Source organism: Gobio gobio, assembly GCF_949357685.1.
Source record: "Gobio gobio genome assembly, contig: scaffold_103, whole genome shotgun sequence".
Lineage (NCBI taxonomy): Eukaryota > Metazoa > Chordata > Actinopteri > Cypriniformes > Gobionidae > Gobio > Gobio gobio.
The window spans coordinates 19,370-163,548 of NW_027645719.1; positions in this window are offsets into that span (position 1 = coordinate 19,370).

A 144,179-nucleotide genomic window follows, 5' to 3' on the forward strand; every position below is an offset into this window, starting at 1 on the left:
AAATGCAATTATTGAGTTTTAATAAAACACTATAGAATACAAAGCTACGAATCACACGGGGGTAAATATGCATATATATATAGGAGAAACAAACGATATGGTACAAACAAGGAGAAATCAAACTTAACAAATAAAATCAAAAGGAAAAGAATGATGGAGAGAGAGGATCCACGAGGGAGAGAGAGATAGAGAGAGAGAGAGAGAGAGAGAGAGAGAGAGAGAGAGAGAGAGACAGACAGACAGACAGACAGTTCGATCACTTCACCAAAACCCTTCAGACATTTATGATTTCGTGAATCAGGATTAATTAAGACAACCTCGTACAAGCAGTTTAAGGTGAAATATAATACTTGCATTAGGCTCTCTCGTGTACGTGTCTGAGTTCGAATCGTCGTGCAAGTTCGCTACGGAGGTGAGTGTCCGGAGAATTTCTGTGAAGTTCAGGAAAGTCGCTCCAGAAGTTGCAGGTCCGTCTCTCTCTTTTGGCTTGGTGCCAAAGGGGTCCTTCTCTCAAGGGGAGGGGCCGAAGGCCAGGGTCGTCTTTTCCTCGTAGTGGCAGAGCGCAAGGAGTTAATGATAAACTTCTGCATTTATAGATGGAGTGGCCGAGCCCGTTTTATGGAGAGATCCAATCACATCCGTGGAGAGAGAGAGCGCGCGTGTTTCATTGTTCTCTGAACCCCCTCCTCTGAGTTAATCAATAGAGTGGAAATTCTAAGCCTATTTTTCTTTAGAAAGCTGGTATTTCTGAAATTATGCATCAAAATCTGATTTTTGAACCAAATTTGGCCTAGTCATAATTTTGCGATAACAGAGATACTAAGAACGGTCATTCTGCGATTTGCGCGTCCAGATATACAAGATTATCACAGTTACTGGCATACAGGTTTTGATTGGCAACAGTAAACATCCTAGTTATTCTAATACATTGTATAAAGACATGAAATCAACGGATTATATATATTTGAACATTATTAAGACAGTTCTTTAAGTCCCATGTTTTAAGTAACACGTGTTGTGCAAGAATTGTCTTCTTTCAGCGCTGATATGTGTGTGTGTGTAAAGTCATGTGGATGCCTTCAGGCGGTACAATTCGATGCTCCATTCTTTAGACTCTTGGTCAGTATTAGAAACAACAGCGTCAATAAAACCATATGAGCCCGAATCAGACCCAGAACATTTGAGTGAAGATGATCGAGCAGAACCTGTTCAGTCCTCAAGAGTAAAGACTATGGATCTATAGTGATCGCTACTGAATGGCACTTTAACTTTTGTATTTTTAGAACGATTATAGCAAATATCTGTCGCAAGAACTAACCCAAAACGAACACTAAGCACTGGCTTTAACTAGTAAGTTAGCCAAATCACACACAGAACCATGTTTAGCATGCCTGTAGATAAACAATACATAAAAGCTCTAATCAAAGAATCATTTACACTAATGCCAGGTTCGCTGTTGAGATTTTAACGTTAGTGTTTGTAACGTTAGGTGTTCGTCGAATAACGTTAAGTATGAATGAGCATTTAACAGACTGGTTTGCAGAACAGTGTTGTCATCTGTTTACTTCCTTGCTACAACCTATTACAGGAAAACACATCGATGAAAAATAAATCAGACTTACAGGTTGTGGCCCGTAAACAGCTTCTGTTTGTAAATCCAGCTTTCAGGACAAGCCGTTGTGCATATCCTGTATTGAACTCGCGAAGTTTGTGGAAGTTTGTGTTGTCCTCCGTGAAATGTGCAGCGCGTGCGTCGTGCACCCACGCACCGGCAGTTTTTTTTTCACGCAGCTGACGTTGTGCAAATCTGGCATTGAAATCGTGAAGACGGTGGATGTTTTCCTCTGTTAGATGTGCTGCAGGGAGCCCTGCGCGCGCCTGTTGGGCAGCATCTGCGACCTGTTCCCCTCTGTCTCAAACACACGTGCATATAACATGCTGTATGTTAAACGCTCTGCAACGCACCCCTGTCCCTATGAAGGCTGAACAGAGCAAGTACCCCAGACCTGCAATCCGGATGAATATAACAGCGTTTCCTCGGCATCGCGGCAACAACACTCCAGCCTAACTATACCACAACAGCGCCGCGATACAAAATGGCCTCACCCCCCCTTATTTAATATTCTCGGAGGAGGGGTTTATGTAAATATTGAGCCTGTTGATGTCACCAACCCTGGAGGAATGTGTGTAGTCGCCTACTGGCCGTTTGCTGTAGTTCTTAGAAACTGATTTCTTTAAAAGCAAATATCTCCCTTTGCTTTAAACTTTGAACGTTGTAACTTTGCAGATGTTGTTTATGCTCAAGCAGCAACATTACACGTTAGCTAAAGTTAGAATAGTGAAATCGTGGTTTACCACCCCTTTAATATTAACACCCTGCAATTGTACGTTTAGTATCCTAAAAAGGTATACTTACTTAAAGTCTGATAAATTGGAAATTTAATTTTGTAATATTGTATTTAATGTCCTTTAGTTATCCATAATTATTTCTGAGGTCCAACTGAAGATATACTTAATATTTGATTGTGCTAAAGTGGAACTATTGCAAGTATACTTTAGGCACACTTTAAATATCTTGCATTTAAATTATACAGTGATCATACAGTGATTAATAATAGTGACATTAAACACTTTTAGGCTTAATATTAAGAAATATCTGCAGACCCTATCCGGAATGACATCATCATGTATATACTTTAAATATCTGTGGTGGAGGAGCTTTGACCTCATATGTGATACCATTTGAAAGCTTAGAGTCTCTACTTTCTGGAGACATGCATCACTTTGGCATTTGTTTTACACAAAGTAACTTATTTACACTAAATTACTCTGGGACCATTTCTGCCTGGATTTGCCCAAATTGAAAAGCTTCCCATACACACATACAGTGGTCTCTAAATACACACTTTTGGTGTCATTTTACAGGAAACCCTTTGAAGTTACATAAACTCTGCTAAAAGTGATAAACATGTAAGCATATGTTGTCTGAACTGTAATACCACCCTTGTTTTCTAATATCTTTACAGGTGGAGAATTGTGGTTGATGGTTGAATTGATGGCTTCAGTAGGCTTGTGGTGTTTCTTCAAGCCTTCAATAACAACAGAAGTGCCACAGTCATGGACCAATTTGTGACCGCCACAGTCCAGTATGGTGTACCTTCCAGAGATCGATGTGATCATGGTGGGGAAAACTATGCAGTTTGCTTGTTCATGGAGGTCTTCAGAGGAAATGGTAGAGGAAGTGCCATGAGAGGCAGGAGCACCCATAACCAGAGGATCGAAAGGCTGTGGGGAGATGTTTGGAGAGGTACTATAAATGTCTACCACTCTTTATTTACACTTCTGGAACAAGATGGTGTGATTGATCCTATTAATGAGAAGCACATGTGGGCCCTACATTATACCTCGAATCAACAGGGATTTCTTTGTAAATCAGTGGAATCACCACAGACTGAGGACTGCTAGATACATGTCACGTACCAGATTTTTGTGAGGGGCTGCCTTGCATTGCAATGTCGAGGTCTAACGGCCATTTCACACATACGCCGTCTGCAGTGCAGGAGCCGCATGCGCTGTTGTGCTTTCACATATGCTGCGTTTGCAGTGCGCAACTGATCCGCGGTTGTAGCCTATACCACAAACACAGCATTTATTCATTATTTTTATTTCAAATCCAAAAATGGCTTGTCAGCATTGCAATTCTCTTTGTTTACACTTTCATAGATGTCACGTTTTAATGTACTACATTTAAACAACATTTTATTAAATTCATGACTTTACATTAATAGCCTCTAAAGGACTAGGCTATATATAAATTAGATTTAGCTCACACAAGTGGCAAAACATTTAAACATAGGTTATAGCCTAAAATCACAAACATTTTAAATTTGAAACTTACGTTTTTAAACCCTTTTAAAAGAAATCCTGCAGGTCATAAAGAACTTTGTTTTTCCACCTCCAAGAAAGAGTGCTATCCATTATGTCACATTTTTATCTAAATGCCAGGTAAGGTGTCGTTTCCTTGCTTTACCCAAGGAAAAAAGCCATGTGTTGACTTTGAAACAGAGTAGACTTTAAATTGTATGCATCTGTGGTGAAATTCAATTCAATTCAATTCAATTCAAATTTATTTGTATAGCGCTTTTCACAATACACATTGTTTCAAAGCAGCTTCACAGAAAGTGCATTTCATAAATGTACATTGAAAAATGTTAGAAAAGAGAATGTTAAAGAAAAAATGTTAGGATAAGTTAATCAATCATGTATTATTTTAGGCCATAACAACGCTGGCGTTGAGTCGTCTCTTCACAGGCGTCGAGTCGTCTCATCACAGGTGTCGGGGCATCTGAAGTCTCCATCAGAGGCTGGATACAAACTGGAGCTGACGAACTAGTTACCTCGGGACTAGTGTCCCGAGATAACAACAGAAAAGCAGATGGGAAATAATTAGCATAGCCGCTGTTCAGAATATTAATGCTGTTGGTGCGATTTAACTGTAGTATAAAACTTAATTATAATGTGAATGCTTGGCTAAAGAGATGCGTCTTTAATCTAGTTTTAAACTGGGACAGCGTGTCTGAACCTCGAACAATATCCGGAAGACTATTCCAGAGTTTAGGAGCTAAATGTGAAAATGCCCTCCCTCCTTTAGTGGACTTAGATATCCTAGGAATGACCAGAAGCCTCGAGTTTAGTGATCTTAAAGAGCGCGATGGATTGTAGGGCGATAAAAGATCAGTTAAATACACTGGAGCTAACCCATTTAGGGCTTTATAGGTCAGTAGCAATACTTTGTAATTGATACGGAACTTAATAGGTAACCAGTGTAGGGATGATAAAATTGGTGTTATATGATCATATTTTCTTGACCTAGTAAGCACTCTAGCAGCTGCGTTTTGGACTAACTGCAGTTTGTTTATCGATGATGCAGGACAACCAGCTAATAAAGCATTACAGTAATCTAGTCTCGAGGTCATGAATGCATGAACTAACTTTTCTGCATCAGAAATAGATAGCATGTTACGTAGCTTGGCAATGTTTCTAAGGTGGAAAAATGCCGTTTTTGTAACATATGAAATATGACTTTCGAAAGATAAGTTGCGGTCTAATATAACACCCAGGTCTCTTACTGTAGTGGATAAAGCGACAGGACATCCTTCCAAGTTAAAGTTGTATTGTGAGAGGTTTTGTGGGCAATTTTTTGGACCAATAAGTAACACCTCCGTTTTATCTGAATTTAATAGCAGAAAATTACACGTCATCCAGTGTTTAATATCATCAACACACGCTGTCAGTTTAGATAATTTAGCGTTTTCATCTGGTCGTGATGAAATATATAATTGAGTGTCATCAGCATAACAGTGGAAATTAATTCCATGTTTTCTTATAATATTACCAAGTGGCAGCATATATATTGAGAATAGCAGAGGGCCTAGCACGGATCCTTGCGGCACCCCATAGTCTACTGATGTTATCTTTGATTTTTCCCCATTTAGACAGACAAAATGGTAGCGGTCTGATAAATACGATCTAAACCAGTTTAATGCCTGTCCCTGAACACCAGTGTAATTTTGAAGTCGATCTAATAGTATTTTATGATCTATAGTATCGAACGCAGCACTAAGATCAAGTAGAACTAGTATTGAGATACAGCCTTGGTCAGAAGCTAGAAGTAAATCATTTGTGATTTTAACGAGTGCAGTTTCTGTGCTATGATGCTGCCTGAATCCTGATTGAAATTTTTCATAGATATCATTTTCTTGCAAGAAAGAGCACAATTGAGCGGACACAACTTTTTCTAGTATTTTAGACATGAATGGAAGATTTGATATTGGTCTGTAATTTGCTAGGTTATTATGATCTAATTGTGGCTTCTTAATGAGAGGTTTTATGACTGCCAACTTGAATATTCTTGGAACATGACCTAAAGATAAAGACGAGTTAATAATATTGAGAAGAGGCTCTTCCACTACAGGTAACAACTCTTTCAGTAGTTTAGTGGGTATTGGATCTAATAAACATGTTGTTGGTTTAGATGCAATGATAAGTTTATTTAGCTCTTCCTGTCCTATAGCTGTAAAGCGGTGTAGTAGTTCTTGAGGGGCGATAATTGCGGTTGAATCATAAGACATCATTAATGATTGTACATTTACAATTTTGTTTCTGATGCTTTCTATTTTGTCAGTGAAGAAGTTCATAAAATCATTACTACTAAACTCTAACGGAATATTTTGTTCAGGCGATGCTTGTTTATTTGTTAGTCTAGCCACAGTGTTAAATAAAAACCTTGGGTTATTTTGGTTATTTTCTATTAGTTTGCGGAGATGCTCAGCCCTGGCTGCTTTTAGGGCCTTTTTATAACGTGACATACTTTCTTTCCATGCGATTCTAAAGACCTCTAAATTAGTATGTTTCCATTTACGCTCTAAGTTACGAGTTTCTCTCTTGATAACATGTGTAGCACTGTTGTACCATGGTGCTTTAGTTTTCTCTCTAACCTTTTTTAATCTAATTGGTGCTACAATTTCTAATGTACTAGAGAAAATGGTGCTCATACTGCTAGTCATTTCCTCTAGTTCATCTGTTTGTTTGGGTTCACTGAGCAGCTGAGCCAGATCAGGTAAGCTATTTGAGAATCTATCTATAGTGGTTGGAAGGATTGTTCTGCCTGGTCGATAACGTGGCGCAACATGACAGATTTCAGCAGTACGCAGTATGCAAGTTACCATGTAATGGTCAGTGACATCATCACTTTGCGGTATAATATCTATATCGGTTGGGTTGGTTCCATGTGATATAATTAAATCTAGTGTGTGATTAAGACGATGAGTGGGACCAGTGACGTTTTGCTTGACCCCAAAGGAATTTAATAGATCTGTAAACGCAGCCCCTAACGCGTCATTTGTGTTATCTACGTGCATGTTAAAATCTCCAACAATTAATGCTTTATCGACGTTGACCAATAGATCTGAGAGAAAGTCTGCAAACTCTTTTAGGAAAGCAGCATAGGGCCCTGGAGGTCTATATACAGTAGCTAAGGCTAGAGATAATACAGATTTCTGTCTTACATCTAATAGCGTGACATTTAGCACTAGTACTTCAAATGAATTAAACCTGTGACCTGTTTTCTGGGTAACATTAAGAATATCTCTATATATTGTTGCAACACCGCCGCCACGACCAATCAGACGGGGCTCATGCTTATAACAGTATCCTGGCGGAGTAGACTCATTTAGACCGAAATAATCATTTGGCTTAAGCCAGGTTTCAGTAAGGCAAAGTACATCGAAACTATTATCTGTGACCATTTCATTTACAATAACCGCCTTAGGTGTGAGTGATCTAATGTTTAGAAGACCTAGTTTTAGAAATTGTTTTTGTTCACTAATATTGAGATTTTCTGGTTTAATCACAATTAGATTTTTCCTAGATCCTACAGTAGATTTAATGTTTGACCTCACTAAACGAGGAATAGACACAGTTTCTATATAATGTTCTACATTGGTACTTATGTCAATTAAGTTAGTACAAAATTGGTTTTGTTCACTAATATTGAGATTTTCTGGTTTAATCACAATTAGATTTTTCCTAGATCTTACAGTAGATGTAATGTTTGACCTCACTAAACGAGGAATAGACACAGTTTCTATATAATGTTCTACACAGTTATGTTCAGACACAGTTTCTATATAATGTTCTACATTGGTACTTATGTCAATTAAGTTAGGACAGCAAATACTGTTATTTGGACTTTGACTTACTAGTCATATGATGGCGGTGTGCAGCGCTCTGGAGATGTTGTCCGACAGAAGAGCCGCTCCGATTCTGCTGGGGTGAAGGCCATCAGGACGGAAGAGCCTAGGTCGCTCCCAAAACAGATTCCAATTATTTACAAAGAGCAGCTTCTGTTCATTACACCATGACATTAACCATTCATTTAGAGCAAATAATCTACTGAACTTTTCATGTCCTAGTCGGTACGTGGGAAGCGGTCCGGACACGATGATCGCTGCTTCAGGCGATGTTCTGCGCACCGTCTCGATCAGGCTCCTGTAGTCCTTCTTCAGAACCTCCGTCTGTCGCAGCCTGGTGTCGTTCGTCCCCGCGTGCAGCACGACAGCTCCGATGCGTTCGTCACCGTTCAGGATCTCGGGAACCTGCGCAGCGACATCGAGAACTCGAGCACCAGGAAAGCAGTGAGTGATAACCTTGCCTTTACCTGAGGTAGCGTGGACATGCCGGACGATGGAAGTACCGATGACCACAGCGTCGCGTTCCGTCTCGCGAAGAGGGGAGAAGCGGTTCCGGGTGGAGATCTCGAAGACCGGGAGGGGCGGAGAGGTCCTAGCTCTGGTCCTGGCTCGCGTCTTCCGCTGTGGAAACACCCAGGGTCCATGGCGCTGTGTCGGTGCCGGAGTGAACGAAACCAGGGATGCTGATCGCGTCCTGGGTGCTTGGGTCCTGTGCAGAGAAACACGCGGAGTAGACGAGGTCGGAGTCAAAATGTTAGTATCCACTGACTTGTGCGCATCGGCGCGTGATGTTTCAAGCGCCGTTCGCCGCTCTCTCAGCACAGCTTGTCTGTCTAGAAGGCCGCGAATCTGACTCGCCAACGACTCCAACTCCAACTGCACCGAATGCAGCTCGAACGTGTCCTCACCTGCACTCAAAGGTAACATTAGACACACATCCGAGTTATTCGCCATTGTAGCAGAAGTGCTACGATGGCGAATTGTAGCTATCAGTGTTTACCGGGTGTAACGTTAAACAAGTTACCACGCGTGCAAGGCTAGCGGGCTTCCGGTGTAAACAAGTTACCACGCGTGCAAGGCTAGCGGGCTACCGGTGTAAACAAGTTACCACGCGTGCAAGGCTAGCGGGCTACCGGTGTAAACAAGTTACCACGCGTGCAAGGCTAGCGGGCTACCGGTGTAAACAAGTTACCACGCGTGCAAGGCTAGCGGGCTACGGCTAGTAGCGGAAGTTCGGATATAAGTAGCGATATCAAAGCAATCCGATTGTTTTTTATAGAGAATCGTATCGGAGATATGTTCACACGCTGTAAATAATAGAGACTTTACTAGAAATTACTAGATTTCCACGTCAATACATGTTTATTTTAATGCGAACAATACACTGTCACTTTAATTCAGTTACATTCTTGTAAGCAGTCAGTGTCAACAAAAAAGAACAACAACAGATGAATAAAAAAGAATAAAAAAGAAAAATTGGCGCTCCGTGCCAATACAGAGATGTGACCGTACCGGAGTGCACGAGCACGGCACCCCATCACATTGACTCACTGGTTACAGTGCACTAATCTGTCTTGTTAAAGCACGTTTTATTAGACTGACAAAGACATTTTCCTGGCCTTCCTCTCCTTTTCATGATGTTACTGGTACCAGATTCTAAAAAGATAAAAGATAATCTTATAAAAGATTATAAACTGCTAAATTAAAAAAGGTTGGGTATGCAATGCTAGTGGATGTGAGACTTTTATTTTGATAGCGCTTGGCTGCGTCCAAAAACCTAGGCAATGACTCGCTGCCTTATCAGACAATGACTCTGCAGGCAGCCTTTGTGCATGAAGGCACCTCACAAAACTGATTTCGGACAGACTTCTTAGGCAGTGTAACCGTTTAATGATCTACAGCTAAATAGAGCTTTGGTGAGAACTAAACACATATTTCATTACTACAATAGTAATTTCTCGCTAGAAATGACATCAGAAGTGGAAAATGTTGGTAAAAAAATTTACATTTACACAAAAACTGACCAGCAAACGCAACTTTCGGACGCCATGTTTTTTTTCCAGCTCAACTGTCACAGAATGGAACGCACAGGATTGTGGGATATCAAAGGCAGCGAAGGATACATATGCGGCCTTCAAAAATCGATCAGATGAAGGAATCTCAGGAGACAGGAAGTGAAGCTAACATTAGATTCGGACGTGCCCTCCTGCCTTGAAATGTGTCCTCCGAATGCAGCATTTTCCAGGTTTCGGATGCAGCTGTTGTGTTTACGCGACTGAAACATTTATCAGTCGTTCTAGTTTCTAGTCTGATAACACTTTATTGGTGAAATGATGGGGCTGTGTGATGTTGTTTCAGAGAGAAGAGTTAAGGGATGGATTAGTAAAGCACTGGAATCACAGTGTGATTTTGAGCTCAGCGCTACAGGACAGAGGCTATTAGCCCTGGCTCGCACTGGCCCAACTGTAGATAATACAAGTCAATTAGACTATTGCTCGTTTTGAATCATATAGCACAAACACACACACGCATACATATATATATATATATATATATATATATATATATATATATATATATATATATATATATATATATATATATATATATATATATATATATATATATATAGATAGATAGATAGATAGATAGATAGATAGATAGATAGATATGTGTGTAATATGTTTTTGTATAGGTGCTATAGGCCTATAAGCTGTTACAAAGGTTTAGGTAACATTTTAAACTGATTTTTATTCATTAATAACACAAGGACAAAAAAAAAATTAATATAACTCAATAGAGAAAAATAAAATACAGTTGATTCAAAACGAGTAATAGTCTAATTGACTTGAATTTGTGATGTTAGACTTGAATAGTCAATATATTTCCAATATTTGTATATGTCTGATATTAACTGAGAATTATATATAAAAAAATTAAAATAAAATAAAAAAATAACTACGTGCTTGTTAGTAAAAAGGTTGTGAACTAGTGTTCAATACCGTGACGTGAAGTCACACGTGACAAAAGAACGAAAGACTCAAACCGAAAGACTCGAAAGAACTAATCTTTTCTGTTTCCGTTACTGACAGCCAGGGATGTAGTGGAGGCTAAACGCACGTAAACGCCGTTTACGCACCTCCCAAAATTCGGAAATAGCGTTTACCCACCTCCAAAGTGCGTTTATCCACCTCTAAATTGAGTTTATCCACCTCTAAATAGCCTACAGTTCCTAAGCCATTTTAAATTAAGCTTATGTCGTTTTAGTTTCATATTGTTCATTTTCATTGGCTGTTTGTTGTACAGTTAGATGAAGTCTTTCATATTGCGCTGCAACTGTCAGTGTGAGTAGTGGAAAGTTCGGATCATTTTACTGACTCGGATCTTTGAGTCTCGTTCAGCAAAATGAACTAATCTTTTCTCTTTCCGTCTCATGGGACTGACAGGAAGAACAAAAGACTCGGATCTCACCTGTCGATTCAGAATCAGAACCGATCAGAACCCATATGTTGCGTAATGCGCATGCGCGGTCAACACAAAATGAACGAATCACTCTCTGAGACAACTCGGCAGTCCCGAGTCATATTAAAGATTTGTTCAAAATGAACGAATCATTCATGAACGACACGCAAATTGACGCAACCAAGATTCAAAAATGGATATCCAGCACTTTTTTAAGCGCCGTCAAGACAGCAGCCCTCCTCCTAATGCCAGCAAACGGGCTCGGCTACAAGCCCAAAGTGAGTGAGCTCGGAAAACAGTACTAAACTTTATGTTTTTGGGGTTAATTTGGTTCACGGTTAGATTCATGCCACTGACTCAACAAGTCACCTTTTCCTTTTCCCATTAGCCAATATAGGCCTACAAGTAAAATTCAGGATACATTATTATCAGATAAATAACTGGATTATATGCATTCTCTGGTATTTAAACCACTGAAAGTTTGTGACAACAAGCTCCCTTTGCTAGTCAGCTACAGCCGTTCGCGGGTACGGTAAACGTTTCTATGGTAACAGTGAGTTGGACCAATCAGAGGCGTCGCTGTTAAGCTTAGGACTGTGGGTAGTGTAGTTTTTCTTACAGACCTCTAGCTACAGAAGCAGAAACTTTCGTTTCACAAGTTCAACTCGTGGTCAGTCTACCTCAGATGTTTTAGACATTATGGCTGATAATCTAAATCCTTATGGAGAAAAATCAATGGGAGTTTTACTTCCTGTTTGTGTCTGTAGATTTCTCATAAATTCATCAAAAGTTTACATTCTAAATGCAATCGCAAGCGATCACTGTCTGCACCCTGTCATCATCAACACAAAGCTCTCGCTCTTCTGTACAATGCTGTCGGATCCAAATATCAGCAACCAATCGTGAAAGTAAAAGGGGTGATTTAACTCTAAATGCGCAATCTCATTGGCTGATGCAAATTTCTGTGACCCGTTTTCTCAAAATGACTTCTCTCCAAGTCCGAAATCTCCACTTCAGAAGCAACTAAAGTAGACTATATACTCCAAACTTTCCAGTCTTGTACCTAGTTATATTATAAAAACATTTACGGAGGGATTTTTAAATATATAATTCCTAACCTGATTTATATAACATTTTATTCCAAAAAAAACCATGGCGAAAATATTTTTTTAAGGCTATTGACACTATATTCTGATTAACAGGATAACAAAAGTAGACATAAATCCCTCTGTAAGTTTTTCCCCATCTAATATGTGAACACAATGAAAAAAAATATTTTGAACCTGGCTTTATCCAAAAGCCTACTCAGATTTCGTTTTTTAAAATATGTGCAAATTAGCGCATATATAATTAGATAATGCCTAATTTGCATATAAAAAAAAAAATCTCATCTTTAATCAACTGGGAAAGTTGGGAATGTTTCATAGTGATATCTGCTTGTTAAAAACTGGTAACCAAACCAACTGGTTGTTTGGTAACTCGTAAAATATGTACGAATTAGCAAAAATCGTATGAATTCGTACGAGTGAGGTCGTATCAATTTGTACGAATTAGCCACCTCGTAAAATTAGTACGAATTGCCGTGAGATCGGGCTGCATACACCGGTAGGCAGTGGCCCACCTTACCGTGACCACGATGCGGTCACCCAGAATTTATAGTTTACCCACCTCTTTTTTTACCACTACACCTCTGCTGACAGCATAGACTCTATGGGACTGACAGGAAGAACGAAAGACTCAAATCCGTACTCGAAAGAACAAATCTTTTCTGTTTCCGTTACTGACAGCATAGACTCTATGGGACTGACAGGAAGAACGAAAGACTCAAACCCGAACTCGAGACTCGAAAGATGAACTAATCATTTTTGTTGTTTCCAGTACAGATTCAGCGTAATGCGCATGCGCGGTCAACACAAAATGAACGAATCACTCTCTGAGACAACTCAGAACGAATCGTTCATGAACGACACATCACTAGGATGGACCTGAATTCACTTCTCATCAGTTCTCTCAGCACGTCTCAGTTCAGTGAACTGTTGTAGTTACTAGAATATACTTCAGATTATTAGTTTATTTCTAGTCGGAGGGATGTCACTCATGTCAGAAAGTTAGTAACTTTAGTAAATTATGGATAAGCGCGTACTCGAGATGCGAACCGTTTAGAACGATTCAGTCCGATTTGGTGAACTGGTTTGGTTCACTGAAAAGAACCGGTTCACTAAAAAGAACCGGTTCAAAAGAATGATTTGTTCGTGAACCGGACATCACTAGAGGACCAGAGACGGAGCGATTGCTAACAAAGTTATATAGTAACTACTGAGTTATGAGAGCGCTGTCAACGCTGTGAGTTTATTGAGTTTGTATTGCATTGTGGGAATAGCTGGCTAGCCTAGCCGGATACCCTCACACTCACCCCCCTTCTGCTTAATCTCGCGCCACATTTGGTGCCTCCGCTGTGGGCCAGATGCAGTACTGGGGGTCGGGGATGTTGAAGGCCACCGGTCAGTGCAGCCCGAGCCTCGGCGTGCGTGAGGTTTATCTCTAAAGGTGTGGCTCTGCTGATGTTGAGCAGAAACTCATGACTGTGTGCACATTGTAGAACAGATAGACGCGACGAGGACGTACAAAAACATGGACTCACAAGATTGAAAACACCGTTCTGTCGGGAGAGAGAGAAGCCGCAGCATGAATAATGAAGTTCTGTGGGAACTTGAATAATTAGCTACACATCAGAAATCACTGATCACAGATCAGAAGGAACTGAAAAAAGACTTCTGTTTTCATTTGTACATCCAAACACTGAGAAACTGCCAGCATTCACTTGTTCACAAGCCATGATCTCTCGAGGACAAATATAGCGCTTGCATGGGCGTGCCAAATTCTCTGGGTTGAGGAAAGGGAGGTAACCGTTCCTGTTATGAAGTCATAACAGGAAAATTCAAGATCAGCACATCTGAGCTGTCATTTTCTCAAAGGCAGAGAAAGACAGCCAGAACTCGGTTTTACACCGATCAACATTTCTAGCCACTTGGGGACAATATTCAGGCTAGGGGAACTCATATTAATGTTGAAAAACCTCATAAAATGAAATGTCATGCCATGGGACCTTAAACAGTTAACTGATAAGATTATAATATTGAATTGGCATTAAATAAAAATACGATTGACGAGTGTCTGTGACCCGTTAAAAAAGACACTTTTTTTCTCTTACCGGGGTTTCTTTTACCGTGCAAACGGCAGCATACAGATCAGATAAAATATAAATAAAAAGAAAAAAATAAATAGGCCTACACTAAATATTTTTCACCTAAATAATTACCAAATTAAGAAGACAAAACGAAAATACACTGAATCCGTTTGAAACTTTGAAGAACCGGAATAGTTTTTTTGTCAAATAAAAATAGCATGCCTACCTCAATCCACACCTTGTATGTGTTTTTTTTAAGTAACATGTCTAAGTGATGTGGGGTTAGTCTGGAGCGCAGCCTGTTGACAGGTAGACCTGCGGCAGAAAACCCTCTCTCAAGCCTTGTTTATACTTTCGTCTGTCTCCGCAGCGCAAGCCTCTGCACTTGCCGTTGTGTTGTTCTTTGAAACGAAAGAGGGCGACTCAGGGTAATTGTTCTATAAACCATCAGGAAACAGCGACGAGAAGAACATATACGTGACAATGTTTACTTTAGTAAACTTGACCAAAACCACACTACGAAAACGACACTTCAGATGGCACTAATGCCCTGGGAATACAGAGATAACGCGCAAATACAGTGAACAATTAGTGAACAAATACAGCATCTTTTTCTTTAACCATGCAGCGAACAAACAAACAAACAAAAAAGCATAAAAAAACATAAAACTGATAATATTAATCAGTCAAAGTTCTTACTACACTGCTGTGGACGTTGTTTACTTTATTAATGTGTTTACTGTGATAACGGACTGAGGATGGGAGTAGGATTCGGTATTCGGTTTCAGATTCGGCAGAATCTTAACCAGTGGATTCGGTATTCGGCCAAACCCCAAAAATCTGGATTCGGTGCATCCCTAATAGTCACTGGACATTATTTGGGAATTCAGGCCTCTAAGGTGATTTAGTACTGTAAAAATAATCAGCACATTATTCAGTCTCTCAATTCATACCACACAGATGACATATAAAAAAAACTGTTCTCTCATACATGAATACTCATGTGGTACTCCAGCACTTTTTTATACCTACAACTTTTCCCACAGTGCCCACATGTAAACGGCTTCTCTCCAGTGTGAACTCTCATGTGCCGGTTTAAGTTTTCTTTTCGATTGAAACTCTTTCCACACTGTTGGCAGGTGAACGGCTTCTCTCCAGTGTGAACTCTTATGTGGTCTACAAAGTGTTGTTTTTGATTGAAACTCTTCCCACACTGAGGGCAGGTGTAGAGTTGCTCCCCAGTGTGAATGCCCATGTGTCTGTTAAGGCTTTCTTTTCGGTTGAAACTCTTTCCACACTGAGGGCAGGTGAACGGCTTCTCTCCAGTGTGAACTCTCATGTGCCTGTCAAGGCTTCCTTTTCGGTTGAAACTTTTTCCACAATGTTGGCAGGTGAACGGCTTCTCTCCAGTGTGAATCCTTATGTGGTCTTCAAAGTGTTGTTTTGTAGTGAAACTCTTTCCACACTGTTGGCAGGTGTAGAGTTTCTCTCCAATGTGAATTCCGACGTGTCTGTTAAAGCTTCCTTTTTGAGTGAAACTTATTTCACACTGTTGGCAGGTGTAAGGCTTCTTTCCAATGTGAACTCTCATGTGTCTTTTAAGGCTTGCTCCTGGAGCGAAATTCTTTCCACACTGTTGGCAGGTGTAAGGCTTCTCTCCAGTGTGAACTCTCATGTGCCTGTTAAGGCTTTCTTTTCGATTGAAACTTCTTTCACATTGTTGGCAGGTGAATGGCTTCTTTCCAGTGTGAACTCTCATGTGTCTGTCAAGGCTTCCTTTTCGGTTGAATTTTTTTTCACACTGTTGGCAGGTGAACGGCTTCTCTCTTGTGTGAATCCTTATGTGGTCTTCAAAGTGTTGTTTTGTAGTGAAACTCTTTCCACACTGAGGGCATATGAAGAGTTTCTCTCCCGTGTGAACTCTCATGTGGACTTTAAGGTTTTCATGTCGATCAAAACTCTTTCCACACTGTTGGCTGGTGTAGTTTTTCTCTCCAGTGTGAATTCCAATGTGTCTGTTAAAGCTTCCTTTTTGAGTGAAACTTATTTCACACTGAGGGCATGTGTAAGGCTTCTCTCCAGTGTGAACTCTCATGTGTCTTTTAAGACTTACTCCTGGAGCGAAACTCTTTCCACAGTGTTGGCAGGTACAAGGCTTCTCTCCGTTGTGAATTCTCATGTGCCTGTTAAGGCTTCCTTTTCGACTGAAACTTTTTCCACATTGTTGACAGGTGAAATTACTTCTAGTTCCCTTCTTTTCACCCCTTTTTCGTGTCTTTTCAGCCTGTGAGCAACTAAAAGTTTTTTTCCCAGTTATTAAATAATTGTTCTTATATTGATCTTTCTCTTTGATTTCATTCAGTACTTCACTCTCCTTTTTCAGCACTGTAAGGTCTAAGGCAAAAAGAGACAAATGCAAATTAACACCAGTTTAATGGCACAAAGCAACAGACAACAAAACATTTAGACATGTAAAGTATCAAAACCAACATACAACTAGATCCTATTCAAACGAGCATCACACCAGGTGGTGGGTGGTGGTGGTGTGGGGTTGGGGGGATAGCACGCACATTTTCTGAAGCCAATTATGTAATTTAATGACGTAATCTAACACATTTGTTTTCTTAGAGTCTTCAATGCCTAACATTGTCTCTTTAAGAACTGTCAGTGGTCCTCTCACAGTGTGGCTAAAGACCAGCTCTGATGACCTGAACATGAGAGACTCCTGCAACGTTTCACAGATTGAGAATAAAAGCAAAGGAACACCTTCGTCCAACTTAGACCATGTCTCGATGCAGTATTTCCTAATCATTGCTTTTAAAGCGCATATTAAAGGTTACATTTTTTTCTAAATGAATATATAACCTTGTATGAAAATACCATAAGAAAAGGTAATGCAGGATTTAAAATGTTTTAAAAAGACATAAGAGCACAAATTTAGTAGATAAAGAGGCTGTTTCGTTGGCCGCTTGTAAAAAAATGTTTTTTTTTTTTTTCAACATGACGTCATATTACGTCACGAGAGGGAGTCGTTCGTCGAGCTCTGCGTTGGCTCAGTGCAGAATAGGTTGGTATTCAGTTGGAGTCTATTCCAATGTATCACTGTCATGGTAAATTATTGTGTCCAGCCTGTCAGGACATCAAGTCCACAGGTTTCCAATAAAAATTAAAAAAAACGCGGTGGTGTGTGTAGGTGTAGCGTTCACTTTAGACCGGAGGATTATCATCGCAGCGATATGATGTTTTTAACATGGTAATACTCATGTAAAGGATGATACTTAATGAATAAACATCCACACTTGATGCTTCTTTGCCGTCATTTTTACGTGAATCAATTTGAACATTGATGAATACACAGTATGTACAAATACATACAGTCTCACACTTTTAAAAAAAAAATTGGAATTATGTGCTGGTAATGTAAATATTTTATTAATGCTGCATGTACATTCAAGTTCACTCAAATACATACTCATAACGTCTCACACTATCTGTGAATCGACACTAAATAAACCCATAACACAGAATTAATGAATAAAGAATAACATGAAACACATACAGTAACACTATACTGTCTGTGGTTCGGTCGTCCATGGCGGTCATCCGTCAGAGATTCAGCTCGGAGAAACACTACACACCGGCTGTGTGGCATGTCCGTTTTTTTTCTTCGGCTCCCATGTTAAGGTACACTGCCTGCGTGACACACGTCTCGTGCGCAGCTCGAGCCCTGCTGAAAACGCGTGCATGCTAGAAATAGACCGATGCCTATTTTTCACGCGACACACAAGCGGGTTGGAAGCATTTCCAGGCAAAATAGAATATAGGAGAAGCTGTTTATATGTCATTTTGACACAAATACATATTAATAAATTACATTTTGATGTTTGAAAGTCTCTAGGTTTTTAACATAAATGCAGATATAATTGTAATTAAAAATCATAATTATCCCTATTGCCTGACACATGATAATAATCTGTACAGTATTGTAATCTGGGCACAGTGTACACATATCGTTATCTATAAGCTAACACTGGTCTCTCACTGAGACACCTGCCGCTGTTCTCCAGTGTTTCTCCTCACACAAATACTCAATTTGTCTCCTCTAATCGTTGTTCTGTCTAATCCTGGCCTGTCCCTAATTGTGTGTCATAATTGTATGGCTTTGGTCTACCATATGCGTATTAATAAACATTTATAATTCCCTCAGCGTCCGAACTGTCATTGCAATCCATTGATTTCCTATCGCTGAAATTCACCGCACTCCCTCTCATTACATCACTTCCGGATTTGGCATTTTTAGATGTGGAAGTAAAATTCTCACAAAATTTACCAAATAGTTGTCGCAATCCACGCCTGTCCCGGACTCCATTTCCCATGATCCTCCATGTCTCACACCTGAACTCACTTCCTCATCATCTCTCCCGCTCTCCCCGGATTCCCTGCACCTGTTCGTCATCATCTACACTGCTTTATATTGACTCACTCCTCTGCACTCATGGTCCGTTCTCGTTTATGTTACCAGTGTTGCTGTTTGTATTTCTCCTACGTTTATATTAAAACCCATCTTTATTTGAAGTCCACCTCCTGTTTCCTTCCTGCACACCCAGTTTGTAACAGAAGAAGGGACCTAACAGAAAGGACTTCGCAAGATGGGCCTCTTCCTCATCCCCAGCTCTCCCCTGCGCCCCAGGAGAGAGGCTTCAGTGGTGGACTGGCTGTGGAGGCTTCGGCAGGACGGTCGCCTGCTGGAGAGGTACATGGAGTTTGCTGAGCTCTCTTATATGGTGAACTGGCCTGATGCTCCTCTTTCTGAAGGGTCTGGATGAGGACATTATTCGCTTTATGGAACCTGCTTGTTCCTTCTCCCTCGTAGAAGCCATTCATCTCATTCTGTTTTTAAATGGTTCGGAGTTAGAAATTGAAGAGGTTCCAAGCGAAGTGTGTTGTCCTCGTCCAGTCCCCTCAGAAAAGCAGGCAGCCTGGTCAGTTCAACCATTGCCAGCTCCCTTCACCTATCCCTTCAGTGGGTCTCCCCATTCTGTTCTGCCCGTCCCACAGCCCCAACCATCTAAAAGGAAGTCCACCACTGCATCCGAGCCCTCGTCTCCGGCCATGATGACCACCGCCACGCCCAAGCCACAGAATGACATGGACCACTGACTGATCGACTTCTGGACTGATCCAGTAGCTCCAAGTCTTCATGAGCCCGCTCCAACGCTCCTGATCCACCAAGGCCGCCCCAGGCTCCTGGCCCACCTTGGCCGCCTGACATCCTAGTCCCGCCCTGGAGACCTCTGCACCCACCTGCGTGTAGGTCTCCTGGGCGCCCACCCCCCCTTCCCAATGTTACATCTTAGGCGCCTACCGGGAGGGGGAGGTAATGTCACAATCCACGCATGTCCCGGACTCCATTTCCCATGTTCCTCCCTGTCTCACACCTGAACTCACTTCCTCATCATCTCTCCCGCTCTCCCCGGATTCCCTGCACCTGTTAATCATCTACGCTCCTTTATATTGACTCACTCCTCTGCACTCATGGTCCGTTCTCGTTTATGTTAGCAGTTTGTAGTTCTCCTACGTTTATATTAAAACCCATCTTTATTTGAAGTCTGCCTCCTGTTTCCTTCCTGCACACCCAGTTTGTACCAATAGTTACATGGATTAACAATGATGCTGAAGCAGAATGGGTTAACATGGAACAGTGCTCTGAACCATTGTCAACACTAGCCTTTATGACACTGTAAAGAATGGGCATGATTAAAATGCTCTAGGCACCATAAAAACCTTCCCCCTTTCCCTTTGGTCAAACTTGATCACTGGCCCGGCCCAAAGAGTCGCAAACCACCTCTCTTCAAATGCTGTTATGACCTCTGCTCTCCTGAACGACCTTAGCAGAGACGATGCCTGGAACCCTCAAAGGCAGCACAGGAGACCAGACGCCAGCCATTTGGGCAAAGACTAGAGACAAACTTCCAGTACACAAGGACATTGACTCACAATCAATCTCTCCTAACTGTATATACTATTTCTCCTGCATATCCTTTTATATCAGCCTAGTTATGATTCTTTAGTTATGTTAGTGCAACTTCTAATGCTGATATCCAAAGATGATGTATCATTGCTTTAATGTCTTCAAATCCCCATCTTGCTTGGTATCAAAAGAAACCTCTTTTAATTTCAGAATTTATGGTGTACAGTCTGTTTTGATTAAAATGCATCATAATATTTCTGCCATACCTTTGTGTAAAAACTGCACATTCTCCATGCCACCATAAATATGCAAGTAGTAGAACAAAGACTTTCTGCTGGTCATCTTTGATTGGTCACATGACCAAGTGGGTGTAAACTTATAGGGCCTTTTAAGTTTTCCCTGATTAGGCACATATTGGCTCAATCTCTTTTGAGACACCACATTTCCACCTTCTGGCAACTATCTTCAAGTTAACTTTGTGGGAATCAACAAGAGAAACCCAACGATTGCTTCAGCGCACCCCTAATTAAAACATCAAGAAACTCTGTTGCATTTGGACTTGTTCAGCAACCGAAGTCAATGCAAGTACCGTTCGCAACCGTTGCGTCCCTTTTAAGGTGCACCTGATTCTTAGATGTTTAAAAAATCAAAATAACGACTTTATTCCACAAGTTCTTGTCTTCCGTGTAGGCCTCGGACATGAACTCACGAAGCACCACGACACATGCGCGAGAATTTTACACAGATCCGGCGTTCGGACACATGACCCAGAAGAGATTTGTTTACAAGCAGAGGAAGACGCGGCGTATCTAAGCTGTTGAATTCTACATTGATCGTGCTTTAGGTCTCGGCGTAGTGCTCAAAATGGGGCTAAAGTGTGCATTTCCTGGATTCCCGAACGCTGGATCTGCGTCATATTCTCGCGCATGCGTCGTGGTGCTTCGTGAGTTCACGGCAGAGGCCAAAACGGAAGACAAGAACTTGTGGAATAAAGTCGTTATTTTGATTTTTTTTTGGCGCACAAATACTATTGTCGTCGTTTTGTAAAATTATTGTAGAGCCACTGTGGTGAGATGGACTTTGTAACAACGTTTTTAGTGCCTTTTATGGGTCTTGTGAGTGTAAATGTACTGAATGCCAATGGAGGCCTATCTGAAGCCTTTCAGAGCCATCAGCTTTCAACAAAAATATCTTCATTTGTGTTCTGAAGATGAACGGAGGTCTTACAGGTGTCGAACGACATGAGGGTGAGGAATTAATGACAGAATTTTCATTTTTGGGTGAACTAACCCTTTAAGTAAGGCGCCCTGTTTGAGAGATGCCAATTAAGTGCATAGGAATTGGATCAGCTGAAAGGGGCGGAGTTAGAATTGATAGCAGAGCTTGACTACATGGCCTGCCAGAACTAATGCTGTACGCTTGATATCTCAATCCAATCGAGCATCTGTGGGATGTGCTGAACAAACAAGTCTGATCCATGGAGGCCCCACCTCGCAACTTACAGGACTTAAAGGATCTGCTTATACATCTTGGTGCCAGATACCACAACACACCTTCAAGGGTCTAGTAGGGGTTCAGTGGAGTCCATGCCTCGGTGACAGCAAAATGGGGACCAACACAATATTAGTCCATAATTCAGCTTTAAGAATAAAACCAACCTGTTTGTTCCTCAGTTTCTTCATGTTTCACTCTGAATGTTTCCTCAATCTTCACGTCTTCACTCTCCTCTTTAATAAACTCCATCTTTATAATAGTGTGTCATGTGGATCTCAGTCGCTTCTCCATGAGTTTTTCTGTGTGTTTGTCCTGTTTAAGATGAGAATAATTAACAGAAAGAAAAATAAATCCAAAATCTCTCCTAGTTCAGTAGTCAGTGCACTGGCAAGAGAGTGAGTTTGTACGCTTTTTAATCATTTTTTTTTTATTTAAAAATTACTGAATTCAACAGCAGAATTTACAGAATTTCTTGACATATTTTCACATTTTGTAAGTATGAATTGAAACAATTGAAATAAAAAGTTGAATTTAAAATTAAAGGGCATCACAAACACACACACACACATATATATATATATATGTGTATATGTTATATTCATTTCACACTTTTCTTTTGAAAATGAGCAAAAAAGAGCGTCTCTTGCTCTCAAATTACCAAACCTGCTTTTGATATGAAACAACGTCTTAGGTTTTACAATTTTTAAAGTTTTAATACGAAATTCCAACAATTAATAGCGTTTTGGCGCTAATGTGGAATAATAGTTAAAACCAGAGGCGTTAAAAAACAGAGTTGTGAAATGCTCGCTCATCTCACGTGGTTCACGAGCTCTCAATGGTTCCAAACAAACCAGCGCTGTCAATATATCTGAATGGATTAGACGACACCTTCACTTTACAAGTTTTGGTAATCAAAACTTAGTGTGCTTTGATTATTACGCCAACCATATTTACAATATCATTTTACTATGGAGAGTGATGGAGATGCAACATTGTTAACATTAACATTAATGTTTTTCCTGTATTTATTTAGCCCTCAGGTATTCCTCACTAATTCACACTCATACTCATTGGTGGTCAAATGTGACCATACACCTTAACAATTTTTCAATTAAATAAATTTTCTATATTTTGTATAATAATATTTATTGAATATTTTGTGGAGATCTTTTGGTACTAAATAGTATTTAATATTTGTGCAATAATTATGGCCCATAATGACCATTTAATGAATTAAAATATTTTTCTTCTAATATTTTTCTTATTTATATTACAATTAGTGTAGTAATTAAGGTTAAATAGAGAATTTCAATGCAAAGCAGCAAATTATAGTAATTTTGTGTCTGGAAAAATAATAATTTTAATTTGTAATGCTATTACCCATTATAGGTGCCTGTATGGCTCTTTAATCAATATACATGTAGTCTAGCTACTCAAAAACGTATTGCAGATCATAACTGCTTACTTATATTTAGGTTTTGCATTTTAATAAATATTTAGACACTAGATTTCTTTAAATTTTTAAACGTTAACTTCCATCCTAATATTTTGAATGATACTTATATAAGCACACACAAGTGAATATTAATGAATTCAAGCAAATATAATTTAACCCAAGTAAAGTTTAAATTAGTGCTAAAAAGGCAAACTTATTTTTCCTTATATGTACAGTAGGCTATACATATGAACTGATACTGAATCAAGATCGAAATCGATGTGCCAATCACCAAACCCCGCCACCACAAATTGGTTTCAAATCTGTGGGAAACACTGATGAATATAACATTTTCTTAATAACAAAAACAAATCAATAATATATATGTTTCTCTTGGATAAGTCTTATTCATTTGAATTAAGTAAAACAGATTTAAGAGATTTTTCAGTTCATTTTAACACTTAGAAATTGAGACATCTAATGTGTCTTTCTCAGGGTATATTCTGTGTTAAATGACACTTCTTTGGTTTTATTTGTTAGACAATGCCGACTAAGAAATCCCCAAAAATCTTCCACTCAAATGAGGGAAACATATGAACCCAAACTAGTTTAGATGGAGGAGAAGAGATTTAAAAAGATCTAATCGATTGATTATTGCATTTATTATCAATTAAATCAAGTTGATCAAAAAATAAATGTTTGGAGATTTAATTATTAAAAATAATTGCTCTGTTTAATATTTTCCCTAACCATTTATTTAAGCAACTTGGTGGTATCAATTTTTTTTTCAAAACACCTCTTCGATTGTCTAATTTTCACTCACAAGTCCTTTTGCCGCGGTTTTTGGTTTTTAAACAACTTCTCTCACCCTTTTTTATTTGGAATAATATGTACATCACACATCAAAACCAAATATTTTATAATTAATTAGTTATTGTTATTATTATTATTCATTTGCTAGAAGTACACCATCTATCAAAACTAATTCCCTTGTCTTTGGTGAATTCCACATATGTTTGACTGGTGTTTTTCTTCCGAGTACAAAACTGCTTCCTGTAGTCCTCAGGGACGGCTAACGTTAGCTTAACCACACTGTGTTTACGGCTGTCTTTCTAAAGACAAGGGGTGAAGTATTATTATTAATTTGTTATTATTATTAATATTATTTGGACTGTTGTTGAATGCCGATGCTCAGCTTTTGAGCATTACTGAACTATGCCTTACATTTAAGTGTCTGTTAAAAAATATTGTAGGCTATTGTCATGAATTATATTATAAAATTACATCTCTATTCATCAGTCAGTGATGGACCTAAATGACCTGATTATACAAAAACACTCTAAACTAACACAACAAATTAACAAAACAATGTAAATTATACAGACCCTTATATTAGGCAGTTTAGCTATTTAATGATTTGTTGTGAATCAATCGGTTCAATTGACTCGGAGAGTCTAAAGCTCTGGTTCTCTCGTCGCACGCCAGAGACTGAACTCATGTTTGAACTGATTCACCATAAAGAGAGAAATGAGCCGCTCCTTCTGTTACTCATGAGTTTATTCTGTTACTTTACTCACACAACGCTGATAAACGTTAGATAAAGCAATGCAGTTTTACATTTACATCATTCATTCTGCGTCGCTATAAACACTTTAAACGCTTAAAACACAAACCTCTCTTCAGCAGAATCACAACAGATGCGGGAGCGCGGCGCGGCCTTATGACGTCACACCACAACACCAAAATAAAAGTCCTGTTCACTGCTGAGTCTAAAATCAGAGAATAGACATTTACTTAGAAAAATATATATTTTAAAAATAAAAAAGATGACAAAATTCAGAGTTGAATGTATTGGTGAAATGCATTTAATATCACAATTGTTAATTAATAATACAGTTCACATTGAGAGTTAATAGCAGCAAACACATTTACGTTGCGGCAACATATTTACATTTACATTTAGCAGACGCTTTTATCCAAAGCGACTTACAAATGAGGGCAATAGAAGCAGCTAGAGCAGTCAAGGGCAACAATATCAACAATATGCAAGTGCTGTAACAAGTCTCAGTTAACCTAGCACAGAACAGAATTTATTTTATTTTATTTATTTTTTTATAAATAAATTAGACAGACAGACAATGAATAGAATAAGTGTTATTCTCGATCGGTCAGGTGTTGCTGGAAAAGATATGTCTTTAGACGTTTTTTGAAAATGGCTACAGACTCGGCCGCACGAATTGAGATAGGCAGGTCATTCCACCAGGTGGGAATGGTCCAGGAAAAGGTCCGTGACAGCGATTTCCTGCAACTACATATGTAGTTGCATTTCTTCTATGGCAATGTCTTTGTCTATGTGCTGAACTTTTACGCTTGATATAGATATTCCCCATTTAGCTTGTTTTGTGGTTCATTTTTAATGTCAGACATTATACTTTTTATATAGGCCTATTGTTTATCCTTATTATTATTTATGGGCCTAACAGTAAATTAATGAATTATATTCAACACATGCAACACACTTTTGAAGAGTAAAAATGACATACAAGCTTAACTAATTCAACTTTAATAAAAATGCATGTGGTAATCGAACTGTCTTCCAAAAGAGATACATTTTGTAAAGATAAATAAATAAAATAGAATAGAAAAATGTTTAGTTTAAGTATAACTAGATAAAAAAGTTTGTCGACAAACTTTAAGTTGGCTTGAAAAAGCTAGACCAGAAAGTTTGAAATAGTTTGAAAAGTTTGAAATAAATAGTTTGAAATAGTTTGAGTTTTGGTTAGTAGTTTAGATAGAAATATAGAAATAAATAGTCAGATGATAGATAGAAATAGTCAGATGATAGATAGATAGATAGATAGATAGATAGATAGATAGATAGATAGATAGATAGATAGATAGATAGATAGATAGATAGATAGATAGATAGATAGATAGATAGATAGATAGAAATAATCAGAAATAGTTAGATGATAGATAGATAGATAGATAGATAGATAGATAGATAGATAGATAGATAGATAGATAGATAGATAGATAGATAGATAGATAGATAGATAGATAGATAGATAGATATTGTCCTAATCCGTCCAAAATGGAGAAAAAAAAATGCATATTCAAGACAAGGGTTGAAGGACTGTCACAATTGAAATGAAATGTGAAAATAAATGTAAAGTGTCAGTAACAGTCATACATGCTCACATGATTTTATACTATTTTTATACATGATTTTATATATATATATTTTGTTCAGCGTTGAGCTTTACAACAAATCTCTGTTGATGCAATAACCAATCATATGAGTTTAGATTAGTTCCCGGTGGAAAAAAAACTACCGATATCGCGGGAGTTTTTGTCGCTTTTGCACCATGCCTATGCCATGTGCTTAACTCAATCAGTGTGTGACGCAGGACTTTCTGAGGGGGAAATTTCAGTCAGTGTGTGACCCACTCTGAGTACTGCGTGTGGGAATACGATGCAAGTAAGATAATAATTTATAATCCTTGTGTTTTTATGCTACAACAATAACAATGTCTTTTTTTCTAATGCGTAAAAGGTAATTAAGTAATTCATAAACGGTTCTTCTCTGTGTGGCATAGCCTACAAGAATGAACTTTTCCACTCCACACAAAAACGCTTGACATTATTACAATATCACGAGTGAAATCACGACACTAATCATGTTTTTCAGTTACAATGCAAAAAGTTGCTGTCATGCATGATGCAAGATGCTGAATGCATAATCTTTTGTCAAATTCTTACATTTAATCAATAAATTAAATGAGTAACGAGACGAATTCAGTATCAAAATTAATCTTTACAATGCTGAGGAAATAGATGCAGCATCTGAAATAACATTGTTTAATGCAGCTCACGTGGGATCAACAATAACTTAATTATTGATTGATAAAGGAAATTAATAACGCTTTGTTTTAAACTCAAAACGTTGAATTTTTATTTTAAATTCAAAATTGAAACTATACTTGAAATGTGAAATTCAAACCACCACTAGGGGGCAGCAAGTCACTTTTATTGAGTGAGTCATTAATATTGAACAGATTAATTCGGCTTGTTCATTCAGGAACGAAGCATTATAATGTACAGCGAATTATTAAATCATTCATCAACCAATTCGTTCAAACCATGATTGATTCATTAGCGAAACACCGCCATGGGGTGCTCAGAACTGTTCTGTAGCTTTGTTTGGAGCTATTTTTGGAAAAAAGGCCATAATATAGGAATAGTACAATTGTTAACTAAATAATTTTTCATTTACTTGTATTATTATAGTGCACACACACATGCAAAATGTTTTATACTGATATACTTTATTACACAAATAATGAACAAAATAAAAGATTTAAAGGTGAACTATGTAGGATTTTTGCAGTAAAATATCCAGAAACCACTAGGCCAGTGTTATATATTTTGTTCAGTTGAGTACTTAGAATATCCCAAATGTTTTCAACTATTTGTTAATCGTGAGAAAATTGCTATTTTAACCAAGGAGCCGGGACGTGTGAGCTGTGCGTTTGAGGGAGTCGCCTGTCGATTGCGTCATATCTGCGTCACCCTCGGTCTCCGGTTTTATTCAGTGAAACACTTTACTCTCACTGCATTGTGAACAAGTGTCATAGCAGCCGCCGAGAGAACGTCATAACTTCCTTTTCAACACACTCAGATATATCTAATACGATAAACAGAGCTGCGTTACCTCACACTCAGCACTGGAAAAGAGGAAGTGCCGCCGGCAACTGTGTCATAATAAAAGTCCCGCCGGCGACTATGCCATAATAACAGTCCCGCTCTTCAATCGCTCCTGCGGCCTTGCTCAGCTCCACAACACTCGCTCCTGCTCTGCTTCAGACTACAGTAATGTTAATAATCGCATCCATGAACATGATTTCTGCCCGAGTCCTATCCTGACTGTTTCCCACCGGCTGTGAGGTGAAGACCACATGTCCCGAGATTCTGCCCTCAAACGTGGCGTCATCAAACTACGCCTTTGTTTTGAACAGGCGACCTCTAGTGGACGGAAAAGTTACATAGTGTAGCTTTAAACATCACAAAAAACATGAACGAACAGAGTTGTTTTAAGCTGATAAATTAACCTACTAAATAAATAATATGAATAATAATAAAATTAAGTAATAACAATAAATAAACAAATGTAACCATAATATAACAAACTACCTATTTATCTATCTAACTATAAACTATAAATACAACATGTGATTTATATTTAAATAATTAACTAACTAACTTTATTATAACATTTTATTGTTTGTAGGGTCAGTTATTTTTTCAATAGACCTCCGTCTATGCATCACAATCAAATTAAGAGGGAGTTCACTGATGAGCTCCTCAACCGTCTTCTCGAGGAGATCGAGGGGTGCTGTGTATTCAGTGAAGTCCTCGGTCAGGATGGCCAGTTCCCCATTGGCTTCGGAGAGGCCAACTACCTTTATCTCCTCCACCACTGGTCCTTGCTCCATTACCTGAGTTGAGAAAAAAAGGCACATTTAGAGTAAGTGATATTGAACCTTTTCCTTTATTTTGTAATTAAAATTGCATTTGCAACTTGTCTGCTTGTCACTCATAGCATGCTGCTTTTAGCTAGGAAATGATAGTCTGTCTGTGATCGAGTGATTGTGCACGCTTGTCGGTTGTTAATGCAACTGAAATCCATGTCGAAAGTGAAAGTATAATGAGGGTTATATCAAACCCTGTTTTCTATTGTTATCAATGAAGCCATACCATCAATAAATATCAATAGTGTTTTATCTCCCAGGGTTAGTTTCTGTGCACAAAAATAACAATAAGACACACTTGAGAAAACTTTTGCTTTTCTTGAAACTTACAAGCAGGGGCCGGTTGCATAAACTGTTAAGACTAGTCTTACAAGTTAGACATCCATTTTTTTCTTTAAGTCTGTTCATCATTTTTTTAAATCAGTTACATAAAAACATAGACTGGCCTAATTTGATACGAAAAGTAAGACTGAATGCCACTTGCCTAACTGCTAGTGGCTCATACTAGATCTTAAAGGGGTGGTAAAACACATTCTTTTGAAGGCTTGATTGTGTTTGTGGGGTGCACTGTAACATGTGTTCATGCTTCGTTTTAAAAAAAATAGCCTTATTTTTCATATATTTGACCTTTATTCTACACTGCTCTGTCCCTCCTTGTAAAACGGTCTGATGCTTTCCGGGTTGTATGAAGCCGGTCCCTCAAAAAATACGCAGTGGGCTCAGATTGGTTAGCTGGCCCATATATAGCAAATATCTGTCACAAGAACTAACCCAAAACAAACACTAAGCACTGGCTTTAACTAGTAAGTTAGCCAAATCACACACAGAAGCATGTTTAGCATGCCTGTAGATAAACAATACATAAAAGCTCTAATCAAAGAATCATTTACACTAATGTCAGGTTCGCTGTTGAGATTTTAAGGTTAATGTTTGTAACGTTAGGTGTTCGTCGAATAACGTTAAGTATGAATGAGCATTTAACAGACTGGTTTGCAGAACAGCGCTGTCATCTGTTTACTTCCTTGCTACAACCTATTACAGGAAAACACATCGATGAAATATAAATCAGACTTACAGGTTGTGGCCCGTAAACAGCTTCTGTTTGTAAATCCAGCTTTCAGGACAAGCCGTTGTGCATATCCTGTATTGAACTCGCGAAGTTTGTGGAAGTTTGTGTTGTCCTCCGTGAAATGTGCAGCGCGCGCGTCGTGCATCCACGCACCGGCAGTGTTTTTTTTCACGCAGCTGACGTTGTGCAAATCTGGCATTGAAATCGTGAAGACGGTGGATGTTTTCCTCTGTTAGATGTGCTGCAGGGAGCCCTGCGCGTGCCTGATTCCCCTCTGTCTCAAACACACGTGCATATAACATGCTGTATGTTAAACGCTCTGCAACGCACCCCCGTCCCTATGAAGGCTGAACAGAGCAAGTACCCCAGACCTGCAATCCGGATGAAAATAACAGCGTTTCTTCGGCATTGCGGCAAAAACACAGCCTACTAACGCTTCCCCGCGGCGATACAAAATTGCCTCGCCCCCCTTATTTCATATTCCCCGGAGGAGGGGTTTATGTAAATATTGAGCCTGGTGATGTCAGCAAAACTTGGGTGAATGTGTAGTAGTCCCTAGCGGCCGTTTGCTGTAGTCCTTAGAAACTGATTTCTCTAAAAGCAAATATCTCCCTTTGCTTTAAACTTTGAACGTTGTAACTTTGCAGATGTTGTTTATGCTCAAGCAGCAACATTACACGTTAGCTAAAGTTAGAATAGTGAAATCGTGGTTTACCACCCCTTTAAGACACTGTCTTGACATAATGGCTAAATGATGGAATAAAAAAAATAATGGTGTTTGATTTTTAAGGACGGAGGGTTTTGTATGTGACATACCTCAACGGTTGTGTAGGTTGTTGAGTTAAATTTTACAGACTATGTGTTCCGCTTCAGGTGTGTAATTTTTAATTGGTCATTGAGGTGGATCGTTCTCAGGGCCTGATCTCGCCACAGGGACAATTGTCCAGGCGTTTCGGACCACTTTGAATGGCCATGTCCAAGATGGAGACTTCCATGCCCATAACAGTGGTCATCCTCGGAACCTGCAGCTATAAAATAATGGTACATTAAAAGTCAATATGATAACTTACAAATGTTTAGAAATAACTTGTAAATGCATTGTTGTTGTTTTGTGTGTTTGATAAAGTTCTGACAAGGTAAAAATTACTCACATTTTCCACCATCCCTTCAAGCTTGAGGTATCCCCCCGGGAAAAGAGGTCCTGGTCTAGTCCAGTGACTTCAATGGATGGAGGAATGAGTGCCTCTCTTGCCAGCCTCTCTTCCTCCTCTGTCGGTGAGAGGGGAGAGGTTCTATAGATCGCTGTATTCTGCCCAATGAACAGACGATCTGGCCTGTATCGGGAGGGCACGGTGTAATTTTTAATGTAGTATGTCACACTCTCTTCAAACACTGCAGTGGATGAAGAGGACTGACACACATACACGGTTCCACCACTTGACAGGGCACTAAGGTGGGTGATTTCTTTTGTGCCTGGGCAAATTACATTATTGGCCTGCTTGAAATTTAGAGTTTTGGTTTTAATGTAATTTTTTATGCATTTGACCCTGATGGGACCGGGGCGGCTATAGGGATGGGATGATGCCATTCTAATAAGAAGGAGAAAAAACATGAAGTAAGTATAACAGTTTTTTTATTGTTTTTTTTTTATAATGGATGATGATAAATATATATATATATATATATATATATATATATATGTATATATATATATATATATATATATATATATATATATATATATATATATATATATATATATATATATATATATATACACATATATATTAGTGGTGGGCCGTTATCGGCATTAACGTACTGCGTTAATGTGAGACTCTTATCGGGTGATAAAAAAAAATATCGCCGTTAATCTATTCTCAAAGTTGGGTTGGGAGCTGGGTCTATACTACGCAAGCTATGATGACTTTCACCTTGATATTTTAGCGTGGATGTATACCTAGCCGAATTGCACTGTAGGGGGCGAGAGAACGAGTCTTCGAACCTGTGTGTACAGGGTTGCCAACTCTCACGCATTTGGCGTGAAACTCAGGCTTTCAGGCTCTGTCCACGCTCTCACGCTGCCCAACTTAATCTCACGCCAAATTGCCAAACCTGCTTTTGATATTAAACAAAGTCTAAGCTTTTACATTTTTTAAAAGTTTTAATGCGAAATTCAAACAATAAATTGCGTTTTGGCGCTAATATGGCATAACAGTCAGTTAAAGCCAGAGTGTTGAAAAGCGGAGTTGCGTCATGCTCTCTCATCTCCCGGTGGCGCGCGCGGTCACGAGCTTCACGGAGCTTCAGTGTTGCCAACTTAGCAACTTTGTCGCTATATTTAGCGACTTTTCAGACCCCTTTAGCGACTTTAAAAAAAAAAAGCGACTAGCGACAAATCTAGCGACTTTTTTGACAAAAGTCAGCTACTTTATTTTACAAATGTCACCAGTACTGGTCTGCGAGTGCGAGGTCTTGCTTTCTCCCTGCCGTCACACCTCTCTCTGCGTTTACCCTGTTCAGTGAGTGGCTGAAGCTGAGAGGAGCAGCGCTCCTGAGCACAGCTCCTGCTGTGAACACACACAGCAGATGGCAGACGTGAATGAGCTACACATGAGCACAGAGGGTTGCCACGGACCAATCACTTATCTGCTTCCTTTGTTTTATATTTAAAAAATTTAGTTTGACCCGTTCTTCTCTTGTGCTTATCACCTATATTACTCACTATTACAGAGCTTTAGTTCATCCAGTGTCAGACATCTCTTAAAGCTACACTATGTAACTTTTCCGTCCACTAGAGGTCGCCTGTTCAAAACAAAGGCGTAGTTTGATGACGCCACGTTTGAGCGCAGAATCTCGGGACATGTGGTCTTCACCTCACAGCCGGTGGAAAACAGTCAGGATAGGACTCGGGCAGAAATCATGTTCATGGATGCGATTATTAACATTACTGTAGTCTGAAGCAGAGCAGGAGCGAGTGTTGTGGACCTGATCAAGGCTGCAGGAGCGATTGAAGAGCGGGACTGTTATTATGGCATAGTCGCCGGCGGGACTTTTATTATGACACGGTTGCCGGCGCCACTTCCTCTTTTCCAGTCATGAGTGTGAGGTAACGCAACTCTGTTTATCGTATTAGATATATCTAAGTGGGTTGAAAAGGAAGTTATGACGTTTGCTCAGCGGCTGCTATGACACTTGTTCACACTGCAGTGAGAGTAAAGTGTTTCACTGAATAAAACCGGAAACCGAGGGTGACGCAGATATGACGCAATCGACAGGCGACTCCCTCAAACGCATAGCTCACACGTCCCGGTTCCTCGGTTAAAATAGCAATTTTCTCACGATTTACAAATAGTTGGAAACATTTGGGATATTCTAAGTACTCAACTGAACAAAATATATAACACTGGCCTAGTGGTTTCTGGATATTTTACTGCAAAAATCCTACATAGTTAACCTTTAAAGGTAGGGTAGGTAAGAATGATCTAAAACACTTTTGTCCAAATTTGTTTAAACTTTCTTTATATGTCAATACATAATTAAAATTTAAGTACTCTGAAAAAGAGAGTATAAAAATCGATTGACTCTAGACTTTTTAATCTGCAATAAACACCGCTCATTATTTTAGTTCGGGCCGAAACAAGTGATTGGCTTGGGCGCCTGTCACTCTCTCTCGTTACCATGGCTACCGCCGCTTTTGCTCCAGGATCTGCCCACATTCGCGCACACCAGTGTTGCCAAGTCGGGCTACTTCAACACTGTTGCCGTGGGCTGTTTTTCATGTCCGCGGGTTGAAGCGACCCCAATTATGTGATATTTTGCCCCGGGATTTGCGAATTTTAGCAGGCAGCCCTACCAAAAAGACACATATTTTACCCCCCAAATGCAATTTTTACCAGAGAAACACGATTGGGCTTGTTTTGGGCTAGTTTTGAGTAGCAATTGGGTGGATTTTGTTGTGAAAACCTGGCAACCCTGGCGCACCCGTTTGATTTGAGGAGTTCAAGAGGCTGTAATTCTGCTGGACAGGTAATCTTTCATTCTGATTATACATTGTTTTGGTTTATGTTTTCATGAAGCATGTCTCACTAGCACACGTAGCTGCCTAATATAGCTAACATAACATTACTTAGCATAAAGTTACAATGTTATACACTTAGCGAACCATTAGTAGAGATGATAAATACTCAATATGCTTAGCTCAAGTTAATCGCTGTCGTGTTGAATTTCGCAAAATGTAACTTTAGATAACAAAATGCATGGGTAAAAGCTAGTACACCGCATCCAGGAACTTTTTTTAGAACCAAGTTAGCTTTAGCTACTACCCTCTGTCTAAACTCTTTTACCATGTTCACCGGGAACTTTACCTGCACGTTTATTTCGGCCCTTGGTTTGTTTTTATATACTCTACCAATGTTTATGTTGATGTTTTTATCTTGTATCTGTGTGTGTCGTAGACACTGTGTTGTGTGTGTATTTTAAACTTTACCAGTATCGTTATTCTAGCTTGATAGTGAGTACTAAAAGACATCTTATTTGTTTATATTCATAAAGATAAAGTTAGATTTTTTATTACATGTGATTCTGACATGATGTCACTACATGCACTTCTTCTCAGCTCGCCTCAGGTAAATAATGCGTCTTTCAGCTGAGCTGATCGTGGGCGTAGCGCGTTCATGTGTTTTGGGGGCGTGGCTTTGGAAAGAGCCCAGAAGGGAGAAGGTGGAGTGAATGGAAATAATGAGCTGTCTTTAAAACAGTCGTGAGAGGTCTACAGACACTCAATTTTTATACTTTCTTTTTCAGAGTACTTACATTTTAATTATGTATTGATTTATAAAGAAAGTTTAAACAAATTTGGAAAAAAAGTTTTTTAACCAAACCTTTAACTTTTTTAAAATCATTAATATAACTTGATTTGAGGTCAAAATCACTTCAGAAAATACATTTTCCTGTCAGAAACCCTCCTCTCAGAACAGATTCTGTCAGAATATATTTTATGTTGAAATTTACCCCTTAACGTTTTAAAAATCATTAATATACACCCAATCGACATCGGAAATGCATAATCATATACATATCACTGTGATGAATGCTGATGAAGTGATGACGCCAGAATGGTGATGAAGATCACAGCCGTGTCTTTGATAACATGCCCGGATAGTCCTCCATTGAAAGTAATTCTTCTGGATCTAAACGCAAGATTTTGCTCTCGTTAACTCAGCCCAATGAACAGAATGATAGGCTGACATGGACTTTGAACACCACTGTATTGCACTATTAATTTTATAATAGGACCAGCGATCGACCGCTACCGAACGTCCGGATCGTCAACTGAAATGTTGGCTTCAGCATCTGTGAACTCAGACGTGTGTGTAAGTGACCATCTTTATACTCTGATGATTAGGACATGATTGGTAAGGTCTGGATGTAATAAGTGACGTAACATTGAATCTTCCTGGCAGAACTTTACACTAGAGCTTTCATTTCCTGAAGTTTAAATAAAAACATACTAAAAGTAATTTCTAGTGAAATTAATAAAATCTGCAGGCTACATGATGATGTGATCCTGGAGCTGATGTTAACGCAGAAAATTATGAAAGACACAGATCTATCATACAGATTTTGCCCAGGATATGTCCAACATCTGCAGGTGGACCCATTTGGTGTTCATCTTTACACCGAGACAGGACTGGCCATTCTAGTACAACATCTTAGAAAAGGACATCCTGTTACCCTGCATTTGGATGCTACGGGAGGGGTTGTGAGTCGAATTCCGAGTCAGGCAAAGAGAGTGCTGTATTACAGCATCAATCTACCAGGACATGGAAAAGACAAGCCCCCTCTTCCCATATCTGAAATGATAACCAATGACCACACAATTCCAAATGTGTCTTTCTGGTTGCATCAAACTGTGACAAAAATACGGAAACTCACTCTCTACAACGTACACCAGGTTGAAACTGACTACAGCTGGGCACTCATATCCAGAGTGTCCTATTGTCGTTCAACAAACACGACATACATACGTACCTAATGGAAACCTACAATTTAGTGAAAGGAAACGACACCATGACAGATTTAAGGAATCTAACTGTTCTTCACCTATGTTCTGCCCACATAATTAAGGCAGTCCAAGGAGCTATTGGCAGAAGAACAACTGACAAGGGCTTGAAAGAGTTCGCTACTCACTGTGTGGCACAACTAATGCACACCACAAATATGAAGCGGGCTTTAGACATTTTCAAGTGCATGTGCCATGTTTTTTACACCAAAACAAACACACAGTGTGTAAACGAGTGTCTTCTAATACGAAGACACACTGGATGAGAAGCAGGCGGTGGATGACTACATTCCTCCAGAGGCGAACACAATATTGGCAAAGTCACCGTTTACCAAGGAGTTTGGCAATATACACGAGGCTGTCATGTCTATTGAAGAGACAGAGGAGGAAACTGAAATGGACAACAAATATTATTGTCCAGGGATACTGGAAAATCTGATCAAAGACTACCTGCCAATTTTTCCACTCTGGTCAGGGATAATGCTTGTTGATTTGAAAAGATTTACAGACAGAGAGTCTACCAAAAATGACAATGACATACAGAAAACACATGACACGAACTGTCATGCTGAAAATTGGTTCAGTATTGTCAAAGACAAGATCCTGCAGAAAAAACTGTACCATCGCACGGCAGCATTCATTCAAAAAATGTTTGCATCACTTCAGGGAAGGTACAGAGAACACATCCTGCAACATGACCTTCCAGACAAGATGTTACAGAAGCGTTTTAATTTGAAAAAATTCAGTATGGAAGACTCTGAAGAAAAATGGGCCAAGAAGAGCGTGTGACCGCCGAGAAAAAAAAAAAAAAGTACTTTCATACGGCAGAAGTTATGCCTTCTCCTAAAGGAAAAGTGAGTACTACAGACATTGTTAAATTCTCAAAATAAAGTGCTTTTTAAAGATTCTTTCTATTATTAACAGAATAGTTACATTTGACACATTTTATCAGATCCTTCCTTTTTGCCTGTCCTCATAGTCATCAAAAGCTTCCGTCAGACAGCCCAGGTCCAGAAAGACTGAAATGGACGGTGGCAAAGGAGTGTCAGCCAATAAACAGGTAAGAATGAGTCAACTTAAGGCAAAATCAAGGCCACGACAACAAGATAAAGTGTACAAAGACACTGTTATTGTGTTTCACAACAACGTATATATTTTGATTCTCTTCTGCCTGTCCTCATAGTCATCAAAAGCTTCAGTCAAATAGCCCACACAGCAAAAATATGTTGGGAGATTTATCACTATGGGTGTTAAAATTATCACTTTCCAGGTGAACATACAGGTCCATCTTTGCTAGTGTTAAAACAACACTGACGAAAGTGTTTATTATACAAACACTGTGTTAGTGTTTCATTGAATCACTCAAGGTGTTGAAAAATGTATTACTTGTAAGTATACACGTTTAACACTTTATGGCGATAAATCCCCCACACCCAGTGTATTTATTTCATGTTGATGTAAAGCAGCACTAGGTAGTTTTTGCTCTCTGGGTCCCCCTACAGTTGGGAAACAGTATTGTCCTCTACTACTGTTGTAAACTCTGTCATCCTTCATCAGGGGATGCATCCCCAGCTAACAGGGAACGTTTCCATAACTTTCACTAACGTTATGTAAAAGTTATGTAAATGTTAGAAAAAAACATTCCTAAAATAATGTTTCAGGAACATTCTTATAATGTTTTCATAGTTCAAAAACATTCTCGTAACGTTGAGAGGAAACATTCTTAGAACAACATTGTTGGAACGTTTTTATGATGTTTTTTGTGCTTGACTGATGTTCTCATAATGTTGAGCGAAAACGTTCTCATAAAAACGTTCTTGCAACGTCTTTATCATGTTTTTTGTGCTTGACTGATGTTCTCATAATGTTGAGCGAAAACGTTCTCACTACAACGTTCTTGCAACGTCTTTATCATGTTTTTTGTGCTTGACTGATGTTCTCATAATGTTGAGCGAAAACGTTCTCATAAAAACGTTCTTGCAACGTCTTTATCATGTTTTTTGTGCTTGACTGATGTTCTCATAATGTTGAGTGAAAACGTTCTCATAAAAACGTTCTTGCAACGTCTTAATCATGTTATTTGTGCTTGACTGATGTTCTCATAATGTTGAGTGAAAACGTTCTCATAAAAACGTTCTTGCAACGCCTTTATCATGTTTTTTGTGCTTGACTGATGTTCTCATAATGTTGAGCGAAAACGTTCTCATAAAAACGTTCTTGCAACGTCTTTATCATGTTTTTTGTGCTTGACTGATGTTCTCATAATGTTGAGTGAAAACGTTCTCATAAAAACGTTCTTGCAACGTCTTAATCATGTTATTTGTGCTTGACTGATGTTCTCATAATGTTGAGTGAAAAAGTTCTCAAAACAACGTTCTTAATACATGAAGAAAACGCACATTTGAAACATTTAAAGAACATTAACTAATAACATTTTCATAACGTTTTCAAGATGATAGAATGGAATGTTTCCGCAACGTTCACATAAACCAAGAAAAAATGTTCTTAATACATGAAGAAAACGCACATTTTAAACATTTATAGAACATTAACCAATAACGTTCTCATAACGTTTTCAAGATGATGGAATGGAATGTTTCTGTAACGTTCACTTAAACCAAGAAAAAACGTTCTAAATACATGAAGAAAACGCACATTTTAAACATTTAAAGAACATTAACCAATAACATTTGCATAACGTTTTCAAGATGATAGAATGGAATGTTTCTGTAACGTTCACTTAAACCAAGAGAAAACGTTCTTAATACATAAAAAAACCCGGACATTTTAAACATTTAAAGAACATTCCGTAATAACGTTTACATAACGTTTTCAAGATGATAGAATGGAATGTTTCTGCAACGTTCACATAAACCAAGAGAAAACGTTCTTAATACATTAAAAAAACCGGACATTTTAAACATTTAAAGAACATTCCGTAATAACGTTTTCGTAATGTTTTCAAAATAATTGAATGGAACGTTCCTGTAACGTTCGCAGAGACCCCACAAAAAACGTTCTTAATACATTAAAAAAACTGGACGTTTTCAACATGTACAAAAAATTCCCAAATAACGTTTTCATAACTTAAAGGGAATGTTAACAAAACGTTCTGACAACAACTTTTTGTTAGCTGGGTCACACGTGCATTTGTTGACATGACAACTATGATAGCCCTGAACACCGCAGGAGCTCACATGCAGGTGTTCTGCTTGCGTTGCGTGTGAAATGTCTTCATCCCAGGTACAGTGGCATATGTTTCAGCATGTCATATGAATATAATTTCATGGGTTTTATTTTTTTCAAACGCCAAATGATCGCGATGCTCACGTTTACAAGTCAGCGTCATTATAGTAGCCTAGTCTATTGGTTACCGTTTTACAGAATCTATATGATACTTCAATTCAATGTTTGAGTGGTAGATAATAACCATATATCGTCAATATTATAATATCAAGCTACCATAGATGAATCTGCAAATTTAAAAAATCGATTTGCATTATAGCTTGAGGCAAGACAAATAAACCATTATCACAGACATGTTAGGTATCCTAAAATATGATTTTGTACGTCTTATCATATGTATTTACTTGCAAGAATGTAGCCCCTCCTCCTCCAGCTCACGCCAACGAGCAAACGCTGGCCCAATGTTGATCCTCGTCCTGCCTTTAATCCGATCACTTTCTCGTTTCCTCTTTTTGCTTTCCTCCGACAAAACCTTTGCTTTCTTATTTTTCTGTGCTGCTTCGGCCATGACTATAACATTCGGCAAACAAACGATACAGACTCCGTCAGGCTATGGCAGACGTGTCATTCAACCTATTGTAAGTCGATGTATCATCACAAGAGGTTTGAAAATATATTATAAAGGTTGAAAAGTTACCTAGTGCTGCTTTAATGTAAATATTGTAAATATTTATTTTAAAATGGCAATACAGATGGAATTTAAAACAAACATGAATTTATTTGAACATATATTGAAATTTTATTATATCAAACATACAATTGAATAAAACAGCTTTGTTAGTCTCCAATGCAATAACATCTTAACACCTATACACATTAATTTTGTTAAATCTCTACTGTGTCTCAAAAAAAGGTAATTTTTTGTATCCTTGCTGAATGACCCATTTAAAAATAAATAATGAAATAAATCGCTACTGAGCGTTTCAAACAAGTAAATTTTTTGCAATATGTACAAAAATAAGTCAGCACCATAGGACATCTGTGCATCAAACAAACATTCATCAAGTAATTTTTGAAAATACAACATTCCATCCCTTAAATCAACCTTAAAGTTAAAACACTGTCTGGTTTGTAAATTAATTCTGATAAAACATACTATTCCTTTAAAAAAATAAATAATCAAATAAAATCACTCACTCACTCACTCGTTTCAAACCAGTTCATGTTTTGCAACTAAACTCAGCAACAAAAAAAAACATCCTCTGACTTTCAACTGTTTTTACTTTCAGTAAACTTAATGGCCCTCATTTATCAATCTTGCATAGAAACGGGCATATATATTGGCGTAAGATTATGCTTACACTCCTCTCACCGCCTGATTTATGAAGCTGTGCGCACCTCTGAAATTCAGGTGTACGCAATACCTGCCCTTGATAAATGGCGCGGCTGAAAACGATCGTCATTAGAATAAAACGCCCCTATGTATTCAAGTCTCTGCCTCCCACACGCCCTCATTTTACGCCATGGACACTCGGAAGACGGCAAAGAAGAGAAACTTCTCCGACGTGGAGATCGAGAACATCACCAGGGAAGTGGAAAAAAACTAAATTGTTTTATTTGGGAGTTTAGAGAGTGGGATTAAAGGCGCCCATAAAAACAAAATATGGACCCAAATTACGAGCACTGTTAATAGTGTGGGGGTTGAGAAGCGCACTCCAGCAGAGGTAATAATGTTTATTTCTTAATATAGACCAACAGTGATCAAGTTAAGTATGAGTTTTCTTGTTTATTGTAGGTGAAAAAAAAGTGGTCAGATCTAAAGATCACCACAAAGAGGAAACCGCCGAACAAGGTCCCGTCTGAGCTGAACAGCTCCTAAAGCCGGTGGTGCTGCCCACTGCTCCACTGGCACTTCTGGGTCTGGCACACGGTTGATCTCAGCCATGTTGTGCAAGACGGCACATGCCCTTGCACACCTTCTGTGGCGAATAGAGCAAGGTGCCCCCCGCGTGTGCCAGGCAGAGCCATCTGCCTTTTAGGAGCCCCACGCATCGCATGGTTGAAGTTGCGCTCCACAGTGGCTCATGTTCGTGCGTGCGCGTGGTTGAAGTTGCGCTCCTGATGCATCACAGGGTTTGGCACAGGGGTGATCAAAAAGTCCAAAAGAGGATAACTATGGGATCAGAATCCCGCCAAATTTACTGCAGTCAAGCATAAAAAAATAATAAGCGTGAAACAAAAATTTTAAAACACATGTGAAAATACAACGCAAAAAAATGAAAAATCAATGCAGAATCACAAACAACGCAGTCACGGAAATAAAAATAATAAGCGTAAATCAAATATTTAAACAAGTTTAAAATTATATTGCTCAAAACTGGATCATGAATTCAGAATTATCTGAATCGCTCACAAAATCATGTTTTCTGCTCTTATTTTCATTTATTGTATGCCTGTGCTCTTTTCTCCTTTGCTCTTGTCTCCACATTCTGCGCTTGCGGTTTCAAATGTTGCCGTTAGAGTTTCATGTAAATCAGGGGCGGGTCTTAGCATCGCCATTGGTCCACAAGTTCTAGATTGACAGCTCATCCTCTAGCCAATCAATCGAAGAGGGAAGTTGACGTCACTCCAATGCGACTCATGGGTGCTGTGCTATCGTGCTGTGGTTAATTTGTGTTTAGAAAGATGGATAATCAACGTCAGCTGGCAAATGCCGGACAATCTCAGGTAATTGAAGATGAATATATTGTAGTGGTCGATAGATACACTTCTTATGCGTGTTATGAATACTCTGCAAGTTTAAAATAATGTGTTTTCCGAGTACGCCATTATGTAGCCCGTTAACACGTGTTTTAGTTGTGTTTAGTCAGCGGAGACATTACGGTTTTTGGCCGTATATATAAAAATACTGTCTCGGTGTGAGTAGATTATTTTTCTAGCTGTTACAGTGTAGTCTTCATCGTCAACTGTAAACAGTAGGCGTTTCTCAATGTCAAGGAAGGATCCTCGGAAGCCAGAATTCCGAGGATGCTACGTCATCGACGTCCGTCGAAGGACTGTTCCAATGTCGAGGATCCTCGGAATTTAAACCAAGGTCTGAGTCCTTCGTTCGAAAAATATGCCATATACAGGAAAGGATGCATACGAGTAGACTTCGCGCACTTAGCGTTCTCAAATCACCCACAATCCTATGCGCGCAGCTTTGCTATCTTGTTCAAAAAATAAAAATTATCGGACGTTGGCAGAGTCGGAGCGTTAACGGGGCAATATGCTTTCAAGTGTAAGTATTTACGTTACCAAACATTTGTTATAACCGTAGTAAATATAAGTAAAGTTTAACTTGTAAATGCCAGTACAAATTACAACCGTATACAAATGACGTTATTGATAACGGACGCTAACGGACCTTTTCACTGACGTAATGAGGCTGACGTGCACTTGCTAGCCTGCTCCATTTGCCTGTTCTCCGAATGCTTAAGAGGAGCCTCGCCTAGCCTCTGAAGGAAGTGACTTGGAAGGATCAGTCCTGCAGAGGAAGGATCCTTGACATTGAGAAACACCTAGTGTAGAGTTCTTGACCTGCTTTTCCATGAGGATGATGCTATTATTGATCCTAACTCAATGTGACGCCTACATTATGTAATGTCTGTTTCCACGATAGTCAACGAAATCAGTATGAAGTGATCAGTCGTTCCCAAAAGCTTTTGTGGGTGTAACTTCTCGTGTTGAGAAATTCCGACTGGTAACGTTACCCGTGTGAATTAATGTCAACCAAAACAGAATAACTATGGGTAACACTTTACAATAAGGTTGTGTTAGTTAACATTAGTTAATGCATTAGTTAAAACAACACCTCTTAGGATCAGCATTAGTCAATCTTTGTTAACGTTAGTTAATAAAAATACAGCTGTTCGTGGTTTGTTAATGTTAGTTCACAGGGCATTAACTAATGTTAAGATTTTAATAATGCATTAGTAAATGTTGAAACATTAACAAAGATAAATAAATGCTTTATAAGTGCAGGTCATTATTAGTTCATGTTAACTAATGTAGTTTACCAATGTTAACTACTGAGCCTACTAAATACCTTAAATGTAAATACAGTGCATTCATAAAGTAGTCCGACCCATTTTGTCCACATTTATGTTGCAGTCTTGTCCTGAAATTGTTTACATTTATGCTCCGTACCCTATTATGATGAATTGATAATAGTTTTGACGTTTTTGCAAATGTATGGAATGTAAAACCTTGAAATATCACCTTACCAAAAGTATTCAGATCTTTCAGTGCATGTCTGCCTTTCCAGGACAAGTCCTTTTTTTTTTTTTTTTTATGTGCCAAAATGTGTGTTGTCATTGTGGTTTGAGTGTACTTGGTGGAGAATTTTTGTTTTACTATAAAATAAGAACATCATAAAAAGTGAAGTGTTCTGAATACTTTCTGAATGCACAATAAAACGTTTTTTTTTTTCCTTTTCTTGCATAAATCCTAATATTAACTTTGTGTTTAGCAGGCAGAGTACCCAGATGTGGTTAGTGCAGCACAGAGCCTCATCTCTGCTCTAACACAGACTCTTAATCAGAGTCCTGTAACATCACGTTCACAAGTGCAGGGTCAGGGGCAACAGACAGCGGTACAAGAACAAAGACAGACAAATACCACCATTGATCAGGAAATGGCCAGGTGCATGTTGCAGGCCATACAGAGCATGGAGACCCTTAACAATGTTTTTAAAGCTTTCATTTTCAGGCACTCTGTCATGTACATAGTCAAACCCCTACACTATTCCAATTTATGTTACCAAGTTAAACAAAATTATTTGTATGACTATGTACCTACCTACTAACATTAATTTTATGTTGGAAAAAAATGAAATTATTAAATTAAGTAATTTTCCTTGTAGGTCCTTTCCTAGCATTTTCCGACGACATGCAATCTGCGGGAAAAAAAGAATAAATGTAGCATCCAGAACACTTACCAAGCCTTTAAAAGGGTTTAAACCTTTTGATTTTAAATGTATATCTTCTGGATAAACATTCTGAGACTACCCCTCCACCTGCACACAAACTCAAGCTTGTTCAAGCAGGGCTTGGAAAAAGGACTATCTCAATTACAATGGACATGAAACATTCAGAGGTAAGGTAGTCTGTCTTTTTACTCGAATCGGTAACACTTTACAATAAGGTTCATTAGTTAACATTAATTAACTACATTAGTTAACATGAACTAATAATGAACTGCACTTATACGCATTTATTTATCTTTGTTGATGTTCATTTCAACACTTACTACTGCTTTTCAATTTTGTTAACATTAGTTAATGCACTGTGAACTAACAAACCATGAACAGCTGGATTTATATTAACTAACATTAACAAAGATGAACAAATACAGTTACAAATGTATTGCTCATGGTTAATTCATGTTAGTTAATACATTAACTAATCTTTAACTTATGAACCTTATTGTAAACTGGTAACATATAAGGTTAAGGTATTCGTTAACATTAGTTAATGCATTAGTTAACATGAACTAACCTTGAACAACACCTCTGTTCAGCATTATTTAATCTTTGTTAACGTTAGTTCATAAAATCCAACTGTTCATGGTTTGTTCATGTTAGTTCACAGTGCATTAACTAATGTTAACAAGATTTTAATAATGCATTAGTAAATGTTGAAATTAACATTAACAAAGATAAATAAGTGCTTTATAAGTGCAGTTCATTATTAATTAAAAAAAATGTAGTTAACTAATGAACCTTATTGTAAAGTGTTACCGTGAAGTGTTACCCTAGAATCATGAGTTCTTGTACAAATATTAAAAATGTTTCTTTACATTTTCCAAAAGTTTTCCAGCGTGCTGTATGAAGCATTCCCAAAAATGGAGGGTTTGAGAGGAGGATGGATGCTTTACAAGGCTACTGGTGACTTTACATTTTTGTTTAATTTACCACTTGAGTAATTATATTTGGGTTAAAAAAAAAAATTGTCATGCTAATTTGATCTTTCTTTATAGGGGGATGCGGTGTAAGACGGCTAAACATTATTCCTCCAGACTCAGAAGGTTATACTGGGTCCCAAATAAAATCTGCTTCTGCATCTGGAAAGACCATTCTGTATGTAGTTCCTCTACAAGAGGAACTTGACCCTAATCCTCTCCCTACTGATGCCAGAGAATTCCAAAAAATGCCTAAGGCTTCATGTCAGATGTGCAACAAAAGCATGCCCCTGCAGGTGCTGGCTCTCCACATTCAGGTTTGCAAGTCGCATGATTCAACATCTTCAAATGAAGAGGTAATGGATTAATGTTGTTTAATTATTTGCTGGTTTCATGATGGTTTTGGTGCATGCATTTTGACCAATGTTACATTTTTGGTTATTAATTTAACATTCCATGTTGACTTTATAATAGATATATTACTTTGTTCAGCTTCAAAGGATACCAAAATATTTCAGTGTATCTTTATGTCAGCAGATTGCTGATCACATGCTTATGATGAACTACTTTGTATGATACAGTTTTCATTTCTCTGTTATTGGAGCAGACAGATGTTCAATTTGTCTCAGAAAGCAATTTGGATGAGATGAAACAAGAAATTTCTCCATCTGAGGTAATGTCACTGACATTATCTAGCCCTAATTAATTTTTTTCTCTAACTCATGCTTTTATTAACTTTTTGTTGTTATTTTTTGTAGTCTGTTTTACCATGCCCAATATGCCAACTGAAGTTTCCTGTAGACAGTCTTGAACTACATGCCAGCCTATGTGGAGAACAACATTTATGTGAGTAACACAACCTTTAAGAAACATATTTCTTGAAAAAATATGTTATAAACCAACCACAAATGCTTTAATGCTGCATGTGCCACTGAAAAAAAAAACGTATTCTTTCCACATTACAGTGGAGTCTCCAGATCACAGCTCTTTTATGCTTGAGGATTCTTCTTGTATTACTGACAATACAGGCAATTCAACCTCTCAACAAGTATTAAGGTAAACTTTTCATGCAGTACAGACTCAAAAAAGTTTCATTGAGTTTTACAGTGTATATGTTGGTTACCATCTCAGTATCTCCTGACACAGTCTAGAACAGTGGTTCTCAACCTTTTTTCAGTGATGTACCCCCTGTGAAATATTTTTTCAGCCAAGTACCCCCTGACCAACGCAAATAATTTTTGGTTGGAAAAAAAAGACTTAAAACAGAGCACTGTGCCATCAGTGTCTGATTTATTAAACTTTGGAACAGATAAACACATACAAAATTCAAACATTTGAAAAAAATTAACTATTTCGAATATTTTAAATGATAATAACCCATGACTACATTTATTGCAAATATTTCTCATCACTAAAATGTAGTGATTCAAACTAATGTAGTGAAAACAGTGACCATATTTCTGAAATGGAAACCGGGGACATTTCCTATTTGAGTGGTCAAAATATCACTAAAATCTAATTTGTTATTATATTTTAATTAAAAAACAGGGACAATACATTTTTGAATGTTTTTATTGTTGTTGTGGAGTCCTATTATATTAGTATATTATTATTAACATTAATAAGTATTATGATTTAGTTTGATTATTAGGATTTTTGGTCTGGATTTAAAACAATAATAAAAAATAAAAAAACAATGAAAACAGTTAATGGTAAGCTAACCATTGTAAATAAGCAGTTCAAAACAATATTGTAACATGAATTGATAAATAAAACTATTCACCAAATATTGTAACATTTTATAATTGTATTTAAGTTAATACTATATAAATTACTTGTTTTACTTCAAAAGTTTTGTTACATTTATGCTTGAAAATAATCCTTAATTGGTCTTATTATTTAGCATTTTAGGATTATTTTAATGTATTGGTTGCAAGTGTAATTGTTTGGGGTTAGGGTTAAGGTTTTTATATTTAAGTTATAGTTGAGATGTGTGGTAATCACTGCGTTGTGACAAAATAATCCCCCACCTTGTTGAGGCTCTGTTATAAAGCACATACAATATTACTTTAAATTAAAAACGAATTGTTAGTATGTTACTACCTTGAAAGCGACAACAAGGTTTATTTTGATATTTGACGATAATGGCGCTCGGTACGTTGTTCATGTAGTAGCGGCGCGCACGCTACCAGTCAGTAGCAGTATGTTGGTTGGGCGCTTTTTTCCAATATATCTGCGGGTTGTTTGGAACGAGCTGTAAAACGGGGACATTTCCGGGGACAACTCCAGTCGGGGACAGAACATTAAAAACCGGGACTCTCCCCGGGAAACGGGGACGTCTGGTCACCCTATGATCCAAGTGATTGACAGGTGATGCCAGGCGGCATATGACAGGTTGGGTCAAACCATTCTGGTATGGGGGAAACTTTGAGTTTTTAGGATAATATAATTGAATAGCCTACTGAATATAAAATTCATTTTATGAACTTATGCTTATATTTTCCTGAAATATTTATTAAATAATTATTTTTAAAGGATTTTTGCATGGATGCTACTTTTTAAATATATGTAGGCTATATTTTAAAATCTCACGTACCCCCTGGAGTGCCTTCACGTACCCCCAGGGGTACGCGTACCCCCATTTGAGAACCACTGGTCTAGAAGATCTTCTGAAGCTGATTGCTAGCCGAGTAAATTCAGAAAACCATTTCCGCATTTGTGTTTCACGGGACAATCTTCTAGAGAGGGGTCTCAAGCAGTGGCAAAGACAAAAGAAAGGAAGTCCAGTCAACCAACTAAAGGTAACCTTCATTGGCGAAGCAGGAATCGACTCTGGAGCTTTACGGAAAGAGTTTCTTACAGGCAAGTTAAGTATAAAAAAAAAGTGGAAAAACTGTAACAAAAACAAATAAAATTTATTTTTGCAATTCACACTCTTTTTATCCATATATTATTCAAAGAAATGATCAATGGCATTGAAAAACGCCTCTTCTTGGGTCAGAGAGCAAAGAGTCCACAGTACTCCAACAGTGACCTTGACAATGGTATCTTCAGGTTTGTGATGTTCTAGCTTACATTTATAAGTTATATGTGTAAAAATTAGTGTTTTTTTTTTCTAATCTTCCTCACATTTGGAATAATAGGACTGCTGGAGAGATCTTTGCAGTCAGCTTAGCGCAAGGAGGCCCAGCCCCTTGTTTCCTGAAAGAGTGGTGCAACTTCTATCTTGCCAATGGGGAAATTGATATCCACAAAATATGCAAGGATGATGTAGACGACTTGGAATACTCCCTGTTGATTTCAAAGGTAACTCCACTCTGCATGCTCCTTAATAGTTACCAGCATTATATTGTATTGTCGGTTTGCATATTACCACAAAGTAATATCATAGTGTTAATTTTGGCATCCTGTTGTAACTATTTTCCATGAGGTTGAAGAAGCAACTGATCTAAATGAATTAATGGATGAAATCATCAGCTGTGGATACACAGGAACATGTAACGCAGACCACAAAGATGCCATAATTCGGTAAATATGAAACATACTTTCCCTTCCATTAATCTTAAGCGTAGGGTGACCAGACATCCCGTTTTTCCCAGGACAGTCCTGTATTTCAGCTCCATTTTTAGTGTCCTGACTTAAGGAACAAAAAAAGTTGTCCCGTATTTCATCTTTCCTAAAAAATGTATTTACAACCGTGTAATCATAGAACGAGTAGTAGTAGTGTTCTGTCAAAGGAAACTTTTTTCGTTATTTATTAACTTGCCGTTAGTGAAGGGATAAAAAAAAATATCGCCGTTAATATAATATATGTGAGAGAGAGTAATTCAATTTTATCATTACATTTTATAAATTTATTAGCCTAGAAATCTAGACGCACCCTAGCGGCAGAAAATTAATTTTGCCACGAGTGTAGTCTAGCAACTCTCGGTAGACCTGAGAGCTGGAAAAAACAAACTCTGGTCAGGCCAATCACAGCGTGTGTAGAGTCGGTGGGCGGGCTTAACATAATGACGGCACGTCACGGCAGAGTTGCGGAGGTTCTGCGTGCTACTCGTAAACAAAGAAGCTGATGAACAGCGGTATTTTGAATCGGCTTTGGCCGCGACTCTGGAAGACTTGTGCTGCGTTCCAGTTCATTTGTATTATGCCCTTCACTCGTTAACTTCCCTCCGTCTCGTTCACTGGATGTGCGTCATTGCTTACGTTGCATGAGTGCCCACTACTGGAGGAACATTTGCAATGGACTGAACTGGAACGTCCTAAGCCCTTCATCACTTCGAAACCACTATAGAGTTAATTTATTATTAATTTTTTTCCTTTACGAAATTGTTTAATGCAGCATTCTATATGTATATAGGTGTATTTGTGTTGTTTTTAAAAATATCATAGTTGTTTGTGATGGGGTAAATTAAACGCGATATGCGGTGACGTCACAATCGTGTTGCATTGTGGTATATGAAGCTGCCTGAAGTGTACATATGAATTAGACTCGCTCCCTCTGTCAAAATCGAGGGAGCAAGGGTCTGTCCATATAAACTTCCCTTGTCCACTTCACGAAGTGGAACGCACTTCAAAATGGCAGCGGGGATTCCCCCAAAGGGGAAGTGCTTAGGGAAGTTCGCAAGTGCGTGTCTAAAACTAGAGTGGAACGCAGCATTGGAGTTAAGCTTTTCATTGAGAAAAGAACAAAGAACGGCACTGAAATTCTTAAGAAAAGATGTGTTTGAAGTTTTGCCGACCGGATACGGCGAAAGTCTATCAACTAACGTTAGCTCCGCGTCACCTTCTTCTTCGCTCTGGTTGGTTGTGGCGCTATCCAATTGCGTGCAGAGGGAATTTGAAAGACAACCGTTTATCCCGCCCCTCAGATTGAGCCCTGTCAATGGTGAGTTTCTAGAGCTTGTCAAGCTATAGATTTATAATATCATGGTCAAATTGCCCACCCATCTCGTCACCCTATTTAAGCGGTCTGTGTCATGTAGCGGCAGATTTTCAAAATTGCTCAGGTACATTCAGTCTAAACTTAATTGCATAACAGACTAAAATATATTGGTTATTATTTTTGCAGTTTTCTTTGTATAGTAATTTAGCTTTTCTCCACAAGGGCAATTGTTCTCCATGCAACATTTAGAGTTGCACCAATGCTTGGAGACTTGCGCAAAGGCCTCCAGCTGTATGGGTTGCTGGACATACTTAAGGAGCATCCAAATCTCTGCAAGAGTCTGTTTGTTCCTGGGGAGGATTGCACAGTAAGTTAAATGTTTTTACCAACTTTTTAGTTTGTTCTACTGACAATTTGTTCTTTTTCCAGCCGGATGCTGACTATGTTCTTAGCCATGTTGCTCCTGAAATGAGCGAGAGAGGAACTTCAAGGGCAACAGTAGAGAACAAAATCATAAACTACTTTCAGGACTTCCTTCAAGAAATTGAATGTGGAGGTGGGCTTTGCATTGTAATGTACAGTGACCCTGAACTGCATGGTGTTTGGGTGTTAGTTCACCCAAAAATGTAATTCTGTCATTTACTCACCCTCAAGTATCGATGGTATTTTTTTCCCATAATATGGTAGTCAATGGGGGGGGGCAAGATGGTCGAAGATCTGCTTGGTTACAAACATTCTTCCAAATATCTTACTTTGTGTATAGCAGAACAAAGAAATGTATATAGGTTTGGAAGAACTTGAGGGTGAGTAGATGACAATTTTCATTTTTGGGTGAACTATCTCATGATTTACTCTCCCTCAGCTCATCCTAGGAGTTTATGACATTCTTCTTTCAGACGAATAAAATCTGAGTTATATTAAAAAAGTCCAGGCTAATCCAAGCATTATAATAGCAGTAATAGTTGCTCTGTTTTTGAAGTCCATAAAAACTGCATCTGTCCGTCAAATAACGTGCTCCACATGGCACTGGGGTGTTAATAAAGGCCTTCTGAAGCAAATCGAAACGTTTGTGTAAGAAAAACATCCATATTTAAAATTGTATCAAGTAAAGTTCCAGCTGATCGCCTTCCGTGGAAAAGTGTTAAAAGTGCCTTCTTGCAATTCAAGATGTGTACGTGACGTCATGGCGAGCGTACCTGGTCGCGTTAGTCTTTCGATCAGCAGAGGCACTTTCAACACTTTTTCCATAAATTGAACAGGGAAGGCGGTCGGCCAAAAGTTTACTTTATAAAGTTTTAATTATGGATATTTTTCTTATACAAACGCATCGATTCGCTTCAGAAGGCCTTTATTAACACCCCAGAGCCGCGTGGAGCAGTTATATGATGGACAGATTTTTATGGACTTCAAAAACAGAGCAACTATTACTGCTATTATAATGCTTGGATTAGCCTGGACTTTATTAATAGAACTCAGATTTTATTCATCTAAAAGAAGAATATCATACACACCTAGGATGACTTGAGGGAGAGTAAATCATGGGCTAATTTTCATTTTTGGGTGAACTATTCCTTTAAGGTTTTGGTGAGTCTAGTGAGCCTGAACAGTTACTCTCTTCTAATAGAGTTTAAAAAAAAAAAAAAAATTGTAATTTAAAACGTAACTCATCATGGCGACAGCCTGAGACATATGAAGTTAAAATAATTTGAATTACTGTTCTGTTATTTATACAAACATTTTCACTTCAGAAGACATTCAAGGATTAACTGAACTGGCCAAATGTTTTTTTGAACCATCAAAAATGTATGACTTTATTTGAAGTATGAAGCTACAGAGCTGGGATAGAAAAAGAGTTTTAGAAAATTAGATTTGTTCAGTCTAATGTAGTTAAGTATTTAAAGGGGTGGTAAAACACATTCTTTTGAAGGCTTGACTGTGTTTGTGGGGTGCACTGTAACATGTGTTCATGCTTCGTTTTAAAAAAAATTGCCTTATTTTTCATATATTTGACCTTTATTCTACACTGCTCTGTCCCTCCTTGTAAAACGGTCTGATGCTTTCCGGGTTGTATGAAGCCAGTCCCTCAAAAATACGCAGTGGGCTCAGATTGGTTAGCTGGCCCAGTGTGTTGTGATTCGCTAAACGCCTAGTGCACGTATGTCGGAAACGTCACGCCCCTTACCGGAGGCTGTTCAGTATTAGAAACAACGGCGTCAATAAAACCATATGAGCTCGAATCAGACCCAGAACATTTGAGTGAAGATGATCGAGCAGAACCTGTTCAGTCCTCAAGAGTAAAGACTGCGGATCTATAGTGATCGCTACTGAATGGCACTTTAACTTTTGTATTTTTAGAACGATTATAGCCAAATATCTGTCACAAGAACTAACCCAAAACGAACACTAAGCACTGGCTTTAACTAGTAAGTTAGCCAAATCACACACAGAACCATGTTTAGCATGCCTGTAGATAAACAATACATAAAAGCTCTAATCAAAGAATCATTTACAGTAGGCTAATGTCAGGTTCGCTGTTGAGATTTTAACGTTAGTGTTTGTAACGTTAGGAGTTCGTCGGATAACGTTAAGTATGAATGAGCATTTAACAGACTGGTTTGCAGAACAGCGCTGTCATCTGTTTACTTCCTTGCTACAACCTATTACAGGAAAACACATCGATGAAAAATAAATCAGACTTACAGGTTGTGGCCCGTAAACAGCTTCTGTTTGTAAATCCAGCTTTCAGGACAAGCCGTTGTGCATATCCTGTATTGAACTCGCGAAGTTTGTGGAAGTTTGTGTTGTCCTCCGTGAAATGTGCAGCGCGCGCGTCGTGCATCCACGCACCGGCAGTTTTTTTTTCACGCAGCTGACGTTGTGCAAATCTGGCATTGAAATCGTGAAGACGGTGGATGTTTTCCTCTGTTAGATGTGCTGCAGGGAGCCCTGCGCGCGCCTGTTGGGCAGCATCTGCGACCTGTTCCCCTCTGTCTCAAACACACGTGCATATAACATGCTGTGTGTTAAACGCTCTGCAACGCACCCCCGTCCCAATGAAGGCTGAACAGAGCAAGTACCCCAGACCTGCAATCCGGATGAATATAACAGCGTTTCCTCGGCATCGCGGCAACAACACTCCAGCCTAACTATACCACAACAGCGCCGCGATACAAAATGGCCTCACCCCCCCTTATTTAATATTCTCGGAGGAGGGGTTTATGTAAATATTGAGCCTGGTGATGTCACCAACCCTGGAGTAATGTCTAGTAGTCCCTACTGGCCGTTTGCTGTAGTCCCTTTGCTTTAAACTTTGAACGTTGTAACTTTGCAGATGTTGTTTATGCTCAAGCAGCAACATTACACGTTAGCTAAAGTTAGAATAGTGAAATCGTGGTTTACCACCCCTTTAAATAAAACCAGTCTGTTAGTCCTTTGTTTGCATAACATTTGTGTTTTTACATAAAGCTATAGAGAGTACGGAAGATGGAGATGTGGAAACGGAGCCATCCCACCTCACTGTCCCTAGAGTAATTCAGTGGATTACTGGCCAGGGGCATAAGCCACTACTGCTCTCAGAACAGAACGAGTTTCAGATCGTTTTTAAATTTGACCATGATTGTCAAGAGCGGATGCCACAGCACACCATATGCTACCCAATAGTGAGTGCTTGCACTCAAACTATTACTTTTCCGGTAGTGCATATGACAACGTATGAACACTTTAAAAGCATATTTGTACAAGCCATCCAATCAGGGGAAGCATTTAACAGGGTTTAAATACCCTGTTGTACTGGAGTTTTTCCATAAAGTATGTTATTTTTGTTAAAAATTGAGAAGCAACTTGAAATTGCTATTTAATATTTTTGTTTAAATTGAACCCGCTCTGTTATAGAGATCTCAAAACAGATATAACTTGAAATGCAACATTAGTACCTTTAAGTTACAGGTTTTCAAAGGGAACTGTGTAGAGGTCTGCCTCTACAGTAAGTATCTGAAAATGTTATTTAAATAAAAGTCTTTTAAAAGTCTTTGCTTTTGTTTTATTTGTGCACATCAATTACCACATTGCATTTTTTTTAACAGTCTACAATTCTTTGTTTATTCTCTGTGCTATGGAAAGTTTAATAATTTTATTACTGATATTTTAAGCTTCAATGTGCTATTCAACAAGCTGCTGCACAAAATGTAACACTGATAAGTAGATATCTTGGCCAAAGTCTCTGGACTCCGAAACTGGATTAATGGTTGTCTCGAGACGTGCCATTTCATACTCTGAGAACAGAGACTCAACCTGATGGACCACTACTCCAATGTTCTCCTCCAGTGGGCAAGTCTCCTCTTGGAGCAAAATGTTGAGGTCCTGGATTTAAAAAAAAAAAAAAAAAAAAAAACACTAGACAAAACAAATTTTGTATATTGATATTTTTTATGAAATTCAATACCATCATACCTCTATGTTTGATGAAACATCGACTGCATTCTGTGCAATTCCTATTTCCCACAACTGATTGGGAGAAAGATTTTGCTCCATTCTGATTGAATGGTCATTCCATGCATCTGTAAACGTATCCAGGTCTCTTTGGAGGCGTGGAAGAAACACGTAATGGGCACAGAAAAGGTGAATAGAATTGGATGGATCAAGAGAGCCACTGTCTTCCAAACCATGTAGAACGTCATAATACACGTTTGAAACAGACATCCAAACATCTTTCCACAGCCGTTCAATCCTAAAAGCAAGACAAAAACAACCTTTTATAAATAAATAAAAAGTTAATTACCCACCCTAAGGAAAAATATATAACCTTTGATTATGAACGCTTTTGCCTGAAATGAAGCTTCCCCTGCCACAGCCTTTAGCTGTGAACATCCACCTCGCAATGTCCACATTTTCTACCCCTTGGTCTGCTCTTACCCTACAAGTTAGGACAGATAGTAAAGAAAAAAAAACAAGAACATCTCTGATGTTGGCTTGAGAAAGCCTGGCCAGGAAGTTCAGTAAATTTAGCATGTTTAATGTTTGATGAGGGCTTTAAAACTATGCTAGATAGATTAGATGGATGTACATGCATACCGTGAGGGAACTCCATGCTTCTCTACTGCCTCAAGGAAGAAACCTAGAGCAGTCGCTGCCCTGTTGTTGGTTGCGGCTCCAAGATACATGACCTGATGAATAACACGTTTTGTAAAGTTATTAGCATCTAGAAAATTGTATGACTACAACATTTTAACCAGTTATTTAATTACTATATAGAATCAATCTACTACTTACCTTTCTTGAGTAGCCATCTATGCCCCCAAATATTACTAAGCCATATCTGAATATAAAAAAAAAAAAGAACATCTTATCCACACAGGTACCTAAACCGTTTTGAAAACAAAATATAATCGCTGTACAAGTAACAGCTACAAAAATTTGTTAACCTACCTGATGAGCTTGTGGTTGGTGTCCAAATGCACGAGGGGCAGAGGTGCCTGAACTGAATATGATCTTCTCACAACATGTCCGAGTTGTGCCATTCTAGCAAGGACTCCAGCTGAATCAACTCTATTCATAGAGTCCCAGACTCTGCTCCACTGGACTCGATCACCAAGAGCTTTCAAGTGTCCTCTCATCATTCTGTAACCAGAGTGTGGTGATGTTGTTTTGATTGTAACTACAAGATTGTCTAGCTCTTCGTCCGTCAAGTGACTGTATGTTCCCCTCACTGTAATGCCAAACTCATGCATTCTTCGTTCCATGGTTCGTGTTGACATACCAAGCAGTTTAGAAATGCATGGTACAGTCAGACCAAGTTCAATTAAATGTCTGAGGTGCTGCTCAGATACAATTTGTTTGGGACGTCCCGCCGTTGGTCCAGCAATTTCACTCACAACAACTGAAGAGGTACGTCTTGTGTCTAGTTGATTAGAAAGCACAGAACACAGGTGCGAAAGACACTGCATTACCTCTTGAGGCATATGTGCACGACTTGTGTGTGCAGTGATCAATGTCAAGCCATTTGTGCAAATAAAATATAAATACTCCAGGTCAAGAGGCAAGCGTTCCATGGCTTCCTGTAGTCGCGACAAGAGTCTCTCTAAAAGCAGCCTTGACACTGCCTGTGAATATACACGAAATATTAATTGAAATTATCTAAACAAATTAAAGCAATCAGTTAATGCACCTATAATATATCACATTTAACCCACTAACAATATATTCATGTTCAATTACCTGAGATTGTCCGGCATTTGCCAGCTGACGTTGATTATCCATCTTTCTAAACACAAATTAACCACAGCACGATAGCACAGCACCCATGAGTCGCATTGGAGTGACGTCAACTTCCCTCTACGATTGATTGGCTAGAGGATGAGCTGTCAATCTAGAACTTGTGGACCAATGGCGATGCTAAGACCCGCCCCTGATTTACATGAAACTCTAACGGCAACATTTGAAACCGCAAGCGCAGAATGTGGAAACAAGAGCAAAGGAGAAAAGAGCACAGGCATAAAAAAAATGAAAATAAGAGCAGAAAACATGATTTTGTGAGCGATTCAGATAATTCTGAATTCATGATCCAGTTTTGAGCAATATAATTTTAAACTTGTTTAAATATTTGATTTACGCTTATTATTTTTATTTCCGTGACTGCGTTGTTTGTGATTCTGCATTGATTTTTCATTTTTTTGCGTTGTATTTTCACATGTGTTTTAAAATTTTTGTTTCACGCTTATTATTTTTTTATGATTGACTGCAGTAAATTTGGCGGGATTCTGATCCCATATGAAGGTGTCAGGTACCAGGTGGTTGATTGGATCATACCAAAAAACATGGTCAGACATTGGCTCATTCAATTCAGTTTTTATTAAAAAAAAATTAAAAAAAAGCCCAGCTCAGTCATAGGCTCATTGCTCTGTCATAGGCTCATTGAATGCATTGTGTGTGTGTGTGTGTGTGTGTGTGTGTGTGTGTGTGTGTGTGTGTGTGTGTGTGTGTGTGTGTGTGTGTGTGTGTGTGTGTGTGTGTGTGTGTGTGTGTGCTTATGTGATTTATGAGGACACAAATGTGTATACTGACATGGGTATTACACTGGTATTACAACATACACGTGGTTTATGAGGACATTTCATGTGTCCACATAATAAAAATAGCTTTAAAAACATACTAAACAATGTTTTATTAAAAATGTAAAAATGCAGAATGTTTTCTGTGATGGGTAGGTTTAGGGGTAGTGTGTGTGTGTGTGTGTGTGTGTGTGTGTGTGTGTGTGTGTGTGTGTGTGTGTGTGTGTGTGTGTGTGTGTGTGTGTGTGTGTGTGTGTGTGTGTGTGTGTGTGTGTGTGTGTGTGTGTGTGTGTGTGAGCACGTGCTCTGATCTGTTGGTGTGTGTGTGTGTGTGTGTGTGTGTGTGTGTGAGAGAGAGGGTGTGTTTTAAATGCAAATACAAAGCAGTTATTTGGTTTTGTTTAACTCGGAAACATTTTTCGAGTTGTGTTGTGATAGAAATAGCTACGGGTAGCACCAGATGATTGCCGAGTGCAACCATTCTACGTCATCGACACAGAACGCAAACAAAATGGCGCCGCCCATTGTCCAAATATGTAATGGATTTTTTAAATAACGTGGATCTTTCATGGGTTTTCTATGTTTCAGTAAGAGACATCATTTATGTTATATTAAGCCATACAAGTCTTAACACCAGGGGATCCCTTTAAAGGAGAGAATCAGAGAAAACAAAGGCCTAGATGGGCCAGAAGTCTCTGCTTTAACTCTGAGTTACAGAATGTGGGCGGCAGCACAGCTTCATAGAATTCCATCACTGTGACATCACAGAACATTAGAATGTTCAGTATCTCTATAACACTCGCTCTGCTCGTCTCCGCATTACTTGCTACTGCTTTACCCAACATTACAGTCCGTTACCGAATACTACAGTCCGTTACCGAATACTACAGTCCGTTACCGAATACTACAGTCCGTTACCGATTACTACAGTCCGTTACCGATTACTACATTCAATATAATATGTTCACAGTTAGTCTGCTGCTGTTGCACTACTGCTTCAGCAGAAAACCGAAGATCATGCAGTCGGAAGGCACCGATGCTGCTAAACATCAAGGTAAGCACATTGTCATTGTTCCATCTGTCCATGTATTCAAGTAAATCAAGTAAATTCTTATTTATGCAGTAAATGATCTCCATCAAATGTGCTTTGATGTGTGCACAATTGAAAAGTTTTGTTGTATTTGCTGCTCTAGGCCTTGAAGCCATTCTTGATGAGGAGGAAGATTTGGCGAGCCCAGCTTTGAGAGGTGAGACACTTCATCTGTAGACAGAACAAAGTCTGTAGACAGTGTGAACACATGAATACACATATATCAGTGTGAACACATGAATACACATATATCAGTGTGAACACATGAATACACATATATCAGTGTGAACACATGAATACACATATATCAGTGTGAACACATGAATACACATATATCAGTGTGAACACATGAATACACATATATCAGTGTGAACACATGAATACACATATATCAGTGTGAACACATGAATACACATATATCAGTGTGAACACATGAATACACATATATCAGTGTGAACACATGAATACACATATATCAGTGTGAACACATGAATACACATATATCAGTGTGAACACATGAATACACATATATCAGTGTGAACACATGAATACACATATCTCAGTGTGAACACATGAATACACATATATCAGTGTGCAATGGTCTGATCAGCTTGACATTACAGGAGATATACAGTTAAAAAAACAACAAAAAACTCATCAATTGGTTAAGACATCAAGTAGGATGATTATTATTTATTTCTTTTTATAATCTGAACTCAAAGATAATAGTGTGCTTAATGGGTACTTGAGCTTAATAGGTGCGTTTACCCGTTTGCAGTGGTGCAGAACTGGACTGTAAGAGGCGTTTCTAATATCTTGACCGCTCCATTTACATACATGAATACTGACAGAATATTAGAAACACTTTTCAATATAATGTTTTCCAGTACCTTATACAGTACTTTCTATTATTATATTCTGATATTAATATTGTACATAATTTATATTTGAATTGTTAAAATTTTGCACGTGCGCAGCTTTATTATGGTAAATGGACTGCATTTATATAGCGCTTTTATTAGACCAAGGGCCTTCCAAAGTGCTTTACACATTGCCTCACATTCACTCATTCACACACTGACTATATATATAAATATATATACTGCCTTACAATTATTACATAATTGCATAATTTCCATATAGGAAACTAGTGCTTATATTTTTCAATATACTGCAATGTATGCATTGACATTGTATGGCTATATATTAACACATAAAAAAATATTGAGAAATTAAAGGGTTAGTTCACCCAAAAATGAAAATAATGTCATTTATTACTCACCCTCATGCCGTTCCACACCCGTAAGACCTCCGTTCATCTTCAGAACACAAATTAAGATATTTTTTGTTGAAATCTGAAGGCTCAGTGAGGCCTGCATAGGGAGCAAAGCAATTTACACTCTCATGATCCATTAATGTACTAAAACATATTTAAATCAGTCAATGTGAGTACAGTGTATATATAAACACACACATACATACAGTGTTGGGGTGTGTAACTAGTTAAATGTAACAGCGTTATGTAATTGCATTACAAAATAAACAAATGTAAACTGTTACAGTTACTAAAAAATAAATGTGTCATTAAATTACAGTTACTTGTGAAAATGTTAACGGTTACAAAGGGGAGTTACATCTGCATGAGTAAATATATATTCAATATATTTTGCAGTGTCTTATCACATGCACATCTATATGTTATGAAGTGTTTTACTGAATATAAAATTACATACATTGATATATTAGTAAATATATTGTCACATATTTTTCAATATATGAAAAGCAGTAATTCCTCATGTATTATTAAAAATTTTAATATATTTATCCTGTATATTTTCAATATAACTTACTGTTAAATAATTGTATATATTTATCATTCATATATATATATATATATATATATATATATATATATATATATATATATATATATATATATATATATATATATATATATAAAGGAAATATATTTTCAAATATATTTTCTTATAAGGGTGCGTAAGGGTGTACCCATTTTTATTTATTTTACTTGCTAATTAATATACTAAAGCAAAATCTAACTGATTTGCAGGGGTTGTATTTAACACAACCCAGCATAAAACTTTTTTTTTTTCACAGTGTAGGACATATATGATTGATTTGAACAATTTGTATGTTTGTACAAGTTTGTAAGTTTTGGACATGTTTGTATGTATGTTTGTATGTTTTTTTGCAGCATATATGATCCTTACAAATTTTTTGCAGCATATATGATCCTTACAAATTTCTGTTGAAACATAAGAATCTCGTGCTGCGTCCCAATTCGCCTACTTATACTACGTCCTAAAAGTATGTACTCTTTTTGTGAAGAAAAAGTAAATACTTTTGAGTGTGTAGCAGAAGAGTATGCAAGCTTTGGGACATACTACTTCGTCATCTTTAACGGACTTGCAGGTGCGTCCCGTCACCGTTTAAACTGCCCTGTCAATCATCATCACAGTTCAAATCCTTCACATTCAATTTAATTTCCTACCGTATCTGAGAGAAATGTAGTAGCGCGTTGATCTGCCATTCGTGGGTCTTTAATGCAGAGACTCCTCATGTGTTTGCAAAGTTAATGGCCAAACGTATCATTACAAAAGTTCACAATGCTGCTGCAGGTGAAATATAATGTTGCTAACATTGAATAAATGTCTTTTTGTCAGGTTAAATACTGATAATTGCTCACTCAAACCCCTTTATCTTATCCTCTCTACTTAACCATCTGACTCGCGTAACCGTCATGTTTGTAGTTTTTTTAACACTTTTTATCCGCGTTTGTAGTTCTAATCGAATCCTCGTCCATCTTGCAATGGGTTGTGGGCAATATCAGCCGTTAGAGTGCGCATCGATCTGCACTTCGGATTCTGACCGGAAATAGTAGACCATCCGGGAATCTTTGGAATACTCTTTTCAACATACTACGATTTGGGACATACTAATTCTTTTTTCAAATACTATTTAGTACGGATAATATGCGAATTGGGACGCAGCGACAGATGTTTTTAGCAAAATCATTATAGCATTTTTTCCTCCACACTCATCTTGCGGTCAATGACTGTTGCGCTGGTATCAGCACCACCTGCTGGACTGGAGTTACAGCCTTTACAGCAAATTTACAATGAGATATTTAAAGATAGCTGAATTACTTTTTCCCAACAGTGCAATCAAAAAAATATGAACATCTTTAATCATCACAGTAACCATTATACTGATCAAAATTAAGTAAATTTAAAAGTCTAATAGTTTCTGCTTTCTTCTTTTGCTACAGAGTCTGAGCCTACCACTGACTTTCAGATTGACTCTGCCTCTCTGGTTGACGACGCCGCCTCTCAGGATGAAGCTGCCCACTCTCTGGTTGACGCTGACTCTCTATTTTACACTGCCACCTCTCTAGTTGACACTGCTGCCTCTCTGGTTGTCGCTGCCACCACTCAGGGTGACGCCGCCTCTCTGGTTGAAGCTGCCTCTCAGGTTGACGACGCTGCCTCTCAGATTGACGACGCTGCCTCTCTGGTTGACGACGCTGCCTCTCAGATTGACGACGCTGCCTCTCTGGTTGACGACGCTGCCTCTCAGGTTGACGACGCTGCCTCTCTGGTTGACGACGCTGCCTCTCTGGTTGACGACGCTACCTCTCAGGTTGACGAAGCTGCCTCTCAGGTTGACGACGCTGCCACTCAGGTTGACGATACTGCCTCTCTGGTTGATACTGCTGCCTCTCTGGTTGACGACGCTGCCTCTCAGGTTGACGACGCTGCCTCACAGGTTGACGACACTGCCTCTCTGGTTAACTCCTACCATCTGTAATAAATATACCTTTTAATGGTCTCATTCCACAGTGAAAAGCAATACTGTCTTATTTCATTTATTTATTAAACACTGTACATTAATTAGTTTTTTATGAAAAATAATAAATAAATAAAAAAATAAAAAAATAAATAATAGTAATAATTCACAATTATTTTTAACTTGAGTCACCATAAATCAGTAGGTGTAAGGGGGGAGACCATTTAAAAGTCATTTTTTGCAAGAAATTAATACTTTTATTCAGCAAAGATGCATTAAATTGATCAAAAGTGACAGTAAAGACTTCTATATTGTTATAAAAATTATATGTCAAATAAACTGCTGCTCTTATGAACAACATTTCTATTCATCAAATAATCCTTTCTGAAGGATCATGTGACACTGAAGACTAGAGTAATGATGCTGATCACTGGAATAAATTACATTTTGGAATATATATACTGTATATATATATATATATATATATATATATATATATATATATATATATATATATATATATATATATATATATATATATATATATATATATATATATATATAAAATGATACATGAACCCATGAGTTTGTCATGCCACGTGGTTTTCTGCTGACATGTTTTCGAGTTTCGAAGGTGCCAACAAATCTATGTGGCAGTTGCATTCAGGTAGCGTGTGCATCTGATTACATTTGACGCTGACTGAGAGAAACCGGTTGCTGCCGACTCTGGTAGAAGGATACTGTAAGCTGTGGTAAAAATAGCCACCCTGGCCTCCGCTTGCTGAACTGGTTCACACTCTTTCCCACCGATCTCTCACGCACAGGATCATGAACCAAGATAGACTTTAGGTTTTTTTCAAGTGAAGGCAGTCAGTAGATCAGGTTCGCGTCCACTTGTCTACATCCATCGGACAAAGAAAAGCCCCACCCAACATTACCGCTGATTGTAATCATGGAACATTAGTTACAGTGGAGCCGACATAAAAATCTCTGTTAAAGTCAGCATGAAACAGAAGTTGCAATAGTTTTCTTCCCTATATATATTTCTTCCCTCTCTGCACAAGAGGCGTGATAAACAAGCATAATTCAAATGACTGTATGCAATTGGATAGTCCTTCAACCAATCAGACCACAAGAGGCCTGATCAACGCTTCTCTATCCGTCATTGTGTTAAACCCGCCAATAGCGCGCCAGCAAAGATGCATTAAATTGACTGGATAAGCCAGTCTGTGATTGGTTCCCGCAAAAGTGTGACAGAAGCAGGATAACCGAATTTACAGGTTTCCAGCCTTTTCGAACAAGAAAAATGTAGGGTGGGACTTGATATTGCCCATGGGGATTTCATTGGATGGTTGGAGTGTTGTGGTTTGCTATTGGTGGATCTCATGTGTGTGACAGGTTGTCCCGCCCTCACACCAGTAAATACATCATCAGAGAAGAGATGTCACTGCAAGAGGGAGGGGAAGTTATTTTGATGAAAGATTACGAGGCATATGAATTTTTAAAAAATGTGCATGGATAAATAATTTATAATAAATGCTGGAATATTCCATAAAAAAAGAATTGTTACATACAGTAGTGACCAAAAGTGGTGATATTTGTTTTTAATGACCCTACAAGTTCAATTAAACAATCAAAATATGAGGAAAATATTAAATTGTTTGAATATTTTAAATTAACAAAACATTAAACTTGGTTAAGGTAATTATCAAAGACAACATTATTTGACAAAAGAGCATAGAAAAACAAAAAGCTCACAGGAAAAGCATGCATGACTACAAAATAATAATTTATTAATATCGCATTGGTACTCAGTGTTCATAATTTTTTCTTTTTGTGTTGACAAGCACAGCTGCTCTAGTAAAATTCTGCCTACGCCACTGGTTTAGTTCATTCATAAATAAGCTTTAGTTCGTCCTTGTAGTACAAGCTTCTAATAAAATATACTGTCTGGTTTGGGATTGTCTGGTATCTGGAACAATAGAAAGCCTAGACTTAGGATTAGACTACTGTATCTTCCATATGACAGGGGTGGTTTACAGATGCCGAGTTTACAGTGGTACTACTGGGCCACTCAGCTCCGATGCGCTATGTTTTACTTCCAGATACAGTCTCCTCCAGCCTGGGTTTCTATTGAACAAACAATATCTAAGCTCCCATAAAGATTATACTTATACTCATCAGATCCAAAAACCTTTAAAAAAAACAACAACAAATCCTTTCCTAAAGAATACAATTGATATATGGTTCAAAGCTCACAAACATATTGATGATACACCTCCTATTTCTCAGTTCTCTCCTATTTGGAATAATACACAGTTCACCCCGGGCAGGGCAGACGGCGGTTTTAAGGTTTGGGCTGGTAGAGGTGTGCAAAAAATTGGAGATTTATATGACAAAGGCACTTTGTTAACATTTAAGGACCTGAGTCTGAAATATTAAATTCCTCAAAAACATTTTTTTAAAGCATTGTGATGCCCTTCGGGAGCCGCCACTGTCCTGTCTGCAGAATATTATGATAAAGCATGGACATGGGAAACGCTAGCCTGGATGCCAGACGAACTTAGCCCCGCCCACAAAAAAATTTGCACGGGCAGTTCGGTCTGGACTTGATCCATAGAGAAGTAATTATGCCCGAACAGAAACTGTTCGGACCAATGAAATTGTCAGGGCGGGCTTTATACGATGATGGACAGATGATCAACAGTAACGTAATCATCCACGTCATCAAATGCGCTTGGGTTGAATTTGTTCTAATCCTAAACGGAGATCTTGTTCGTATATGCGTTCACCTTCACTATTTCTCTCAGAAATGATGATCGTGTTGGTAAGTACTCTGTGTATCCTTAAATTATTTTTTACAACACCGGCAAAGATCGTTTACACTCATCTTCTTCTAACGTTAGGCTACCTATTCCGGGCGTGCGGGCACAGGGTTGCCAAGTCTTTACAACAAAACCCGCCCAATTGCTAACGTTACTCAAACTAGCCAAAAACAAGCCCAATAGCTTCCGGTGGGGATGTTCTCCGGGACAAATTGCATTTGGGGAGTAAAATGTGTGTTATTTTGGTTGGACTGCCTGCTAAATTTCGCATTCCTGGGTCTGTATATCACATAATTGGGGTCGCTTCAACCCGCGGGCTTGGCAACACAGTGCAGTTGAGTTCTGTTGACATTTGACAACTAAAGTTATGCGTCGCTCCGTTGCTCTGATTGGTTGTAGGTCTATCCAATTGAGTTCTTTCCTGGTTCGGTTTAAACACGCCCCATAATCACAGCCCAATGGAGCAGTATCAGACTCAAATTCTGACTAGAATTGAGTATGACGACGTCAGGCTAGGGAAACGCCAAATTTCTATATTATATGCTACACTTATCTCATATGATAAGGAATCCAGTAAAGATAGAATGAGGGCTTGGAGTTTGGATATTAAAGAGGATGTCGAGGAAACTGAGTGGTCAAAAGCATGCTCAAAAGCTCAAATACAAACGATTAATACAAGAATGAAGCTATTGCAACATAAATGGTTGATGAGGACATACACAACCCTTGAAATGCTTAACAAATGGTCTCCGCACATTCCAGACACATGTGTGAAATGTTTAATTGAGAAGGGAACTTTAATTCACTGTGTATGGGAGTGCCCTAAATTGGTAACTTTTTGGAAAATGGTTGTCTTTACCCTAAGTAACATCACAAAAACACTACCGTGCATTGCAAAACTTTGTATTCTGGGGATATACCCAGATCATCTTTCTATCAATAACAATCAGAGGACTCTTATCGACTTCGGCCTTCTGCAGGCCAGGAGGATGGTTGCTTTGAGTTGGAAAGAGACTGAAATATCTTCTGCACATTCTTGGATCAAGGAGATGGCAATGTGTGTCACTTTAGAGAAGTTAACGTACATTACAAGGGGTAAAGCGCAGCAATTTGAAGAGATGTGGGCACCTTTAATTGATTTCCTTAAGAAATAAGAAGATGCAGGTATTAATGTTTTGGGTGTGACATTTTTGTTTTATTTTATTGTAATCACTGCTACTTTAATCAATATATCTGGAATGTTTTTGTAACTTATTTTCCTTTTGGTGATATATATTTTTTTGTTATTTGGTTATTGTTTGTTTTATTGGAAAATCAATAAAAATTAAATATATAAAAATGTAAAACTTTGAAAAAATGTGATGTCAGTAAGTGTGGTGTAGTAATGTATATGTAATGTCAATAGATGTAGTGTAATAATGTAAATGTAAATAAAGTAATAGGTAAAATGTAATAATAGTAAAATGTAATACTAATAGGTAAATGGTAAAAATGTAATGAAGTAAAACTAATAATAAGTAAGTAAAAAGTAAAAATATAAATGTGAGTAAGCAAATAGAAAGTGTAAAATGATAGTGATGAAATTAATAATAAAGCAATACCATTATAGCAGTCAAATTCAATCTCATCACACTTATACTCTTCATCTCTGATTTTCATACAAATGATCACTCTCTTGAATTTTATGAAAGAAGAAAGAAATATGCTATTTTTGTGGGTAAAGCCCCCCCTCTCACTGCAAACAAAAAACATAGTTATAATATTTATATATCTGAGGTCTCTAAAGGCCGCCCAGATTTAAACCAACGAAAACATAATCCCCTAATTTGTTTAATTCTTCTCTTTGCTAGTCACTATCTCCTATCACTAAATTCGCTCATCCACTCATCGTACTCGTCATAAATGTCTAATTTGACATCTGTTGTGATACACTGGACTTCACTACTCGTTGAACCATCCCTTCAGATTTGTCATCTAACCAAACCATCAGTCATCAGCTTTTTCCCTCTCAGGTTTTCTTACAGCCTATCTCATGTAGGCTACTCAATTATATTGGTTACATTGTCACTATAATCTGGAATATGAAAGCAACACGATACCCCAAGCATTTTCCAAACTCTCCCTTCCTCAGCTGTTATCATGTCTAAAACCAGTCTGTTTTGGATATTAGCAGTCTGTTTTGGATATTTATTTATATATATTAGCTATAGCTAGTACAGTCCATGCTAACCCATTTTTCTTGTTTATCGATTCTGCTGTACCCACCTACTCTATCTGGTAAAGTACCTATCACAGAATTAACTTTCTCTTCTGTCTATCCTTTTTCTTGTTTTTATTACCCGGTAAATACACCCCTCGGCCTAAAATTATAAGCTTCACCTTCGCAGGTGAAGTGTAATTTGGTCTTCTAAACAGGCAGGTAAAATAAGTTGTAATGCCACCCACTACTGCTGTACAGTTCGTGTCAATTCTGACTCAGATTCTGACTTCAGTCCTCTCGCAGTCAGATGTTGGATGTTTTGTTGGGATTTTCCCGTGCTTAATGTCCTTCGCAGCTCTCACTATCTCAGTCACTTGCTGCGGGATCAAACAGTCAGTTTAATTCAGTGTTAAAACAGTCAGTGGTACTGCTTTGCAGGCAAGGGACATTTGCAGACAAAGCCAGCAGCTCGTCTTGATCTCTAGCTGTTGTTTCTGCAGCCGTGCCAAAGTACAGGCTTTGTTCCTCTGGCACCTCGTCATGGCTTTCTTCACTTACGGTTTCGCTCCTCCCCTTCCTGCTGGTGGAAAACTTTCTGCAGTGGCTTGCGTGTACCCAAGTCGCCCTCTCAGCCACTTTTACGGCAGTATGCGTTATATTATTAAGTATCTGTATCTGTATATTATATTCATAGTACATATTCACCTGTAAATTCTGTTTATAGTAATAGCCATCTGTATATTATATTCATAGTACATATTCACCTGTAAATTCAGTTCTGTTTATAGTAATAACCGTCTCTCTATTTATACATATTTATATATATTCAGTATATTTCCATGTCCTGCACTTACGCAACCACTGTATATCCTGCACTTGCTGCTATTGCACTTCTGGTTAGACCTAAACTGCATTTCGTTGCCTTGTACTTGTACTTGTGTAATGACAATAAAGTTGAATCTAATCTGAATCTAATCTAATCAACACGAAATCACCTGGTTTGATGTCATGTAAAGGAGTCCCAGCTGGTTTCCCCAAATTGTACCTGCACACAGACCTTAGACAACAGAAAAGACATCTCTTTGCAATAATTCACAATTCTATTGATGTAAGCTATTGTTTACCCCCTTCCATTCCCATGAATGGTGGTCTCAAATGGGCTCCGATTTACTCGAGGGCTTTTCTCGTTTTCGTGTATATCAATACGCATCAAGATACGAAAATTTTCAGCAAATATTAAAACCTTGTCATTAACTTTCATTTGAGTATCATTCCCCCTTTGGCTGCGTGGTCGCCCATGCAGCCATTAATCATAATCATTGAAAATATTTTCGGGGTAAACAAGGCTTGCCATCACTAATCGTCCAGACGCCATTTTGCACAGTGCGGTCACACTGTTCCCGTTGCTGCTTTTCTCTGGCCCTGAGTTTAAAAACTGCATAGTCTATAAGGAAGGCAAAACATTTGTGGTTATTTCAGATAATAAAAACATTCTGTCTGTGTCGTCTGTTGCACTTCCACGGCCTTCGCAGCTGCGTCTGCTCTCACAGTTTCCTGTTGAAATAAACTCTTTGTTGTTAGTTTCACTGGGCATTCTACAGATAGCAACCTAGCCAGGCAAGAAAATTGTGTCTAGCAGATTAGACACAAAAGAAGCATTCATAATTGTGCGCCCATCAGACTTTAACATTTTCTTGCGTTTCCACAGCGCCCCAAAATCGTGCTCAACTCTGAACGCATAACGCTAGTCTGTGTACATCGTTACACTCTTACCCTCCATCAGCTTGCATGCTTCCGTCAAGCTACGAACTGCAGTCTTGACCAGAAGGTTTTCCCCAAAACATACTGAAAATATTCTATAAAACGAAAGACAAATCCATATTTCATCTCTGTGTCACAATGAGTCTCGGAGCCAAATGCAAGTTCACACTGTTTATTTAGAAGGAGTAAAGAGAGGGTCAGATGAAGCACAAAAAGTCACAGTCCACTGAACAGAGACCACACGCGGCGATCCACGAGGTAATCCACTCTGGTCGGTGACCGGGAAGAAATCCTAACACGGCAGAAGACTGACGATAAGCTCACCGGAACATGGACAATACTGGATCTCGCCTAAAAACAAAGCGCACCAGTAATACCAGGAAAAACAGAGCACAGTTCACCCGAAGTCAAGTTCACGATATCCACAGGCGTGAGAACTCTGGGCAAAGACGAGCCTCCAGATGCCTGCGACCGAACCTGAGGAACTGGAGAGGAACAGCAAGGATCTACCGACTGGACTAGGACAGCATGACAGACCAACCAAGACAATGAGCATGCGACGAGAGACAGGACAGAGTGCTATAAAAAGAGAACAGCTGATGAGAAACGACAGGTGAACAATTAATGAAACGAGCGGGAGGAGCCAGTGAACCCGTGAGGAACCACCACCAACAGGTAAGACAACATACACACACAATCACCCAGGAGTCCTGACACTCTGGAAGCCGGGCTAAGTGAGCAAGCACTGTTACTGCACTCCTGACTTGTTAGGGGTGTGTGATACCTACAAAATCCAAACACACGACACCTTATTTCTATCAAGCGTTTAGTGACACATCACACATCCCTAGGCCAGACCCACAGTCACTCCTCAGAGACCCAATACACACTTTAGAAAACACATATGAAGAAACAAACAATCAGTTGCTCTCTTAATTAATCAAAATCATAACAGACCTTTTTGGGGTCCGAAACACAATAGTGGTCCAACTCAAACTAAACAATAAAAATAAGTAAGATAGATAATAATCCATCTTAGCATCAAGTCTCTACATAAAACATCCTTCAGTTTACATTGTGTGCTTTGCTCACAGTTCAGATGACACCTCTGCCCATGCAGGGCACAGTTCCAAAGCACAAATGTCTATCATGCACTGATTCTCTTTTGTGTGTCTGCCAATGGGGTCACTTCACTCTCTACCTCGATTTCATGCTACATTCTTATCTACATGCCCACAGTTTCTCACTGTGCTTCACAATCAACCTTCCTCTAGTCAGTTGTTTTAACACCATTCTTCACAAACCACCCTGTTTTTGTTAAACATACTATTTCCAGCAGACCCATTCTCACTAATCATAGCCCACATCATATTTAACCATTAATGAACATTAACAAATTTAGATTTATGTTTAATACACTTCATCAAAATGACATAGTTATCAATTCGTATTACATTCAATCAGCTCGTTCACTCATCTTTATCTCATGACATCCTACTTAATCATACTCAATATCCAATTTTTATCAAAATCTTTTCAGTTCCTGTTATCAGTAATCCATTCAAGATCAATTCATCAGGGCTTTCTTTTAAAGTACCCTTTTCTCCATTCCCTGTGCATTAAAACTCTTTAGACGTACGCTCCAACTGGCCCAAAATCTTAAACCTCTTAATTCATGTAATTTGGCAGTGGCACTTATCATCAAATCCTCACCTTGCCACTTAAACCCAAAATTGTTATAACTTTACCAAGAACTTGCAAATTTTCATAATCTCTCATATCACTTTATAAAGTATTCAAATTTGTACTATAAGTCATCATCAATTTCTTTAAAGCCGTTTCAAAATTATTTTTCAATTCATACATGTCTATTAACTCCATTTAACTTTACAGGTGTTCAGAAATTGTTCAGAAATCAATTTTCCACCAAAAAAATCAATCTTTTTGGGCCATTTCTCTCTTGTTTTAACTTATTCCTCTATCAAAAAGATGCACCATATGATCATTATTGTTTCTTATCTCTACTGCTCTGCAGAACCCAAAATATTATATTCCTCTTATCTCAATCCCAGTCACACAGAAAGCCTTCTCTGCCTGCTCCTTCAGCCCTTAATACAGAAATACAAGCTCTCTTAGACATCTAATGTCATGCCTCCATTCAGAGGAAACAGAAAATAAATCTCTTTTTTTCTTAGAAGTTCTCCCTTTGTTCTTCCTCTGGCCTTTCATAAATACTAGGGAGTCTCTGGATAGTTTAGATAGTGACTTTAGTTCATTTGTCTCCTTGTCTCTGCCGTCCAGTCTATAACATTTACATTTGCCATTCTTAATCAATTGACATTATATAAACTCCGATCCTCTGTTGAATTTATACAAGGGTGTTAAACCCATGATGGGCGGCAATTTCTAACTATTCCGCTTTAACATATGCACTAATCCATAGATTAATTCAAAACAACATCATAAATGACAAAGTAGTCATAATTACCATTAACAGACTGAGCTGGATACCAATCCATTTACAGCTCATCTATGTTCTGGATCATCTTTTCACCAGATTCGCTCAGAATAATCAGCTTCTTTAGCGTTTGTCGTTTCTCTTAACTAACCCATCTGTGATGATAAAAACACTCATTCCAGAGGTTAATGGCACAATCAGGACACATAAATATGAACTGCTCATTCTCAAAATGTGCTTTTACATGGTTTCTTAACCAGTTTCAAATCTGTTCATTACTAATCTATTTTTAGAAAAGTCAGCTGGGTTGTTTTGTTCTGATATCATTGTTTTTGTTTTGTCTCAGTCTCAGGCAGAGTACAATCCCTGGTTCCACTGAAGCAGCCTCTCTCTCCCGCTCTCACCCAGATTTATCTTTTCAACAGTCTTCTAAGACTTTTACTATAATGTTAAATTCACTAACCCTTGATTCATTAATCCTTCACAAAGTTTAGAAATTTAACTGTTGAACTTTCAAATTAGAACATCTCCAATAAGTTATACTGTGAAATTGTTTCAAGTTATCTTTAGTTTAGATTCCTCTGTTATCCAGAACTTTTTATTTAAAGCCGTCCTCTTAAACCCATCACCATGTCTCCAAATTATCCTCTGCCATCCTAATGACCTGCAGGATTAAGACTATGATAAAGACATATTAGTTCAATATCATACAGCTTTACTGATACTAATACATTTTGTTCTGTTCCACAAAGTTATCAATCACAATCACAGTATGGTCTTAGCTGGCTCTTAAATGCCAATCATTGCTCTTTTCTTCAGGGTGTTTCCTGGCTCTCAATGTATGCGGTTGTAGTAAAGCTTGTTTGTACGGGAAGAAGGAGGCGGGAACCGGCGAACATTTAACAAACTTTTAATGAAATAAACACAAAATAAAATGGCGGCGGCAGCCCCTCGCGGCCGACTGCCGCCTACACACAATTTATTTTATTTTTTATTTTTTACAAACCCAAAAAGAAAATAAAAAGCTGCAGCCCTTCACGGACGACTGCAGCAACACATAACAAAACGTAAATAAAACACAACACAAAATCCAGGCCTGGTCCTCTCTCGTCCCTCACTGTCGTCGCTCCTCCTTTATACTCCCTCACTCCTCCGCGAGGGCCGAGATCGCTGCGGCTCGCAGCTGGCACTCATCCTCTCTGATGAGCGCCGCCTCGTCCCGCCCTCACGGGCCCTCGGCCTCGCTGCTCGCCACAGCGGTATTTGGTGAGCGGTATAGAGGGGCCATTATTAGGGCAAGGGCTGCCGTGTCCAGTCTTGACCTTGGCCCCTACGAAACACAGCTTCCCCCCCCAACAGAGATGCTGATGGCCTCACAGACATCTGCCTCACCTCTCATACACACCTCACATAAAACCCCCTCCTCCATTTCTTTTTTTTTTTTTTTTTTTTTTTTGGTAGGGGGTCCAAGGCGACTTATCGTGATTTTCCTGGCTTGGGTTGCTATCCTGTCAGGCCGTAGGAAGTCTTACCCGTCATCGGGAACAACCACATCGTGCTCAACCTCTCATCGTTTGAGATCTTTGACCCTAAACAGGATCCGATATTTTCTGGAGCCTTTTGGAAAGTGCATTCAAGAGTCACCAGAGCCATCTGGTCTGCTTTCAAATGAGTAAAAACATGGAGGCAGGTTAATTATAACACAACTTAATCACTAAAATCCATCATACTTCTTCAAAGCTGCCCCATAGCAGTGCTTTAGATTATACTCAGTGAATTTAGCCAAAACACCTGTCCATTCAATTTAATGTTCTGCTACATCTGTGACCAAGGCCATCAGTTCTGTACATGGTGAAGGCTAAGAGCAGACAGAAGTTACTGGTCATATCATACATTAGTCAAACATTTCAGTTCATTAAAAGTCTGTATTTTTAAAACATGTCTTTTTGCCCTCTTGATGGCACTTTTTTATAACTTAACAAATAACTCTATTATGTTCACATGATGCCCTGTGCCTTTACTCATCAATATCTTCTATCATCTGTGGCACAGGCTCAGATATCAGCTTTGAGCTGATCTGGGATCAGAGAGAGACTCTGAGGCCTTCAGGGCTGGTACACTACACTTTCATAAACTTTTCACTCCTCACACTAGCTCAGCGTAAGATCTGGCTAGAAATTAAAATAGTTTTCAAATAAACATCAGACATTTTCCTTTTAACTCTATCCTTTGCCAGAATTGACATTTTCAAATGATCATAATTTCATTGTGAAGCGGTTCGGAATACTCTTGGTCAGGAAGGAAGAAGGCGGGGTCGGCGTGACTGGGACTTGCAACTTTATTAAACAGTCTTTCTCATAAACAAACATAAATCACGCACGAGGGCGCCTCAATCATCAATGGTTCACTCTTCTCTCTTTTAGTTGATCTCTCTTGTACAGCACAGTCACTCAGGTCTTGTTTGGCAGCTCACGTGGCAAGTCCCAGTCGGTCTCTCTCTCCCCACTCTCTCCCAGCAGCCGCTTATATGCGGTCTCTCCACGCCAATTACTGCAATCAGAGACAGGTGTTCGTCATTTGCACTTGACCTACTTACCGACCGCTCGGCTCCGCCCTCTCTCTCCCGCTACAGACCTCGCGGGACCACGCCCACCCCGCCACATACCCCCACCGCCCGTCTCAGGCCGGGGAGCCATCCGGCCTGCAGCCTCCCCCCCCCCCCCTCCTGGAGAGGAAGTCAGCCACAGCCATCTGAGCACCCGGCCTGTGGACCACCTTGAACTTAAAGGGTTGTAACGCCAGATACCAACGGGTGATCCGCGCGTTGGTATCTTTCATGCGGTGGAGCCACTGCAAGGGGGCGTGATCCGAACAGAGGGTGAACTCCCGCCCGAGGAGGTAATAGCGAAGGGTGAGAACGGCCCACCTGATGGCCAAACACTCCTTCTCTATGGTGCTGTACATCGTCTCTCTCTTAGAGAGCTTGCGACTGATGTACAGCACCGGCCGCTCTTCACCCTCCACCTCCTGGGACAGGACTGCGCCCAACCCCCTGTCCGAGGCGTCAGTCTGTAGGGAAAAAGGGAGAGAAAAGTTAGGAGCTTGTAGGAGCGGTCCACCACACAGAGCAGCCTTTATCTGGGTAAAAGCCTGCTGGCACCGCTCCGTCCACTGAACTGTATCTGGCACCTCCTTTTTAGTTAGATCAGTCAGCGGGCTGGCGAGCTCCGAATAATTAGGCACAAACCTCCTGTAATACCCCGCCAGCCCCAGGAACTGTCTAACCTCCTTTTTGGTCTTGGGTCTCGGACAGGTCGCAACGGCTGCGGTCTTATCAATTTGGGGACGCACCTGCCCATGACCCAAGTGGAAGCCCAGATATCTTACCTCCACCCGCCCAATCGCACACTTCTTTGGGTTGGCCGTGAGCCCCGCCCTTCTCAGCGTCTTCAGGACAGCTCGCAAGTGCTGCATATGACGCTGCCAGTCCGCACTATAGATGATGATATCATCTAGATAGGCAGCGGCATATGCAGCATGCGGCCGGAGAATTCTGTCCATCAGACGCTGGAAGGTCGCAGGAGCCCCGAACAAGCCGAAAGGAAGGGTGATAAATTGGTGTAATCCAAACGGCGTGGTGAAAGCTGTTTTTTCTTTGGATAGAGGAGACAAGGGGATCTGCCAATATCCCTTTGTTAAGTCCAGTGTCGAATAAAAACGAGCAGTTCCTAGCCGATCAAGCAATTCGTCAACCCTTGGCATTGGATAAGCATCGAATTTTGACACCGCGTTTACCTTACGGTAGTCCACGCAGAACCGGACCGAGCCGTCAGGTTTAGGGACTAAAACAATCGGGCTCGCCCAGTCACTGTTGGACTCTTCTATTACCCCCATGTCTAGCATAGCTTCTAATTCTGCCTGAACGACTTTTTTCTTGTGTTCAGGTAAGCGATAAGGCCGGCTGCGAACAACCACGCCCGGCTCCGTCTCAACGTGGTGCTGAATGAGGTCGGTCCGGCCGGGTAGGGGCGAGAAGACGTCAGCAAATTCTGCTTGTAAACGACTTACGTCAGTGAGCTGCGAGGGTGAGAGGTGGTCTCCTCCCGAGGCCAGAGCGATAGATTGAGGCTTTTGGACCGCCTCCGGCCCGAGATCCTCCTCTCCGCTCACTACCGTCGCAAGCATCACTGACTCCGCCTCAGACCATTTTTTGAGGAGGTTGAGGTGATAGATTTGACGTGCCCCGTCCCTATCTGACCGCACGACCTCATAGTTGAGCTCGCCAACTCGCCGTGTGACCTCAAAGGGCCCTTGCCACTTCGCGAGTAATTTAGAACTCGACGTAGGGAGTAATACAAGGACTTTATCTCCCGGTGAAAATTGACGCAGTCTAGTGCCTCTGTTGTAGAGCTGTCGTTGTCTGTCCTGAGCCTGCAACAAATTCTCCATTGACAGCCGCCCCAAAGTGTGGAGTTTTGTTCTCAGGTCCAGGACATACTGAATTTCATTTTTACTCGCCGAAGGTCCGTCCTCCCAAGCCTCCCTAAGGACATCCAGCACCCCCCGAGGCTGGCGTCCATAGAGAAGCTCGAAGGGGGAAAACCCCGTGGAGGCTTGCGGGACCTCGCGAACAGCGAACAACAGAGGCTCTAGCCACCTATCCCAATTTTTGGCGTCCTCGTGAACGAACTTACGAATCATGGATTTCAATGTGCGATTAAATCGTTCCACCAGACCATCTGTTTGTGGGTGATAGACGCTGGTGCGAACCGATTTAATGCCCAATAATTCATACAGTTCGCGAATCGTTCGTGACATGAACGCCGTGCCCTGATCGGTGAGAATCTCTTTCGGGATTCCCACCCGGGAGATTAAGGAAAACAGTGCGCTCGCGACACTTTTCGCCGAAATAGTGCGGAGCGGAACTGCCTCCGGGTATCGTGTTGCATAGTCCACCAGAACCAATGCAAAGCGATGCCCACGTGCTGACCGTTCCAATGGCCCGATGAGGTCCATGCCAATTCGTTCGAAGGGGACCTGCATCAACGGGAGCGGGCACAATGGTGCTTTTGGGGTGGCCGGTGGATTCACCAACTGACATTCACGACAAGACGCACACCACCTGCGTACATTCTCGTGGATGCCCGGCCAGAAAAATCGGGCCATTAGACGGTTAAGTGTCGCCGCTGTTCCTAAATGCCCGGCCATAGGATTCGCGTGAGCCGCCTGGAAAAGCATTTCCCGACGGCTTTTAGGCACTAACAACTGGGTTGTATCTTGTTTTGTCTGAGCGTCTTGGGTCACTCGATACAACCTATCTTTTAAAACAGAAAAATAAGGATAAGAGAGCGGCTGGTCCGGATGGAGGAGATGGCCGTCGATGGAACGGACCTGAGTAAACGCATGTTTAAGCGTCTCATCCTGGGACTGCTCCAGGGGAAAATCATCGCGGTCTGTGAGGCTGGGTAGCTCAAGACCGCTCTGTTCCCCTGGAAGAGCACCCAGAGGTCCCGAATCCACCTCTCCCACCTGAGCAACCGTCTCTTTCCTTTTTTTACACTTTCCCCAAGAGGCATCCACACACAAGTGCCCCAATAGTTTATTAAATCCTGGCCAATTAGTACCCAAAATTAGTGGATGCCGGAGGTGCGGGTTAACTGCAACCTCAACACTATGCGTTTTACCCCGAAATTGAATATCCACGGGCAACAACGGATAGTCCACCACTTCCCCGTGCACACACCGTACCTTAACCACGCGGCCGTTAACCAACGCCTTAGGTTGAATCAAGCTTTGATGGATGGAGGTCTGGTTACACCCTGAATCCACCAGAGCTTGATAAGTACCCCCCTTGATACTCACGGGTATCTGGTACAGGCCAGCTTGATCGGGGGCAGCTTGCGGCGCGTCGGGGACCCGGATCAATGTCCCCACCTCCATCACCGGACACCGATCGATAAAATGTCCGGGATCCCCACAACGCCAACAAGCCGGCCCAGACTTCCCCGCCACTCTAGTGGCTGGCAGCGGTTCCCCAAATTGGCGCGGAGAGAGCGCCGACGCGGACGTGGTGGGGAACGGGTCGCTGGTGGCTCCCCCTCCTCTAGCTGATGGTCGTGGTACTGCCGGAACCTCCGCGGGCAGCCCTGTCCTCCACCTCGGTGCTGGCCTGGGCGGAAACCCGCTGCGCGACCTGGGAAGAGGGACAGGCTTGGAGAGAAGAGGGGGGGAAGGAGAAGAGAGAGAGAGAGAGAGAGAAGCCGAAGGAAGGGGCTCGCCGACCCCGTGGCACGCCACCATGTGGTCCTCCGCCAACTGGATGGCCTGGGACAGCGACGTCGGGCGGTGGCACTGGACCCACTGCGCGGTCTTCTGGGGAAGCCGCGCGACGAACTGCTCCAGCACCACACGGTCGATGATTCCCTCGACGTCGCCTCCGCCGGCCATCAGCCACTTGCGGCACGAGTCCCGGAGCTGGTGCGCGAAGGTGAAGGGTCGGCCGGACTCGCCGAGGGTCAGGCTTCGGAAGCGCTGCCGCTGTTGCTCTGGGCTCCGGCCGACCCGCTGCAGGATGGCGCGCTTCAGGTCTTCGTAGTCCAGGAGATTCTGGACTGGCAGTTGGTGTGCGGCTACCTGCGCTTCTCCTGACAACAGCGGCAGGAGCCGCATTGGCCAGTCCGTCCGGGGCCACCCCCGGGACTCGGCGGACCTCTCGAAGAGGTCGATGAACGCCTCCGGATCATCCTCGGGGCCCATCTTCGAGAGGTGGATGGTGGCGGCCGAGTCGGTTGTAGACGGGGGGGGTGGCCGGAATCTCCCGGACCATCCAGCTCCGGAACAGCTCGCGGTCTTCATGCTGGGCAAGAATGAGGGCCTCAAAACGTTTGTCCTGCTCGGCCCTCACGGCCAGCAGATCTTCGTGGGTCTGTTGGTGAAGACCAGCGAGCGATGACACCAGGTCCGCAAGCGGCGTCTTTGGCGGGGTCTGCATGGCGGCGGCTCTCTTCTTCCTTCCCGGGTTTCGGCACCAGTGTGAAGCGGTTCGGAATACTCTTGGTCAGGAAGGAAGAAGGCGGGGTCGGCGTGACTGGGACTTGCAACTTTATTAAACAGTCTTTCTCATAAACAAACATAAATCACGCACGAGGGCGCCTCAATCATCAATGGTTCACTCTTCTCTCTTTTAGTTGATCTCTCTTGTACAGCACAGTCACTCAGGTCTTGTTTGGCAGCTCACGTGGCAAGTCCCAGTCGGTCTCTCTCTCCCCACTCTCTCCCAGCAGCCGCTTATATGCGGTCTCTCCACGCCAATTACTGCAATCAGAGACAGGTGTTCGTCATTTGCACTTGACCTACTTACCGACCGCTCGGCTCCGCCCTCTCTCTCCCGCTACAGACCTCGCGGGACCACGCCCACCCCGCCACATTCATATTTTTGTATTTTGCCCCCACAATGAATTCAGAAGCTATAATTTCCACTCAGATTGAGTCTCTGTTACTCAAGTTAGGCCACGTGGTGGCCGGATTGAGATTACACATTGTTTATTTCAGCTCAGCACAGGCTTATCTTTTGAAACCAAAACATCAGCTTCTAGGGTTTTCAACAGTTTAACACCTATAGTTATTTCAACAACCCAATATTCAGTCAAATCATCATTATCAGAGTTTTGCAGAAGTGAGAAGAGCAAGAACATATTTATTATATCCTTTTCATTTAAAACTCGGTTAATCAGGATTTAAATATCTTTGCAGCATGTTTTATCATCTTTATTTTTAATTTTAACCTCATATTAAAATGATCTCAAATCCTTCCTTCAAAAATAATCACTAAAGACTTTATTAATCTTATTGTTATCTCATTTTCATAGACAGAGTGTAAATCTCTGTTACTTTCTTTTTACTGGGTTTCGTTTACAGAATTTAGTCTGGTGGCCTGATTTGCCACCCTTTCTACGCCTTATGGGTGTTCGGACACAATTACGTCCAAAATGGCCCCGCTGAGCACAATTAAAACACTCTCATCTTTAGCTTATGGAGCAACGTTCAGTAACCTGTGTGCTCCAAAAGTGACAGTCTGTCTGAGAACAGAGCTTGCTCGGGGTCCAATAAAACAGACAATGGCTTGCAATTTATGGTGCTACCTGCTTTTTCATCAACATCACTTTTATTTACTCAATTTTCAATTTCAAAAATTCTTCCCCGAATTTTAAGTTTGTCTCTTACCAGAAGCGTCCCGCTGCCACCTCGGGTTCGTTTGTTCCAGTGGTCGGACCCTCCGGACCCCCTGAGCGGTTGGCCTCTCTCCCTCAATATGTCGGGGTAGAGCTGTGACTCTAAAGTCCAGGATAATCAGTCACCATCCGCTCCTGGGGTCCAAAAGGCACATCCATGGAATCTCCGCTTCTGACACAAACTGTCGTGGCAAAATTTCAACTATTGCCGCATTACTGAATAAGAGACAAAACCGTGCCCAATTGTCTTTATAAAGATTTAATTTCTTGCAAGAAATGAGTCACAGTCATACAGGCATCTTCAATGTCTGCAGAGTGCACTAACTAGACATAACAGCACCCAGCTTTTATCAGTTCCCAAACAAAGTCACTCCTCCTGTAAATTTCCACACATGACAAGAAAAGCAGCACTTGCTCAAATCCCTGAGTGGCAATATCGATATTATCTGTACTGCCCCTTTTATGTACTTTCACTTTCTGTCACACTCCTTCCCAAACTACACTCAGACAGGATTGGAGGAGAGGAAACTTAATGGAATGAGTACATGTATATAAGGGCCGGGTTTAAAGGTCCCGTTCTTCGTGATCACATTGTTCAAACTTTAGTTAGTGTGTAATGTTGCTGTTAGAGCATAAATAATACCTGTAAAATTATAAAGCTCAAAGTTCAATGCCAAGCGAGATATTTTATTTAACAGAAGTTCCCTTTCAAAGCCTACAGCGAACGGACTACATCCTGGTACTTCCTTCATAAATGACGTCCTCCGCCCACAAGAATACGCGAAAAAAGGGGGCGTGGTCTTGTTGCTGTCCCACGTGGAGAAGAGGAAGTGTCGCGTGGAGAAAAGGAATTGTTGCGTTTGAGTGTGTTTGTCGCCATGTCGTCGAGACGCTGTTATTTTCATCCCGGAGTCAAATCACCTTTGTTTGGCTTTCCCAGGGATGCTGTAGAGATCATTAAGCGCATACATCTCCCGTTAAGAGGCACGACCTTTCCACGTGCGCTAAGCTGCTGTCAAAACACAACACAGGAACTGGGCCACGTTCGCTAAGCTGCTGTCAAATCACAACACAGGAACCGCTGGCACAATCAAAACTCGTTACGTATTTCTGAAGGAGGGACTTCATAGAACAAGGAACTCATCAGCCGTTTTTAGGACAGTGAAAACAGCGGTGTACAGATGAGTAAATTGTGTTAAAAATACTGTTTTTTTTTTTACACGCGAAACATGAACACATGTTATATTGCACACTGTAAACACAATCAAACCTTCAAAAAAACACGAAGAACGGGACCTTTAAAGGTTGAGGGGGCATGTTCAACTGACGAGTAACATTGCGTTACGTTCTCATTGGAGGCAGTCATTGCGGGTGGATCGTTGGGCAAAGTGTGCGTTTCCGGGCATCGTGAGGAGGAGGAGGAGGAGGTGATAACGGGCAGCCTTACGACAGTTTTCCCTTGGCCTGTGAATACTCCGCCAAGTTTTGAATGGGACTGGTGTGTACCGTACTCCTAATTCGGTGGCTTGGTAGAGAAGGAAGGAAGGAAGGACAAGAGCAAGATAGGCTGACACTGACGATGTGCCCGGGTCACTCTTAACCACCCGTGCTGCAACATTGGTCAGTGTTATATTCACAAGAGACATATTCACTTCTTACACACCCCTGATACACTCACACAGCACACACAGCACTCTATGCCACATATTTAACAAGTGCTGATTTGTCTGTTTATTTATCTTTTTTTTTCTTCTTTCTTTTCTTTAATTATATTATTAACGTGATTGAAAGAGTACGGATTTCTTTGTTTATTTTTTATTGTATTTTCTTTTCCGCTATTTACTCCCCCCCCCCCCCTTTTTTTTGAAGAGAATTGTGGTAATCAAAAATACTTGCTAATCTTATTAAAGAAAGTTGTAATCAATTACTTATGTAAGTGTAGTTTTTTTATGTAACGGGTGGTTTGTTTGTTTTTTTTCTATCCGGAATGATACATCTATGTGACAAGTATATACTTGTCTGGCACCTGAACATTACTGACTGTTATATATATATATATATATATATATATAGCTTTGGGACTGTGAGTCGACTTCAGACTGTTGTTGGCCAGATTGCATCATCATTACGGTGGTCTAGCGGTTAGAGCTTAGCCCGTCTACGCAGGTGTCCTGGGTTTGATTCTCCCCTCAGAAGATTTTTTTGGTTAAAATTTGTATAGTGTTGGGGCGACCACCGTTACAGGTTCCTGAACCCGAGATACAGGGGTTGGAGTCCAGTGGGGGACAACTTTATAAAATTGGCTCTGCATTGCGCTACAGCCCCTTCTGGGCTTGGCCCCGTAAAACTGCTTGCAGTTCTTGTTATCAGTCATTTCAAATCTCCAGTTGACTTGGACCCATCATGATCGCATCAACCTGGCGCCCCCTGGGTTTTAATACTATTGTTCATAAAACTAGTGTTGCAGTTTAGTTTACAATGTGTGATTTTGGACATGAAATGAACCGTTTTGCCAATTGTGTGTTGGTGCGCTGCAAAAAATGCTTTTCTTACTTAGTATTTTTGTCTTGTTTTCAGTCCAAATATCTAAAAAAAATTAAGAAGCATTTACTAGACAAGCAAAAGTTTTTGTCTTGTTTTGGGGGAAAATAACTTAAAATAAGCAAAATAATCTCCCAATGGGGTAAACAAAATAATCTTGTTTGCTGTTTGAATTAAGATTATTTTTCTTACCTCATTGGGAGATTATTTTGCTTATTTTAAGCAAAAACTCCCTTAATTTTGAGTTATTTCCCCCCAAAACAAGACAAAAAAGTTTGCTTGTCTAGTAAATGCTTCTTAATGTAAGATTTTTTAGATATTTGGACTGAAAACAAGACAAAAATACTAAGTAAGAAAACCATGTTTTGCAGTGTGCGTTAAGAGTTTAGGAAATGTGTTGCAAAAAATTGACATAGCGATTGTAAAAAATGGTAAACTTCAAACCCTAAATTAACTTTTTCCAAATTTCAGGTCCAGCTTTATCAAGCTAACTTCAGCGTTTGTTTACTCTGGTTAGACATTGTACACATATTTTCAGGTGTCTTTACACTCAAATTAACTTTATAGCTATATACATATTTTTAATATCAGACATGCATTTCAGTGTTAACACACACAACAATCATTTGTATTGTATAAATAATGCATTCCCCTCAACAAAACCTTTAAAGCTACACTGTGTAACTTTTTTAGTCTATTCTTAGCTAAAAACACTCAAAAATATATGTGCTCATTAATGTATATTTACTTCTTTCAAGTAATAAAGTATTCTCGTAAGTTTATAATATGCCATTGAAAATACATAAGGTAATGGGATCTAACGGTGGTCGCCATGTTGCCCCTCCATCTTGAAAGTACATTAGCCAAAGAGGGACATACCCGTAAATTCAAGCTTCGCCTTTGGCGTTTTAACCGGTTTTAACACTGTGCGCGTCAACTTGTTCAGACTTGTCTGGTGCATGCGCAGAGAGTTTTCATCTCAGCAGCTCCAGTAACAGAGTTATACGGAGTTTTCCTGGCTTGTTTATTCCTCAAAAGTCTGTTTTTCCTTGTGTGGTATTTCTGTGCGTTAATAACTCCGTAAGTAATAATAGTTATTGTCATTGTGGATGTGTTTCAGAGTGTGTCATCATGTAATTCAGTTGATGTTACCTCAGAAGTATTTTTGTGTCAACATACAATAGCGTAATGCTCACCTATATTTGAATAGTCATTCAGTTATTAACAATGTTTATTCGTTTATAGAAAATATTTGCTTGTAATGTATGTTGATGGAAATATGTATCAGGTCTGATCGGCATATTAACACTTGTTATACAGAGCTAAACCTGCGCACACACTTTTGTAACCGGACACCGCTTGTTAGCAGCGGCAGCTCCGCTCCTTTTAATGCAACTGCATTTAGCGCCTATATGTGGTACAATAAGCTCTGGTTTACGGTTACATTATACAAATGTAACTTATAAGTATAGTTATACAGTTCTTAACTTTGTATTCTGTCATGTCATTATTATGTATATTTACCATCCTAATTTGTTCTCTCACAGAAACCACATTTATGTACATATCCATGCAAACCTGTTTATGCCTTGCAATTGGAGGACTGAATAAACATTACTATCATCAAAGTTCACTCTGGATTAGCTGCAGTTCTTTCTAGCCGAATAATTAGGCCAGTTGAGTTCCAAACATCCCACTGCGCACAGAATATCCCACAGGCACCGTGTCGAATGTGGACGAGGTCGAACTGGAAGCCATATTAATCTTGGACTAAATCGGCCACCGTAGGAGTTAAAACGAAATCGGAATTGAACAGAACAGAAACTAAAATTCACTGGATGGTCATATACAAGTTCACCACTAGATGGGGGGAAATATCACACAGTGTAGCTTTAAAGTCTCTCAGTCTTTACTAGTTTCCTAATATTTTCAGCTTATCACTGAACAACATGTATTTAAATATGTATTTCACCAATACATTCAACCCTGAATTTTGGTCATCTCTTGTATTATTTGTATATGGGCACTTCTGTGAATGTAGACTGGAGCGTGTGTGAACGGGACTTTTATTTTGGTTTTGTGTGTGACGTCATAAGCCCGCGCCGCGCTCCCGCACGTGTTGTGATTTGGCTGGAGGAAAGGTTTGTGTTTTAAGCGTTTAAAATGTTTAAAACGATAGAAACCATCTTCAAAGTTTTACAGGCAGACTGAATTATGTATTATTAAACGTAACATTGCATTGCTTTATCTAACATTTATCAGCGTTGTGTGAGTAAAGTAACAGAATAAACACAAGAGTAACAGAAGCAGCTTCTCATTCCTCTCTCTATCAGTTCATCATATAAACATGAGTTCAGTCTCTGGAGAGTAGAGATGATGAGAGAAACTGAGCTTTATCACACTCTCTAGTGTTCATTATTAGTGTGTAGTGCTAGTGTTGAGTGTGACTGAGACTGAACTAGAGCTGATAGAGACTCAGTTCATCATATAAACATGAGTTCAGTCTCTGGAGAGTAGAGATGATGGAGAAACTGAGCTTTATCACACTCTCTAGTGTTCATTATTAGTGTGTAGTGCTAGTGTTGAGTGTTACTGAGACTGAACTAGAGCTGATAGAGACTCAGTTCATCATATAAACATGAGTTCAGTCTCTGGAGAGTAGAGATGATGGAGAAACTGGGCTTTATCACACTCTCTAGTGTTCATTATTAGTGTGTAGTGCTAGTGTTGAGTGTTACTGAGACTGAACTAGAGCTGATAGAGACTCAGTTCATCATATAAACATGAGTTCAGTCTCTGGAGAGTAGAGATGATGGAGAAACTGAGCTTTATCACACTCTCTAGTGTTCATTATTAGTGTGTAGCGCTAGTGTTGAGTGTTACTGAGACTGAACTAGAGCTGATAGAGACTCAGTTCATCATATAAACATGAGTTCAGTCTCTGGAGAGTAGAGATGATGAGAGAAACTGAGCTTTATCACACTCTCTAGTGTTCATTATTAGTGTGTAGTGCTAGTGTTTAGTGTTACTGAGACTGAACTAGAGCTGATAGAGACTCAGTTCATCATATAAACATGAGTTCAGTCTCTGGAGAGTAGAGATGATGAGAGAAACTGAGCTTTATCACACTCTCTAGTGTTCATTATTAGTGTGTAGTGCTAGTGTTGAGTGTCACTGAGACTGAACTAGAGCTGATAGAGACTCAGTTCATCATATAAACATGAGTTCAGTCTCTGGAGAGTAGAGATGATGGAGAAACTGAGCTTTATCACACTCTCTAGTGTTCATTATTAGTGTGTAGTGCTAGTGTTGAGTGTGACTGAGACTGAACTAGAGCTGATAGAGACTCAGTTCATCATATAAACATGAGTTCAGTCTCTGGAGAGTAGAGATGATGAGAGAAACTGAGCTTTATCACACTCTCTAGTGTTCATTATTAGTGTGTAGTGCTAGTGTTGAGTGTCACTGAGACTGAACTAGAGCTGATAGAGACTCAGTTCATCATATAAACATGAGTTCAGTCTCTGGAGAGTAGAGATGATGGAGAAACTGAGCTTTATCACACTCTCTAGTGTTCATTATTAGTGTGTAGTGCTAGTGTTGAGTGTTACTGAGACTGAACTAGAGCTGATAGAGACTCAGTTCATCATATAAACATGAGTTCAGTCTCTGGAGAGTAGAGATGATGGAGAAACTGAGCTTTATCACACTCTCTAGTGTTCATTATTAGTGTGTAGTGCTAGTGTTGAGTGTGACTGAGACTGAACTAGAGCTGATAGAGACTCAGTTCATCATATAAACATGAGTTCAGTCTCTGGAGAGTAGAGATGATGGAGAAACTGAGCTTTATCACACTCTCTAGTGTTCATTATTAGTGTGTAGTGCTAGTGTTGAGTGTGACTGAGACTGAACTAGAGCTGATAGAGACTCAGTTCATCATATAAACATGAGTTCAGTCTCTGGAGAGTAGAGATGATGGAGAAACTGAGCTTTATCACACTCTCTAGTGTTCATTATTAGTGTGTAGTGCTAGTGTTGAGTGTTACTGGGACTGAACTAGAGCTGATAGAGACTCAGTTCATCATATAAACATGAGTTCAGTCTCTGGAGAGTAGAGATGATGGAGAAACTGAGCTTTATCACACTCTCTAGTGTTCATTATTAGTGTGTAGTGCTAGTGTTGAGTGTTACTGAGACTGAACTAGAGCTGATAGAGACTCAGTTCATCATATAAACATGAGTTCAGTCTCTGAGAGTAGAGATGATGAGAGAAACTGAGCTTTATCACACTCTCTAGTGTTCATTATTAGTGTGTAGTGCTAGTGTTGAGTGTGACTGAGACTGAACTAGAGCTGATAGAGACTCAGTTCATCATATAAACATGAGTTCAGTCTCTGGAGAGTAGAGATGATGGAGAAACTGAGCTTTATCACACTCTCTAGTGTTCATTATTAGTGTGTAGTGCTAGTGTTGAGTGTGACTGAGACTGAACTAGAGCTGATAGAGACTCAGTTCATCATATAAACATGAGTTCAGTCTCTGGAGAGTAGAGATGATGAGAGAAACTGAGCTTTATCACACTCTCTAGTGTTCATTATTAGTGTGTAGTGCTAGTGTTGAGTGTTACTGAGACTGAACTAGAGCTGATAGAGACTCAGTTCATCATATAAACATGAGTTCAGTCTCTGGAGAGTAGAGATGATGAGAGAAACTGAGCTTTATCACACTCTCTAGTGTTCATTATTAGTGTGTAGTGCTAGTGTTGAGTGTTACTGAGACTGAACTAGAGCTGATAGAGACTCAGTTCATCATATAAACATGAGTTCAGTCTCTGGAGAGTAGAGATGATGGAGAAACTGAGCTTTATCACACTCTCTAGTGTTCATTATTAGTGTGTAGTGCTAGTGTTGAGTGTTACTGAGACTGAACTAGAGCTGATAGAGACTCAGTTCATCATATAAACATGAGTTCAGTCTCTGAGAGTAGAGATGATGAGAGAAACTGAGCTTTATCACACTCTCTAGTGTTCATTATTAGTGTGTAGTGCTAGTGTTGAGTGTCACTGAGACTGAACTAGAGCTGATAGAGACTCAGTTCATCATATAAACATGAGTTCAGTCTCTGGAGAGTAGAGATGATGGAGAAACTGAGCTTTATCACACTCTCTAGTGTTCATTATTAGTGTGTAGTGCTAGTGTTGAGTGTTACTGAGACTGAACTAGAGCTGATAGAGACTCAGTTCATCATATAAACATGAGTTCAGTCTCTGGAGAGTAGAGATGATGGAGAAACTGAGCTTTATCACACTCTCTAGTGTTCATTATTAGTGTGTAGTGCTAGTGTTGAGTGTCACTGAGACTGAACTAGAGCTGATAGAGACTCAGTTCATCATATAAACATGAGTTCAGTCTCTGGAGAGTAGAGATGATGGAGAAACTGAGCTTTATCACACTCTCTAGTGTTCATTATTAGTGTGTAGTGCTAGTGTTGAGTGTTACTGAGACTGAACTAGAGCTGATAGAGACTCAGTTCATCATATAAACATGAGTTCAGTCTCTGGAGAGTAGAGATGATGGAGAAACTGAGCTTTATTACACTCTCTAGTGTTCATTATTAGTGTGTAGTGCTAGTGTTGAGTGTTACTGAGACTGAACTAGAGCTGATAGAGACTCAGTTCATCATATAAACATGAGTTCAGTCTCTGGAGAGTAGAGATGATGAGAGAAACTGAGCTTTATCACACTCTCTAGTGTTCATTATTAGTGTGTAGTGCTAGTGTTGAGTGTTACTGAGACTGAACTAGAGCTGATAGAGACTCAGTTCATCATATAAACATGAGTTCAGTCTCTGGAGAGTAGAGATGAGAGAAACTGAGCTTTATCACACTCTCTAGTGTTCATTATTAGTGTGTAGTGCTAGTGTTGAGTGTTACTGAGACTGAACTAGAGCTGATAGAGACTCAGTTCATCATATAAACATGAGTTCAGTCTCTGGAGAGTAGAGATGATGAGAGAAACTGAGCTTTATCACACTCTCTAGTGTTCATTATTAGTGTGTAGTGCTAGTGTTGAGTGTTACTGAGACTGAACTAGAGCTGATAGAGACTCAGTTCATCATATAAACATGAGTTCAGTCTCTGGAGAGTAGAGATGATGGAGAAACTGAGCTTTATCACACTCTCTAGTGTTCATTATTAGTGTGTAGTGCTAGTGTTGAGTGTCACTGAGACTGAACTAGAGCTGATAGAGACTCAGTTCATCATATAAACATGAGTTCAGTCTCTGGAGAGTAGAGATGATGGAGAAACTGAGCTTTATCACACTCTCTAGTGTTCATTATTAGTGTGTAGTGCTAGTGTTGAGTGTTACTGAGACTGAACTAGAGCTGATAGAGACTCAGTTCATCATATAAACATGAGTTCAGTCTCTGGAGAGTAGAGATGATGAGAGAAACTGAGCTTTATCACACTCTCTAGTGTTCATTATTAGTGTGTAGTGCTAGTGTTTAGTGTTACTGAGACTGAACTAGAGCTGATAGAGACTCAGTTCATCATATAAACATGAGTTCAGTCTCTGGAGAGTAGAGATGATGGAGAAACTGAGCTTTATTACACTCTCTAGTGTTCATTATTAGTGTGTAGTGCTAGTGTTGAGTGTTACTGAGACTGAACTAGAGCTGATAGAGACTCAGTTCATCATATAAACATGAGTTCAGTCTCTGGAGAGTAGAGATGATGAGAGAAACTGAGCTTTATCACACTCTCTAGTGTTCATTATTAGTGTGTAGTGCTAGTGTTGAGTGTTACTGAGACTGAACTAGAGCTGATAGAGACTCAGTTCATCATATAAACATGAGTTCAGTCTCTGGAGAGTAGAGATGATGGAGAAACTGAGCTTTATCACACTCTCTAGTGTTCATTATTAGTGTGTAGTGCTAGTGTTGAGTGTTACTGGGACTGAACTAGAGCTGATAGAGACTCAGTTCATCATATAAACATGAGTTCAGTCTCTGGAGAGTAGAGATGATGGAGAAACTGAGCTTTATCACACTCTCTAGTGTTCATTATTAGTGTGTAGTGCTAGTGTTGAGTGTTACTGAGACTGAACTAGAGCTGATAGAGACTCAGTTCATCATATAAACATGAGTTCAGTCTCTGGAGAGTAGAGATGATGAGAGAAACTGAGCTTTATCACACTCTCTAGTGTTCATTATTAGTGTGTAGTGCTAGTGTTGAGTGTTACTGAGACTGAACTAGAGCTGATAGAGACTCAGTTCATCATATAAACATGAGTTCAGTCTCTGGAGAGTAGAGATGATGAGAGAAACTGAGCTTTATCACACTCTCTAGTGTTCATTATTAGTGTGTAGTGCTAGTGTTTAGTGTTACTGAGACTGAACTAGAGCTGATAGAGACTCAGTTCATCATATAAACATGAGTTCAGTCTCTGGAGAGTAGAGATGATGGAGAAACTGAGCTTTATCACACTCTCTAGTGTTCATTATTAGTGTGTAGTGCTAGTGTTGAGTGTTACTGGGACTGAACTAGAGCTGATAGAGACTCAGTTCATCATATAAACATGAGTTCAGTCTCTGGAGAGTAGAGATGATGGAGAAACTGAGCTTTATCACACTCTCTAGTGTTCATTATTAGTGTGTAGTGCTAGTGTTGAGTGTCACTGAGACTGAACTAGAGCTGATAGAGACTCAGTTCATCATATAAACATGAGTTCAGTCTCTGGAGAGTAGAGATGATGGAGAAACTGAGCTTTATCACACTCTCTAGTGTTCATTATTAGTGTGTAGTGCTAGTGTTGAGTGTTACTGAGACTGAACTAGAGCTGATAGAGACTCAGTTCATCATATAAACATGAGTTCAGTCTCTGGAGAGTAGAGATGATGGAGAAACTGAGCTTTATCACACTCTCTAGTGTTCATTATTAGTGTGTAGTGCTAGTGTTGAGTGTGACTGAGACTGAACTAGAGCTGATAGAGACTCAGTTCATCATATAAACATGAGTTCAGTCTCTGGAGAGTAGAGATGATGAGAGAAACTGAGCTTTATCACACTCTCTAGTGTTCATTATTAGTGTGTAGTGCTAGTGTTTAGTGTTACTGAGACTGAACTAGAGCTGATAGAGACTCAGTTCATCATATAAACATGAGTTCAGTCTCTGGAGAGTAGAGATGATGGAGAAACTGAGCTTTATCACACTCTCTAGTGTTCATTATTAGTGTGTAGTGCTAGTGTTTAGTGTTACTGAGACTGAACTAGAGCTGATAGAGACTCAGTTCATCATATAAACATGAGTTCAGTCTCTGGAGAGTAGAGATGATGAGAGAAACTGAGCTTTATCACACTCTCTAGTGTTCATTATTAGTGTGTAGTGCTAGTGTTTAGTGTTACTGAGACTGAACTAGAGCTGATAGAGACTCAGTTCATCATATAAACATGAGTTCAGTCTCTGGAGAGTAGAGATGATGAGAGAAACTGAGCTTTATCACACTCTCTAGTGTTCATTATTAGTGTGTAGTGCTAGTGTTGAGTGTTACTGAGACTGAACTAGAGCTGATAGAGACTCAGTTCATCATATAAACATGAGTTCAGTCTCTGGAGAGTAGAGATGATGGAGAAACTGAGCTTTATCACACTCTCTAGTGTTCATTATTAGTGTGTAGTGCTAGTGTTGAGTGTTACTGAGACTGAACTAGAGCTGATAGAGACTCAGTTCATCATATAAACATGAGTTCAGTCTCTGGAGAGTAGAGATGATGAGAGAAACTGAGCTTTATCACACTCTCTAGTGTTCATTATTAGTGTGTAGTGCTAGTGTTGAGTGTTACTGAGACTGAATTAGAGCTGATAGAGACTCAGTTCATCATATAAACATGAGTTCAGTCTCTGGAGAGTAGAGATGATGGAGAAACTGAGCTTTATCACACTCTCTAGTGTTCATTATTAGTGTGTAGTGCTAGTGTTGAGTGTTACTGAGACTGAACTAGAGCTGATAGAGACTCAGTTCATCATATAAACATGAGTTCAGTCTCTGGAGAGTAGAGATGAGAGAAACTGAGCTTTATCACACTCTCTAGTGTTCATTATTAGTGTGTAGTGCTAGTGTTGAGTGTTACTGGGACTGAACTAGAGCTGATAGAGACTCAGTTCATCATATAAACATGAGTTCAGTCTCTGGAGAGTAGAGATGATGAGAGAAACTGGGCTTTATCACACTCTCTAGTGTTCATTATTAGTGTGTAGTGCTAGTGTTGAGTGTTACTGAGACTGAACTAGAGCTGATAGAGACTCAGTTCATCATATAAACATGAGTTCAGTCTCTGGAGAGTAGAGATGATGAGAGAAACTGAGCTTTATCACACTCTCTAGTGTTCATTATTAGTGTGTAGTGCTAGTGTTGAGTGTTACTGAGACTGAACTAGAGCTGATAGAGACTCAGTTCATCATATAAACATGAGTTCAGTCTCTGGAGAGTAGAGATGATGGAGAAACTGAGCTTTATCACACTCTCTAGTGTTCATTATTAGTGTGTAGTGCTAGTGTTGAGTGTCACTGAGACTGAACTAGAGCTGATAGAGACTCAGTTCATCATATAAACATGAGTTCAGTCTCTGGAGAGTAGAGATGATGAGAGAAACTGAGCTTTATCACACTCTCTAGTGTTCATTATTAGTGTGTAGTGCTAGTGTTTAGTGTTACTGAGACTGAACTAGAGCTGATAGAGACTCAGTTCATCATATAAACATGAGTTCAGTCTCTGGAGAGTAGAGATGATGGAGAAACTGAGCTTTATCACACTCTCTAGTGTTCATTATTAGTGTGTAGTGCTAGTGTTGAGTGTGACTGAGACTGAACTAGAGCTGATAGAGACTCAGTTCATCATATAAACATGAGTTCAGTCTCTGGAGAGTAGAGATGATGGAGAAACTGAGCTTTATCACACTCTCTAGTGTTCATTATTAGTGTGTAGTGCTAGTGTTTAGTGTTACTGAGACTGAACTAGAGCTGATAGAGACTCAGTTCATCATATAAACATGAGTTCAGTCTCTGGAGAGTAGAGATGATGAGAGAAACTGAGCTTTATCACACTCTCTAGTGTTCATTATTAGTGTGTAGTGCTAGTGTTGAGTGTTACTGAGACTGAACTAGAGCTGATAGAGACTCAGTTCATCATATAAACATGAGTTCAGTCTCTGGAGAGTAGAGATGATGGAGAAACTGAGCTTTATCACACTCTCTAGTGTTCATTATTAGTGTGTAGTGCTAGTGTTGAGTGTTACTGAGACTGAACTAGAGCTGATAGAGACTCAGTTCATCATATAAACATGAGTTCAGTCTCTGGAGAGTAGAGATGATGAGAGAAACTGAGCTTTATCACACTCTCTAGTGTTCATTATTAGTGTGTAGCGCTAGTGTTGAGTGTTACTGAGACTGAACTAGAGCTGATAGAGACTCAGTTCATCATATAAACATGAGTTCAGTCTCTGGAGAGTAGAGATGATGGAGAAACTGAGCTTTATCACACTCTCTAGTGTTCATTATTAGTGTGTAGTGCTAGTGTTGAGTGTTACTGAGACTGAACTAGAGCTGATAGAGACTCAGTTCATCATATAAACATGAGTTCAGTCTCTGGAGAGTAGAGATGATGGAGAAACTGAGCTTTATCACACTCTCTAGTGTTCATTATTAGTGTGTAGTGCTAGTGTTGAGTGTCACTGAGACTGATCTAGAGCTGATAGAGACTCAGTTCATCATATAAACATGAGTTCAGTCTCTGGAGAGTAGAGATGATGGAGAAACTGAGCTTTATCACACTCTCTAGTGTTCATTATTAGTGTGTAGTGCTAGTGTTGAGTGTGACTGAGACTGCACTAGAGCTGATAGAGACTCAGTTCATCATATAAACATGAGTTCAGTCTCTGGAGAGAAGAGATGATGAGAGAAACTGAGCTTTATCACACTCTCTAGTGTTCATTATTAGTGTGTAGTGCTAGTGTTGAGTGTTACTGAGACTGAATTAGAGCTGATAGAGACTCAGTTCATCATATAAACATGAGTTCAGTCTCTGGAGAGTAGAGATGAGAGAAACTGAGCTTTATCACACTCTCTAGTGTTCATTATTAGTGTGTAGTGCTAGTGTTGAGTGTGACTGAGACTGAACTAGAGCTGATAGAGACTCAGTTCATCATATAAACATGAGTTCAGTCTCTGGAGAGTAGAGATGATGAGAGAAACTGAGCTTTATCACACTCTCTAGTGTTCATTATTAGTGTGTAGTGCTAGTGTTGAGTGTCACTGAGACTGAACTAGAGCTGATAGAGACTCAGTTCATCATATAAACATGAGTTCAGTCTCTGGAGAGTAGAGATGATGGAGAAACTGAGCTTTATCACACTCTCTAGTGTTCATTATTAGTGTGTAGTGCTAGTGTTGAGTGTTACTGAGACTGAACTAGAGCTGATAGAGACTCAGTTCATCATATAAACATGAGTTCAGTCTCTGGAGAGTAGAGATGATGGAGAAACTGAGCTTTATTACACTCTCTAGTGTTCATTATTAGTGTGTAGTGCTAGTGTTGAGTGTTACTGAGACTGAACTAGAGCTGATAGAGACTCAGTTCATCATATAAACATGAGTTCAGTCTCTGGAGAGTAGAGATGATGAGAGAAACTGAGCTTTATCACACTCTCTAGTGTTCATTATTAGTGTGTAGTGCTAGTGTTGAGTGTGACTGAGACTGAACTAGAGCTGATAGAGACTCAGTTCATCATATAAACATGAGTTCAGTCTCTGGAGAGTAGAGATGAGAGAAACTGAGCTTTATCACACTCTCTAGTGTTCATTATTAGTGTGTAGTGCTAGTGTTGAGTGTTACTGAGACTGAACTAGAGCTGATAGAGACTCAGTTCATCATATAAACATGAGTTCAGTCTCTGGAGAGTAGAGATGATGGAGAAACTGAGCTTTATCACACTCTCTAGTGTTCATTATTAGTGTGTAGTGCTAGTGTTGAGTGTTACTGAGACTGAACTAGAGCTGATAGAGACTCAGTTCATCATATAAACATGAGTTCAGTCTCTGGAGAGTAGAGATGATGGAGAAACTGAGCTTTATCACACTCTCTAGTGTTCATTATTAGTGTGTAGTGCTAGTGTTGAGTGTGACTGAGACTGAACTAGAGCTGATAGAGACTCAGTTCATCATATAAACATGAGTTCAGTCTCTGGAGAGTAGAGATGATGGAGAAACTGAGCTTTATCACACTCTCTAGTGTTCATTATTAGTGTGTAGTGCTAGTGTTGAGTGTTACTGGGACTGAACTAGAGCTGATAGAGACTCAGTTCATCATATAAACATGAGTTCAGTCTCTGGAGAGTAGAGATGATGGAGAAACTGAGCTTTATCACACTCTCTAGTGTTCATTATTAGTGTGTAGTGCTAGTGTTGAGTGTTACTGAGACTGAACTAGAGCTGATAGAGACTCAGTTCATCATATAAACATGAGTTCAGTCTCTGGAGAGTAGAGATGATGAGAGAAACTGAGCTTTATCACACTCTCTAGTGTTCATTATTAGTGTGTAGTGCTAGTGTTTAGTGTTACTGAGACTGAACTAGAGCTGATAGAGACTCAGTTCATCATATAAACATGAGTTCAGTCTCTGGAGAGTAGAGATGATGGAGAAACTGAGCTTTATCACACTCTCTAGTGTTCATTATTAGTGTGTAGTGCTAGTGTTGAGTGTTACTGGGACTGAACTAGAGCTGATAGAGACTCAGTTCATCATATAAACATGAGTTCAGTCTCTGGAGAGTAGAGATGATGAGAGAAACTGAGCTTTATCACACTCTCTAGTGTTCATTATTAGTGTGTAGTGCTAGTGTTTAGTGTTACTGAGACTGAACTAGAGCTGATAGAGACTCAGTTCATCATATAAACATGAGTTCAGTCTCTGGAGAGTAGAGATGATGAGAGAAACTGAGCTTTATCACACTCTCTAGTGTTCATTATTAGTGTGTAGTGCTAGTGTTGAGTGTTACTGAGACTGAACTAGAGCTGATAGAGACTCAGTTCATCATATAAACATGAGTTCAGTCTCTGGAGAGTAGAGATGATGGAGAAACTGAGCTTTATCACACTCTCTAGTGTTCATTATTAGTGTGTAGTGCTAGTGTTGAGTGTTACTGAGACTGAACTAGAGCTGATAGAGACTCAGTTCATCATATAAACATGAGTTCAGTCTCTGGAGAGTAGAGATGATGAGAGAAACTGAGCTTTATCACACTCTCTAGTGTTCATTATTAGTGTGTAGTGCTAGTGTTTAGTGTTACTGAGACTGAACTAGAGCTGATAGAGACTCAGTTCATCATATAAACATGAGTTCAGTCTCTGGAGAGTAGAGATGATGAGAGAAACTGAGCTTTATCACACTCTCTAGTGTTCATTATTAGTGTGTAGTGCTAGTGTTGAGTGTTACTGAGACTGAACTAGAGCTGATAGAGACTCAGTTCATCATATAAACATGAGTTCAGTCTCTGGAGAGTAGAGATGATGGAGAAACTGAGCTTTATCACACTCTCTAGTGTTCATTATTAGTGTGTAGTGCTAGTGTTGAGTGTTACTGAGACTGAACTAGAGCTGATAGAGACTCAGTTCATCATATAAACATGAGTTCAGTCTCTGGAGAGTAGAGATGATGGAGAAACTGAGCTTTATCACACTCTCTAGTGTTCATTATTAGTGTGTAGCGCTAGTGTTGAGTGTTACTGAGACTGAACTAGAGCTGATAGAGACTCAGTTCATCATATAAACATGAGTTCAGTCTCTGGAGAGTAGAGATGATGGAGAAACTGAGCTTTATCACACTCTCTAGTGTTCATTATTAGTGTGTAGTGCTAGTGTTGAGTGTTACTGAGACTGAACTAGAGCTGATAGAGACTCAGTTCATCATATAAACATGAGTTCAGTCTCTGGAGAGTAGAGATGATGGAGAAACTGAGCTTTATCACACTCTCTAGTGTTCATTATTAGTGTGTAGTGCTAGTGTTGAGTGTCACTGAGACTGATCTAGAGCTGATAGAGACTCAGTTCATCATATAAACATGAGTTCAGTCTCTGGAGAGTAGAGATGATGGAGAAACTGAGCTTTATCACACTCTCTAGTGTTCATTATTAGTGTGTAGTGCTAGTGTTGAGTGTGACTGAGACTGCACTAGAGCTGATAGAGACTCAGTTCATCATATAAACATGAGTTCAGTCTCTGGAGAGAAGAGATGATGAGAGAAACTGAGCTTTATCACACTCTCTAGTGTTCATTATTAGTGTGTAGTGCTAGTGTTGAGTGTTACTGAGACTGAATTAGAGCTGATAGAGACTCAGTTCATCATATAAACATGAGTTCAGTCTCTGGAGAGTAGAGATGAGAGAAACTGAGCTTTATCACACTCTCTAGTGTTCATTATTAGTGTGTAGTGCTAGTGTTGAGTGTTACTGAGACTGAACTAGAGCTGATAGAGACTCAGTTCATCATATAAACATGAGTTCAGTCTCTGGAGAGTAGAGATGATGGAGAAACTGAGCTTTATCACACTCTCTAGTGTTCATTATTAGTGTGTAGTGCTAGTGTTGAGTGTTACTGAGACTGAACTAGAGCTGATAGAGACTCAGTTCATCATATAAACATGAGTTCAGTCTCTGGAGAGTAGAGATGATGAGAGAAACTGAGCTTTATCACACTCTCTAGTGTTCATTATTAGTGTGTAGTGCTAGTGTTGAGTGTTACTGAGACTGAACTAGAGCTGATAGAGACTCAGTTCATCATATAAACTCTTGGAGAAGTGACTGAGATCATTAATAAAGATGGTGTTGATTAAAGAGGAGAGTGAAGACCTGAGGATTGAAAATGTATTCAGTTTGAAACATGAAGAAACTAAGGAACAAACAGAGAAAGAGGAGAGAGAAGACATGAAGATTGAAGAAACATTGAGAGTGAAACATGAAGAAACTGAGGAACAAACAGAGAAAGAAGAGAGTGAAGACGTGAAGATTGAAGAAACATTGAGAGTGAAACATGAAGAAACTGAAGAACAAACAGGTTGGTTTCATTCTCAAAGCTGAACTCAGTCATTTGATATTTTCAAGTCTACACGCTCACAGATCCTCTCATTATAACAAGCAAATTATAACAAGCAAAGCTTATACTCAATGTAAATAATTGTTTGTGCTGTTAGATTCATTGGTTTATAGAGGGATTTTCTGTCAATCACTATAACAGCTGCACTGCTCGCTTTCTGTAGTCTAAACTACATTCACAATTTGAAGAAAAGTTTTGTCATGTTTCTTAGAGGACCAACGTCCACATATACCGCAAAGTTTCCGGAATGACGAGCGCTTTTAATTGACTGAATCCGCTATCCTGTTCTGCGAGTCGCTCGTGAAATGGCCTAGACCAGGTAAACCCAGCCCAAACTGCAGGCGATTTGATTTCGCCCTGTACCTCAGAAGCAGGATAGAAATATGTACAAGTTTCCAGCCTGTTACAAATTTGCGGGGACCAATCAGAAACGATAAATGCCGTTTTGACGCTCTATGTTGCGTGACTGATCACTGATCACAGTTCAAGCGGCCGCGCCACGCGCACGTGCGAGAATGCGATCATCTGTGAACGCGATCGATCATCTCATCTCATCATCTCTCTAAAGAATAAACATGAATGACCACCTGAAGGTATTGTAGCAACAATGAGTTTCGGGGAATAATTAATTCAAATGGTGTAAATATTCATGAGTCTATGAATGTGACTTGCTTGTTGTACAGGTCAATTTTAATTTATAACGGAACGTTTAATCATGTTAAAGTAACCCTTATCCAAATTGATTCCTTCATCAATTGTCAATTTTGAAAACCTTAAGAAACATTAATCTGTTTGATCAGGACAAATAATATTCCCTATGTTTGCACAAATTGTATTACTGAAATAGTAACAAGAAAACCAAGCTTAGTTGGTAGCTAAGATCTTACATCTCATTGACTTCGAGCTTGTGAGCAAAACAGATTCAGTTCAATGAAATTATTGGGTTTTAATAAAACAACTTAAAGTATATAAAGCTACAATTCACACGGGGTAAATATGCACATACATGTAGGAGAAAACAAACAATATGGTACCAACAAGGAAAAGTCAAACTTAAGAAATGATATAAAGGGGAAGAGAATGATGGAAAGAGAGAGAGAGAGAGAGGGAGAGGGAGAGGGAGAGGGAGAGGGAGAGGGAGAGGGAGAGGGAGAGGGAGGCAGTCCTGTCGCAAGAGACCTCAAGAAATTATCACTCCAGGAATAATTCAGACAACTTTTACACGCAGTTTGTGAAATAAAAATACTTGCATTAATATGGCCTTTCGTGTGTAAGTGTCTGTGCCCGAGTCGTCAGGGTAGTTCGGTACGGATCTTCGGGTTCCAGGAGGATTTCTCTGAAGCTTTGGAAGGCTGCCGGTCTTTTCTCCGTGATGGGGAGGCCAAGGCTCTCTCTTGTGGTGACGGAATGCCCAGGGCTCTTTCCCTCAATGGCAATAATGCAAAGAGTTAACGGTCAGTCCCCGTTCTTATGGTCGCCATGGCTAACGCCTTATTCTGGAGTGATCCAATCGCGCACGAGAGACCAAAGGCGCAAGTTTTTCATTGTCCTTTGTTCGTGGACACCCCCCCTCCTCCTCTTGGCTAATCAAGAGGGGTGATAAAGTTTAAGCCTCTCTTCTTAGCTGTCTCAGCTGGAAAGCTGGTATTTCTGTAATAATGCATCTTGTGGTAATTTGTGAACTAGATTCGGTACAGTCGGGTTTCTGTGATCGAGAAGATACCAAACACTATCGTTCTGCGATTTGAGAATACAGAGATACAGGAATTTTTACAGTTACTGGCATACAAAATTAATTTTACATACAGTAAACATCCTAGCTATTTTAATACATCAAATCAACACAATATATATATTTAAACATTAGGCTGTCTCGAGGCTGTTTTTTTTTTTATCCACATGGTTCCTATAAGGCGGATGTGTGAGATGAGTCCGAAAGTTCAGTGTGTTCAACTATGTGTGTGTGTGTGTGTGTGTGCGCTCATTCGCACAAAAGAGTATGTGTGTGGCTTGAAGTCACGCGCATATCTCGGGGCCATAAAGTCCAACGCTCGAATCTCTTCAAGAGACAGGGGCTTCTTGGGTTGTAAATTAACTTTAGATAGCCGCATAACACAGACCCTTTGTTTAGTATGATCTGATTAATATTATTAATATAAAAATATTTTTATACCACTTTTTAATGTGTGATTGTGTAAAGGTGTTCACGAGATGCCAACGTTTTGCGAACTTGCTTTCAACGTCAAACACTCGTTCTCATGGAGACGGAGGTGTGCACGGAGGGGAGGGGCTGTGTGTGTGTGTGGCGCGCGGCGCGTATGTGAGAGAGACGCAGGGAAAGGAAATGCAGCTGAACATTATTTGCTCTATGAAAGACATTGATAAAGACAAAAACTAAAGACATTTAATCTATAATTTTATTTTATTTTAGTTAGTTTTGCCAAACACACATTACAGTTTTGGTTAGTTATAATTTTTTTGTAATGCCTCGTTTTTATTTTTATTTCAGTTAACGACAACCCACCTAGTTTTCATTTTTCCGTTCCCTTTCGTTAATGATTATAACCTTGGTAACGATGAGACGAGATGAAGTTACTTGCAGTAGCGCTCCGGTCTGCAACGCTGCATTATCTTGATAGCACAATGGCTCTTTGTACTTCTGTCCAACTTCCGACTTTTCGGCTATTTTTCTGTAGCTGAATATAAATTATTTGTATTATACCATTATAATGTGCAACAATATACAGTAAAAACACGATAACCATATTCTGACTCGTGTGTAGCCTATATGTAGCCTTTGTTCTGCACGATAACTGGCGCGCTCTGCTTTATTAGTGTTTTTTTTCCGCTCGTGCTGCTTGAGCTTATAATGCTTGAAAACCTTAAGATATAACGTAAGCTTGTTGTGTATACCTAATTATGAGTTGTTCAGAAATAGTGACGACAACTTGATGAATAAAAAAAAAAAATATATATATATATATATATATATATATATATATATATATATATATATATATATATATATATATATATATATATATATATATATATATGTATGTCTTTCTCCTTTTATCAAAATAACGTAATTTAAATAAACGAATATTCGAATATCCGTTTTTTATGAGCCCAAATATTCGAATACAATATTTTGGAAAAATGCCCATCCCTACTGTTTTCATTAGGTGCGTTTACATGGAGCACTGTAATCGGTTTAAAAGTCCAAACCTAATGAAAATGCTGCAGATAAACACCTCAATCGGAATAAACTTAGATGAACCACGACTTTTAGCAATAAAATAGCTAAGTTACTGGATCACTTCATTATATTTCTCAGCAATGATGGGGTTACATCGCTATTTTTAAGTAATAAACGCACATCTTCGTTAACCCCTAGAAGTCAGCTGTTTTAGGGCCCTTTAGAAGTTTTGACATCCTCTAACATTTGTGTTTTTTTCAGTTGCTTATAAACACATCAATGGCAAACGTGTAATTACACTGTATTCAGCACAAACTGGGCTACCATAATATGTGAGCAACATGTATATACATGCTTGTATTTTTGAGAGAATAATGTTTATGCATAATTTTTGGAAAAAAAAAAATTAAAATTAAGGCTTCAAAACATACAATAGATATGTGTTCACAAGACCTTTGATTATTGGGTGTTTTTGCTTCAAAATGATGTGAGAATCATTGAATATATTGTTTTATGTGAATGAGTAGGCTCATTTACATTTTGTAAAACACTTTTTCTTTACTCAGGCCTTATGCGAGTAGGTGTGAACGAACCATGAATAATGTTTTGATCACTCCTGAGAAACAAAGACCTGCATAATAATGAGCTGCATAATAAATGAGCTTCAGGTAGGCCTACTAGATTTTAAGTTTACTAGAGAAGTACAGTAACAGTAAAAAAAAAAAGTTTTCTGGGGGAAAAATCTAAATGTTTTTTTACTCAAAGCAAGCTAAATTATCTGCCAAAAAAGAAACAAGATTTCAATCAGAAATGTTTTTGAAAGAGGAGCAAAAAAAAACTGTAATATTGTGACACTGAACCCAATTCAATATTCAATAAATACAAATAACTGAATAATTGGTAATGATGAATGTTATAAGTAAAATATTTGGGATTTAAAACAACATAATTCAATGCAATTATGATTTCAAACAGTATCTGGTGACTTTAGGTTGATTGGGACACTTTTTCCCAGTCATTTCAATGGCAAATATTTTCTGAATCATTTGGAAACTATTAAATACACACAATGCTCAAATATAATTTCAAGCTTCATTCAGAAACACGTGAAATGCATGAGCTAGCGCTAAGGCTATTGTCTGCTATATTGGTATCAAATATACTAATATATTTATTATACCAGTCTGTTATAATATATAAAATATATTAAAAACATTTATTAAAATTAAGATACAATTTATACAAAACGAAATTCACTGTAAAAAAGGCAATTAATACTCAAATATCATTTCTATCTTCAGTTCATTTATGAGATGCGTGCAATGCGGCTAAGGCTATTGTCTGTTATATTGACTTCTTATAAAATAAGAAGCAACTATATTAAAAATGTCTCGGTTACATATGTAACCCTCGTTCCCTGAAGGAGGGAACGGAGACGTACGTCGGAACTGACCAACGAATTGGGATCTGATCTCAGAGACCAATCTACTTTGAGTGTGTTAAAAACGAGCCAATGGAGATTGGCATGCGATCCACGCATTCCACGCTCCGCCCCGTGGTGCGGGTACAAATAAGGAAGTGGAATGCTAGATCATTGCTTTTTTTCTGCTGAGGAGCCTAGCGGAAGCGCAGCACCTGGCGACGGGACGTACGTCTCTGTTCCCTCCTTCAGGACCACCCAGTGTGACTATTTGATAACGCTGGGAAAGCGTGCCCGTCTCGGGAGAAGGTATGCTGCGGAGCCACATCCTTCAGTGGAAGGATTGGTGGCGGAATACACATATGGACTAACCTAGCAGGGTAGTGCAACATATGGCAGTCTCTGTGGTGGTTCCAGCCTGGTTCCAGGGGGGAAAGAACACGCCCAGAGATGACAGAGCGGGCTCTGTCAAGGGAAAGACACGTGGTTAGCCAAGTAGGTTAGCAGGTACCGTGGAAGAATACACATATGGGGTTGCCGTGAAGGAACCGCTACATATGGAACCCAGCCTACACACACACACGTTACACAAGCATACAGGTGCAGGCCTGGCGTCAGACGGCCGCAACGTCTGGCACCGCAGGGGTGACGGAGGAGCTCGACAGGGTTAGCCGTTTCCGTGGAACACAATTGGAGACAATAGACACTAGGGATGGGTCGCGATTTTCGAATATTCGATTAGTTATTTAATTATAGAATATCGAATAGTATGTGCGATTATCGTCCAAAAAAAATCCCCATGTTGTCGGTGCTGATGTGGTGCTGACGCGTTCATGTAACCAGAGGCGCTGCCAATAACGCTCCTAAAAGCTGCCAGTCGGCTCTCAGGGTGTTTCATACTGGACATGTTTACTGCGGTCCGAGCCTGATTCTTCCCTCCGCCTCCGCAGTGTTGGTCTGGTTTCACACTCAACTTGAACCCTGGTGCGTTTGCGTTCATCTGACGTCATCACAGACGTGCACGGGCCTGATAGAAAACAGAACGCGGGTCAATATGGGCTTTTTTAAATTAATTTGGTGCTATTATGTGCAGCTGAGTAAACGACACTTGGGTTAACCGTATGTGTGTCGCTTGAAGGCGGCTTTGCTGCTTGCAAACAGACTCTTTTGAGGAGACGGTGAATTGCCATTCATTTGCTGCCCTGATTGCACTCTATGCGCGAATACACTGCAGGCTCACTCTCGCGATCGTATCCAGGGTAAATCATCAACACTATCATCTCTTACGTGTATGTTATTGAACTAATGACATTGTAATCGGCTAAAACGCATGTGCTGGTTACTACCCGAGTGCTGACAGTTTGCACATTCACGTGAATCGTGGCACAGCTCCGAGAGCAACCGAACTCCGGTTGTGTGTTCTCGGGTTTGGTACCTCAGTGCACACCAAGCTCTGTAGGTAAGCTTTCACATTAGCAATTTTTCATGCTAACCGTGCCCCATTCCGAACTAAAATGCCAGAGTTAAAACGCCTTGGACAACAGAAGAATAACACATCGTCTCACGCGCATGCTGTAGTGTGGCATTTATCGGTTGCGGTAACTTGGGGCGATGTCACATTACAGTCATATGTTTCAGCATGTTACAATAAATATATGGCTTGAGTTGATATAGCCTATTCCCTAATGAATTAAACAGTTTGTTATCCTACAGATTGAGAGCGTGAATGGTCTCTCTCCCCCTCTCTGTTTATACGCGTGTAGCCTTTACATGCGTGCATGCGGGGGAGGAGTTGCGATTTTCGAATAAAAATCGAATAATTCCCAGCGATCGTCGAATATAATTTTTGCTTGAAATGCCCATCCCTAATAGACACGTATCCGGCCCAGAGGGCGGGAGTGGTGTTACAAGCTGACACTTAGAACGGGCACTTAACGCTACTGGCCCCTGGGGCCGAGGATGAGGGAAGATACCGGCTCTACATGATGGCTATAGAATCTAGCGAACGTGTTAGGTATCGCCCAGCCCGCAACTCTACATATATCTGTCACCTTGAGTCAGCGCCCAGGAGGAAGCAACACTCCTTGTTAAGTGTGCTTGCAACCCGAACGGGCAAGGTACATCTTGGGACTGGTAAGCCAAGATGATAGCATCCACTATCCAGTGGGCTAACCTCTGCTTGGAGACAGCCTTTCTCTTCTGCTGGCCTCCGTAACAGACGAAGAGTTGCTCTGAGGTCCGAAAGCTTTGAGTCCGGTCAATGTAAGCGCGAAGAGCGCAAACGGGACACAAAGCCAGGGCTGGGTCTGCCTTGCAGGTTCACTACCTGGTCCCGGAAGGGAGTGGTAGGAACCTTGGGCACGTATCCAGGCCGGGGTCTCAAGACAACGTGAGAGATGTCCGGCCCGAATTCTAGGCACGGTTCGTTGACCGAAAGAGCATGCAGGTCCCCTACCTTCTTAATGGAGGCCAATGCCGTCAGAAGCACTGTCTTCATCGACAGGATTTTAAGCTCCACAGACTGCAAAGGCTCAAGGGGAGGGCTCTGAAGTGCTCTGAGCACTAGAGCCAAGTCCCAAGAGGGTAATGAGTTTGGACGAGGAGGATTTAGCCTCCTCGCACCTCTGAGGAACCTGACGATTAGGTTGTGCTTTCCCAAGGACTTCCCTTCGACTGCATCATGATATGCCACTATTGCTGCGACGTACACTTTGAGGGTGGAGGGAGACAGCCTTCGCTCCAGCCCATCTTGCAGGAAAGAAAGCACGACACTAACCAAACACCTTTGGGGGTCATCTCGGTGGGAAGAGCACCATTCAACGAACAGGTTCCACTTCAAAGCGTAGAGGCGCCTCGTAGAGGGGGCTCTAACAGAAGAGATGGTGTCCACCACTGCCTGTGGTAGACCACCTAGAACCTCCGCGTCCCGTCCAGGGACCAGACATGGAGTTTCCAGAGGTCTGGACGCGGGTGCCATAGAGTGCCCCGTCCCTGAGAAAGAAGGTCCCTTCTCAGGGGAATCGGCCAAGGAGGGGCTGTCGCAAGGAGAGTTAGTTCTGGGAACCAGGTGCGGTTGGGCCAGTAGGGCGCAACTAACAAGACCTGCTCCTTGTCCTTCCTGACCTTGCACAGGGTCTGTGCAAGAAGGCTCACTGGGGGAAACGCATATTTGCGCAGGTCCCGGGGCCAGCTGTGCGCCAGTCCCGGGGCCAGCTGTGCGCCAGTGCATCCGTGCTGAGGTTGCCCCCGGTCAGGGAATAGTACCACTGGCAATGGGTCGAGTCCGGAGAGGCAAACAGGTCTACCTGTGCGGCTCCGAAGAGGTCCGATATCAGCTGGACCGTCTGGGGATGGAGTCGCCACTCTTCCGGAGGTGCAGGCTGCTGTGAGAGCTCGTCGTCTGTCCGGTTGAGCGCACCTGGGACATAAATGGCACGAAGCGACCTCAGATGCTTCTGACTCCAAAGGAGGAGGTGGCGGGCGAGTTGGAACATGCAACAGGAGCGTAGACCACCCTGACGGTTGATGTACGCAACGGCTGCAGTGTTGTCTGTACGGACTAGTACATGCTTGCCACGTAGCGGCCCCTTGAGGCGGCGCAGTGCCAAGTGTACTGCTAACAACTCGAATGCAATTGAGGTCCCGTCCACAGACCTGAAACTGCATGCCCGTTGTACGTGGCCCCCCAGCCCGTGGAAGAGGCATCCGTGAAGAGTACAGCATGCATGGACACTTGTTCTCAGGGCACCCCGGCCCGGAGAAATGAAGCGTCGGACCACGGGCTGAAAGTTTGGCAGCAGTAAGGAGTCACTGGGACCCGGTACTGGCTGCTCTGCCACGCCCACCTTGGGACTCGGCAATGAAGCCAGTGTTGAAGCGGTCTCATATGAAGCAATCCGGGCGGTGTTACCGCGGCTGCAGATGCCATATGCCCCAGGAGCCTCTGAAAAAATTTCAGTGGGGCCGCTGTCCTGCCTTTGAATGAATTCAAGCAGTTCAACACCGACCGGACCCGCTCTTCCGTGAGGCGTGTTGTCTGGCTGACCGAATCCAGCTCCATACTGAGATAAGAGGGGACAGAGTCTGTGGGGGACAGAGTTTGCTCTTCTCTCGGTTGACCCGAAGGCCCAACAGGCTGAGGTGACTGAGCACCATGTCCCTGTTTTCGCACAACTGCTCTCGAGACAGGGCGAGTATGAGCCAGTCAGCGAGATAGTTGAGGATGCGACCTCGCCGCGTTCTCTTAGCAGAACAATGGCTGCCTCTGCGACTTTTGTGAAGACGCGAGGCGACGGACCGCCGGAAGGGCAGGACTTTGTACTGATTTGCCTTCCCCTCGAACGCAAAGCGTAGGAACGGTCTGTGTCGAGGAGGGAAGAAACATGAAAGTACGCATCCTTCAGGTCGATCGCTGCGAACCAATCTTGGGGACGGATGCATTCAAAAATGCATTTCTGCGTTAACATCCGGAACGGGAGCTTGTGCAGGGCCCGATTCAGGATACGCAGATCCAAGATTGGCTGTAACCCACCACCTTTCTTGGGTACCATGAAGTAGGGGCTGTAGAACCCCACCTTCATATCGGCTGGAGGAACCGGCTCGACCGGACTCAACCCCGTTTGAGGTTTCATAGTCTCGACTGCGGATCTCTAGAGCCGAGTGACGCGCTGGGTTGCCGTGGCAACCCCCGCTGTCAGCCGGCGCCCGACGGCACACGGCGCGCTGAACCCTCAAGCCCTTACGAGAAGGCTTGAGACGAACAACGCGTGGATGTGACCATGCTCTCCTAAAAGCAATCTCACATGTTTATATGTGAGAGAGATCGTGGCCGTCAAATGAGGACAGGAAACGACCGCATCCAGAAACACCGGTTTGAATGACATCTTGAAAAAGACGCAGGGTCAAACCGTGTTGCTTTTTTAGAAAGGAAAATTGCTCTTTTTATGTGATGAAGCACTCAGGGAGATGACCGCGGCACCACACAGTACAAAGGTCCAACTCTTTGATCTCCGTTGAAGCAGCCACCTGCTGAGACGCGCTGTCACACTCGCACTGGAAGCAGCAGTCATTCCTCTCACGAGACTCGTCGTTTACACTTCGTAGAAACAGGAAATATTCACTGTTCGGCTCCGGACAAAAAAGCAATGATCTAGCATTCCACTTCCTTATTTATAACCGCAGGGCAGAGCGTGGAATGTGTGGATCGCATGCCAATCTCCATTGGCTCGTTTTTAACACACTCAAAGTAGATTGGTCTCTGAGATCAGATCCCAATTCATCGGTCAGTTACGACGTACGTCGAACGTGACCGACTGAAAGGGAACATTGATTAAAATTAAGATACAATTTATATAAAATGAAAACAGGCCAAATAAATCTTGTCTAAACAGTCTTGCCATGTTGCATCAGGATTTATATATTTTTTTTATTAGTCTTTTTGCGTTTCATATTCACAGATGCTAACTGAATAAACTTACCACAATCAGCCCTGAATCAGCTTTCCATGAGGAGAATTATTCCAGGATTATTACTCAAACCGATGTATCTGACCCATAGCTTCACTAGTTGTGTTTGTATGAGTTGATGTGTGTGTGGGCGTCAACACATGGATTGCCTGTATTTGAATCTGAATGAGCGTGCGGTCTGTGGGCGTGACCGCATTAGCGGATAATGAGTCAGTAATGAGTTGACTGATATCTCTCACTTTTCACACAGATTACATAAACACAGAATATTTGTTTTCGTTTTGATTTACATGACTTAAAACCTGACATTTCAACGTTTCTTTAGACATATGTCTCATGTTTGTATGTCAAAGTTTCACAAAACACAAAAAAATAGAAACTTAACAGAATATAATGATGTATAACACTTGCATGAATGATAAAAAACGACAGATTTATTTGAGTCTCTTTGGCACTGATAAGAAAAAAAGAGCCGATTGCGCCGGTGCGACCGCCGACTCGAGGGGGGTAAGTTGTCAATGTTTTGTCAATTGTCAAGAGGGCTGACCTCTTGTAACCAAGTAGCTCCCTTTTTAGGTACTAAATCGTCATCGGAGGCTGACATGCTGCTCTTCTAGTATACTCTCAGACAGGTGTTGTTGTTGTGCGTGCTAGAGAACGTAAATGCGCCAACTAGGATAGGTTATATATCATACTACCCTATACCCTGCTATTGATGCTTTAAATGTCTAAATTGTTTTATGTCTGTTTCTGCCCTAGATCTCATGGCATTGAAAGAGGCAAGTCATGAACTCAATGAAAGGGAAGAAGAGAAAGACCATTATGATAAACATCATGGTTTCATGACTGGAGAAAGATCGACACAGGCTAAAAAGACTTCCTCACAAAAAAGAGCTCAAAAGACAGGCACTAAAAGTCATTTATCCTGCCCACAGTGTGGAAAGAGTTTCAGAAATAAAGGACACCTTAATGTCCACATGAGAACTCACACTGGAGAGAAGCCTTACACCTGCCAACAGTGTGGAAAGAGTTTCACTCATAAAGAAAGCCTTGACAGTCACATGAGAATTCACACTGGAGAGAAGCCTTACACCTGCCAACAGTGTGGAAAGAGTTTCACTCATAAAGAAAGCCTTGACAGTCACATGAGAATTCACACTGGAGAGAAGCCTTACACCTGCCCACAGTGTGGAAAGAGTTTCACTCATAAAGGAAACCTTGAGAAACACATTAAAATTCACACTGGAGAGAAGCCTCACACCTGCCAACAGTGTGGAAATAGTTTCACTCATAAAGGAACCCTTGAGAAACACATTAAAATTCACACTGGAGAGAAGCCTTACACCTGCCAACAGTGTGGAAAGAGTTTCACTCATAAAGGAACCCTTGAGAAACACATTCAAGTTCACACTGGAGAGAAGCCTCACACCTGCCAACAGTGTGGAAAGAGTTTCAGAAATAAAGGACACCTTAATGTCCACATGAGAGTTCACACTGGAGAGAAACCTTACACCTGCCAACAATGTGGAAAGAGTTTCACTCATAAAGAAAGCCTTGACAGGCACATGAGAATTCACACTGGAGAGAAACCTTACACCTGCCAACAGTGTGGAAAGAGTTTCACTCATAAAGAAAGCCTTGACAGGCACATGAGAATTCACACTGAAGAGAAACCTTACACCTGCCAACAGTGTGGAAAGAGTTTCAGACGTAAAGGAAACCTTAAAGTCCACATGCAAGTTCACACTGGAGAGAAGCCTTACACCTGCACTCTGTGTGGAAAGAGTTTCAATGAAAAAGGAAACCTTAAAGTCCACATGAGAGTTCACATCATCAGAGACATTAATCACCCTGCAAACTCTCACTTCACCCTGCTGCCATCTGGTAAGCGCTTCCGTAGCCTGATGGCAAAGACTGAAAGACTCAGGAGGAGTTTCTTCCCCCAGGCCATCAGACTCCTGAACTCAGTCACGTGACTTCACTTCACCCCGCACACGCATAAACATACGGTTTTTTAACATTAACATCCACATACTGCAATTGCACTGCACTTTACTTTCCTATTGTTACTGCGTAACAACCTGTAATAAACCTTGCACATTATACTTCTTTATATATACATATATATATATTTTATGTTAACCACTTATTTTTAAGTCTACAGTTTATCTCACTTATCATATCCACATATTTTTTATATTTTTATTTTATCTTATTTCCTATTTTTATCTTTACTTGATTTATTTATAATTCTACTTATGTTAATACTTTTTATTCTAATTCTAATTTTATTCTATTTCTATTTTAATTTCTTGTAACTATTATTTGCACTGTCCATGGAGCGGACCTGTTTACATTTCACTGCCAGTTGTATATTGTGTATATAACTGTGTATGTGACAAATAAAACTCTTGAATCTTGAATCTTGAAAAACACTGGAGAGAAGCCTTACACCTGCACTCTGTGTGGGAATGGCTTCACACGGAAATTAAGCCTTAGGAGACACATGAATATTCACACTGGAGAAAAGCTGTGACGTGATCAATTTTGAATTTTACAGTGTGGGTCAGATTTAAAGATAACCTTAATGTCGAGGTCAGACTGCACGATTTTCAAACTGGTCGGATCACTGCTCTTCACACAGTGGTAGCATTCAGTCTCTGCTCTTTTTGTCCATATCGCCCCGGGCCTCCCTTGAACATATGCATCAGTGGAAAACATAGAGAAACTTGTTCAATTTCAAAATGGATGTCTTGTTGAGAACTTGTGACATATGCATTAGTAGAAAAACAACACTCTACACAATTCTTCCTTACAGGGATCTTCTGTCATGTGCGTAATTATGTGTTCAAAATGTTCTCTGAAACTAGTAAAATGTTAGTCTTCAAACTGTTTTAGTTGTCATCAGTGTGGAAAGAGTTTCCCATATCAAAGAGACCAGAAACAACATTTGCAAACTCATTCTGGAAAAAAACTGCAGTGTTTATCTGTGTTACAAGGTTTAAAGAAGCAGCCATTTCAAAAATCAACTGATTTGTCTTTTGCCATTATGCTTACAAATACACCTGAAAAGTCATGCAGATCTGAGGCTCTGCCATTTCAAATGGCACCAGAAAATATGTATCTGTGTGAAATTAGCGCTATATTAAAGGTGCCCTAGAATGAAAAATTGAATTAACCATGGCATAGTTGAATAACAAGAGTTCAGTACATGGACATAACATACAGCGAGTCTCAAACACCATTGCTTCAAACACCATTGCTTCCTCCTTCATATGTAGTACTGTTGTGCAACAGTCGGGATAATTAATATGTACGCCCCCAACATTTGCATATGCCAGCACAAAATAAGGCCAAGCGGAACTGCACAGTCGAATCATCGGGAGTTCTGCAGGTATTGTATTGTGAAGAAACAAGCGTCAGGTGAGGATAGCGAAAATGGCAGATCATGGAAATAAATGTTATGTTCCAGGCTGTGCAGGGGACGTGAGGACGTTTCATACCCTTCCTAAAAAAACAAAACTGTCAACAGTGGTTGATGTTTATCAATAACCGGATAATGCGACAATTTAATTCAAAGTTGTTAATTTGCTCAGCCCATTTCACCACTGACAGTTTTTCTAACCAGGGACAATATCAAACAGGCTTCACTCAGCCTCTGATACTGGAGAAGCGGCAATTCAAACTACACTCACCTAAAGGATTATTAGGAACACCATACTAATACTGTGTTTGACCCCTTTTGCCTTCAGAACTGCCTTAATTCTACGTGGCATTGATTCAACAAGGTGCTGAAAGCATTCTTTTGAAATGTTGGCCCATATTGATAGGAGAGCATCTTGCAGTTGATGGAGATTTGTGGGATGCACATCCAGGGCATGAAGCTCCCGTTCCACCACATCCCAAAGATGCTCTATTGGGTTGAGATCTGGTGACTGTGGGGGCCATTTTAGTACAGTGAACTCATTGTCATGTTCAAGAAACCAATTTGAAATGATTCGAGCTTTGTGACATTATCCTGCTGGAAGTAGCCATCAGAGGATGGGTACATGGTGGTCATAAAGGGATGGACATGGTCAGAAACAATGCTCAGGTAGGCCGTGGCATTTAAACGATGCCCAATTGGCACTAAGGGGCCTAAAGTGTGCCAAGAAAACATCCCCCACACCATTACACCACCACCACCAGCCTGCACAGTGGTAACAAGGCATGATGGATCCATGTTCTCATTCTGTTTACGCCAAATTCTGACTCTACCATCTGAATGTCTCAACAGAAATGGAGACTCATCAGATCAGGCAACATTTTTCTAGTCTTCAACTGTCCAATTTTGGTGAGCTCGTGCAAATTGTAGCCTCTTTTTCCTATTTGTAGTGGAGATGAGTGGTACCCGGTGGGGTCTTCTGCTGTTGTAGCCCATCCGCCTCAAGGTTGTGCGTGTTGTGGCTTCACAAATGCTTTGCTGCATACCTCGGTTGTAACGAGTGGTTATTTCAGTCAAAGTTGCTCTTCTATCAGCTTGAATCAGCCGGCCCATTCTCCTCTGACCTCTAGCATCAACAAGGCATTTTCGCCCACAGGACCCAGGTGAAAAAGAAATATATTTAAATTGTGCTTATTTTGACATACTTAATATATTTTAATTATACTGTACTAAGTACGTATTACATGTATTATTTTGAAACAACTTCAAGTATATTAAGTGTACTTTTATATGTATTTAAGACCAATTTTAAGGTAATTGCAATATATTTTTATATACTTAATTGTGCTAAAATGGAACAACTTTAAGTATATTTAATGTAATTAAATTGCATTTCTTTAAATTGTATTTGTAATAGACTTTAAATCTGTACTACATCTACAGCTGAAATATATTTTTAGCTTCTTATTAATGTGTTCCCAGTATATTTTAAATATAATATTAGTTCATTAATAATTTATTAGCAGGACATTATACGACCCACTATTAGTATATTAACAACACATTATTCAGTATGACAATAATATATTTTAATGTATTAAAAATACATTGAAAAATTGTCATTCATTACAATAACAAACAGTAAAAATAAACTATAAAAACATATACACAATCTTTGAAAACTTAAATGTAGGATATTCAGTGAACATCACAAAGCATATGTTAACTCTTTAACAAAGTTTACATAAAATTAAAGTCAATAAAGTGCATTTACAGCAAGCAACAGCAGCAAACATTTGAACCAAGAAAAACTATTCAAATGTCACCATCTTCATGACTTCATCCCTCAAGTGGAGTGTGAGTCAACTTCGAGTTCGACTAATTGTTGCATTTTCTGCGAATCAGGGCTCGCTTTTATTACAGTGTCTGTAAAAGAGGGAAAAAAAAAAAAATATATATATTAAACCAAAATTAACCACTGTTTTAAAAAAGCAACACAGTTTTGACATTTCCCTGAATATTTTCATTTGTTCAGATAATAAAAATGAAATGTTCTTCCACATGGCATGTAATGCTTTGTTCTTAGACATTCAATATAAAATGTTAATCTAAATACAGAGTTTATGTATAAAATCCCAGGGGGAAATTCATAATATTAAATGTATTAAAAATGTATTTGAGTATGTTTTTAGTACAATCTAAATATAATATAAACATACTACTTGCATTCGAAGTACATTTTTAATACATTTAACAGTATGTCTTTTCACCAGGGATATCTACAGCAAATTGCAAAAACATGCTGAGCAACTGTGAAGTCTATATGATATGTCCCTATTATCACAGCAAAATAAGTAAAAAAAAGAAAAAACAATTGAACCATTTATGTGAAAAATACCCAGTCAACAAGTATAATAATAATAATGTATAACAAATGCTAATCTTTATTTTTAACATAATTTTTGTTTTATTCAGTCCTCTAGACTTAAAAAAGAAAAAGGGAAAGCAAAACAAGTGATGATGTACAGGAATTATACATACCTATGAGGACATTCACCTTGTGAGGGTCCAACTGGTCTTTTGAGCTTTGAATCCCCGATTTTCCAGTAAGTGTGCATCTTGCTAGAGTTTCTTTTCCAAAAAGTAAAGTGGCAAATCTTGTGTAAAAAGAGAAACTCGTGACCTGTTCAGTCTGTCATAGATTCTCTTGGGAACTTTCACATCAGAATCAGCAAGGGAAATCTGTGTAGAATAATAAACAAGTAGTGTTATAAACTTGTTATTTTATGATTCAAATAAAAAGCAGTCACAGTGCTACTGGGTTTTCTGAGGTGGTCCTGCATAAAAATACAGTTAAAATTATTACAACTGTGTGTCTAACCATTTCTGAAGATTCAGGAGGACACAGCTCACTTGAACTTGGGCTTGAGCTGTATGAGCCTCTTTTCATGGACTCTAACACATCTTTGAGAGATGCTACTATCCCTGGAAGCGCTACAAGACAAAATTAAGTTGCATGTATGTTATACAAAGTTAGGGCAGTACAAAAACCAGTTTGGGTTTCATTGGATAGTTCACCCAAAAATTAAAATCTTATGTTTATCTGCTTACCCCCAGGGCATCCAAGATAAACATGACTTTGTTTCTTCAGTAGAACAAAAATTAAGATTTTTAACCATTGCAGTCTGTCAGTCGTATAATGCATGTGAATGGAAACCACATCTATGATAGTAAAAAAAAAACATGAGCAGAGAAATCCAAAGTAAACCCTGCGGCTGGTGACGACACATTGATGTCCTAAGACACGAAACAAATCCTTTTTTTTTACCTCGAATACCATCTATGTCCTGGGCTGGATTTCCCGAAACCTTCTTAACGCTACATCATTCTTAAGCCTTGTTTATACTCGGTGCGTCCGCAAGAGCGCGGCAAAAATGACGTCAACGCGGAGTGGGCGGTCGTGCAGCGCAAGACCCCATTTCGCCTGGCGGTGTGCAGCGCATTTTTTGTAACAGCGCGCGCGACTCCGCATCCAAAGATGAACGATTTCTAGGCGAATCTAGCCGAACATGACGTCTCATCACACCGGCACCCAGTTTGCACATACCAAGGTGCTTATATTTACAAAATGAGTCTACAAAAGCAGAAATAAGCCCTTTTAAATAACGATCCATGTTTAATAAAAAAAAATTCACGAAAGGACTTCAGGTGTGGCGCTGACGCAGATGGCTGCTTGAAATAACGTCTCCAGACCGGTCGATTGTAATCCCCTTGAAAATACACTTGGAAAGTTAAAAACAAACTGGAATTTAACATGGAAGGGGAGAAGCAAAAAAGGGTTAAAAATAAAACAGGCTCCAAACGGGAAAAAGGAGAAACAACCGAAGATATTGACGGCGGTGAAGACGGCAATAATGGTGTCGCGGGAAAGCAAACGAAGCAGTAGCTAGCTCTGGTATACAGGCCATTCGAGACAAATTACGAGCTTTTAGAGCGGACTTCAAAAATGATATGGGTGCATTTCGAGTCTCACTTCAGGATGATATGCGGAATCAGCTGAACGACTTTAAAGAAGAAATCAATCAAAAATGTAAAGACTTCTCAGGCGAACTGCAAACCACGAACACCAGAGTGAAAGAAGCAGAACAACGCATAGCCGACATGGAAGAATGGAATGTAGCAGCAAGTGACGCACTCCTTGAAGTGTTAGAGAATGAAGAGCCTCTGCAAAAAAAGTTAACCGACATAGAAGCTCGCTCTAGACGGAACAACCTCCGTATCTACGGAGTCCCAGAGGGATCCGAGGGAAGCAACCTACTAGAGTTTGTGACGAGGCTTATAAAGTCGGAGCTTGGCCTGCTATCCATGGAAACTGAGATTGGAATACAGCGCTGTCACAGAGCGCTCGCACCAAAGCCTCCCCGTGATGCACCACCCAGATCGCTGGTTCTCTGCTTCCAAGAGTTTAAAGTGAAAGAACAAGTACTGCACACTGCTTGGAAAAAGAAAGAAGCTCGGTTCGAAGGAAAGAGGGTTTATTTCGACTCAGACTACCCTCCAGAGATACAGAAAAAGAGGATGGAATATGTGGAGATTTTGAAGGAGCTCAAATCCAAGGGGATTCGGTTTCATACACCATACCCAGCAAAACTGAGAGTGTTTTTTGAAAATGGTACCAAAACTTATGAGAATGCAGCAGAGGCAGTTAAAGACTTGAAGAAGAAAGGATTCTCGCTTGATAACTTCAAGGAACCTGAACCAAAACAGCGGCGATTTACAACATGGGAAAGAGCGGGTGCAAATCAACGACGCCAAACACACGTGGATCAAGAACGGATAGGGGAGAAGTTACGAAGCTTTCACCGTGTCACTCCGGGATTAACTGATATTGAAGCTTGATAGTCGGGAAGTGAATGTTCGATCAGATGATCTGTGGCAGAAAAACCATAAACCTCTAAGACAGCGCATCCTGACGAGCGAGTAGTCTATATTAAGGTAGACCTCTCGGACTATCTAATCCAGATAAACTTCTGTTTACGAGTCTTAAATAAAAGGATTAACATCCCGTTAATTTATCTCTGTGTACTATAGGTTAAATATTATTTATTTATTTTTATTATTTTATTTTTTCTGAGCCTGTCTAAGTTGAATCTTTAAACCGGTTAAGTGGGAACAGCTTAGGAATTGCTGGTGCATCGAATATTTTGAGAGTATCTTCTTTTGCACTGATGAGAGGCCTTTGACGGACACAAGGATTTCCTCTCAAATTGAGGACCTACTTTAAACCTCAGACTTGGAAGGAATATAAAATAATTACACTTAATGTTAGTGGGCTACATAATCCGATTAAAAGGAGCAGAATTATTGCAAAAATGAAACGAGAAAGAATACAGGTAATTTATTGGCAAGAGACTCATTTACCTCCACAAGAACATGAGAAACTTGGTTTTCAAAACACTTATTACGCATCTCATAAATCAGGACATAGAAGGGGAGTGGCTATCTTGATTTCTAATGCAGTGAATTTTGAATTTAAGTCTGAAATTAAAGATAAAGAGGGAAGATATATTTTAGTTAAAGGCAAATTGGATAATAAAGAAGTAACATTATTTAATGTATATGCTCCACCAGGAGACAATATTTTTTTAGTTTATTAAGAAAATATTTGATTTAATAGCCACAGAATCTTACGGAACTCTTATATTTGGTGGGGATTTAAATGTGCAACTTCAGCCTGGACTGGATACAACTAATCCTTCCAAAAAGAAAAACTCAAATTCTAAAATGATTCGAAGAATGATTAAAGAACTGGGGTTGATGGATATATGGAGAGAATTGCACCCAAGGGAGAACAATTTACATTTTATTCTGCAAGTCATTCTACATACTCAAGAATTGATTATCTATTTATCTATAACTCAGATGTCGTAGTAAGTTGGTGTACAACAAGCTATGAATCAAGATGGAAAATCCTAGAAGTTTCACAGATGGATACACCTATACAGTCGATACTTGGAAACAAAAATCTAGCTGAAAGGAGCTATAACAGACTGAGTACTTGGACTGTATTTACATTGAGGGTATGGTTTAGAGTACTGAAGAAATTGCAATTAGAGGAACAAGCTGGAGTCTTAATTTGGATAGCATCTGATCCAGGTTTTGAACCGGCCAGGGTAGATGAGAGATTTAAACAATGGGTTTGGAGAGGTATCACATCTCTAATGGGAAATTACAGAGTTATCAAGCACTTTCAAATACATTCGGATTAGAAAAGCAGGACTTTTATTGATATCTGCAGGTCAGAGATTATTTTAACAAAAAAAATTAAAAGTAAATTGACCGAAAATTATAATTTAATTACAATATTCTCAAATGCATACATACAGTATTAGAGGATAACAAAAAGCTGGTTTCAAGATTATATGGAAGTATGCAAACATCTAAGAACCATCATCAATATATATTAAACAAAAATGGGAGAAAGAGTCTGGCTCACTAATAACAGATGAAGACTGGACAGATATATGTGTGATACAGGCAAATACCACAAAATCAAGATCCTGGAGGGAATTTGGATGGTAGAATTTAGTAAGATTTTGTATAACTCCCAAATGAACAGCACTACGTACAGGTACACAGAGCCATGGCTTTTGTTGGAGGCAGTGCGAGACCCCGATGGCTAATCATTACCATATCTTCTGGGCCTGCCCAAAAATAAAATATTTTTGGCAAGAAGTAGTGGCAGAGATTGAGAAAATAATGGAAGTAGAGATTGATTTTTCATTCACTACATTATATTTAGGCAAAATACCAGAAAATATTTTAAATAAGGATAAATACTTATTTAAAATATTATTAGCAAGCTGTAGGAAAGCAATAATCCTCAAATGGCTGCAGGTTGACCCCCCAACAAAGGATCAATGGCTAGGGATAGTAAAACAGATATATGGTATGGAGAGACTTACATTTTTATTAAGGCTCAAATCTGAAAAATGTAACAAGCTTTGGGGAAAATGGATTATGTATTTAAGTCATTGAAGAAAGTGTGATATTGCATATCAAGATGGTGGAAATATTCTGTGTACTGGTATTGTAACATCCATGATAACTCTGACTTTGTTTCAATAAATAAAATAAAAATAGTAGGTCATCCGTGTACTTTTCGCCTACTGTTTTTCGAATGCTATGAATTCAGACATACTATTCTGTTGGCGTACTGTTTTTGGCATACTAATATAGTAGAGAAGTATTTGATTTCGGACACAGCTCTAGCCTCTTCACTAACTAGCACACAAAATACCATTGGTGTACTACTTCCGCCGCCTCACCGGAAGTTGTACCCACGTTCTTTTTTTATACTGTATAAATTACTTTTTTTTGTTTTACTTAAATGTTTTGTTAAGTTTGTGCTTGAAAATAACTCATCTTAAATTGGTCTTGTTATTTTGCATTTTTAGGCTTATTTTAAGCATTTGTTAAGTGTTAGGTTAATACACATTAGGTATGTGTATTGTGCACATGTATTTGTTGCAAGTGTAATTGTTTAGGCTATTTATATTTATAGTTCAGATGTGTGGTAATCACTGCTTTGTCCAAGACCGAGGAGCAATAATCTGCTCAAAGGAGTCCTTTGCTCGTGAATCGGACTGCATTGTTTGATTTGGTGTTCAGCTCGTGAGGACAGGATAACTCAACAGAAGCGTTAACGCAATGTTTTTATCACCACATTCATTCAGCCTTCAAAATTACATCTGGTGTTTTTTTGTTGTTTTTTTTGTAAATATTGTGGCTCTGTAGAGTCTGCATCGCAAACACTGACTGAAATATATTCCCAGCCAACATGTCCATGTGGGCCCCACGTGGGTTTTATCTGGGCTATATGGGCGTCATCTGGGCATGGGCTCAGAGTGGGCACTTTGATGGGCTGAATGTGGGCCCCATCTTGGATAAAGTTGTGGGGCCCAGTTAGGTTGCCCATTATTGTTTATTTGAGGGTCCCATGTGGGCCACATTTGGGCTATATTTAGAATTGTAAAGTTTTATTGTTTGCAGTTGTTTTTGTTTTTTATACAATTATGGGTAACAGCCTAACCCTATTTTATATATATATATATATATATATATATATATATATATATATATATATATATATATATATATATATATATATATATATATATATATATATATATATATATATATATATATATATATACACATACATACATATATGTATATATGTGTGTGTGTGTATATACATTATATATATATATATATATATATATATATATATATATATATATATATATATATATATATATATATATATATATATATATATATATATATATATATATATATATATATATATATATATATGTGTGTGTGTGTGTGTGTGTGTGTGTGTGTGTGTGTGTGTGTGTGTATATGTATATGTATATACACACACACACACACACACACACACATTTGCTTTACAGAAAATACTGAGGAGAAAAGGTCTTAACATTCCAATGGATCCAAGAACTTTACTATCCACAGATCCTGAATGTCAAGTGAAACACATTGCAGGTGGTTGCTACTACCATTTTGGTGTCACAGATGCATTGATGACTGAATTGAATTCTGCATGTGACTTGAATGAACTGATTGACACCCTTACGCTACATGTAAATATAGATGGGTTGCCCCTTTCCAGAAGCTCTGCTGTGCATCTCTGGCCAATTCTTGGTCGGGTTAAGGAACTTGGGAATTCAAATGTGTTTTTAATTGGACTGTATTCAGGAACTTCCAAACCATCTTCAGTGCATGAATATCTAAAAGAATTTGTGGACGATTTGAAAGTTGTCATCCGAGAAGGATTACATTTTAATGGCAAGCACTACAAAATTGCAGCACCCGAGGCTTTTATTTGTGACGCACCTGCGAGGGCTTTCCTTAAGTGTGTTAAGGGTCACTCAGGCTACAATGCCTGTGAACGTTGTAAACAAACTGGTGTGTATGTCAGTGGCAGTGCAGAGCTTAGAACTGACTCACAGTTTGAAGAAATGGTTGATGAAGATCACCACACGGGAGTTTCTACACTTCAAGATTTAGGTGTTGGTTTAGTGACCAGCTTTGTTTTAGACTACATGCACCTTGTGTGTTTGGGTGTTGTCAGAAAGCTTATGTACCTGTGGATTAAGGGACCCTTAAAATGCAGAGTTTCCGCTAGTGTTCTTTCTCTAGTTTCACAACAAATGGCCTCATTAAGGTTGAACATACCAAAGACCTTCTCCAGGAAACCCAGATCTTTGTTTGAAGTGGCCATGTGGAAAGCCACAGAATTCAGATTATTTTTGTTGTATACTGGACCTGTTGTGTTGCATAAAAACTTACCGCTAAATTTATACAAACACTTCATGCTGCTATCTGTAGCGATGAGAATTCTTCTCAGCCCAGATTTATGTATAGAATTTTGTGAATATGCAAATCAATTGCTAAAAGGTTTTGTTGAAAACTTTTCAAAAATATATGGTCCCGAGTTTATTGTCTATAATGTACATAGCTTAATTCACCTGGCACAGGATGCTAGGAAATATGGACCTCTTGATCAAATTTCATGTTTTCCATTCGAAAACTTTTTAGGTAAAATAAAAAAGATGGTACGAAGACCACAACATCCGGTTCAGCAAGTTGTGAAACGTGTACACGAGAAACAGAAAGTGAAGGCAAATAGACAGGAGGAAAGTATACTGAATCATCATAAAAAACTCAATTTCTCTGGACCTTTACCTGATGGATTTGAAGGATGTAAACAGTACAAACAGTACTGTGGAAATTTTTTTTTTATTTCATGTGGAACAGGGGACAATTGTTTTGACTTTAATGGACAAGTTGGCCTTGTAAATAATATCTTATTCAGTTCATCTGGGGACACATATTTGGTGTGTGATTTTTTTACACACATAGAAGCATTTTATGATTATCCAATTGGGAATCACACTTGTACATGGATTACATGGACAACTGAAAGTCATACCTGTGACTGAATTCATGAAGAAAATAGTCTTGTTACCATATAATGGGAGCCTTTGTTGCTCTGCCTCTGCTACATGACTGCTGACATTATGGAATTAATTTGTCTAGCAAAATGATGCCCTTTGCTGTTGTGGAATTTCTGGATTCCCGTACTGTCGCCATTATACCAAGAAAATGGTTTACTGGACCAGAGGAAGAGGAGTGCTACTGGACACCACCTTCTACTGCCAATGTTGACCGATTCGTTAGAGAGAGAAGAGACCCACAAGAGGACTGGCTAAAATTCCAAGTACGGGTTTTGGGAAAAGCTAGTAAGTGCAAAATTTAAAAATGGGATTGTTTATTCTTATTGTGATTTCAAGTTTTGATGTCATTGTGCTTAATTATAAGTATTTTATTTAGTGTTACCTATGCTAATTGTTGTACCTTCAAATGTGTAAATTAGGAAAAATGTTTTCAATGAATGGAAAATCTTAATGTATACCTCTATCACATTTCTCTAGCTGACTATGCCTCTGCCAGAACAAAGCTACTTAAAGCTGAAGTGACCTCGGACCTACAGACGGATCCAGAACCAGAGGGGGCCAAGCGCAAAAGAAAGTAAGAGTAATAATATTATATGGGTAACACTTTACAATACGGCTTCATTAGTTAAATGACTTAAATATACTTATAAAGCATTTGTTAATCTTTGTTAATGTTAATTTCAACATTTACTAATACTTTATTAAAATCTTGTTAACATTAGTTAATGCACAGTGAACTAACAATCACCGTTTTCTTGGTCAATTGGGTCATTTACGTGTAGAACCGGAAAGTTTTTGTTTTTTTGGGGGGGTAGTTTCGGTGCATGCGTTACCAAACGGTTTCCGGGTGCAATCTTTAACAGTTCACAGTCGTCTTGTTTTAAGCACGGAACACACTTTAATCCAAGCTCCCACACGAACATATTAAGTATTCAGTAGTGATGTCCGGTTCGTGAACGAATCGTTCTTTTGAACCGGTTCTTTTTAGTCAAACCAGTTCACCAAATCGGACTGAATCGTTCTAAACAGTTTGCATCTCTAGTAAGCACTAATCCACAAATTTATAAAGTGAATAACTTTTTGACGTGTCTGACTGTCCCTCTGACTGAAAATAAACCAACATCCTGGAGTTATTCAGTTACTCCAACAATACACTTAAAGGGTTAGTTCACCCAAAAATGAAAATTCTGTCATTAATTACTTACCCTCATATGGTTGGACACCCGTCAGACCTCCGTTCATCTTCGGAACAGAAATGAAGATAGTTTAGTGTAAATCTGATGGCTCTGAAAGGCCTCCATTGGCACAATGGCACTTTACACTGTCAAGACCCTTAAAAGGCACTAAAGACGTCGTTACAAAGTCCATCTCACTACAGTGGCTCTACAATAACTATGAATCGACGACAATAGTTTTTGTGCGCAAAAAAACCCTAAATAACGACTTATATAGTGATGACGATTTCAAAACACGGCCTCATGAAGCTTTGAACGTTATGAATCAGTGAGCCGATTCATGATTCGGATCGCGTGTCAAACCGCCAAACTGCTGAAATTTGGCGATTCAAACTGCTGATTCGACTCGCTGATTCATAACGTTCGAAGCTTCATGAGGCCGTGTTTTGAAATGGTCATCACTATATAAGTCGTTATTTAGGGTTTTTTTGCGCACAAAAACTATTCTCGCCGATTCATAAAGTTATTTTAGAACCACTGTAGTGAGATGGACTTTGTATCGACGTCTTTAGTGTCTTTTAAGGGTCTTGAGAGTGAACCGTGCCATTGTGGCAATGGAGGCCTCTCAGAGCCATCAGATTTCAACTAAAATATCTTCATTTGTGTTCAGAAGATGAACGGAGGTCTTACAGGTGTCGAACGACATGAGGGTAAGTAATTAATGACAGGGTGAACTAACCCCTTAACCTACTGTAAGAGAGAACTGATGAAGACGAGCACGTCAGCGAGCAGAAGCTGATGATACTGAGCATGCGTGCAGCGCACACGAACGAGCGTAACCTACACGGCCTGTCACAGTTCTCGTTCTTGAGTCAAGAATCGGTTGCAGCGGTTTTCGGATCACCAGTACACTGAATCGAGAACTGTTTATTTCAGACATATCTGATTTGAGAACCGATGAACTGATACTGACTGAGCATGCGTGTGATTTTTTAAGAGAACGAAAAGCAAGTTTTGTTGAACATCGAGACGTGTTATAAAATAAAATATAGTGGAAATATGTTTTCATCATTTTCAAGTTCATTTCTGTCTTATCACTGTATGAGCATGTGATTGACTATTTGTGATCGAAGTATTTATATATTTAAAAGATTAATGTTTATGTGTAAGTATAGGTAATGAGGACACATTCACAAATTGGATTAGTATTAAATAAACAATGTTTTAATAAAAAATTATTAAAGTGTTCAAATAATACACACATTTTAAAAAGAACAATTGCTGGAAAAGTGCACTTAAACACTGTAATTGTCTTACACACTATATTTAACAGGTATAAGGTTAAGTTACCATATGCAGCTTGACCGTCTCTTATAAGGGTAGGTTTGAATTCAGGAAAACAATCTGCCTAACTTTGTTAGGACTCCATTGTATTTAATTTGTAAACAAGGTGATATAAAGATAAAAATGACGTAGCCTAATCAAACTACAGCGAAGGCGAAGCAAGCGACTCCTTTTGAATCACTCTGGCGGTTCTTGAATCTCAATTTCGTTCTCGTTCTCGAGACAAGAATCGGTTGCAGCGGTTTTCGGATCCGCAGTACACTGACCGAGAACTGTTTATTTCGGTCCGATTGAGAACCGATGAGCTGATGATACTGAGCATGCGTCGAACGACTGACTGACTGCACTGCACGGTGAGTCTCTCTGAACCGAACGAACAACAGCTGATATGAGCGTGTCTGTGAAACGACTCAGAGGACATGAATGAGGGGAAAATCTGGCCAACCGTATTTATTTAATTACAAAAAAATAGTAAGTGGATCATGGTTTCTGCACTGATGAAGACTGATTTTATAACTGTAAAGATCGTTTGCATCACTGCATGTGTTTGGATGCTTTAGATGTAAAACTTAATTGTAATAAACTTATCAGATTATGATGATATTTTATCTGACTGATGTCATGATTACTGACTTTATATATTTTCAAAATGGCGGTTGTAAGTTTGTGAATGAAGATACTTGTCAGGTTACGTGTCACTACTGCTTTATTAATGTATCCAATTTTTTAACTGAGTAACTGATCACTACCAGTTACAAAAGACACTGTAACAGTCAATTCTAGGTGTATTTTTCAAGAATCTATTTCTTAAATTATCCCATGACTATATTCTGGCCCACCGTCTAGTGGCAAATTTTTTTGGGGGGCCCGTGGCCAAATATACTTGCCGACCCCTGCTCTATTGTATGTAGTTGTGCTGTTGCTTGTAGTTTATTTGTTCTTATTAATTTTTTTTTTTTTTTTTTGACAAATGTCCTAATTACCCTGAACATATCTATCTATCTATCTATCTATCTATCTATCTATCTATCTATCTATCTATCTATCTATCTATCTATCTATCTATCTATCTATCTATCTATCTATCTATCTATCTATCTATCTATCTATCTATCATCTATCTATCTATCTATCTATCTATCTATCTATCTATCTATCTATCTATCTATCTGGGCTGGGTATCTGTATCATGATACAGAGGTCACAATATGATATATAATCACGTTTTAACTTGAAAACCCTTAATCTCTACCTATTCCAGCTTACACTACTCTAAGCAATGTCAGAAACTGTGTATTAGGAGCACGTTTTGCATCTGTTGCGTCTTTGACAAATCCCTTGCTGTATTCCTCATTTGTAAGTCAATTTGGATAAAAGCGTCTGCAAAATGAATAAATGTAATTTTGACTTGTTTAGCTATTTTTATTTTTTATTCGTATGTTCTGAAAACTATTAAATGTAAAGGAATTACAATAATAGACTACCACAGATGTAATGCATCCTTACTGTATAGTATGTTTTTCCCTGTATTTCAGGCGTAAAGTTATTGACACTGACACTGACGGTGAAGAATGTCCAGAAATGGATGCTCCACAACCCCCAAGAAGGCTTCTGCTTAAAGGAGTTGGGAACAAGCCAAAAGCTACACCACCTCTCACAAATAGACCACCAGCTCCTACTGTAGAGGAAGCACAAATGCCAGCTTGCAGCACCCCAGCACAGACGGGAGCTACAGCAAACACTCCCCGCAGACCAGTTCAGCCTAGCGGTTTCGCAGTGAGGGATGGAATGTTTGTCCGTATACTAACCATACTAGAAGAAATAAAAGAATATCAGAAGGTGCAGGGAAGCATGATACGGTCTCTTCTGCAGCAGAGAGAACACAATAGTGTGGTTGCTGTGTTGCCTGAGGGGGTCGCCTTTCCATTGAAGAGCTTTCCTGAAGTTGATGATATGGAGTTAAAGCTCTGTGAGTCTGACTTTCAGAAAAACATTGTAAGTTTTCTCTTATATAAGCAAACAGTATGGATTTCTAGAATTACCAACTGGATTTATTTAAGCCACTCTAACCTTTATGCACATTGTGCATGTCATGTTGTTTTTGATTATCCATCTCAACTTTAGGTCTCAGTCCTTGGAGACATCGGAGGGAGGAGTCTCGACGAGGGTGTCCGTAGAATTATGGCGTTTGTGATGTCAAATGATCTTGCCCGTCAATTCAATCTAACAGGGCGCCATGGGAAACGCTCTTTCCGTAGCCTACGTCTTTTTGATATTGTGCATGGTAGGAAGACATTTTAGCATAATATAGAACCTCAATTAAAGTTTTGGGAAATGGTAGATAAGAATGTGCTTATAACCTTGTAAATTATAGTTGGTTGTTTTTCTGATTGTCCTATGCCAGTGGTTTCTGGCAAGGCCCCTAGCCTCTCCTGGAGGGCCCCTAGCCCTGCACATTTTGTATATCTCTTTCATCTATCACACCTGATGCAACTCATCAGGTCATTAAAGGGTTAGTTCACCCAAAAAATGAAAATAATGTCATGTATTCCTCACTCTCATGCCGTTCCACACCGTAAGACCTTCGTTCATCTTTGAAACACAACTTAAGATATTAGTGTTGATATCCGAAGGCTCAGTGAGGCCTGCATCGCCAGCAATGACATTTCCTCTTTCAAGATCCATTAAAGGGTTAGTTCACCCAAAAATGAAAATTCTGTCATTAATTACTGACCCTCATGTCGTTCGACACCCGTCAGACCTCCGTTCATCTTCTGAACACAAATGAAGATATTTTAGTTGAAATCTGATGGCTCTGAAAGGCCTCCATTGGCTCAATGGCACGGTTCACTCTCAAGACCCTTAAAAGGTACTAAAGACGTCGTTACAAAGTCCATCTCACTACAGTGGTTCTACAATAACTTTATGAATCGGCGAGAATAGTTTTTGTGCGCAAAAAAACCCTAAATAACGACTTATATAGTGATGACGATTTCAAAACACGGCCTCATGAAGCTTCGAAACGTTATGAATCAGTGAGATCACTATATAAGTCGTTATTTAGGGTTTTTTTGCGCACACAAAAACTATTCTCGCCGATTCATAAAGTTATTGTAGAACTACTGTAATGAGATGGACTTTGTATCGACGTCTTTAGTGTCTTTTAAGGGTCTTGAGAGTGAACCGTGCCATTGTGGCAATGGAGGCCTCTCAGAGCCATCAGATTTCAACTAAAATATCTTCATTTGTGTTCAGAAGATGAACGGAGGTCTTACAGGTGTCGAACGACATGAGGGTAAGTAATTAATGACAGAATTTTCATTTTTGGGTGAACTAACCCTTTAATATGAATATTATAAAGCCACGAGAATTTTTGGTGCGCCAAAAAAACCCCGAGAAATAACGATTTATATAGTGATAGCCGATTTCAAAACACTGCTTCATGGAGATTCGAACCGTTATGAATCAGCGAGTTGATTCATGATTTGGATTGCGTGTCAAACCGCCAAACTGTTGAAATCACGTAACTTTGGTGCTTAGAACCGCTGATCCATAACACTCCGGGCCGCTGATTCATAACACTCCGAACCGCTGAATCGACTCACTGATTCATAACACTCCGAACCGCTGATTCATAACACTCCGAACCGCTGAATCGACTCACTGATTCATAACACTCCGAACCGCTGATTCGTAACACTCCGAACCGCTGAATCGACTCACTGATTCATAAAACTCCGAACCGCTGATTCATAACACTCCGAACCGCTGATTCATAACATTTTTCAACATTCCGAACCGCTGAATCGACTCAGTGATTCATAACGCTCCGAACCGCTGAATCAACTCATTGATTCATAATGCTCCGAACCACTGAATCAACTCACTGATTCATGATGCTCTGAACAGCTGAATCGACTCACTGATTCATAACACTCTGAACCGCTGATTTGACTCACTGATTCATAACGGTTCAAATCTTCATGAAGCAGTGTTTGGAAATCGGCTATCGGTATATAAATCGATATTTTGGTTTTTTTTGGCGCACCAAAAATATTCTCATGGCTTTATAATATTAATATTGAACCACTGAACTCACATGAGTTGATTTCAATATGTTTTTAGTACATTAATGGATCTTGAGAGAGGAAATGTCATTTCTGGCTATGCAGGCCTCACTGAGCCTTCGGATTTCCTCACCAATATCTTAATTTGTGTTTCTGAAGATGAACAAAGGTCATGAATCGACATGAGGGTGAGGAATAAATTACATTATTTTCAATTTTTGGTGAACTAACCCTTTAATGGACAATGCAAGACCTGAGGTGGGTGTGTCAGATATAGGGAGATAAACAAAACATGCAGTGCTGTGGGTACTCCAGGACAATTTTGAAAACCACTGTTTAATGTAACGTGCATTTTTCATGCATATAGATTATGGGTCATGCTCTGATGAATTCAGTAGGATCTTCTACTTAAAACTGTTTATTTTGTTTCACAGGTAGCGTGAAGCAGAACCCTCTGCTAAAAAATGTGAGCAAAAAAGAATTGGAGACTGCCCTTGGAAAATGGTTCGTCAATGCAAGGGACAGGGATGGCAACCGTGCCTTGAGAGCCCAGCGGGACCTTGAGCGGAGGTCAGCACATTATCATCTGATCACATTTTCGCTGGCTTTTCTTGCCATAACAAGCACCTTTACAGCAGCCAGAGACAGGGTTCCCGCGGGGTCTTAAAAAGTCTTAAAATGTCTAAAATTAAATTTTTTAAATTTAAGGCCTTAAAACGTCTTAAAACCGGCCAGATTTTCACCCGAGGTCTTAAATTTAATTTAGTTAGGTCTCTATTTTTAATTTTTTAATAATTAAAATGTTATTGTAATAGTAATATTTCTAATTTTGTAAAATATTTGTATTTATTGAATATAATCATTATTATTAGTCTCGTTAATATATAAACATTAATATATAAAATGTTATATGCATACACTTTTCATTTGTAAAAAAAAAAAATTGCATTTTAACCAGAATAATCGCAATTAGATATCTTCCCCAAATCGTGCATCCCTAGTTTATCCTATCTCCCTAGTGCATCCCCTGTTCAATCTCTATTAGGCTATTAATATGCTGTTTTGTAATCTATTCTATTTGAGGGCAAGTTTGTTTTAGCCTATTTTCATTTTGGGCCTAAGGTTTTGGGCATTTGGCACGTTGTTGGCTGTGGAGGGTTACTAATGTCATTTGCTTTTTTTATTATTTCTTTGATTTTTCTTTGAAATAATTTTGGTAATGCGTCATATAGGTCTTAAATTTCAATCTTTATGGTCTTAAAATGTCTTAAAAAGGTCTTAAATTTGACTTACTGAAACCTGCAAGAACCCTGCAGAGAAAAACTAATGTTAAAAAGTCAAGTCAAACTGCCCAACTAAAGCAAACACCAAATTAAACTATTATTTTCAATAAAATTACAACATCTAACCCTCTGTTAATTCTCAATAAGAGCTTCTGTAGTCGTCTGACAGAAATAAAGTCAGTCTGGTTAGTAAAGCGTGAAGCTGGTAATTCTGTTTGTGGAGTTGTTTAATCCTCCTCTGCTGAGATCTTCAGAGATTTAATGTGCTGCCATACAGTTCAACCTTTTGTGTGAATTTTTTTTACAGTGCGGTGCCTATTGCAACCAAAATACACTTTAAACTTCAACCCTATTTTTATTTTCAACCAAAATATGACGTCTGACTGACGTTGGATTAGTTGGAGTCCAACGTCTTTCTGATGTCACATTGACGTACTGCTGGGACGCCATTCCAGACCGGAAGTTACTTTTCAGATTTTAATTTAAGATTACCACGGCAAAAAAAAAAAAAATTCCGGTGTATTAACTTACACGGATTAATTGTTCACCCTAAGACCTGTAATGTGTGCTAACAAACTAAATAAGGTCTTAAAAGAAAGTTGCCAAGACCAAGCATTCAATATACATCAGTGTCCACAAATCATACAGAAGTATGTGTACAGAATGGGGTTAAGTAGTAAAAGCTGAACTACTATATATATATTTGTTGAGATTATCAATAAAAACCCGCCCTGTACAGCTATGATCGTCCATCTTGGCTGAGCTTTCAATGTTGTTACGGAAAGGCCAACCGTGGTTCTTGTCACATGACTTACGGCGCTGGCGGCATTCTGAAAAGTTTAAATGTTTTCATCTCGCCGCGGCACAAGAGTGCCTGGAAAAAACGAGTGTGCCGCACTACATGCAAACAAGTCGTTTCCATATTGAGCGTAATATTTGAAATAATGAATTGAGAGAGAGAGCACCCACAACAAAACAGCTCGTTTATATCAGAGATGGGAAGTGTAACCCAACAGAATAGTAGGGCTTTTTAATTTTTTTGCATTAGCTAGCTTGACTGCACATGGCTAAACTTGCTTGCTAATTGCTGCGTTATTTAATTATAAGCATAAATGTGCATCCATATGTGACCTGTGCTGGCAAAATGAGTGTGAATGCACACCGTCTAATTTTGAGCTACAGGCAAAAAGAAGTAGAAAAGGTCAGTTTTGGTCGAATTTGAGGTTTTTACAAAAAAAATTTCATTAAGCCCTTGCTAACGATGCCATAGCTGACATTTGCAAAGCGAGTGCAGTGTCTCTCCGCGTGCGTGCAATCTCCATTTAGTACATTATTATTAGGGGCGTAACAATAATCTATTGTTCAATAAATCACAATTAAAAAATGCAGATTTTGGATGAGCTAAACATTTACAGTTTGTGAATAGTGATTTTGACACGCTTTATTGCGATTAGAACTGTGAAGGACTGCATTGATCATCTGAAGTGCAAGCGCTAACGGAATGACACTCCTCAAAGTGAAAGCGCAAACATCATTTAAATCACCAGATCACATTTGGTTTTAGTAGTGTGATATTCTTATATGTATAGTGCATTAATAGCGGGAGAGGCAGGATATAGCGAGCACCGGGAGAGAATGTGGCCTGTATTGAAATGTGAGTAATGCGTGAGAAAATGAAAGTTTACAGAGTTTCAGTTACATTACTACATTAAACGACTATATAATGTTGAATATAATGTACAATAATGCAATTGGGGAATATTTGTGGGTCCTGATGATAATACAAAAACAATAGGCTAATAATAATATTTAAATAATAATAAACAAGTAAAAAAAAAAAAACTCTTTATTTTGGCTTAAAATATTGCGATACATATCACATCATGAGTCCAGTATCGTGATTTGTATAGAATCAAATATATTAGTCATACATCATTTTGAAGGTATTTTACTTGCAAATGTGAAAAACTAGTTTGTAAAAATGACAGGTCACATATACACACAAAAATATAATTTCTGCATGATAAACAATTAGCAAAACGCAATGTTCCGCTGGAGGTCTGTTCATGAGACACTGTGTCATGTAATGCGGCTGCAAGTTGGGTTGCGTGAGTTCTGGCAAATTATATGATTTTGGTGTTTCTGTTAATTTATTTGCTGATCTGATGTTTTTACCATATCCAGTGTTTTTTTTTTGTCTGTATACATTCACCTTAGACACAACTTGTATCAAATATTTGTGTTTACATTAATGCCCCAAAATTGTCTGCTGGTAATCGCTTTACTTTTATCATGGTTGACCCTCAGATTTTAAATGGCTGTGCTATTAAAATATTTATATAATACACATTGGGCGGTACTGGTTCCATGATTACATGCCAGCATGGATAATTTAAAAGCTGACATCGATGTCTGCAGTACAAAATTTGACTCAATGTATATATGTTGGAAAATAATTTTCCTGTGGCAACGATATAAATATGATTCAGCACATAATTACTTATAATTACACTATTTCTTAACTGAATAGTGTCACCTTTAACTTGTTCTAATTCGTTTTAGTAGTACATATCCCTTTAGGTGTCAGTTTTGTCATTTGGACAGAAATATTAAGTACTGGCATGGCTTTATCATGATCATGTTTGCTTTTTAAGAGAGTGTTCTTGTTAATGTTTTGATAGTATTTTAAAGTAATTGCCTTGTCTGTCTTTTCTTTCATTACTGTTCTTTAGATATGAAGCTGATGGGTCTGCCCAATCCCTGGAGTGATGGACTGAAGAATTTCAATGCTCCTGTGTGATTTAACTTTTTTTTTAGTTTATTGTTTGTTTGTTTTTTATCAATAAAAAGGTGATTTACAAATTCTGAGTTGAAAGTCATTTTCTTCACAGTAGAAATATTTTTTCATGTAATTTAAATTATTAAGGTCAGGTACAGGTTTAGTAAAACATAGATTAACTTAAAGTTGGCAGGGTTTGATAGTTTATTTTGCAAATAAACACATTAGCACATTAATTTCACTTACAGGAATAAAAATAAATATAAATGGGGCCCAGTTCTCACCCACTGGGGTCCCACAAAAAAACCCATAGAGGGGCTATTTGTGGGCCCAGTGGTATCACCCATTTGGGCCCCATAATGGTTCTGTATGTGGCCCACTTAGGCCCCATTTATTAGAACCCATATGGGACCCATGTTGGCCCCTATAATGAACACAAATGGGCCCCACTTAGAGCCCACTATGGACCCATCATGTGCCCCTATGGGCTAACACACATGGGGCCCATGTGGAGCCGATGGACAAAATTCTATGGGCCCCACTTGGGTTGCCCATGTAGGGCCCAAGTGACAGCCCATCAAAAACCCACATGGGGCCCACATGGCAATGTTGGCTGGGTTGTTGCCCACCTCCAAGGTGATTGAAATCGAGTCGGTAAATGTAATCTGAGTACAGGATGTTGTGTTAAATGATTTATTCTATATTAATAATAATAGCCTATATAGATCATTAGTGAGAAATGCTGCTGCTGCCAATCAATAAGTTACTATGGCAACCACGGAATGTCACAGAAGACACTAAGCCTACTATAAAGACTCTGAGCGCAGTTTCTCCAGGACAGCGATAATCCGAGCCATTTTGAGCCACACATCTGACTACCGATATTTTACAGCAATAACCTACCGACACTAACTTTAGAAACGCCATCATTTCATACAGAGTCTATATCCAGCGCGTTCATACTCACAGATTATAGACTCGAACTATACACTCAAACACAGTGTGCTTGTGCATCACACACAGTTTTGTACATCTGATATTATTACCCGTTTCCGTTGATCAGCATACAAACGTCTCGGTTACGGATGTAACCCTCGTTCCCTGAGGAGGGAACGGAGACGTACGTTAGTGACTAACGAATGGGGGTTTTGCTTAGAAGCCTATCATCTTCGAGCATATAGAAAACGCCCAATGGCGTGCCAATGCCATGGGGCATGCGGAATTTGCATACGTAACTCCGCCTCACCGCGTGAGTATAAAAGGAAGTACGTGGCAATATCGCATTATGTTACCTGCTGAGGAGCCAAGACGGAACTCCTGCGTTCCAGGTAGCACAGCTGATGTGGCAACGGAACGTACGTCTCCGTTCCCTCCTCAGGGAACGAGGGTTACATCCGTAACCGAGAAGTTCCCTTTCGTTCAATCACTATGACGTACGTTAGTGACTAACGAATGGGGGTTCCATTATAATCCCGCCACTCAGCTGTCTTCCAGGGCCCTGCGTAAGTGTGAGTTCCCTGTCGTAAGACTAATACGGACGAAGGACTCACGCTTAACACAGGATTACCAAGGTACACTGGGAAGCATATCCAAGTGAGGGAATACCAAGATGCCTGCCCGTAGGGAGGACTTAAGAGTACACATATGACCCGCTAAGGGCTGCATATGGAAAACTCTAGGGTACCAGCCGCAGGTGGAATTTTTAACCCTAGGGGTGGCAGGGACTTGCCAAGGGAAAGACACCTGCTCACTAGGAGGCTTACGGTGGAAATACACGTGTGGGGGTCGCCGGAGGGGAACCATGCACACGGGGCACCTGGCCGGACACGAGGGTCTGGGCTCGTGAGAGGGCAGACACACAGGTATCGGCGTAAGCAGTGCTGGAGGAACTCAGGGCTCTCGGGGAAGCTCACCTGAGGGAAAAATATTGCACGTATCCAGTCCGTGGAGTGGAATGGCGAGCAAGCGAAGACACCTGAGCCTAGCCCATTACCGGCCCCTCGGGGGGGGGCGAGTACATAGTCGGACACTGGCTCCACTCGGAGATAGAAGAATCTGGCGAATGTGTTCGGTGTCGCCCAGCCTGCAGCTCTGCAGATGTCTGTTAGCGAGGCGCCATGCGCTAAAACCCAAGAGGAGGCCACACTCCGAGTGGAGTGTGCCCTGACCCCAAGGGGACATGGTTGACCTGGCTGCTGGTAAGCCAAAACAAAAGTGTTCACTAACCAGTGAGACAGCCTTTGGTTGGAGAGAGCTCTTCCCTTCCGCTCTCCACCATAACAGACAAAGAGCTCGTCTGAGGTCCTGAAACACTGCGTGCTGTCTACGTAAGCGAGGAGGGCACGTACTGGACAGAGCAGTGCCAAGGCTGGGTCTGCCTCCTCCAAAGGCAGCCCTTGCAGGTTCACCACCTGGACTTTGAATGGAGTGGTGGGAACCTTGGGCACAAATCCAGGCCGGGGTCTCAGGATCACGTGAGAGTTAGCCGGCCCTGACTCCAGGCATGCTTCGTCAACCGAAAATGCCTGCAGGTCCCCGACCCTCTTAAGAGAGGCCAATGCGGTCAGCAGAGCCGTCTTCATTGACAGGAACTTAATATCAACCGACCGCAAAGGCTCAAAGGGAGGCCTCTGCAGAGCACTTAGAACTACTGCGAGGTCCCAAGAGGGTACGAAAGGAGAGCGAGGAGGATTCAGTCTCCTCGTCCCCCTCAGGAACCTGATGATCAGGTCGTGCTGACTTATCTTTTTGTCCCCCAAGAGATCGTGGTAGGCAGATATTGCGGCCACATAAACTTTAAGGGTGGAGGGAGACATCCTTCGCTCCAACCCCTCTTGGAGGAACGATAGCACGGACCCGATCGGGCATTTCCAGGGGTCTTCTTGGCGAGAAGAGCACCAGGTGACAAAGAGGTTCCACTTCAACGCATAGGCATGCCGAGTGGACTCTGCCCTAGCGGAAGTGATGGTGGCGACCACCGGAGGGGGTAGGCCACTCAACCCTGCCGCGTCCCATCCAGGAGCCACACGTGGAGGTTCCAAAGATCGGGACGCGGGTGCCCTGTCTCTGAGTAAGGAGGCTCAGAGGAATAAGCCCGGTAGGGGCTGTCGCAAGGAGTATGAGTTCGGGGAACCAGGTCCGGCCGTGCCAGTACGGGGCAACCAGAAGGACCTGCTCCTTGTCCTCCCTGATCTTGCACAGGAGCTGTGCGAGTAGGCTCACTGGGGGGGAACGCATATTTGCGTAGGCCCCGCGGCCCGCTGTGCATCCGTGCCAAGCGTGTCCTCGGTCAGGGAATAGAACAGGCTGCAGTGGGAAGAGACGTGGGAGGCAACAGATCTATCTGCGCGTCCCCGAACTGTTCCCAATCAACTGGACCGTCTGGGGATGGAGTCTCCATTCTCCCGGGAGTGGCTGAAGCCGTGAGCTCGACGGCTGCACGGTTCAGGGCTCCTGCAATATGGACAGCACGAAGGGGCCTCAGGCGCTTCTGACTCCATAAAACGAGGTGGCGGGCGAGTTGAGACATACGGCGGGAGCGTAGACCGCCCTGGTGGTTGATGTACGCTACTACGGCCGTGATGTCTGTCCTGACAAGCACATGTTGACCCTTCAGCAATGCCCGGAAGCGGTGCAGGGCGAACCGTACTGCCAGTAACTCGAGGCAATTGACATGAAGAAGGCGCTGGGGTCCTTGTCCATTGCACATGGCACCCCAACCCGTGGCAGAGGCATCCGTCAATATGACAACATGCCTGGAAACTCGTTCTAAGGGCACACCGGCCCGTAGAAAACTGAGGTTAGACCACGGGGTGAGTTCTGAAGGCAGGCCCGAGTCACTTGTACCCGGAGCGTGCCAGACTGCCATGCCCACCTCGGGACTCGATCGCGAAGCCAATGCTGAAGCGGTCTCATATGAAGCAATCCGAGCAGCGTCACCATGGCTGCAGATGCCATATGCCCCAGGAGCCTCTGAAAAAGTTTCAGTGGAACCGCACTCTTGCTCTCGATCAGACGGAGGCAAGTCAGCAGAGACTGCGTGCGCGCTCGCTGGTAAGCAGCACGCACCTGGCGACCAAGTTGGAAACCATACTGAGAAAACAGATCCTCTGCACGGGGCAGAGTCGCTCTTCTCCCAGTCGACCTGAAGGCCCAGACGGGCTAAGGGCCAGAGCACTTGGACTCTGTGTCCGCAGACCTGCTTACGAGAGTGACCCAGTATGAGCCAGTCATCGAAGTAGTTCAGGATGCGAACCCCGTGCTGCCTGAGTGGCGCAAGGGCTGCCTCGATAGACTACGTAGAGTCACGAGGGGGCAGAGCTGCCCGAATGGGAGGACTGCGTACTGAATGTCCGCCCCTCAAAGAAAACCGCAGGAACGGTCCGCGTCGAGGAAGGAGACATGAAAGTAAGCGTCCTTCAAGTCAATCGCTGCAACCAATCTACCGGATGAATGCGTCCGAAGAGGCGTTCGCTACCGACATCCTGAACAGAAGCCTGTGAAGGGATCGGTTCAGGATGGGCAGGTCCAGGATTGGCCTTAACCCACCGGTTTCCTAGGGTACAATGAAGTAAGGGCTGAGGAAGCCGGACTTCATTTCTCGGACTTTCTGGATTCCGACCGAGGGAGCGTGTGGCCACCTTCACCACCCAGAGGGCGGGATCAGTGTGACGGCACGCAGCTCATAGAAGAGCCCTGGGTCAGCTCCACCCTTGTGCATGTGCAAAGGGGCGGCGGCCTGCCCCGTAGCTCTGCAGGACCACGCCACCGAAGTAGATGAGCTCACAGGCTTAGGGAGGGTGCTTAGGACAGCCACGCCACGACAAAGCCCTCTGTGGACACCGTAGTGCGCAACATAGTGTTCAACAGTGGGGGGGGCCCCAGTGTACCCTAGGCTGCGGCACCATCAAGGGCAGAGAAGGTGGAGGAGGCCACCAAACGGTCACGGGAAGCACGGGGACTTCCGTGACCGCGTGATCTCCTCATGCACCTCGAGAGCGAAAGGCATTGGGGGCGGGGTGCAACAGCTGTCGGGTGCCGCCCCCAAAACCGATCGCGTAAACACGAGCACTCGCGACAGGGCGGAGTTCCACACCCGCGCGAGGTTCGCGGCTGCCCGAGATAACATTGCTGTCAACTCTAGGTCAGATCAGGCAGCGCTGGCACACCCGGAGGCGGAGCACAACCTAATCGTCATCCCCAAAGGACTCTAGCCCACCTTGGGATGCGGCAATCGACATCTCAGTGCTATCTGGAGTGTGAACGAAACGAACGAGGCGTCAGAGACGGGCCGCTGTTTCAGTCCAGCACTCGCGGGAAGCGATGTGCGAGAGGGGGGCGTGGCCCGAGGAACGAATCGTCGGGGTTCTTAATACCACAGCACCGCCCTCAGGTCACCCTGGCCACCAGCCAAAGTACCACCTCTCTCAGAGACGGTAGATTGGGGTGTGGCAGAGGGGACTCTCTCTCCTCGCGGAGATCACTGAGTCTCGATCGCAATGGTCACGTTCCCGCAGTGGGAACATGACACATCCACAATCAATACCCGAACGTGCTGAAGCCCAAACATGTCGAGCAGTGAATGTGCCCATAGACAGCAACGGAGATCGATCGCACCCGGAAGTGCACGGGCGAACCGTCTTAAAAAAGACGTGCCACGCGTAAGCTCTTTTTGTAAGAGGAAACCTCGCAGTCAATGCCGAAGCGCCCAGGGAAGCACACACCAGCTGTCTAGCAGACCACCACGCAGATCAGCAGGCAGGAAGTATGCGATCACTGGAACGTGCCGTCACACCAACACCGACTGGAAAGCTGCTCGTCTTGAAGAAGCTGACAGAGTCTCAGAAGGCTTGTGAGGAGTGAAGAGGTAGGTACTCTTTGCTCCGAAAGCAGAAACATAATGCGATATTGCCACGTACTTCCTTTTATACTCACGCGGTTAGGCGGAGTTACGTATGCAAATTCTGCATGCCCCATGGCATTGGCACGCCATTGGGCGTTTTCTATATGCTCGAAGATGATAGGCTTCTAAGCGAAACCCCCATTCGTTAGTCACTAACGTACGTCGTAGTGACTGAACGAAAGGGAACACAATGGCTTCAGACTCAAACAGCAGAGAGGTGTGTCTGGAGGTGTACGTGAACGGCGAGTTGTACTGCATTGACAGCTGCTGGGTCCCGGATGAGGAAAATGTGCAGTTGGAGTTTCTGGTGACCGATCGCATCTACGAGCTTCTCGAGTGCTCACCGGGCGACATAACCGCACAGCTGGAGGTTGAAACGCATGCATGCATGTCAGTCGGTCACGCTGCTTTAGATGGAGAGGATCTGCAGATCGACGTTGATGTGAAGCGCACAACCTGTACCTCCTGCACAACCCCCGAGAACCGCCCGACAGGTGCTCAACATCCACCACTCACAACTCTTCCATATAACTTACTGTAGTAGTCATTATGATGATCACAACTTATAATAATTAATCATTTTAATCACTTTCTGCTTGAATGAATACATGATTTGTATTGATGTGCATTGACTTAGTTAATTGACCTGTACATTTAAGATTTTATTGTTGCCATAAAGCTTTAAATGGTTTGGCACTGTGTGTTTAACTGAGCTCCTGAGAGCTTATGAATGTCCGAGGTCATCTTTTAACAAGCCTCTGCATGTCCCAAGAACTACCCTTGTGAAAAAAAGTGCACTTTAGTGTACTTTTTTAAAGTGTACTTATTGCACAAATAATTTACTTAAAAAGTATACACTTAAGTGTGGATTAAATGAAATGTTTTCGGCGCACTGAATGCACATTAAGTGTAATTGATTTCAAATATATCACATATTAAGTTGAAACAAAATGTAATAAGTTGCCATTAAGAGTGATTTTTTGGAACAACTTAAGTGGGACTTTAATACAACTTTATACGTACTTTCATAATTGCTTCTAATGTCTTCAAAATATATTTAAAGTGCACTGCTCAATCTATTGAGGAGCAATTCATGTGAACTAAAGTAAACTTTAGCGTAATTTACATGTACACTATTATCTAATATAATACATTTTTCTAATACAGCTGCAATTTAGTATAATAAACAAAAACAAATTAAAAGCCTCTACATTTATTGACAAAACGATCTGTAAAACAAATACACAAACCTTTTTGTTGTTGCACAAGACAATCCCAAGAAACAATTCACACAAACACAAATGAATTTAGAAAGCGTCTGGAGGACAATGAGGATTATATTCACAATCTCCCTCATACAGATGTACCTAAATCTACCCGTCATAGAAAACATTCTGCATTTTTACATTTTCAGAAAACATTATTCTGTATGATTTATAAGATTGTTTCCTCATGGGGACCTAAAAAATGTCACCACAAGGTCAAGATTTACTGGTATTACTATACTTGTGGGGTCAATTGGTCCCAATAACGTAGGGATTACCAGTACACACACGCAAGCAAACACACAGAACCTCACACACACAACACATGAATTAATACAAACAAAATGTAAAGAAAAGTATCATTCCATGTACAACACTAAGATTCAAAACTTTGGGTAACGCTTTACAATAACGTTTAATTAGTTAACTACTTCATTTAACATGAACTTAGAATGAATAATACTTTAAACAATTATTAATCATAGTTAATGTTCATTTCAACATTTACTAATTAGGGGTGTAACGGCAAATGTATTCGTACCGAACCGTTTGGGTACAGGACTTCCGGTATGGTGTACGTTTGTACCGAACAGTATGATGGCAATCTTTAACAGTCGGCTTGTTTTACACACTTCAATCCGAGTTCCTACACAAACATATGAAGTATTCAGTCCATTTTGTCATGAAATTCGAGTGATAAATGACATTTTGATGCTCTTTAATGTGACGTGACAGATCACTGTTCAGGCACGTCAGTTCAAGCGGCAGCGCCGAGCGAGTGAATGCAATCATCTCGTCATAGTCAAAGAATAAACATGAATTAACATCAGAAGGTGTGTTGAGGATACATTACAACTTACTGAAACATATCACATGTTGTGTAATCGCTCAATCGGTGTTTCAACGGCGGAAAGACGTCAATAAAACAGCTTGTAAACAATGTCACGCAGCATCACATTTACCTCAGAAGTCATTCAGTGTCCACAGCTGTTAGTTCACTAGGAAAATCTACTTTTTCACTAAATATATGACCTATATTAGCCTATATATTCATTATAGTCTACTGAACCTGTTAATGATGTCTTGATTATTTCATGTATTGGAGTAATGTACGTAATGTTTAAATAAATCTGTCATGAAAACGACAGCCACTGTGTATAAATGATTATATTTCAACAACGAATTGGAGTAAGAACATCATTTTATAATTAGATTTAGAAGTTAATGCAAAAACTGCCTAATGTGACATGTTTGCGTACTGTGCAAGTGCAAGTAAGGGCTCCCTATATAGTCTACACTTTACAGCATTAGCAGAGATCATTTTTATGTCTTTAAGAAACTTTGAGTTATAATTGAATCCATTTAAGGACAGATAATTTGTTCAGTAAACCACTTTTTAATAATAAAAAAAGCACTTTTATATTTATTTTTCTCTCCCCTGCTGTACCAAACCGTCAGTTTTGTGTAGCGTTACACCCCTATTACTAATGCAATCTTAAAATCCAAAGCTGTATATGTTCATTAGTTAATGAACAATGGCTATAAATTTCATTAACTAGCTTTGAACTATATTTTATTAACTAAGGTCAACAAATATTAATAAACACTGTAAAAAAAATATTGCTCATCACTGTTAGATCATGTTGGCTAATACATTAAATAATGTTAACAAATGAGATCTTATTAAACCTTTACTAGCACCAAAGTTAGGACCAAAAGGTTTACTCTAAAATCTTATTCCAGCATTACGGTGATGAAAGTAAAAAAAAAAAAAAAAAAACCTGAAGAACTCCAAAGGCAAATTATTATTATTATTATTATTATTATTATTATTATCATTATTTGTATTGTTCATCACCAACTATTTTGAAGTTGTTGGTAAGTGCTGTTTATGTCAATGTTCCAGAAGCTCTCCATCGGCAGAAAACTTGTGCTCCATCTCTCCACAGTAGATGAGAATGTTCCAAAGAGACATGTTCCAAAGAGGCAGGAAAGCAAAAAATATATACCTTGAGGAAAGAAAAAGAAAACAATTGTTAATAAAACAGATCTATCCATTATTATAATTGGCTCAATAAAATGAAAGCGATAGATGTACAGTTGTGCTCCAAAGTTTATATTCACACTGCTGTATCTGTTAAAATAATAATAATAATTTGAGCAATAAGAGGGATCAAAAAAATTAGCATGTTGTCTTTTTATTTAGTACTGCCCTGATGAAGCAGTTTATTCTGCAAGGTGTGTGTGTGTGTGTGTGTAAACTTCTGACCGCGACTGCATCACCTGTGATGAATGACCTCAGTCGTCACGGCAACATCACAGGAGAATGCTGGGAGAGGTTCCTTCATGTTTCCCACAAACACCAGATCCCACGCACCACATCATCTTCACTGACACTGGGCTTTAAATCAAATAGAGGACATTTTAAAAATCGTTTTTATTCCTACATTACAGGGAATTAAACATAACTTAAATATATATAAATAACCCAAGACCCATGCAAATTGAGAAAGCTATTCTTCCATTTTTCCTCATCTTGCCTTGCCAGTTTCATCTGACCATCTCCATGAAGGATGTTCCTGTATTTGCCACGGCTGGCACAGCAATGCTGCGGCCCCAATCCTTTGGGTTGTTACCTGTAAAATATAGAATGATTAGGGGGATCTGTAAATGCACAGGTGGGAATTTATTACTTACAAATGGACAAGATGCAAAGCATTTAAAAGCTATAGACTTGATAGCAGTGTTTTAGCTTGTAGTGTGTGATCAGAGTGTCATCATGGCTGGGCATAAATTCATAATGAACAATAAATTCACATCATCAATACGGCTCTGTGATTCCACACAGCTTGCACTGGATCTCCAATAACACATCTATACTGATCATACAAAATTAAACATAAAATAACTCCAGATAAGCACAAAATATTACAAAAACACAAATAGTAACTTAACATCGTATTCTCCAAATGCAAAAAGAAAAAAAAATACATTACAAACATTATTTCTAGAGGTGGGTGATATATTGAATATTAGGCTACTGATCGCTATAATATGGATTAAATGTATATAAATGTCTAATGTTACTATAACTTTAAGTCATTTAGTTCATTTAAAAATTCGATTAAAATATTGTGTTTTCAGCGCCAAATTCCTCGAGCACGCCCACACACGCGATCACATTCCGATATAAGAAATGATCATAATGCAATTTAATATCACATATTGCGTCTATCTGCGATTAAACTAAATACACTCTTAATCGCAATAAGAACGGCCATGTTACGGTGAAAATTAAATATACTATATATATTAGATACACTTCCGTGACTGGTTATTTGCAGCACATAACGTCTCATCTGTATTCAATGATCCAAAAGGTTCACTCCGTTGTTCTCTTCTTGTGTGATCAGCTTCAGTTTCCTCATGCATCGCCATTACAGAAACATGGCAGACAGCACATTTTTCAAATATTAAAGAGAAATGGTTAAATGTTGATTATAAATGTTTTCCATTTCTGTTGAAGTTAAAGTTGTTCTAACTCTGTGTAGCTGGACTGTAAGTTCACAGAACTTGACTCATTCACCTAACTAAAAGTCAATCATGTTTACAGTGTAGTGTAGTCTGATTCAAATTAAATGTTTTTTAACTGAATTTGAATGCAAATTAATTTTGTTTATATTTGTTCAACTTTTGCTAGCAATGAATGCAATTAAATGTGTGTTTAATGGGCGTAGAACAACATAATGATATTGAAAGTATTCTGTACACAGATGTAAAGTACAGGACTACATTGCTTTTACATTAAGCACAAATAGCTAGGCTACTCCTCTCATAAATTAAACTTCATGTCAAATATTATGTAAAAAACTCACATGTAGTTGAGTTCATAGAGCAGGAGCTAGTGATAAAGATTTCAGCAATAAGTTGCACTGGAGTTACTGAAGCAAGTGTATTGAAGCTAGAAGAAATACATTAATGCACACAATATACATTATAGACTAAACACATTTAAAATACATTAACTAATGTCATTTTGGATTTTTTCCCCATGTGCTTTAGTATGTCAATATAAAAATAAGTGTACTTTATAAAATATAAATAACAATAATTATTTTTAATATGTTTAAGTAAAATATAGGTAGACATTATTACAAGCTGCATTTTTTAAAAGTGCACTTAAGAGTGTTTATAAATATGGTCATGAAAGTGTACTTTTATTAAGTAAAATTAATTAGATATTATTACAGAGTGCACTTATTAAAAGTCTCGTTTTAAAGACGACACTCTGCAGATTATTGCTGAAGTGAAAGCAATTCAAAATATGAAAGTATGAAATAGTTATGGAAGTTTAAATTTACTGTAAATGAAAAATACCGTACTAAATATTTTTTATTTCATATAAAATATATATTTTACAAAAAAGAATTTACTCTAAAATTACTATAAAATCAAAGCCATATGTCTAACCAATTTGTGTTCCGAATGTGAAGTTGATATCACAAAAATTGAAGTTCCCATGAGATTTTGTTTAGGCGCTGTACCAAAAATAGCCACCGGGTGTCATTCAAATTCCATTTATTGTTTTTTTTTATGCATTTCACTTCCATCACAAAACATTCACCAAATATGGACCCTTGAGACTCAGACCTTTCCGACAATATGTGTTTTGTCAAGATTGGAAAAGATTTTTAATATAAAGTAGTTAAAATAATTGTTGTAATATGAAACATGACACCGCCCACTAGGGGAGGAGCCCACTAGAATAATTTAGAGTAACGTTTCCATGGTAACACAATGTCCGATTTCAAAACGGGTTCCACAGGATGAATTTTGAGTTTGTAAGCTTTCAAATGATACCTAATTTATGGTAATTACTTAAATATATTATGCGAAAAAAAGGCGATGAAAAAAAGAGCACCAGGTGTCCCACCTGTGGGACGGTGTCAGTTAAAAAAACATCCATATTAGGCTATTGCACCAATGTCGTCTTAACCTAGAAGTGTATCTATAACAGCTTTTCAAAGGACTGACTAGGGCTTCAATTATATGGTTCACTGACTTGTCCAGGCGACAGTTAAGGGTTAAAAAAGTGCACTTAAGTGTGTTTATAAATATTGTCATTAAAGTGTATTCTCTTTAAGTACACTTAAGTGGCCTTTAATTTTAATTAAATCATATTATCTGCAAGTGCTCTTTTTAAAAAGTATACTTTTAAGATTTTAAGTACACAAAAAGTACACTTTCAATACAATTAAGCACACTACTTTTTCACAAGGGTATACATTGAGTGGAAATGCGGTTTAAAATAAATGTGAAAAATGTAATAGTTTTACACAAGCAATCAAAAGTTCCCTTCCGTACACAGGTCAGTGTAGTTCATTTCTATAATGTTGTAATGTATAAAGTGGGAAGATTCCTTGTATCAGATCTGTGTATTAAAGCGCAAGCCTCGGCTCCTGCTCTCTATTCTGTTATGAATCAAATACAGAACATCAATTGTGACATCACAGTAGACAATCAAGATGGAGCTTTAGAGCGTTGCATCTCGAGACGGTCTCTCATATTTGATGCTCAAAACTTGCTTTGTGTGCACATCTTTTCTTCTTTTCTTCAACCGTTATCACTGAATTTTGATTTCTTGGCCACACATTTGCACAACGAAGAATTCAGCCAAGAGGAGACAGCGAAAAAACATCTACAGATGCCAGAAGTCGACAACAAGTAAGTTTTTA